Raw genomic sequence first — 144,179 nt, forward strand, 5'->3', positions numbered from 1 at the left:
AAAATGAAACTACCCCAGGGACAAATTTCTCTGATTTTGGTTTTTCTTTCAAAATGGTCAAATGAGGGCTTGACACGGGAGATGGGAGAAAGACAAAGCCAGAATATCAGAGCCTAAGCAAAAGCTGAAGGGGAGGTTTCCTTTGGTGTGTTTGGTGAGGGGCTAGGGTCTTTGCCTCCCTAGCCCCTTCTTTGAAGTCTTAGGCTCCTACAGTAATGCAGGAAAGTAGCACTGTACCATGATAGGAAGTATTTTCGCCAGCTTGACACTAGGGGGCCCTGAAACAGTCTCAAAGTGGGCAGCTACACTTGGCTAGAAATGAAGCCCAGCGAGTGTCTCTCTGATGCCACCTGCTAAAAATTTCTACCACCCACAGAAAGCACTGGGAGCTAGTTCTTGGCATACAGTCAAAACAGGTCAACAGTGTTTTTTGAGGGCCTCGAGTACTGCAGCCAAATGGGGCTGGGGCATTCCTGCTGTGCCTCTGCTCTCAGGCAATTCAGTCCCTTACCGGTCAGCTTTGTGTTCTCTGTGATAACCAAATCAAGAGTGGCTGACTTATGAAGACCAACCCAGAGTTGTTTATCCTGTGTCCACATTGGGCACATGGAAAACCACAGATAGCAACAATGACAGCTGACATTACTGGGCACTTCACATGCGGCTGAACATAAGTCCTGTATATGTATTATGTTCTTTGATTCCCAAATTATGAATCACAACAAACTTATTAGGCACTTCTGAGGTGCACTGTTCACTTGAACCCAGGAAACCCTAGGATTTAGAAGCATTTTTCAACATACCTCAGCTGGGGTGAGGCAAGAGGAAAATCACAATCTCTCAAAGGTAGGGTGAGCTGTTCTAGGTCTCCTCTTGGTCCTGTGTCACAGACAACTCCCATAAGCCTGCAGGCCAGCCTAACATGGTGTATGCCTGTCAGGGGAAAATTTGCTGAGAGCATCAAGAGACACTGTTTTAGTACCCACTTTTTGAGGAAGAGAGCAGTTATCACTAAGAAACCAAAATAGATTCCAATTTGTAAGCCACTCTGCCCACCCTCTGCCTCAGCCACAGGTTAACGTGGCAGAGTGATTCTGGCCAAATTAACATCCTTCTTTAAGACCCTTAGAATCCTCACTCATCACTCTCCCATCTGTTCTTCTAAACCCTGCAGCTTCCACGAGCTGCAAGGATTTTTTGGTGAGCACTTAATATCAAGCCAACCTAGCTTCCCCCCCCCCCCCCCCCACCACGGCCAAAAAAAGAAAAAAAGGAACCTTCTTTTTTTTTTTTAAATTGGTGCTTTTAGATTCCTCACCTATCACAACTCTAGGGCCTAACTTCTTTCCCATCCAGCCCCAGCAAGCATTACGTGACCATGGGCCTGAAGAGATCCTAAATGACTTCTAAAATGATTACCTGAACACCTTGTAAGGATATCTTAGGAAACATGGTAGGTGCTGGGCAGACAACAAATTCAAAATGTGTTAAAAGACTGCAAAAATTTAAGCTTGTATAATATAATAAAGGTGCTGGGAATTGAACCTAGGAGTACTCTACCACTGAGCTACATCCCCATCCTTCCCACTTTTTTGAGACATGGTCTTGCTAAACTGCCAAAGCTGGCCTCCAACTTCTGATCTCCTTGCCTCAACCTCCAGAGTTGCTGAGATTACATGTGTTCTCTACTGTACCCAGCGGAACCCCACCCCCACCCCCACATGCTGGGGCTGGAACCCAGAGCACCTTGCAAATGCTAGGCAAGCACTCTACTATTGAGCTACAGCCTAAGGCCCAAGTAGTCTCTTCTGTGGCAGGAAAAAAAAATTATCTCTACATTCCCCAACAACTCAAAAAATTTCTTCCAACTCAATCCACAACAACCTTCTTTAGCATTATAGACATTTTGTTTAATTTAAAAAGGATAAAGAAATCTTTGCAAAACATTTCTTTTAAGATGCATGTTTATTGAAGTTAAAAAAAAATTGTAACCAGACAGAAAGGATAAAGTAGACAAGAATGTTATAATCTGACTATATAATATTCTCTTATTCTTGGTGGATCACTAAAATATAACAGGGGATTGTTCTCTATGCTAATTTTAAGGTTGTCCAGTTAAACCATTATTTGGTATCCTTTCAACAGGTTAACCTCTTAACTATTTAGAGTTTCTTCTCAGAAACATTCATATATTATACAGGGAACATTCATAGTTTGAGAAACATTCATATTTTATACAGGATGTACAAACTTTGAGACAATTTTTAAAAAAACACAATTATAGCCGCAACACTATCCTAGCTGCATTGTGGTGATTATGCTTTTAAGTCAGCTCTCCATCATATACAACTGTATTTTAATTGTGTTATTTACAGAGGGGCTAAAGCACTCATCTAAAGATAAAGGCGCTCGGGTTTAATGTGCACTTTCACAGCCCTATGAAAACACACCATTATATACACTGTAAACACCACAGGGCATGAAATCCATCTTCAATCACAAACATCAATCTCACAGGATCAAGCATACAAGGTCTAGGGTAAGGTGCCTGACTCTTCCTTTTTAGGTATACTCATCATCCAAGGGTCTGTTTTTTCATAGGACACTATTCACTTATTTCATATATGGTGCCAATGCTGGAAACATTTCTGGAACCTCTGGGAACTGCCTGCAGAGTCTGCAGTGAACTCCTCTCAATGTCCTTGATGGTGGCAAGCTGTCATCCTTTAAGGAAGGTTTTGATGACAGAAAACAGGCATAGTTATTCGCAGCTGAGTGAATCAAGCTGTGGGATACCACCCTGGATCAAATGTTTTGAGGCGCCACTATAAAACCATGAGACCATTTTTCTTATACAGCTGGTAAGTTCAGAGTTTAGAAAAATGCCTGAGTGATGGCAGTCCTGAAGGAGTAAGTACAGATTCCTAGAGTGATAACTGAGAGGCAACACTCGCGTGAACACTTTATCTAGGTGTTTTGTGGTTTAAAAGATCAGTCCTTTTTGTTGCCTCTCCCCTGGACTTTAGTATTCCTCTTCAGTTTCAGTCCCTTTTGCTTTCTTATGGATTGCCCGATTAAAGCTGTGGCACGCAGGGACCCAGTGATTGTCATGAAGCCCCAGCTTACAGCCAGGAAAGCCCTTCTGAGACCGGTGGCAGCACATCCAGTACCCAGGCCCATAGGGCAATGCTTGGCAATAGGGCTTGGGGTGCCACCGGCACAGAGACACATCCCCCTTCACATATTTTTTCTTGCACTGCTTGCACGGGTCTTCTCTGTAGCGTGGATCTCTAACCCAGCGAGAATCTGCTGGCCTGATGTTGTAGTACTCAATAATGAACTTGAAATAGCAGCAGGTACATTTAAGAGCTACTAAACTCCTGGTGGGAAGTAACCTGAAGATTTTCACCATAATGTGATGAGGCAGAAATGCCATGTACTGCTGAGGCTCCAGAAGCTGCTGAATTTTAAACCTCGTCTCCAGAAAGTCATGAGACACCTGCTTCTTACAACTGGATGCTTCAAGTACAGGTAACGTACCTTCCACTGCAGAAGTTGGTGGTGCAAGTGGCTCAACTGAAACACTTTTCTCCTCAGATGCACTGTCAACTTGAGCAGCATCTTCAAGCTGGCCTGCCTCTGAAGACTCCTGTGCTGTGCTTTCGTTCAACTGGGAACAGTCTAACTGGTGTTGACCAGATGGCAAAAAAAACAACATCCCTGGAAGTGGCTCCTCATGGGAATTTAAACTAGAAGGCTGGGCTTTCTCTACCTTTGACACAGTGATGCTGATGCACAGATATTCTTTTCTTCTCTGATCAGGATTTTGGTTAGTAAGAGGCACAAGCTCTCTACTCATGCAGTTGACAGCATCTGTGGGCAATTCAGTGGCTTGGGGGTAGGTGTGAGAAGAAAAAGGTAATCCATCAAGTTCATCTGTCATTTCCACATCATACCTGTTGTTGTTTTTCACAGCAGTATGTTGACCTGGCTCTAATTCTGCCCTGTCCAAGTGGAAATTCACACCTGCTGACAATGAGGGACAGCTCTGAGGAGCACTATCCCAGGCCTGGTCCCCCTTAGTAGAACAATGCTCAGCTCTTGAGGGACCACAGTCTACAGACACAGACTGCATGGGAGTCACCTGAGTATCAGGTGCCTCCAAGATGCCTTTGTTTGTTTTGCTTTCATCAGCCCGAGTGCTATTTGCAAGCAACACCCTGCCCACATTTCGACGGAAGCTGTTATTCCGCGACAGGTTTCCAGGCTCACGCTGGCTCTGCTGCTTCAGGCACTCGGACTCCAACCTGGCTACCATGTCTAGGACACGGACTGGTTCGCTCTGTGGTTCGCCAACCTCAGAATTTCCCCTTTCTGTGGGTTCTTCACAAGCTCCTGGGGCAGAGAATGGGTCAGGGGCAGGAGGCATACTTCTAGATTGGCCAGAAAATCTCACAATGGCAGGTGAGTTTGTGCAGTTTTTCGCACAGCTAGCTAGCAGAGCACTGGCTCTTTGTTCAAGGAAGGCAACCATCTGTATAACCGACAGAGGTCTTCCAGCATAGACTCCATCTCCACTGTCACTTACATAATGCACAGAACAGTGCTCAATGCCACATGCAAATGGCTCAGGCTGGTAGCACCTGTTATTGACATCCCTCATTCTTTCTAACTGTATCTTGTTTTTTTTAAGATCCCCTGATTTTTTCCTTCTTTTAGTAGCTCTCCCATCAATATCCCAAGAGCTTTTCACTTTCATAGATCCTAACCTGTTGCTACACTGGTGAGCTGCAAAGAATGCAATTTTCTCCTTGGTATTTCCAGGTTTCACAACAGCCCAGATATCAAGTGGCCCTTCTCCTTCTTCACCCTGGTGGATTGTTGCAGGTGGCACATTCTTTTTAGTTTTGACATTCAAGCTGTTCTCTGCAGGGCTCTTCCCACTCATACTGCACAGAACATTTGGAGAAAGGATCCCAAAAGGTTTTCAAGATGATGCTTTGCTAAAAGAAGTTGAAGGAAAGACACTTGTTTTCATATAGCTAGCTTTGCATTTTTCATCATTTACAGCCTTTTGATGGCTCATAAGAATTCTCAGAGTGTCCCTGCAGACTTCCAGAGGACGCTCTTTCTTCTGGAGTTTCCAGTATTGCTTTAGGTGCATAACACAGGCCCTATAGGAAAGAAATACATAATTGATTGAGACCAATTTTTTAAAAGAAGTTTCTTCTATAACTTAGGCTCAGATAGTTCTAGCAAGTAAAAGAAACACTTTCTACTGTTTACTAAATCTTCAACACTCATTTCAGCTAGGTTTTTCTATGGGGGGGGGGGGGGTTACTGGGGATCGAACCAAAGGGTGGCTTTACCATTGAGCCATATCCCAAGTTCTTTTAATTTTTTACTCTGAGACAAGGACACTCTAAAATGCTTAAGGCCTCTCTAAGTTGCTGAGGCTGGCCTCAAACTTGTAATCCTCCCACTGTAGCCTCTGAAGTCACTGGGATTATAAGCATGAGCCACTATATCCATCGTCAGCCAGTTTTTAATGCACAGATCTATTACAACAAAAGTAAAATAACCACTTTTCATTGTGTATCAGCCAGAAAATAAGTTGGTTTTGGCTGAAGAGTTTCAGAAACAGATATTCACATGTTATGCATCAATCCTTTAAGAAAGCTAAACTTACTGAAAACACTTGATAGGCATAATATAAAAGAAAGGAAAGTATAAAAGGAACTTCTCCATAATGCTTAGATTTTTAAACACTTTTTCCAGGTCATCACAACTAACATTTTATTGGTTGTGTATCAAAATGTATTATATTGCTTTCTAGACTATTCCCAATAATACTATTTAGATGTATACAAATTTTCACTTGTTTGCTTATCCATCTAATAGTCTTGATTATGTAAGCACTTAAATGTCAAATTTCCTACAGATATCTTAAACCACATAGAATCTATAAATCCTTATTAATTCTAAAACCCATGTGATCTAGTTCAGAAAAGCTGCCATGTTTTGTACTTGACCAGGGATAGATGGGAGCCAGAGGCAGACACACCCTGGTAATCTCAGCAACTCAAGAGCCTTAGTCAGGAGGAAATCAAGTTTGAGGCCAGTCTGGGCAACTTAGCAAGACTCATCTCAACAAAATTTAAAGGGCTCATGACATGGATATCAAGTGGTAAAGCACTCCTGGGTTCAATGCCCAGTACTGCCCCCACACACACCAAAAAAACACCACAAATACACAAAAACTAAAATAAAAAAATAAAGAGATGGATACCAGTTCACAAAAGAGACAGCAAGATGATTACATAACAAAGACCTGTGTTCTAGGCCCTACTTATCACTGATTAGCTAGATAGTGAGGTGATTTTTACCATGGGCAAGTCACTTTCTCCCTGGGTCTAAGCTGAAATGTTAACTGAGGGGTTGAAATATTAAATAATCTAATGATCAGGTCAAGCCCACTGCTACACACACACTTTGGATGGAGGAAAGAGGTTTTCCAGGGATGCCTGGTCTGCAAAATAAACCTATTAACCAAAATAAAGATGTGCAGTCACAGGCTGGTGGGACTGAAGCCATAGCACCTGCAGGTCTAAGCATAGGGAATTTTTACCTACTCTGGACCACTGCGACAATCTTAGCTTTATGTTTTGGGTGACTTGGCATTCCTCTCAATTTTCTCCGGAAAAAAACAAGTGGCGATACTGTAGCAGATCCTGCATAACTTCTGTCAGATATCAGTGTTGACTGTCAAGGATGAAAAGTAAATATGTATGCTATTCTGCATTGCACAAAGTAATTAACTGGTTCAAGTTTATCCTTCATTTCAACTTGTAATTCCATGAGTCCAGTCTCAGTTAAAAGAGGAAATGTGGATATGCTGTCTTCTAGCATAAAAAGAAAGCTTACATTTAATGCACACACACACAAAGTGTTTTTAAATATGTGTATGTGTGTACTGGGGAGACACAATACTGTCCAGGATGGAATTCAGGGGTGCTCTACCACTGAACAACAAAATTTTTTATTTTCAGACAGGGTATCACTTAGTTGCCGAGACTGGCCTTGAACTTATGATCCTTCTGCCTCAGCCTCCCAGTCCCTGGGATTACAGGCATATGCCACTGTTCCCAGCTAAAATCTTATCAGGATCTTTCTGATCTTTGGCAACTTATATCTTAACCATCTGTAGTGATCTTTCCCTTTTCTGCACTACAGCACTTTTTAAACAGATATCTATAATTATATTTTATAATTTAATTTCCAAACAGGACTACTCAGAATTTTTCAAGAACAAGATGATTTAAAAATGAATAAAAGAGACACACTGAATGCTGTCTCATTTTGCCAAATATTTTCCGGTTCTTCATATCCCTTCAACCACACTATAAGTAAAATGGAAGAAATGAAGGTTGTTGGGGTGGGAAGGGGACAATAGATTCTCACACAATGATCTCATTACACTGTGTCTATGAATAAATTTAAACTTTAGCAATATCTGCTGTTCTGCATTGCACAATATGTTCTCTTCGCCTTCCTCCCACACACATTATTTTAAGTGCCATTATGGACAGACAGGAACATTAAAAAGAAACTAATTAGGGAAAGTTTTTGTTTGCATTTAACCTGTAAAGTCAGCTCAAATGGCAATTACTTGTATACATGGTTATAGCAAGATGAAAACAGGACAGGATCCCAGGGAAAGAAGTGGGAAAGCAAAGGTACAATAGAGAAGGAGAAAAGCCAATAAAGATACACAATCTAGGTGACTGCTGAAAAGTAGGGGTGATTCTGTAGGGCCCCTAAAGAAGGCATAATGTTTTGACACTTGACTGCATCCTCTGCTGATTGAAAGCTGACTGATATGTTAATGTTCCCCTTTCCCTTGCTGGGTTTGAAAGGACCTTAGGCAGAAAACAGATGCTGGCAAAACTTAAGAGAAACTGCGAAAATCTGAGTTTTGGTTGAAATCAGTGGTGGACTAGAAGGACATGATGTACAGCACCAGGAGTATCTGCTACAAAAAGCCACAAAAACAAAAACTTTAGCCAGGTGTGGTGGCCCATACCTGTAATCCCAGCAGCTTGCAGGGCTGAGGCGGGGGCGGGGATCGAGAGAGTTCAAAACCTGCCTCAGCAATTTAGCAAGGCCCTAAGCAACTCAGCAGGACCCTGTCTCTAAATAAAATACAATAAAGGGCTGAGGATGTGGCTCTATGGTTAAGTGCCCTTGGGTTCAAGCTCCAATACAAAACAAAACAAAGCAAAACTTTAACAGATTACACCAGATGGTGGCACATTCCTCCTCACACCCACCTCAGCTCCTACCAAAGCACAATGGAGGAAAGTTTCAGTTGTTTCCATGGTTGCAAATCTTCATTATTTATTTTGCAGTACTGGGGATTGAACCAAGAGGTGCTCATATCACTGAGCTACATCCCAAGCCCTTTTCATTTTAAGTTTTGAGACAGACTCACTAAATTGTTGAGGGTTTCCTCGAACTTGGAATCATCCTGACTCAGCCTCTCCAATCACTGGAATTATAGGCATACACCACTAAAATTTAATATACTTAAATTTTAAAAGTTAACTATAATGAAACTCCACTCTCTTGCAATTAAATAAAATGCATATTTATAGCACCTACATAGCAGTGTTCCTTAGACTTCCAAAAAGGCCCATATAAAAATAAAATTAGGATCCCCGGGCCCAATGAATCAGAATTTCTAGGATTGGGCTCAGAATCTGTTTTTAACTTTAGACTGAAGTTGGAAGGAACTTTGGTGGTCACTTGTTAGAATCAATGCAAGAGGGTCAGTGGGGCTCTGTATCTGGGCTGGGATGCTGGGCTACAATAGGAATCAAGTGGAGATGTCCATCCAACAAGAAGCCAACCTGGCCAGACACAGTAATACACACCTGTAATCCCAGAAATTTAAGAGGCTAAGTCAGGAGGATCACAAGTTCAAGGCCAGCCTGGACAACATGTTGAGATCCTGTCTCAAAACAAAAATAACAACAACAAAAAAAAACTTTAAGGACTAGGGATGTATAGCTCAGTGGTAGAGCACCCTAGGTTCAATCCCCAGTGCTGCAAAAAATAAAGATAAAAAGAATCTTGAAACCATTCCTACTAGTTGGTAGCCCATCAAGTCAGTAACCTGAGTCAAGTCTGAAGTAACTCCTCACACCCAATCACTAAGACAATAAAATGTGTCTTCCTTTTAATCTCTAGCACAACTGTTGGACTTTAAGCAGCCCTCTTATCTCTGTAGCACTGTTGCTAGCTATAGGAAAGGCTACCCTCTATCAAAGCAAGGTGCTAGGCCCACTCCAGCCAACCCACTCCTGCTTTGCCCTACTGCCCTTGTTACTTTGAGAGCTTGTTCACAGAACCATTACCACAGGACCAGATAGGTGAAGGCCAAGTCTTCATTTCCTTCTACCTACTGATCAGAAATTTACTAGCCATTCTAGAGCTGTGTAAAACTTCTGCCAGTTTTTGTTGTTGTTGTTGTTTTGCTACAGTTATAAGGCACTGTTGCTGTTTCAAGAGAGAAAAGTAAACAGACAATTACAACAGAATGTGTAATGTCATTTAAGTGTACAACAAGTGCTGTGAGAGTCCATGTGGGAGAGAGAAAAGGAATGTTCATGAAGGAAATGTGGGGCTGCTAGTGTCAAGCTCAGTCTTTTATTTTTTTGTACCAGGGATTGAACCCAGGGGTACTTAACCCCGAGTCACACATCCCTACCCCCTTTTTATTTTCATTTTGAAATAGATTAGGCCCTAAGCAACTTGCTGAGGCTGGCTTCCAACATGCAATCCTCCTGTCCAAACCTCCTGAATCACGGGGATAACAGCTACGTAACCATGCCTGGCCCAAGCTTAGTCCTGATGGTGTAGGAACAGGTCTGAGAAACCCTGACTTTCTAAAGTAAGCTGTGAAGGAAGATATACAAAAATCCTTAAGAGGCTCAAAAGTAGGTGATAATTTTGGGAAACTCAGGTTAAGTGAGAAAGTCTGAGCTTAGGTGCTGAGAATGGAGAGATGACCAGCAAACAAGCAAGATTCTGACTAACTATAGTCATTAAAACTAAAAAAATGAAGGAGAGCCATCAAGGATGAATCGTCATCTTATGGTTTCTGCAAGTCATGCAGTGTGATTCCTCCAAGTGGATGGTGACAAGGTGGCTGATCAGATTTGGAACAGGGGAGGTTCCATTCAATTTCTCAGAAATGTTGGGCCTAAGTGCCTGCAAAATAGAGATACAAGTAGGCAGACTAGTTAAGAGAGTTGTCACAGAAATATTTCAATGAAATATTTCAAGTATTTTTTCTAAGATTTCATATAATAAACATGTGTTACTTTTATAATCAGGAAAAAGAATAGCATCCAGTTGGTGGTGGAGACCCTTTGTGAACCACTAGGAGAAACTGTAGCTCTGGCTATGAGGGAGAAAGTCTCTGTATGTACCTGTCACCCTGAACTCCTTCCAGGAATATGGTGAGATTAACAATGAATTAAAACTTGAATAATTTTACTCCAGTGATAGCCAAAACTTTGTTTTCAGTAATTCCAATATTCCTTATAGAGTCTAATTTCCAATTTTAGCTCAAAAAAGTTGGGAAAACTCGCATAAAGATAGTGTACCATTCCAAAATTAAGCCACAGAAGATTAACTGAACTTTGTGTTTTTTAAACAACAACAAAAAGATATGTATGGATAAATGCCAAAGCCCAAAGAGTCACAGAATAATTCTTGCATGTAGAGGGGTAAATCTGATGGACAAGGAATAAAATGGCAATGTGTGTTTAAACAGGAAAAAGGACTGAGATTTCTCTAAAGTGTTAGTAAGAAGTCATAACATCAAAGGCAAATGCCAAGTTCCAAACTTGTCTTTTAGTCTTCAGCCCTATCAAAACAGGTTAGAAAATAGAGCATTTCCTCTGTTTCTGTTTCAGTAAAGGCACAGGAATGTTATTCCAAGAGTTAGTTATTAACAATAATAAGAACCATTCTTTATGGAAGAAAGAGGAACAAAAAAAGATGTAGTTGTGCAATCTAATTCCCCCTACTAAGGAGGCTGAGGGGAGTTCTACAGCGGTGTAGACAACCTATGGAGACCCTGACTCTAAAAAAAAAAAAGAAAGAAAAGGGTTGGAGAGGGAGCTCAATGGAACACCACTGTGTTCAATCCCCAGTTAAAAAAAGGATGAAAAGGGAAAAGAAAAAGAAAGTAAGTAAATTTCCCAAAATCTGTAAACACTTCTAGAGAATAGCCTTAGTCACAGGACCACTACACAATGATTAGCAATTCCAGCAACTACTTTCATTTATATATAATAAATCCTTGTTTTTGCAAATGAGAAAGCAGAGGTAAAATTTTTGAAGACACACAGCTAGGTCATGAAAAAACTAGAATTAGATTTTTAAAACCATCTCTTGGAGCTCTACTTCCTGTTTTAAAGAGGGGGCCGGCACGGTGGCACATGCCTGTAATCTCAGCAGCTCAGGAGGCTGAAGCTAGAGGATCAAGAGTTCAAAGCCAGCCTCAGGAACTTAGTGAGGACCTAAGCAACTCAGCAAGACCATGTTTCTAAATAAAATATATAAAAAGGGCTGGGGATGTGGCTCCTGGTTTCAATCTCCAGTACCAAAAATGGTGAGGGGGTGCATATATTTACAAAAAAAAAAAAGCAAGTTTGCTAGGCACAGTGGTACATCCCTGTAATCCCAGTTACCTAGAAGGCTGAGGTAGAACCCCAAGTATTTGGGGATAAGGTTTGCACCTGGACATAACAATACCCTGTGTCACAAAACAAAACTAACCTGGGTCAAACTATGACACAAATAATTCTGATAGCATCTATTCAAAGAGCTTTTATATTCAAATTAGGTCAGTTTTTCTTAAATACCACAGAAAAACCCTACACAGAACAGTGATACATTAAAGCAGACATATCCTACATACTAGTCTACAAGTATGTAAAAGCTACTTCCATGGCTATTAAATGGGAAAACATGCCAAGACCAGGGTGTGAACACAGACAGAGACAGAAGAGAAGACTCCCCATTCCATATGCCTCCAAGCACTGATAGAATGCACCCAACTCCCACAGAACACTAAAAAAAACCAGGGCAGGGGACCAAAAAATAAAGAAAAACTGTAGGTGAGAAAAGACAGTATTTCTCTAAATTGAGTTCCAAAATACTGAAGGATAATTTTTTTTTCAGGGAAGGAATTCACTTTTCCTTTCTTTTATTTATTTATTTGTTTGTTTGTTTGTTTGTTTTGAGAGAGTGCCTCACTATGTTGCCCAGGCTGGTCTTCAGCTCCTGGGTCAAAGGAGGCTGCATTACCTTCCTAACATTAAAGGAACATTTACAAAGCCTTTTCTTGGAACCTCTGAATTTCAAGAGTTGGGTAGTTAGTAGTGCTCAATGAAAAAGTCCTTTATTATCTATTAATATGTACTGAATAATACCAAGAATGGCCTTTGGAAACATGCAGTTTTCAGGAACTCTTTGTTCATTAACTTCTATCTTAGAATTCACAATGGTATTTAAAGATAGCATCTTCAAGGTTATCTATACTATAAATTCTTTATCATAAAGATCATACAACTCTCATTTCCAGAAAATAATGAAAGGTTTATGATAAAACTGATGGGACAACAAAGTATACAAAATATATTAAAAATGAATACGACAAGTTGGGGAAGAGCCATTGCCTTGCTCTTCCAATGTGATCACAGTAAGATCAACCCAAGTATTATGAAATACTGAATTAGTGAAATTATGCAAGTAAACAAGAGTCATCCCTACCCACCACCTTTCTTAAAGTAGTGAGGAAGACAGGGGGCCTGGAAGAAAAAATGCTTGCTCAGGCTGTTGTGAATCATTAAAAAAACAGTTTGGAATAGGGACGAATCGAAGTATTATGTTTGGTTATAATTTACCATGTTTATCTAAGTTAAACTAGTGCACAGTTATTTCCTATTGTTCCTATGACATAATGCCACTCATAAAACTCTGCCACATCAAGCTACCTAAGATGATGAGAAACCTAAAATTGCAAGACACTGCTAGAATGAACGTCAAAATCCAGATAAAATGTAGAGAATTAAAGTCCAAAAAATCATTAATATTGATATTTTGGGGTGTTTTTTGTTGTTGAGTTTTTTGTATGGGGGTTGGGGGTTTTTGTTGTTGTTGTTTTGTACTAGGGACTGAACCAAGTGGCACTCTACCACTAAACCACATTCCCAGACCTTTTTATTTTTGAGACATGGTCTCACTAAATTGCCCAGGCTGGCCTTGAATTTACAGTCCTCCTGCCTCAGCCTTCCAAATTGCTGGGATTACAGGCTCATACCAACATACCTGACAGAATGATTTATTTTAGATGAGACAACCTTAATATGGAAAACAGGGAAATGGTGTCCATCCATACTGTACAAAGTATCTCAATCAGATCACTAGCTTTGTGCTGGATCCAAAAAGTGGCAAGATGAAACACCTGAAAACTGCTATTTATTGGAGAGATTGATAATACATTTGTGGGGGGGGGGGTACTGTGGATTGAACCCATGGGTGCTTAACCACTGAGCCACATCCTTAATCCTTTTTGTATCTTATTTAGAGACAGGGTCCTGCTGAGTTGCTGAGGCAGGCTTTTGAACTATCCATCCTCCTGTCTCAGTCTCACATAAACTGCTGAGATTACAGGCATGGGCCACCATGCCTAGCTACCACCATTATTTTTTAAAGTTACTTAAAAATTAAATGTCTAAAGACTTAATTGGTGAATGAACTACTGATAAATTTTACCTCCATTAGTTTCTTTCCCTTTGGTACTGGGAATTGAACCCATGGTCCAGTTACCATTGAGCTATATATCTCCAATCCTTCTTATTTTGAGACAGGGTCTAACTAAATTGCTGAGGATCTCATCTCACTATGTTGCTGAGGTTGGTCTGGAACTTGTAATACTCCTGCCTCATCATCCCAAGTCACTGGGATTACAGGAGTGTGCCACTGCTTTTCTCCACTTGAATTTGCCTTCTATATTCCTTTTCCTAACCAACGATCCAAGTATATTTCCAAAGTAGATTCCAAAAATTCATTAAAGAAAAATGACAATCAGGCTTATTCACTGTATATATATGTAAAAGAATTAAGAGAGCCAGGCGGAATGGTGCATGCCTATAGTCTGAGCAACTCGAGAGACTGAGGCAGGATGATCGCAGATTCAAGGACAGCTTTGGCAAGATTCTATCTCAAAATCAAAGACAAAAAGGGCTGGAAAATGTAGCTCAGTAGTAAAGTGCTCTTGGGTTCAATCCCCAGTACCATAAAAAAAAAAAAAAAATTGAGAGAGAAGCCTGCTTACCTAGAGAGTACTGAAGCACTCTAATCAAAATCTGAAGAAAGAAGAAAGGCATTAAAAATGCATGAGGGGAAAAAAAAGTTAACTGACAAAAATCTCCCCTAATCTCACTGCAGATATTCTTATATGCCTCATTGAGCAGGTCAACCTCTAGGCCTTACATTAGTTTCTAATCCATCATCTTTTAGCTATTTGCTTTAAATAAAATACTTATGAAAGGTTTAAACATTCTTTCAAGAAACAAAAGTATCACCAGGTTATAAACAATAGAAAACTACATGAAACATTCTAGAAGGTATCAAGTGGATCTCAGACACTGATGGATAACAGTCAAATGTAAAATGCAGCAATTTTGAAGTGGGACTTTACTGTAACACCAAACAAAGCCTTGGCTCCCTTTCACCTCACCCTCACCCCCCCCTCCCCGCCCCCTGCAAATTGCTCAATTTAGAAATCAGGTCTTTAATAAGTAATACCAAAAGTACCTGTAATAATATTTTAGTAGAGACATTTTTAGACTCTTATTGTTCCAAATTCCAAATGAAGACTAGAAATAAGTTTTTCAAAAATTAATAATGAGTTCATTTAAAAAATTTACACAAGCATGTAAAATTTGAAAACAGCTATTATTTGTCATCCAAATAGTTTGAGTGCAAACTTGATTATTCCTAACTGGGAAATAACCCCCAGTAAGAACAGTAAGACAACTTCCTTATCAATGAACTATAATAAGGACCTGAAGTTATTTGGCAGTAACTAATTACTCAATATAATATACAGCAAATCTCAACACTAAATCATATACTGCGTTTTAATCACTGCTATCAATGCCATAGAGAATAGTAATTCAAATGAAAATACAGTTAAAGTCATCAACTGTCTTAAATAAAAATTTTATTTAAGGTTTTGATTAAACATAAATGGGCTAGAAGCCATACACAGTGTCCCATGCCTGTACTCCTATCTACTCAAGTGGTTTAGGCAGGAAGTTCCTAAATTCAAGCCCAGTCAGGTGAGACAAATTCCAACAAGAGAGAGGGAGTGAGGGAAGGAAGAAAAGAAAAAGCACACTGGGTATGGTGGCACACACCTGTAATCTCAGGGACTCAGGAGGCTGAGGCAGGAAAATGACAAGTTTGAAGCCAGCCTGGACAATTTAGAGAGACCCTGTCTCAAAAATGAAACATAAAGAGGGATAGGGATGTATCTCATGATGAGAAAGACAAATCAACCAAACATAGCATTTGTGGATCCTGAGTCAGACAGACATGATGTGTTTGTGTGTGCATTTTAAAATCCTCATCTCTTAGAGATACATACTAAAATATTTTCAGAGTATATGATATAATGTGTGGAATTTCCTTCAAAATAATACAGGAGAGGAGAAACGATTAGTGTAGATCAAACTAAACTGCCTATGAAACAGGTTGCTGAAGCTTGATGGCTAAGTGGGAGTTTATCATTCTACTATTTCTGTATAGAGCTAAATTTTTCCATAATTACTAGTTTGTAAAAAGGAGAAATAAATACATAGAAGCAACTAGAAAACACTGAAAGAATGAGCCTTGAAAGATTCATTATGCGCATACAGGGTGAAGAGCTGCATATCCACTGATTTAAAGTGAGGAAACTGGCTCCCTCCATGGGGCAACTCTCTAAGAGCTCAACCTAAATCCCTCCCCACAGGCTGTCTGATGCAGTCCTTCCTGGTTCAGACAAAGGACACCAACGTAAATTCTTGCCCTACACCACACCAGTTACTGAAAAACAAACAGGAAATAAATCATAAAGCAACTAAATAAAGATTAAAAAGAGAGACTAACACACAAGAAGTCAAACAATTAAAAAAAAAAACAAACCTGAATGACAACAGTGATTAAAAACCAACCAATTTCTTAAATGCATGACTTTGAAATCTTCATTCTATACCCTAAATAAGCAGTCTAGTTAGTACTGAATCTACCTTGTTCAAGTGCACTTAACTTTCACAACTTTAAGATTATATATATATATAAACATTTTTTCATAACAATAATCACCTCCCACATTCATCCAAGGAGAGGGAAGTGATATATTACTATTTAAGTATTAGCAATGATTTATGCATTAAACACTTATCATGTAGTTATACACTATTCTAAAGAGCTTCATTATTTATGTGTGTGTGTGTTAATTTCATCTTCAGGACATGTTTATTTAAAAAAAAAAAACTTTCTTTGATATAATGAGAACAACTAAGAACAGCAGGGAGGAAGAGCAGGAGGAAAAGATTAACATTAAACAGAGACATGAAGTGGGAGGGAAAGGGAGAATAAATAAATAAATAAATAAAACTGTCCTCAGTTTTCCTTATTAAATATATTATCATTCTCATTTTATATATGTGGAAATGACCAACTAAAATGTATGAATATTTTTAAATGATTTTACAAGGCATGATCCATCTTAGATTTCTAAGTGCTATGTCATTTTTAGAATGGCTTCAAATATGTTACACACACACACACACTCACACACAACGTATTTCCCATTCTGCCCCCGCCCGCCCCACCATTCGGGACCAGGCATACAGGCAAGGGCACTACCACAGAGCTATACTCCGAGCCATTTTTTCTTCTTCAATACTGGTGAATGAACCAAGGGACTTTTTACCACCAAGCTATATCCTCAGTCCTTCTTATATTTTATTTTGAGATACAATCTTGCTAAGCTGCACAGGCTATCCTTGAATTTACAATCCTCTTGCCTCAGCCTCTGGAGTAACTGAAATTACAGGCGTGCACCATTGCACCTGGTTCCGGTCTCCTTTACACTACTTGAAACAAAGCCATATCTGTGTGTTATGTATGTCTATATACATACCCATATATGTAATAATTAACAGGGCTGGGGATGTAGCTCAGTAGTAAAGTGCTTGCCTAGTATGCGTGAGGCCCTGGGTTCAATCCCCCCACTCCTCTAAAAAAATTAACAGACACAAAAGTCAAATGAACTGGGCACGGCTGAGGCAGAAGGATCACAAGTTCCGGGCTAGCCTTAGCAATTTAGGAAGGCCCTAACCAACTTAGCATGACCCTGTCTCAAAATAAGAAGGACTGGGGATTTAGCTCACTGGTAAAACAGTGGGTTTTACCCTGGGTTCAATCTTCAGTAACAAGAAAAAAAAAAAAAAGTCAAATAAGTTACCTAATAGATAATTAGCTGTACAGAAGTTCCTAATGACAGTACAGTATACTTATGGTTATATTTTCTAAACCCTCTAGTCCTAGAGGTTTCTCTATTCTCTAAAAGGAAATGTAACAGACCAAAGCCATTTCAAGTTCATTTTAATAGAAATCTTTCTCTTTGGCCCTGGAAATGGTCAAAAATAACTGAACATACACACAAATCCAAATAGAACTAACTACAGTCAAAAGAAAGCACTGAATTCCATCAACTCCTTAAAGACAGGGTTGCGATCTGGTTGTTTTGTTTTGTTTTAAACATTTCCAGCCCTTTTTATTTTGAGACAAAAGTTGCTTAGAACCTTACTAAGTTGCTGAGGTTGGCTTTGAACTTGCAATCAACATGCTTCTGCCTCTCAAACTGCCTCTGTCTGGTGATATTTTTTGGGGGGGTGAGGGATCTACTGAGGACTGAACTCAGGGGCACATCCTGAGCCACATCCCCAGTCCTATTTTGTATTTTATTTAGCGACAGGGTCTCACTGAGTTGCTTAGTGCCTCGCTTTTGCTGAGGCTAGCTTTGAACTCAAGATCTTTCTGCCCCAGGCTCCCGAGCTGCTGGGACTATATGATCTTCTTATGGATCCTCCACAGGATGAAACACAGAACACCTTTCACCTGAGGCATGTTTCAATGAAAAGTAAACACTGGAATCTGTATACTCTACAATAGTATTCTAGTAGCCAGGCAAGGTGGCACACAACTGTAATCCCAGGGACTTTGGAAGCTGAGGAGGAAGGATCTCATTTGGGCAACTTAGCAAGACCTTGTCACAAAATAAAACATAAAAAGAATGGGAGATATAGCTCAGAGGTAGAGTACCTGATGGGTGGGGTGGAGGAGAAGGGACAACAGCATTCTAGGCTCCAGCTTTGTCAGCAATCTGGTCTTACAAAGCTGACTGGAGGGAAATAATGCTACTAAGGACCTCCTTTGATTGAAAATACCTACCCTACCCTGTCCCTCAATCTGCTGCAATGGATCAACTTAAGTTGTTGGGTAGGAAACCCAGTTTGACAAAAGCAAGCAGCCTCCCTGTGGGAAACCATTTCATTAAATCCTATTCCCCAAATCACACCCTACCTCCCATAAGGAAAAATCTGCTCTATCACAAGACTTCCTTATTTCTTTATGAAGTCTCACCACCCTCTCAATCACCAAAGGTTGGTAACAACAGTTGTCAATCTTTTGGGGATGATAGACCCTTTTTGGAATCTGACAGAAGGTCCAAGTTTTCTGCAAGGAAAAGAAAAAACAAAGTACACACAAACAATTTTAACAAGGTTCTAAAGAAATCTCAGGGCTTCCAAATAAGAGCCTCCAGCCTTAGTTTCTTAGTTCATATATTCAAGATGGCCTGATCCTACCCATTTGACATTTCTTCTCTCCCCTGTTAACATTCCACTCTTTACCTAGTGGAACTTCTAAAACTACTCATCTAACTGTGTCCTTCCTTGCCCAGGTCTCATCCATTACCCTACCTCTATCACATCAGTATTGATGAAAGGCCTCCACTGAATTCCCTTGTGCTTCCCCTAGGACGCTTATCCTAGGGATCTGACCTTGACTTCACAGTCAAGATACAGTCAGGGCAATATTATTCTTTTCAGTATCCTTAACAGAGCATGCAGCACAGTGCCCGTACATGACAAACATTCATTAGCATGAATCCATGCCAAACCTAAGAACTTCAAACAGCCAGTCAGCAAGAATCTCTTTAAGTAGAACATTATAAGAATCTAATACTTGATCAGTCCAGGACACTGAGGCAATGAAGCAACTCTACCCATTATTTCCTGATCTAGTGCTGTTTTCTCAGAGATGAGAAGTAGACAAAATGGAGAAACAGAGGATGGTAGTGTACAGACCCCAGAGCCACCAATCTTGGTGACTTTTCTACAAAGCAAAAAGCAGTAGGGCTTGAGTAGAAGCTCCCCCACTTGACCCCAGCACTACAGTTACCTAAACATTCCTTTACAATATCAGATTTTAAAGAAAATCCTACTCACCAACCTGTGAAAACAAACACTTCCACAATCAAGTTGTTTAACTTAATACTATCAGTTTAACCATAGTTAAAACACAAAGTTCATGTTGCTAATAATCGCCAGGACAGAACAACCTGGACCTGCAAAGCATTCAGCTGTGAGTTAGGTTACCTCCCTCTCATTTTTAAAGCTCCAAAGGATATCCTTTAAATACTAAAATACACAGACATTAAGCCCCAACACTGTAAAGTGTCCTATACTTCTTCACTATATTAAACACAGCTATCGAGGGTCATGTTTACATATTAAAAAAAAAAAAAAAGACAGCATTGGCACTAATAAAATTTCTGACCAACAGACTCCACACACTCAAACCAGAAAGGAAAATGACATCAAGAAGCTTAAAAATACTTCTCTTTAACATTCATGCTTTAAAAAATCAGTTAACTATGTCATATGTTTTGGTTATTTCTGTGAAACACTTTTATGCATATATATTTTAAGACCACATATTTTATTAATTACTTCAACAGGACATCTAAACTTCCTTAGTTCCAAACTAATTATAAAGTATACATAGTTCACACCCAGAATCTTTAGTACATCAATTACTAACAAATCAAACCACAAAGGAGAAGCCTATAAAGATTAAATTTCAGTGCAGGAATCGGAGATGGCAAACTTAAAACATATCAAACATCAAAGGCAACAAGGGTAGAAATAAAGGGAAATGTGGTAAAGTCAGAAATTATAACACTTTCCCTCACCCCAAATTTCTGTAATAAGCCTATTCCTCTTTCCTATTGCCAATCTTACAGAAAAGGACTATTAATGTAAATAAATATCTGTAATCATGATTCACAAACTGCTGAAATTTGTGACTCATGGGTCTAACCTTCTCTTTACTTCAAAGCAGGTTCCTACTGCCTAAGCAAGATTGCCTTGTAGTTAATCACAGCCCACATAAGAAATGAGAAAGCACAATCATACACACACACCTCTTCCATAAGTGCAATGGTACCTGACCTGTAAGGCATGTTTCAAACCTACGAAGTATTTTCACAAATATCTCATGTGGCTCTCTTTTCTGTTCCTAAATCATTTGCATCTGGGGACACTGTACCAGCTCATCCCTCCTTCTTCCCAAACTCTATCCACTAGTGGTCCTGAGGTCACTACAAATGATACCTTAACCTTTCAATATTTTTGTGCTCCACAATCTGCATGCAGAAGAGGAGATAAAAGTTCAGAAAATGAAACTTGCTCAAGATGACAATAGCCACACTTGTTGCTATTACATCAAAGGTCAGCATTTTCTGATACACTAAAAATTCAAAACATAACACATTTTACATTAAAAATATGAAATAATGAGGCACACCAAGTTCTTACTATGAAAACATTCAGCAATATGTCTTACTTCAGGAACATTCAGTCCCATCACAAATGATATAAGACCACTCCTCCCCATTTTAAAAAACAAAGTAAAAGACTATTGGCAAAGAGCATTTTTAATCAAAAAGCCTTCTACAATGATTAACAAGCAATTAAACATTCCTGGGAAGCAAAATAGAAACTAACCTGGGATAGCATTACCTGGGATCTTAGAGAGAGGTGATAGCCTAGCTGAAGGTTCCTACTCAAATAGACCCTTTAAAAGTCAGTTCATAACCCAATGGCTTGGAAGGTTAAGATAGGAGAATCCCAAGTTTCAAGCTAGCCTCAGGAACTTAGCGAGGCCCTAAGCAACTCAGGGAGACCACGTCTTGAAATTAAAATAACATAAAGAGCTGGGGATATGGTTTAGTGATAAAGCACCCCTGGATTAAATCCCCAGTACCAAAAATAAAGTCAATTCATTCTGTTTTATGTAACATTTCAGGGAGTACTGAGGATTGAACACAGGGGCACTCACCACTGAGCCATATCTCCAGCCCTATTTTGTAATTTTATTTAGAGTCAGGGTCTCACTGAATTGGTTAGGGTCTCACTGAGTTGCTTAGTGTCTCGCTTTTGCTGAAGCTGACTTTTAACTTGGGATCTTCCTGCCTCAGCCTCCCACTGCTGGGTTATAGGTGTGCAACCCCACACCTGGCTTTTTTTTTTTTTTTTTTTTTTTTTTTAATGAGGATTGATCCCAGGGGCACTCTACCACTGAGCTACATCCTCAGACTTTTTATTTCTTTAAATTGAGACCTTGTCTAAGTTGCTAAGGCTAGCCTGGAACTTGGAATCCTCTTGCCTCAGTCTCCCACGAAGCTTGCATTATAAGCATATGCCACCACACCAAGCAACATTTACTATTTCTATTAGAATAGAATGTATATAAAGTATTAATCGCTTAAGGACAATCAAATAGGATATTCTTAGTTCCTAAATACATTAGGAAAATAATCAGATAAGCTTTAGTATGCTAGAAATCCTGATTTAATGAAAGCAAAATGAAAGCCAAAAATAATGCAAAGAAAGGTTTTAGTATCAGTTCAAACACAGAAAAGGGTGAGTTACTAGAGTATCTTTTTAAAATGACAAAAAATATAGAGTAGGTGTTAGTACTGATATTGCATTATCAATTTAGTTTTCAAAACAATATTAGTCAAATTAATATCAAAATAATATTTAAGCATTATATGTATGTTATATATACATATTTGTTCTTTATACTTATACACATAATTAAATAATGTGACAGAAAAACTGGAAAATTATACTTATATTGCAGAGTTCATGTTATTCAAATTTGCAAAATAGTACTCTAGATAACAAATTCTTCAGTTCAGAAGAGGTTGAGAACAGCATAGGAAAAGCTATTAATATATTTATACCACAGAGATTTAATAAAAAACCACAAAGAAGGTAACAATTTCCAGGCTTAGCCTCCTCCAGATATGCACTACAGTAGTGGTGCTCAAATTGAATGTACATACTAGAATTTATAGAGATTAGATAAGTCCAACCCTTATCCTTGCTGAATTTTCTTCCATTTCACATCAAAAATATAAAACAATTTTCATTCTCTAATTTGAATTTCCCAGTAAATACTTTCTCTTATTCATATCCTACAGTTTTGGGAGCTAAATTATCAAGTAAATCTTTCATTCATTCAATATTTATTGGGTGTCTACCTATATACCAAGCACTTTTTCAGAGACTGGGGATAAAGACATAAACAAGTAAAAAATCTCCATCCTCATCAAATTTTAATTGAGAGACAAACTAATGAAGTACACAATATTTAAAAACTCAGAAGAGAAGGTATATGTTACACCACTCACAAATGATAAATTTAGGTACAAGATTTCAGGAAAGCTATTTTACAATCAACCAGTTCATAAAATAAAAACTTTGAAAGACAAATAAAACTCATTAAAAAAATATAAGTGCCTATTTATATATGATAAATCCAGAAACTGGATGATAGCAGAATAATTGGGACAAAATGACACAGAAGTCAAAGTCTTTTGGACCTGAAGCTAAGCTGATCCTGATATACACCCAAATCATTACCGAAGGACTCAAATTTGAAAGAAAATTAAGAATAATATTTATGCAGTCTCACCGTCCCCCCCAAAAAAAACCTTAAATGGGAGGGTGAAATAATATAGAAAGAAAATACCTAATAATTCAGGTTAAAAAATCGAATATATTTAGGTTACACTTGTTAGCAGTAAGTGATTATTGTAGAGGATTGCCCAAGTTTATAACAATAAAACTAAATTTGAACACAGCCAGTAATCCCAGCAACCTGGAAGGCTGAGACAGGAGGAATGCAAGTTCCAAGAGCTTCTAATTAACAATATAACCAGTTCTAATAGGACTGAGCAATATATTAGGGAATCATTTGAGGAAAATGCTAATTCTGTTTGCTTTTCATAATTTTTTTTTTTGAAGTAGGGATAGAGTAGGGGTGCTCTATCACTGAGCTTACCTTATCCCTGCGCCTCAACCCTATTTATTTATTTAGGTACTTGGGACTAAACCGAAAGGAGCTTTATCATGAAGCAACATCCCCAGTCCTTTTTTTTTTTTTTTTTAGACAGGGTCTTATTTAGTTGCTTAGTGTCTCATTAAGTTGCTAAGGCTGGCCTTAAACTTGTGATCCTCCTGCCTTGGTAAAGTCACTGGGATTACAGGTGTGCACCACTGCACTGGCTTAGCCCTTTTTATTTTGAAACAGGATCTCACTAAATTGTTCAGGCTGGCCTCAAATTTGCAATCCTCCCACCTCAGCCTCCCAAGTCACTGGGATTACAGGTATGTGCCACCTTGCCCAGTTGCTTATTATCATCGGTGAGGAACACGAGGAGAACAAAACAAACTGTACACAGCTGAACCCAGCCCAAGAAATGTACAAAATACACACATGCATACATTCCAAACATCGTGCCTGGGGTTCAATCCCCAGTACCAATAGACAAAAATATAAAAAATAAATGAAAAACGCACTTTCAGCCTGGCACGGTGGCACACACCTTTAATTCCAGTGGCTCAGGAGGCTGAGTCAAGAGGATCGAGAGTTCAAAGGCAGCCTCAGCAAAATTGAGGCGCTGAGCAACTCGACAAGACTATCTCTAAAATTAAAAAAAAAAAAAAAAATAGGGCTAGGAATGTGGTTCAGTGGTTGAGTGCCCCCAAGTTCAATCCCCAGTACAAAAACAAACAAACAAACAAAAAAGGCACTTCCAAATCTATTTACAACATACTTAGAACAAATAGTATATAACCTGTGACCCACCACTTAGGCAATTTGTACTAAGGCTAAAAATCACTTTTTACTTCTATCATAATTCTCTAATTCCCTAGATCTTCTCTGTCACTTGTCTTCAGTATCAGCTGGGGAGGGAGGGAGGGGTGGTAGAGAGTAATGAATCTTAATAACAAGCTACTTGATTATCCTTAAGCAAATGTAAACCCCATCTGGATTTGTTTTGGAGTCTCTGAAATGGGACAGAACCCCAGCTCGGTGCATTTTGCTTCTTCTACAATATATCTTAGCAATGATTTCTGTAAGCTAAGTATGTTTACACACACTTTGAACAGGCTATGGTGTCATCTTATAAAAAGGTTTTTGAATTTAGAACCTTCTAAAGCCAATGAACCAGGATCCTGCCCCACTTCCTTGTTACCATAGCAATGAACATCCTATGAACAGAAATAATTTGCCATTTCACTGAAAATTCAAAGCATTCTATAGCTTTGTTTTTATCAGGAATGAGGTAGGAGGGGCAGCAGAACCAATTATGGAGTGTATTTATAGTGTATTTATAAACATATAAAGAAGTATGCTTCTTGACTTTGAATAACAGGATTTTAAATCGTTAGTATATAGGAAAAAATGAAGGGAACCAAGAAGACCAAAAAAAAAAAAAAAAAGTAGTACATTGAACTAACATGTACAGTTCTACTCCATCACAGAACTCAGCATTTTAGATTTTCCAAAGCAAATGGGGGTTTTCAGATTGGTAACAAATATACAAAACACATTAGGAAATCCAAAAAGTTCCTGTGCAATAATCTGGCTGAGAAGGAAAATCCACTGAAGTAACTAGGAACCAACAAAGTAGTGTGCTGGACAGATGCTGCTAAAATGTAACAGTTTAAACACAAGAAGCCATATTTATTTAAATTCTCAGAGATAATATTCACCTCTGCTATACAGTAAATAATTGTGCCCCACCCCTTAATTCTTATGGTGAAACCTAAACCCCGATGTGATAGTATTTGGATACATGACCTCTGGGGTGTGATTAGATGGCTCCAGCATAAATAGACTCCTGCCCTTATTAAAAATGCCCAGAGAGCTTCCTTTTCCCCCTGAGAAGATGGCCCTCTAACCACCAGGAAATAGCCTTTATCCATATCTGCTGGCACCTCGATCTAGGACCTATCAGTCTCCAGAACTGTGGAAAAGAAATTTGTGTTATTTATAAGTCACCCAGTCTCTGGTATTCCTCAACTCTGTGTGTGTGTGTGTGTGTGTGTGTGTGTGTGTGTGTCTCTCTCTCTCTCTCAAAACTAACTTTTGTAATAATGGTATTAAGTCACTTAACGGCAGAGCTGTGGGGCCTCATCTTTTTGTGTGTATGTGAAATACTGGGGATTGAACCCAGGGCACCTTACCATGGAGATATATCCCCAGTTATTTATTTTTTGAAATAAGGTTTCAGGAAGTACTCCAGGCTGGCCTCAAACAAACTCGGGATCCTCCTGCCTCAACCTCCTGAGTTGCTAGGATTATAGGCAAGCACCACACCAAGGCCAGCCCTCTTCAAGTCTTAAAGTGTTACACAGGAGAGTCAATTTCCAACACATGAATTTCAGAGGACACATTCAAACCATAGTAAGCACATATTCCTGATTAAAAATTCTTAGCAAACTAGGGAAAGAAGAAAACTTACTTCATTTAATAAAGAGAAATCTACCAGAAACTTACAGAAATGGCAAAAAAATCTTAAAATTCTCATACAGAGCCAGAAATAAAACAAAGGTGCCAAAAATCACATTACCAATTTTTAAAAATTAGTAAAAGAGATAGATCTGTCATTACTTCCAAACTACATGTTAAATCTAATTGACTATTATTTCATCTACTAGTAACACTTCAATAAAATTTACAAGATAAAAGATTAACATTTAAAAAAGTATTTACCACATGACTTGGCAATTTCACTCCTAGGTATATATACAAAAGAACTCAAATACTTATTACACTAAAATTTATATCAGCACTGTTCAAAATAGTCAAAAGGTGGGAACAATTTAAAACTTCCATCAATAGATAAATGGATAAACAAACTGTTGTATATCCATAAAATGGAAATTATTCAGCCATAAGAAGGAATGAAGTCTTTACTCCCAGCTATTTGGCAGGCTGAGATAGATAGAAAGGTTATTTTAATCCAGAAATTGAGGACCAGTCAGGGTAACATAGTCAGACCCCTACTCAAAACAAAAGAGCTGGTGGCGCACAATTGTAATTCCAGTGGCTTGGGAAGCTGAGGCATCGTGAGTTCAAACCCAGACTCAGCAAAAGCAAGACGAAAAGCATCTCAATGAGACCCTGTCTCTCAATAAAATACAAAATAGCGCTAGGGCTGGGGATGTGGCTCAGTGGTTGAGAATCCCTGAGTTCAATCCCCAGTATTGAAAGAAGGAATAAAAAACGGATACACATTGTGACATGGATAAACCTTGAAAACATCACATAAAATGAAAGAAACCATATACAAAAGTTCATATATTGTATAATTCCATTTGTGTGAATGTTCAGAAGAGGCAAATCTATAAATAGAAAGTAGGGGCAACCACTCATAGGATGGAGAATAATTGACTACTAATTTTGGAGTGGTTTTCTGAGTTTTGGTGGTTTTTTTCCCCTGGGGTGGGGGGCAGGGATGAACACATTCTAGAATTAGGTGGTGATGGTTGCAAAATTTTGTGAATTCACTAAACATCAATGAACTGTACTCTTTAAAAGGCTGAATATTAGTTGGGCGCAGTTGCACACACCTGTACTCTTGAGCAACTGAGGAGGCTGAGGTAGGAGGATCCCAAGTTCAAAATCAGCCTCAGCCATTCAGCAAGACCCTCTCTCAAAAAAAAAAAAAGGCTGTGGAATGTGGCTTAGTGGTTAAGTGCCCCTAGGTTCAATCCCCAGTAACAAACATTAAAAGTAAAAAAAAAAAAAAAAAAAAAAATTAAAAAGATGAATTGCATAGTATGTGATTTATGTTTGCATTTTTAAAAATAAACAGAAGTAATATAATTTGTGGCAGGAAGAACAAATTCCAAAACATACCTTAAAAGCTATAGTAAGCTGGGCACAGTGGTGCGTATTTATAATTCCAGCAACTTGGGAAGCTGAGGCAAGAGGACAAAAGTTCAAAGCCAGGCCAAACAACCTAGCAAGGCCATAATTGAGATCCTGTCTTAAAATACAAAATAAAAAGGCTGGACATGTGGCTCAGTGGTTAAGCACCCCTAGGTTCAATCCCTGGTACCAAAACAAACCAACCAACCCTGTAGTAATCAATCGACTGTATGGCAGGAGTGCAGAAATAAGTACTTCTATAACCCAAATGATTAAAGAGACATACAACATAAGTGGGAAAAGGAGGATATTTGAATAAGTTGGAAAAACTGGGTATCTAAGTGAAAAAGTGTATGTATGAATAATAAACATTTTAAGTGTAAGAATGAGTAAAACATAAAATCTAATGCTGTCAAGTATGGGACAGGCATGATGGTGCATGCCTGCAATCCCATAGGCTCAGAAGGCCAAGGCAAGAAGATCCCAAGTTCGAACCCTGTCTCAAAAAGGACTGGAGATATGGCTCAGTGGTATAGCACCTCTGGATTCCATTCCCAGTACTTTAAAAAAAAAAAAAGTATGGGAGAATGCTTTTATATCTCAGTGAGAACCCCTTCCTTAAACAATAGACACAAAATACTGTCCTGACTAAACACAAACTCTAAACTTCTATTTGGAAAAAAAGACACCATAAATTTAAAAGAAAAGTGAAAGAATGGGAAACAATATTTGCAATACACAAAAAGGATTAATATCCATATTAAATAGTTCATCCGCACCAATAGTAATAGAAGAACAAAATATTTTAGCATAATACTATTGGTATAAACCAAACAAAACTGAAAAGAACATAGGTTGTTTATGAATGCACAGAAAGATGTGCTATTACTAGCAAAGCTGGATATTTGGGGAGGCAAGGTAAGGATATATACACATATATTTGAATATATATAAATATATGCATTTATTTCAACATCATTTGAACTTCTGGACCATAAACATGTATTAATTTTATAATTCAAAAATTAACTTTAGATGAGAACAAAATCTGAGAGGCAAAACTGCATGCAGCTGTGGGAGACTGAAAGATCCCTCAGATCCCTCCACAGCTTTACAGAGAATGGATATAAAATAGGTATTCTAGAAATAGCTATTGATTCATTTTCTACACTAAAAATGATGAACACCTGCTAGGCCCTGGCACTGAGCCACACACTGGGAACCATTTAGAAATGCTGCAACTTGTCTCAAGAAATTTTTTTTTAAAGTCATATGTTCCTATTTTGAGCAGCTATGCAAGGGAGCCAAGCTGTTCCTCTTTTGGCAGGGGGGGGGGGGAGGAGGAGGTAGGAGAGTGCATGTGTCAAGCACCTGCCATTTATAAGATGACCAGATATATTCCTGATAATTATGACCCCCCCCTTTTTTTGACACTCACTGAAAAGAAAGTAAAGAGCCTTGTTCCTAACAAGACTTTATTATTTTTCACCTTCTTTGGCTTCAGAAAGTCTATGGTCTAAAAATCTCTAAATGAAAAAATTCCAAAGCAACCCTTGATCATTTTCTCTACTTTTTACTGATTGGTTTTGTCAAAAAACGAAACAACATAACATTATTAGTTAACCCAAAAGAAAAAAACAGTGTAGTGAATCAGAGATATTTTTAATTATGATTTAATCCACATTGGTTTCTATTTACAGTTGACAAGTTCTCATTTTTCAAACCCATCTGTTATCTGAACAGTACCCCAGTTTTTATATAAGTTTCAACAAGGACTATGACTATGCATTAAAAGATAAATTTTCTCACTTTAAAACTTTATTTAAAAAAAAAACAACATTATGAGGATATAGGGGAAAAAAAGAACATGCTGAAAGTTTGGCCACAAATTCACCCTTCCATTTCATTTAGGGCATTTCAAAAAAGTGACAGGGATAGAAGCAACTCCTGATTATTCTACCACTCTAGAGCTGACCATATTATAATTTAGGGCTAAGAAAAAGCTTGTTGAGATTGAGGATTAAGCAGGCAAAATTCTCCACAAACATGCCATCAAGGCCCCTCCTTATTCACATATTTCCTATTTCATATATTTCCTACGAGCAATGCCAAGGCAAGTACAGTTCAGCATCTCAGGAAGAAAATGGCAAGCCTGGCAATCATAGAACCTATGATAATCACAGGAAAGACCAATTTTTTTCACTGAAAGTGACTTGTTAAACATAACAGCTGTAGACTTGAAATAATTTTCAGACAGCTATAGTTCAGAAAAAAAAAAATCCTTTCAGATGGTCCTGATGCATATCTCATATAGAAGAAACCTAGCCCTATCCTCTTGGCCCAACCCTTGATAAAGAGAAGCCTGTGCTTACAAGGCAATCACCAGAAATTACAAAGGACTAAAAACAAATCAGCCAGTAGCCCATATAGAGTCTGTCCCTAGATCTCATCACATAAACCAGGGAGACAGACGAAAAGACACACTTACTATACCTCTTCAGCACAAAAGATGGTAAAGCAAGAATGGGGGGCTGAATAAAGGAACAACAGAAGCCCATTTTGTATATAAATAAAATTAAGCAATTGCATATTTCTGTACACTAAAATTTTAGAAATATTATCTTGAAGCTGGGCACTTTGGCACCATCCTATAATCCCAGCTACTTAGGAGGCTGAGGCAAGAGGTTTGTAAGTTCAATACCAACCTGGGCAACTTATCAAGACCCTACCTAAAAATAGAAAAAAAAAAAGGGGCGGGGGCTGGGATATAACTCAGTAGTAGAACATTTAAATATCATGGGCAATGTCTCTGGTTTCATTCACAGTAAAACAAAATAAAAAAATATTACCGTCTTCACAACTTTGAACCAGGAGGTTCATCTAGACATCTACCTTAATTTACATGTCCAGTGTCAAAAGGAACTTGATCAGATATTTATTCCTTTTGTAACAACTATCACTGTCTTGAACCATAAACACACAAAAACCTAAAAATGTCTGTGTGTGTATACACACACACACACACTCTCTCTCTCTCCTGTCTATGTACGGGGGCATGGGTGGGGAGAAAGGGCTAGGGGTATAGCTCAGTGGTCAAGTGCACAGCTAGAATGTGCTAGCCCCTGGGTTCAGTCTTCAGCAGCAACAGCATTTCTCAAAAGAAGAATCCAGGAATTTCTTAATTGCCTATAGGACCTATACTCACACCCATCTTTCTGAGGGATGGCAGGCATTTTTTTGTTTTGTTTTAACTTAAGCTACTGCCTCATATTCTATGACCTTTCTTCAGTAAGCTTATAGGTAACCATCAGAAAACAAGAAAGCAGAATTTAGTAGACTATAATACTGTGAAATTAAAGGTAACCAGGGTCTAACCAACACAATCACATCAAATCCCATAAGCGAATCACAAGACATACTAAACAAAAGAGTAATAAATGCCTACTTCAGAGTAGATGAAACTACCAGGTTACCAGGCCCAGTTACTGATGGATAACTGGAATTGCTAAACAATCTAGGACAATGAGTAGGTATTATTAAAACTGACCTGTTTTATGTGTTTCCTTTGTCCCCTCACATTCATAAAAACAAAACAAAAATAAATAGGTCATTTGGTTCAACATCTGTGGATGGTTACTTGTTAGGAATGAAAACTATCCCATCCATAGATGTCACTTTCTTTTTTTTTTTTTTAAAGAGGAGAGAGAGAGAGAGAGAGAGAGAGAGAGAGAGAGAGAGAGAGAGAGTGTTAGTTTATTTTTTAATATTTATTTTTTAGTTCTCAGTGGACACAACATCTTTTGTTTGTATGTGGTGCTGAGGATCGAACCCAGGCCACACGCATGCCAGGCCAGCGCGCTACCGCTTGAGCCATATCCCCAGCCCTAAGCCATATCCCCAGCCCTCTTTCTTTCTTAAGGAATGAAAACTATTCTAGAATAAGTAAAACCTATTTCTGTCTAAATCTATATGATTTGCAAACCAACACAAGATTTGTTAGGCCTATTTTGAAACCACTTAAATTGTTAATGTTATTTGCTTCCTTACTTTTATCAAGAATTCTATCCCAGGCTTATGGGTTAAGATGGTCTGTATTGATCTTTCCCCTAAGACCATAGGAAAAACTTTTTAAATTTAAGGCATAAACCCACAGATCCAGGTGTGATGTACACCTGTAATCCCAGTGATTCAGGAGGTTGAGGCCAGATGATGGCACGTTTGAGTCTAGATTTAATGAAACCCTGTCTCAAAATTAAAAAGGGATGGGGCTGTAGCTCGGTGGTAAAGTACCCACCCGCCAGCCAAATAAAAAGCAAAGCTGGAGATTACCAGCCAGAAACTTTTTGAAGCAGGAAAAATAACTGAATAAAGAACTCAAGAGACCCAAGAATACAGAATTTTAAAGCAACCATCAGGAACATTCCACCAAATTTAAGTAGCAGGGATAAAATGAGAAGGAGTAACATTTTTCTGACATGCAAACCACAATTCTCAGATCCTCTCTCTTGCTCTTCTCTCAGTTGCCATGCAGGCAACTGCTCTTCTCTCATAATTGCAAAAGGCTTTAAGTTCTCTCCAAAGAGCACTAAAACACAGAGGTATCCAAGCTAAGGATCAATAGGTAAAGTGAAGGCAGTTGATGGTGTTGGGAACTCAGAAAATAACTTGACATGCCAAGTACTTTACATTGAAAAAATAAATCAATCTCCAACCACAGTCTCTCGCCACACCCTGTCCTCCCAAAGTGTAAGGACTTTCTCTGAAGTTCCTTATCCCACTGAAGGAAGTTCTTCTGCAAGAAATGAAATCGTCATGAACCCTACCACCACCACCTATAATCTCATCAAAACAGGAAAGACTTTTTAGACAATTCAAATAACACCATACCCAGAGCCCAATTTTTTCCCAGAATATTGTCTGTTCTTTACCCACATATCTCCCCTAAAAATTATTTACTCTTAGGGATGGAGTTGTGGCTCAGTGGTAAAGTGTTTGCCTAGCAAGCGTGAGGCCCTGGGTTCAATCCTCAGCTCCACATTAAATAAATAAATAAATAAATAATCAATCATTTCTTTAAAAATGATTAACTTTTCCTCTACATTTGCCTACATTCCTGCCTCTTTTCCCACTATTTTATAATATTGCATATAAACTTTGTAATATCATCGAGTTCTTGGACTCACTTTTCATTCTTCTCTAGTAAAACACAAAGTTTATTGATGCATTTTGGACTGGGATTTGGTATGCATAAGTTTTTTATTTGTCTGTTTTGGTACTGGGGATTAAGCCCAGGGGTGCTCTACCACTAAGGTCTACCCAGTTCTTTTTATTTTTTATTTTGAGACAGGGTCTCAACTAAATTGTAGAACCTGGCCTCAAACTTGCTATCCTCCTGCCTCAGCCTCCTGAGTAGCTGGTATTACAGGCATGTACCACTGCTCTCAGGTATAAACTAGTAAATGTTTACTGGATGAGGTGCAAGGAGGAAGCAGAGAATAAGGGTGGTGATTTGTAGTATTTGCTGATTCATGCAGTATTAATATCTTAATGTCACTGAACACACAGTTCAGAAGAGATGCATAGTGACACATTACATAGTATTTCACATTATAGACACAACAGATATAAATAACCCCAAGAGCATCCACAAAAAGCAAATAATTTATAGTTTTGTTCTGTTTTGGTTTTTGGTACCAAGAATAGAACCCAGAGGTGTTCTAAACCACATCCCCAGCCCTTTTTAAATATTGTATTTAAAGACAGGGTCTTGCTCAGTTGCTAAATGCCTTGCTTAAGTTGCTGAGGCTGGCTTTGAACTCACGATCCTCCTGCCTCAGTCTCCTGAGCCGCTGAACAGGCGTATACCACTGCACCTGGCATCATTTATAGTTTATGTAGTTTTTAATAATTGTCACATTTAGCAACTGGCTAGCATATTTTCTGAAAATTTAAACATTTCTGACAAGTTAATATGAGGTAGCTCTAACACACCACTGACCTTAGCCCCATCTACCAACACCCAAAAGGTTGAAAGTCAGCCTTCACTTTCAGGCAAGAGAAATTGAAGAGAATTCTCTAGGGAAAATGAGCCGTCGTTAGTATCAGAAGAAAAATGTAAGGACACTGAAATTTTCTCAAACTAAATTTTCCCAGCCAGATAGATCATCCAACAGTGAAACTTAGTTAATATGACTTACTTGCATAATCAGAGCTTCCAATCAAATTTCCAGAGCCATACTCTTTAATATGAATAAACTGTCAAGAGTTGTTAGACACCTCTAGCACAAAAGACAGATAAAAACAAAAGTTGGAAGAAAGACCAGAGTCAGTTCTATAAGCATGTGATCTGGGAAATCCTACAATTACCTTGACTTAGAAGAGCCACATCTTTGATTTAATGATCTGCTGTTGCTGACCTCCAATTCTTAAATAAATATTGAACTAGGGACTCCACGTTTTCATTCTGTTGTAGGCCCTGCAAATTATGTAGACAATTCTTGTTAAGGACCATGAGGGCACAAGAAAACTCTGGGTAAAACCAGATTACCAATATTCTCAGAAGCATAATACAAACAGGAACATGTGCTACCAAAAAGAAAAGAATAAAAGGAGCCTGAAAGTGAGAATGAGCCCAAGCTTGCTTTCTTGGTGATTAAAAACCTGGCAGAAATTAAGGTTCTGATGATGTTCTTCATAGAAATAGAAAAAGCAGTCAAGAAATTCATTTGGAAAAATAAGAGGCCCAAAGCCAAAGCAATCCTCAGCAAGAAACGTGAAGCAGGAGGCATTACAATAGCAGACCTTAAATTATACACTAACAAAACGACATGGTATTAGCACCAAAAGAGACATGAAGACCAATGGTACAGAACAGAAGACACACAGGCAAACACACATAAATACAGTCATCTCATACAAAGGACCATAAACATACACTGGAGAGAAGACAGTCTCTTCAATAAATGATGCTGGGAAAACTGGAAATCTATATTTAATAAAATGAAATTAGACTCCTGTCTCTTACCCTGCACAAAACTCAAGGACTTAGGCATTCGACCGGGGACCCTCTGCCTACCTGAAGAAAAAGTAGGCCCAACTCTCCAACATGTCAGCTTAGGAACCAAATTCTTCAACAAGACTTTATCCTAAAGCACACAAGAAGTAAAATCAAGAATCAACAAATGGGATAGTATCAAACTAAAAAGCTTCTTCACAGCAAAGGAAACAATCAAGAACATGAAGAGAACGCCTACAGAATGGGAGAAAAATCTTTGCCACATGCACCTCGGACAGAACATTAATCTCCATGATATATAAAAAACTCAAAAAACATAACACCAAATAAACTAAAATAACCCAATCAATAAATGGACAAAGTAACTGAACAGACTTCACAGGAGATATACAAATGGTCAACAAATATATGAAAAAATGTTCAATATCACTAGCAATTAAAGGAACCAGATTAAAACTACATTGACATTTCATCTCATTCCAGTTAGAATGGCAATTATCAAGAATATAAGCAACAATAAATGTTGGCAAGGATGTGGGGGAAAAGGTACACTCATACACTGTTCATGGGACTGCAAATAAGTATGACCACTCTGGAAAGCAGTATGGAGATTCCTCAGAAAACTTGGAATAGAACCACCATTCGACCCCAGTTACCTTACTCCTTGGCATATACCCAAAGTACTTAAAATCAGAATACTACAGTGAGGCAGCCACATCAATGTTGACAACAGCTCAATTCACAATAGCTAAACTATGGAACCATCCTAGATGCCCTTCAATAGATGAATAAAGAAAATGAATATATTCAACCACGAAGAAGTATGAAATTATGGCATTTGCTGGTAAATGGATGGAACTGGAGACTATCATGCTAAGTGAAATAAGCCAATCCCAAAACCCCAAAGGCCAAACATTCTCTCTAATATGCAGATGATGACTCAAATAGGGAAACAAAGGGTGGAGTAGAGGTGGGGGTGGGACATGTGAAGGTTCACCAGATTTGGGTGGGTGGGAGGGAGGGAATGAGATGGAAATGGAAAAGACAGAATAAATTGTACAAAACTAACATTTCTATGTTCATATATGAATATACAACCAGTGTAACTCCACATCATGAACAATCACAAGAAATGGGAAGTTATACTTCATGTATGTATGTGACAATACAGTCTACTGTCATGTATAACTAAAAAGAACCATCAAAAACTTGACAGAAGAAATAAAATTCTTGAGTGCAATGGCTGCATAAAAGGCTGACAGGAGGATAGCTTAAACTTAAAAGTTTGAGACTAGCCCTTCCTCCTTACTCCCCCCAAAAAATGAAAAAAGAAATGAAAAACTCAATAAGGACAAAAACATTGGAAGTTCAGAAAATCCAATATCTGAGTAATAGTCAAAAAAAACAGATAAAAAAGTCATCAACAAATTAAAAAAATAATTCCCAAATTGACAAAAGTTCATCATTAACCAATGATAACAATGAATAAAAATGATCATTTTATTCCGCATCAATTGCCTCATTTACATTAAGGCACATTATTTAAAGTTTCAAGCATTCAAGGACAAAGAATAGAACTGATCACAAAGAAATCAGGAATTCAAATGGCTTTGGGCTTCTAGAGCAATTCAGAAAGCAAAAGTAACAGAAAATAATGAAGCTATAATTCTATACCCAGCCAAACAATCAATAAAGGATAGAATAAAACATCTTAAGACATTCCAAGTTTGGAAAAGTTAAACATCCCACCTCAAATGTATTTCTTTAACATATTTAGAAATGGTTATTCAGAAAAATTTCAGACCTCTGCATATACAGAATTGGCTATGAAAAGTTTTCCTTTTGTAAAAGAAATGTACACAGGGCTGAGGATATGGTTCAGAGGCAGAGCACTTGCCTGGCATGTGAGGCCCTGAGTTTTGATTCCAGTACCACCACACAACACACACAAAATTATTTTTATCTTAAAAAAAAAAAAGAAAGAAATTTACATCTATCTACACTAGCAAACAGTGGATGCCAGCAGACTTCCCTGGTACTCACTTCCCGGCACTTTCTGCCTAGAAGAGATAACACTGAGCAGTCTGATACCTGGTATAGACAGATTACCAGAGATTCCAGTTACCTAACATTTCATTTGCAAAGAAGACAATCTTTCCTTGCTGTGCAAACCCTCCCTTCTCAACCTTCCATAGCCTGCTCCATATCCCTTCCCCTTGGAAGCCCAAGCCTCCATCCCTTTTAAGACATCTTGTCCCTCTTTGAACATGCAGGATTCCTGTGCTTAGGCATGTAATAAAATTTGTATGTTCTATTTCTTATTATCTATCTATTGTTATTTATTTCATAGACTAAACTTATCAAACTGCAACCAACCATCATAATAAGTTCACATCTTACTCAAATGCAAAGCCCAAAGGCAGAACCAGGAGATAAAAAGAGTGAAGAAAGTTTTATGACCAGTAACAAGTAAGAAGAAGACTGAAGTTATTTGCAAAACAATGCTCTCCCCTGAACAAAGGAAGTTGGTAAGATCCTTCTGCCTCAGCATCCTGAGTAACTGGATTACAAGTGTGCACAGGCAAGTACCACCAAGTCTGGTTTATTCTTCACTTTTTGTTTGGCAATAAACTGTATAATATACTGTTTGTATAGTTAAAACGTAATCGTCTTATTACATTTGACAATCAGATCATCTGTGACTTCAACTACTATTTGTAGATGTTCCTATGTCATATGATAATCTGGCCCACTTTAGGAAGCAGGGTTACTTCACAGCAGTTTACCCCTAAGGTATGCCCTCAGGTGACTCCTCATTTCACATTCCCTCTGCAAATCAACATTTTTTCAAAGCAGTGTCCAGAAGCACTGTGAGAAGCTAGCAAGGTAGCACAGGCCTATAATTCCAGCTACTTTGGAGGCTGAGGGAAGAGGATTCCACATTCAAAGCCAGTCCCAGTAACCCAGAACCCTGTTGCAAAATAAAAGGGCCTGGGGGTGTAGCTCAGTGGTAGAGCACCCCACTTCAATCTCTAGTACTCCCCCAAACAAAACAAAAACAATTACATTGAGAAACTGAAATGATAAATCCCTCTAAAATGTGCCCTAAGAGGGGCTGTGGCTATGGCTCAGTGGTAGCACACTTGCCTGGTATGTGTGAGGCACTGGGTTTGATTCTCAACACCATGCATTAAAAAAATAAAGATCTATCAGCAACTAAAAAATATATTTAAAAAATGTGCCCTAAGATGGCAACAAACTGAATTACTGTGATACTTCTATTATGCCCCACACTAAAGTTTTAAGTATGTAAAATAAAAATATATTGCAATGTGCAAGATACTGTTATCTGAAAATTGTTTTTAGTTTATATATAACCTTAAGTTTGATTCTTACCCAGCTAGAAAAGTTATCATAGTCAGAGTCAGATGCTGTCACATCTGTTCACCTCCAAATTAGATGATGATGACAGTGATGGACATCATAAGAGGCTTAAGAAGGAATTTGCTTAGCAAAATTGAGCCAATCTGCACAGACTGTAGTCCAGCCAAGGCACATGTTTTCACTTATTCCCTTTAGAGTGATTTGATTTGTTTGAATTTGGTATAGAATCATTCCTGGATTTAAAGAAAGCTAAGCAAGATTTTACAGCTTGTTATGATGGCATTTTAGGCAGCCATGGAGAAACCCTAATCTAAAAAAGATTCTTTTTGTGCTTTAAAATTGAGGTAAGATAGACCTGAAGGCAGAGTCTGTCTACCTTTCTCAACTTCATTTTGCCTAACAACAAAAATTATGTGGTGTTTGGTAGCATGATCTACAAGCTTAGGAAAACTCCTCATATTCTAACACCAAAAAATACTCCCGTGGCATTAAATACTTAAAATTCTTCTCTCAGACTAACATCAGAAACAAGCTGCTACCAGAATTCTTCTCAAATTGAATTTTATCAATTTATACAGAGAACATATTACTAGATTAGTAGCTGATGCCAACAATCTTATCACAGCTTCATGTTCACAATAAAATGCCTTAGGTAAATAATTTCAATTTCTTCCCACTGTTAGAAGACATCAGGGAAGTTCAACTGGTTTCTTGCCATCTCCTTTCATTCTCATCTCACTCTCCCCCGCCCTCCACCACCAAACAAAAGCTTGAGGGTTTTTGTTTTGTTTCTTGAAACAGCTTACTTTTTCCATCCTGAGTTTTCCCAAACTATTTTAGGGTTCTAACAATTCTGCCAGTGACTAAGTCTCCTCCTGGGAATAGCTGCCTCATTATCACTATTAAAAACAGTCACTTTTAACACTGACTGATAAGATCTGGAAACTCATTGTAACTTTGGAAATGCAAATCCCACCCTATCCAAACTAAAGATAAATGTATTACAAATGGAATAACAGGCTCACCACAGGACAGAACTCCAGCAGGCTCCAGAAGTCTTTTATGTTCCTATTGAGTCATTGAGGTTTTTTGTTCATTCCTAATTCTTATGAATATTAAGAACTCGTTACTATTTCCTTCCTTATGTCCAGTTATTACATAAATTACTAAGTGCAAACTAAGCAAAAAAAAAATGTGTGCATGCGTGTTCTCGTTCTCTCTCTCTCTCTCTCTCTCTCTCTCTCTCTCTCTCTCTCTCAGCAACAAGTGCCCTAATATTTTTAAGGTAATGCAACTTTCCAACTGATCTTTTATTTCAGAAATATTTTGTGCAGTACATGTATTATATGGGTAACTTTTGTTCTTGGCAAGCTAGTCCTCCTGTTTGGAAAATAAACAGCAGATAACCTCAAAGAAGAGGTCTTTTCTACATCCCTCAAATGGAACAACTGCTCACAAACTTAGTTCTTGCAAAAAGTATGATCAAAGAGATGATCAAATTTATTTTTACCCATTACCATTTTGTTTCAGCTTAGCATTAGAGGAATGTGACATAGTCATAAATCTATAGTTCTGAAAACCCATGCTATCGCTAGAACCCATGATATGGCTAGAGACAACTCCTCCATTCACACACTGCAATAGCTGTGTCAGAAGTTTTTTTCCCCATTAACTAGAACCAACCTGGGCCATTTAACCATTTCTGTGTCATAAACTCCTTTAGTAATACATGAAAATTCTCAGAATATTTCAAAGCAAGTCAGGCACATTAAGTCATGCTATCTGTAGTCCCACCTACCAGGGAAGCTAAATTGAGAGAATAATTTGAGCCCAGGGCTTTGAAACCAGCTTGAGCAACATAGGGAGATCCCATCTCAAAATTCTATAAGAAAACTTATTTAAGAATATTTGCAGGTAAATGTGTGTACACATGTTCACACACACAGAGATCCAATTATGCACTAGGTAAGTAGCATACACCTGTACTCCCAGCCACTCCAGAGACTGAGGCAGGAGGATCACAAGTTCAAAACCAGTCTCAGCAACTTAGTGAGACCCTAGGCAACTTTATGAGACCCTGCTTCAACCCCAACACACACACACACACACACACACACACACACACACACAAATGGGCTGGGGATGTGGTTCAGTGGTTAAGCATACCTGGGCTCAATCCCTAATACGATAAAAATTTTAAAATCCAATTATACTAAAATACATTTAAAATATTTCCCCAGCATGCTGGCCCATATCTGTGATCCCAGCCACTTGTAGGATTAGAGGCAGGAGAATCACAAGTTTGAGGCCTCAGCAACTTAGCAAAGACCCTGTCTTAAAAAATAAAAAAGGACTAAGGATGTGACTCAGTGGTAAAGCACTCCTCAGTTAAATTCCCAGTACCAAAAAATAAAATTTTAAAAATAAAAAATTTTCCAAAATTCCTTTTTCTCCCCCCTCTTTTTTTGGGGGGTACGTGTGCGTGTGCACTACTAGGGATTGAACCCAGGGTGCTCTACCACTGAGCTATATCCCCAGTCCTTTTCCTTTTTTTGAGACAAAGTCTCACTAAATTGCTAAAGGTCTAAATTGCTAAGGCTGGCCTGAAATCTGTCATCCCCTGCCTCGGGAGTCATACGGTGAGCCAAGCTTAATCTCTCACCTGCCCCCAAAAGATTAAAGAACAAGGAGGAACTGATAATTCTGCTTAAGTATCTTCACTCCAAATCTGAGTATTGTTTATAGGAAACCAAAAACATAATCCTCAAATCAAGTAATACTTAGCACATATGACACAATGTAAAAAAATACTATTCAAGCAAGAAAATATAGTTTCAATTTGCACCTCTATTTCATCATGTATAAAATGAAAATAATTAATCCAAATATGAAAAAAACCTTTAAAAACACATTTATGCTGAGCATGGCAGCACACGTCTGTAATCCCAGCAATGCCAGACACTAAGGCAAGTTAGAACCCAGAGATGTAGTAAAACCTTTTTTTCCAAATAAAAAATAAAAAGGAATGGGGATGTGACTCAGTGGTTAAGCACCCCTGGATTCAATCAAAGTACCCCATCAAAAAAAAAATTTAACTAATTTACTACATCATTACTGTTAAGTTTTAAAGGCAAGAATTCCATCAGAAATCAAAGATGAGTCATTCTTTTTTCTTGATGTACTGTATCAGATTCTGTCTTACTTTACACATTTAATATTTTATGACATCCAGTGGATCTCCCAAAGGACAAATTGACCCTAGAAATATGCCACTTCAAGTAGAAGATGATATGCATAGAACAAAAAGAACTGGCTTCGGAATCTCTATAGAGAAGATAAGTGCCTGTTATTCTAGGAAAAATGCTTGTTTCTCTTATATTCCATCTTTGAATTAGTAAAATGGGAATAAATGCTAACAGCCATAAAATTGCCATCAAGGTTATTAAGTATCAGTCCCCTTCTATTAAAGAGGTCAGTGGGAAATATCTAAATCAGAGGCATCGTCCTAAAGCTCTGATTTCCTATATTATGGGTATTTTCTTTTTCCTCATATATGACTTGATGAAGTTATTTAAAATTAGAATAGTGTATGGCATAAAATCTTTCCTCATGTAAGGATATAATCTCTCAGCAATTTAAAATGAAGTCACTCAAACAACCAGCCATTATTTTTTCCCCCACAGACACTCCTCATCTAAAAAGAACTACCCAGTTGAGATGTGCACTGAAAGCAGAAAGGAATAAACCAAATTTATAATAAAACCAAATTTCTAAACTAGATAAAAGTAAATAAACATTTGAAAGACAAGACACAAAATTATTTAAGTGCTTAAGTATTTAAACATACAAGTTTTAAAAACTACCAACAGAGAAAAGCCACTCAGCTCATTTTACTTTGCTTGCCTCCTCAAAAAGAATTTCAAGTGACCAAGTGTACACGTTATAATGCCAAATATGTCAACATGTTTTAGTAGACTAGGAACAATACACAGAAAATACAGTAGGTAGTCCAGGGGACAAAAAAGGCTGGAAGTACAAAGCAACTTTGCTAAACACCAAGGAAGGAAAAAGAGTCCATTATCTGTCATGCTTTTCTGTGGTACCCTTTTATTTGTAGCCATAACTTCAAGTTGTTTAAAAGACAATGGTCATGTTATTACTGGTACATTAATGCTGTGCCAAAGCACATATTTGTAGCAATTCAGAACAATCAGTCTTACTTTCATGAGAGCAAAGGTTGCAGCCAAATGAAATGGGTGGATACCATATTAAATAATCTTGAAATTAGCTAATGGGATATAGGAAAAAATTATCCTAATACCAATGCTAAATTCCCTTCCTACTTTATACAATAAAAAATTTCACTATTTGAAAGCAGTACTGGAGAAAGACTTCCTTTTATAAAGGCCTAAATATGGGCTGTTTTTAAGCACCAAGATTTCAAAGACCATACAGCATATCCTTGTAAACTTAAAATATAGACTCTGGGGCTGGGGTTGTAGCTCAGTGGTAGAGCACCTGCCTAGCATGTGTGAGGCACTGGGTTCAATCCTCAGCACCACATAAAAATGAACAAATAAAATAAAGGAATTCTGTCCATTTACAACTACAAAAGAAAATATAATATAGGCCCTGGATGCTATATTTGATATCATACCTTTCCAAAGGATGCTGTGTAAAAACAACTATAATGAAAAAATATATAGGTACTGCAACTCTAGAGAAAACTATGTGCTTCCCAAACATTTAATATAAGTGGAGATTGATTGAAGGCAACAAGTAGCAACATAAAGATTAATGCCTGGTTTGTTGTACATATTCTACTACTTTTATTCTTCAAGAAAAAAAATTATTCTCCCATATTTTTTTTTCCTCTTATTTTCCTAATCATAATGAAATCCAAAATATAATTTTTGGAAGTTTAGTGTTCACATAACTCAATTTCTTGGCTTACTTTCAACCAGAATATGAGGCTCAAATTGTTTTTTTAAATGATTGGGAAAAGAGGAGAATTATGTATTATATATACATACACACATATATTTAAGTAGGTCTTTCGGCTGGAATGTAAAATTTGTCTGATAAAACACTAAACTACTGTACTACTAGGCCAGTTTGTCATTGAGACCTGTCAATATTTTATTCAATGTATTCAATCAAAATCAATCACTTTGTTAATGCTTTATTGATTGGCTTCAATGCAAAAATTAAACAAACAATGAACAACATCTTCAACAATGATATGCAAGCAAATCCATATAGCCTTATACATATATATGTAAAATACAAATATATAAAATACAGATGGGCAAAATGGTGCATGCCTATAAGCCCAGGGACTCAGGATGCTGCGGCAGGAAGATCCAGATTAAGAAAAGTCTGAGCAACCTAGCAAAACCCTGTCTCAAAATAAAAAAGTCCTGGGGATAAGGCCAGGCCCTTTTACAACATGATTATAATCTCAGTGACTTGGGAGGTTGAGGCAGGAAGATCCCAAATTCAAGGCCAGCCTCAACAATTTACCAAGGTCCTAAGCAACTTAGTGAGACCCTGTATTTTAGTCAGCTTTTTCACTACTGTGACTAAAGGATCTGACCAGAACAATTTTAAAGGAAGTAAATTTTATTGTATTGCTCAAGGTTTCAGATATCTTAATCCATAAAAGGCTGGCTCCATTTATCAGGGCTGGAGATGAGGCTGAACATCATGGCAGAGCGTGTAGCAGAGGAAGCAGCTAGCATTATGGTGATCAAGAAGCAGAGAGAGGGACTCCACTTGCCAGATACAAATATATACACCAAAGTCACACCCTAATTCCATCTCCTCCAGCCACACCCTACATTTCAGTTACCACTCAGTTAATCCTTATCAGGGGATTAAACAATGATTGGGTTAAGACTCTTTATAACCCAATCATTTCTCCTCTGAATCTTCTTATATTGTCTCACACATGAGTTTTTGGGGGACATCTCACATCCAAACCATAACACCCAGTCTCTAAATTTAAAAAATGAAAACAAAAATAAAGGGCTGGGATATCAATGTTTACAGCAGCACAATTCACAATAGCCAAGCTATGGAACCAACCTAGGTGCCCTTCAAAGGATGAATGGATAAATAAAGTGTGGTGTGTGTGTATTTATATAAATACATATATATAAATACACACAAACACACACACACACACACACACACAAAGAATACTAGTCAGCCTTAAAGAAGAATGAACTTATGGCATTTCCTGGTAAATGGATGGAGCTGGAGACCATCATGCTAAGCGAAATAAGCCAATCCCAAAAAACTGAAGGCCAAATGTTTTCTCTGATATGTGGTTGCTAATTCACAATGGGGGGGGGAGCAGCAAGTGAAGAATAGAGGTATTCTGGATTAGAGTAAAATGAGAGGAGAGGAGGGGGTACAGGGGTAGGAAAGACAGTAGAATGAAGGGGTCATCATAACCTTATGTGCATATATGATTACACTCCGGTATAATTCTACATCATATACAATCAGAAGAATGAGAAGTTATACTCCATTTATGTATGATATGTCAAAATGCATTCTACTGCCATGTATAACTGTTTAGAATTTTAAAATTTTAAAAATAAAGGGCTAGGGATAAGCTCAGTGGTTGAATGCACTGTATTCAACCCTAGTACCACAAGGTGATTGCTAATTCAAACTAAACTGATAGCAGAGTTAAAGAGGAGTGTCTTCTCAGACCAGTTTTTCCAAAGAACCAGTTCCTGCCTAGTCAGAATCTCCTGCCCTAATTTACTCTAACAGCAACTGATTATGGTAATTTCTGCCAAAAATACAAATACAAAGTAGGTAAAAAAAAAGTTATTTTTTGGTGTTGGAGACTGAACCCAAGCTACTTCAGTCCCACTTTTTTGGGGGGATGAAGGGGTTACAGGGAATTGAACTCAGGGGCACTTTACCACTGAGCCACATCCCTAGATTTTTTTATTTTGAGACAGAGTTTCACTAAGTTATTTAGAGCCCTGCTAAACTGTTAAGGCTAGATTTAAACTTTTGATCCTCACGTCTCAGTCTCCCAATCTCTGGGATTACAGGCATGCACCACCACACATGGCTCTAGCCTCATATTTTTAATACATCTTTTTAAAAAATATTTTGAAAAACCAACCTAAGACCTCAAAACCTAGAAAGATGATGTAATAAAAACAGACTGGCCCCTATGTACAGTGACTTTAGGCAAGAATCACTTATTTGTGATTGATACCATGCTTTTAATGTTACTAGGCAAGAATGAGGCAAGAAGTTTAGCACTTGCAAAACTACAAAACAGATACATCTCACATCCCCAAAAAATGGTATTACAAAAAATCTGCCCAAAGCAAATGTTTACATATTGTTTACTTTTGTTTCTCTCTAAAAAACAAACTACATAATCCTTTTTTGGGGAGTGGACAGGAGGGATATGCTCATATATGATAAAGAAAAGCATATGTAGTACCTTACAACAAACCTTTTCTAAATTGTTTTTTTTTTAAGAGAGAGAGAGAGAAATTTTAGAGAGAATTTTTTAATTTTTTTTTCTTTTTTTAGTTTTCGGCAGACACAACATCTTTGTATGTGGTGCTGAGGATGGAACCTGGGCCGCACGCATGCCAGGTGAGCACGCTACCGCTTGAGCCACACCCCCAGCCCCCTTTTCTAAATTGTGTGTGTGTGTGTGTGTGTGTGTGTGTATTTTAAAGAGGAAACAATAATTTTAATAAAGAAAATGTAAATAAAAAATTCAATGTTTATTTATTTAGAATCTACCTAAAGGTCAAAATTACCAAGCACAATGGTACACTCCTATAATCCCAGCTAATGGCAAGGCTGAGGCAGGAGGATCACAAATTGAAGATCAGCCTGGTTAATCTATGAGTCCCAATTTCAAAAAAATAAATCAAAAGGGTTGGGGATTAACTCAGTGATAGAGTGCCTGCTGGTTCAATCCCTAGTATTGTGCAGGGGGTGGGGAGGTCAAAACAGCTCAATTGAATATAGCAGACTAATATATCATTCATATCTGTTAAACCCTCATCTCGCCCTCTACTTTGAGGCACGAAACTGCTATCCTCCTGATATTTGTGGATGCTGTTTTGAGTATTCTGCAGCTTTTATTTTGTAATCAACTGACAATTATGGATTAAAAAAATTCATAATATTATTCAGAAAAAAAACATTACTACTCAAGTTCTCAACAAAACAAAGTAGTTGGTGAGGGCTGAGAGGCTAAAATACAGAGAATTCAATAAAGGATTCTACAACCTTCCTCTCCCCATAACACTTTTGATTTCATCTAATTAGCACCTCACTATAAACTTAGAGAATTTTTCTCAGATGAGAATGACAGTGATGTTGTCAACAAACTACAGAACTGTTATTTCAAGTAGCAAATAATCTGTTATTCACAACATAAAAAGTATAATACTCAATGCATGGTAGATGAAATTCTTTTAATGACAAAATGAGCTTATCATAGTAAATGTTAAAATCAAGTAAAAATAGACCTAGAGCCAGTTTTATTAGAATGAGACATTTACTATCAAATTAAACAATTTCATCCCTTTAGTAGCATGTCCCTTTAACTAATACATCCGAACATCATTATTTTCTGTACTCACAAAGTAGCAGAATATTTTTTTACATAAAATCCTGTTTAATGCAAATAAATTTTTATTAAAACCTGTTATTGAGGCCTTCTTACACTCATAAAAATATATCAGGGTATTATCACTTTATTCAGCTTAGTCTTAGGATCTTCCGACATGACTATGTCTAACATAAGTCTAGCAATGTTTCTACACTTGGTTAATGCACTGGTTATACTTCTCATATTAAAACTCTTAATAAGATCAGCCAGATGAGGTAGCACACTCCTGTAATCCCAGTGACTAGGGAGGTTAGGATTTCAAATTCAAGGAAAGCATGGACAACTAAGCAACACCCTGCCTCAAAATATAAAATAAAAAGGCTGGGGATGAAGCTCAGTAGCAAAACACCACAGTGTTCAATCCCCAGTATAAGGGGAGAGGAGAATCAATAAAGACAAAGATTCTCTCCAAGTCTAAGAGCAAATGCATTAAATAACTCATCTACAAAGTCAAATTACATAAAGCTAAACAGACCACGTTCTAAGAACTGAAAAAAATCCTAATATATTTAAAAGTCTTCTAAACTTAATCTAGAATTTAATCCAATTCCTGGCAAGATAAGTAAAGTATAAAACTTCAGTTCCTAACTTCAAAACCCACTGGAAAATGCTCAAGGTGGGTGTTAAAATATTCATTTGTGTAAAACACACACACACACACACACACACATCTAAATCCCTGAGACTCCCCCCCACCCTTAGTACTGGGGATTGAACTCAGGGGTGCTTTACTACTAAGCCACATCCACCACTCTTATTTTTTTGAGATGGGATCTAGCTAAACTGCTAAGGCTTGCCTTGAATGCATGATTCTCCTGCCTCAAGGGTGCACCACTATGCCTGACTCAAGACTGAATATTTTTTTTATAATATCACCTTAAAGTGTGTCTTTCCAAAATAATGAGATGCAGCTGAGGTACATAGGTTCTTTGTCTCACAAACTTGAAGAATGAGACCCACAGATGATGGAGGGTAAGAGCAAAGTAACAATTTATTACTGATACAAAAGAAAGTGAAGCTCCCACAAGGGAAGGTGCCTGAATGAGTTGCCCTTGAGTTGCTATTGTCTAGGGGGTTCTTGTTCTCCTCCCCCCCCCCCAACTAGGAACTGAACCCAGGGATGTTTTATCACTAAGCCACTTCCTCAGATACTGCTTTTTACTTTTTGGTACTGGGGATTGACCCCAGAGATGCTTAACCACTGAGCTACATCTCCAGCCCTTTTTTATATTTTTATTTAAAGATAGGGCCTCACTGAGTTGCTTGAGGCTTAATCTTCCTGAGCCACTGGGATTATAGGAATGCACCACCAAGGCCCACTAGACGTTTTTAGTTTCTGAGACAAGGTCTCACTAAACTGCAAGGCTAGCCTTGAACCTATGATCCTCCTGCCTCAACCTCCCAAACTGTTGAGATTACAGGAGTTCAAAACTCCCTAGAGATGACCTTTAAAGCTATTGGCCAACTTAAGGGAGGGGAGTTTCTACATCTAGAGTGAGATATGTACCCCCTGTACAATCAAGATACAGATCATGTGCTGTCTGGCTCATAAGAAACTTTTTACTTGAATTGGGCATGCTTGGATAAGAAACATGGAATTGTTGCAATCCAGGTCCCCACCCTGTCTAGCAAATCACATTTCTGGCTCCTGCTCTCAATAATCACTTTTGAATACTACCATCATTTGGATATGGTTTGAGGGTATGCCCTACTGGCTCATGTGTTAGAAGGTTGGTCCCTAGTAGAGTGATGTTGGGAAATGGTGTGGACTTTTAGGAGGTTCTCCCCTAATAGGAGGGTCCTAGGTCACTGGAGAAACTGACCATTAGAAAGGATTAAGATAGTTCTCTAGGGGCTGGGGTTGTGGCTCAGTGGTAGAGCACTTGCCTGGCACCTGTGAGGCAATGGGTTTGATCCTCAACACCACATAAAAATAAATAAAAATAAAGGTATTGTGTCCATTTACAACTAAAAATAAAAAGTTTTAAAAAGATAGTTCTCTAAAACTGTTATTTTGATTTTTTAGTTTCAGCAAGACTCAGAATCACCTGGAGGACTTGTTAAAACGGATGGCTGGATTCCACACCAAGAGTTTGACTCAGTAAGTCCAAGTGGAGCCTAAAATTTTCCATTTCTAACATGTTACCTGGTGATGCTGATGTTGCTGGTCTGGAGATCTACACTTGGAGAACCAACAGCATAGAAGAAAGCTCTACAGAACTCCAGTGTTTAGAGCAAAAGATAAGGGATCTTAAGAAGAGGGGCGAGAAGGAGCCACAAATAAAGTAGGACCTACTCTATTTTTATCCAAGTCATCAGCAACCTCCCAACTGATAATCCACTAGATAATTAATGACTCCTTAAACTCACTAAACTTCTACTTCAATAAGTACTTACTGATCACCTACAATATACCAGGCGTATCTGACCTCTATAATCTGACTATCACCTTTGAAATACCACTTACTCCCTTGATGATACCTTTTTGTACACTCAAGTCTCCTCTTGTTCTTCTCTTTCCTCCGACCCATTCCCCAAATTTCAAAGTTCTCCAGAATTCTGGTCCTCTCTTCATTATGCACATTCTTCCAAGATAATTTCACCTAATCCTGGCAACTAATAACTTTGAATGCCATTACCTGCAAGTAATTTCCTTTAGTATGTTCTTCATTTCTGGGCTTCAGATCCCATTTTCAACTGCCAGCCCTAACCAGACCTCTCACACAAAGCCCCTTTACATATTTTCTCTTCAAACAGCACAATCGTCTACCCAGAGGCCTAAGCCAAAAACGTCCTAAACCAACTGTTCTTAACCTTAGCTACATATTAAAACCTTGCAAGGCTGAGAACAGAGGCATGTGTCTGTAATTCCAGCTACACAGGAGGCTGGGGCAGGAAGATCACAAATTCAAGGCCAGCCTTGGCAATTTTTGAGCCCTTGACTCAATGAAAAATAAAAAGGGCTAAGGATGCAGCTCAGTGGTAGAGCCACTGGATTCCTCTCCAGGGGGAAAAACAAAAACAAAAACAAAAAAATCTTGTGCAAGCAGACAAAGTCTAAAATATGATAATAATCAAGTTTTATATCCTTAACATACAGGTGTAAAGTGCTTGGCAAGTTTATCAGTATAAACTTCTAAGTTCTTTTTTTGAAGTTTCAGATCAGAAAGAATTAATGCTTTCTCAAGCTATGTTATTTAAAAAAATATTTGAAACTGTTTACAAGTCCTTCAAAAGTAAACTTAAAACTTGAGTTCAAATCCCTGTTCCCTGTTCCGATTTCTTCCTAATGCTATTTGGTGTTGACCCTTCTAGCTGATTTATATAGGGAATGATTAAAAAAACTTGTTAAATGAATGTATCTCTGGTATCATAAATTTCTAGTTGAAATTTGGCCCATGCACATAGATAACATCAACCAGTGAGTGAAGTCTGTTGTTCACAGAGTCAATCAAAAAGACTGGGGAATCAAATGGGAAAAAGAGATGTTAACATATTCAAAGCTAACAGGAGAAATATTATACAATATTACTTTAAAGTGTTTGAAATGATATTTTCAATTTTATACTAATATCTAAAAAAACATACCTTTTCTCTTTGGTGTTATTTTGTATTTTTAAAAGAGTGGCCAAAGTTTTTAAAACAGCTGCTATCTTCCAAACTATAATACTTTGTTTGTGCCTTATACCCAATGAAGTTATTAGCAAGTCTGTTTTCCTTTTTTTTGGTATCAGGGATTGGACCTAAGGGAGCTCAACCAGTGAGCCACATCCCCATCCCTTTTTTATTTTTAGACAGGATCTCACCAGATCTGCTTACAGCCTTACTAAATTGCTGAGGCTGGCTTCAAATCTGTGATCCTCCTGCCTCAGCCTCCCAAACCTCTGGGATTATAGGCCTACACCACCATGCCCAGCTATTTTTCTTAAAAAGATATGCAGAGATGGGCAAATGGTGAGTCATTAACTTCATTTAAAGGTTGTTGAATCCTGCCACTTTGACCCAAGATGATCAGTTTCTTAAAAAAAAAAAAAAAAAAAAAGGATAGCTATCAATCTGGAATATATCATAAAACCACAATAACAAAAGATATCAAGAATTCAAATTGAAGTGTGAAAGTTGGTTTTATTGGGTTGTTTGTTTTTCCTGAACAAACTAGTGGTATATTTGTGTCACCAATGCATTAAGATATATTTTAAAAATTAAGTATGTATGAAAATATCATTACAGCATATAACACACTAAAAGACCACTCTTAAAAAAAAAAAAAAAAAAGTTTACTGCCAAGTAACTAGAGAGGGACTTAAGTTGTTAGCTGATGCTGATATGGAATCACTGGAAAGAGGCATATGTTTATAGTGCAATTAAAAGCAGGAGGTTTACACTCCCTGTTTTTAAGAATACTGCCTGGGGCTGGGGATGTGGCTCAAGCGGTAGTGCGCTTGCCTGGCATGCGGGCGGCCCGGGTTCAATCCTCAGTACCACATACAAACAAAGATGTTGTGTCCGCCGAAAACTAAAAAATAAATATTTTTTTAAAAAAAAGAATACTGCCTGTATGTATGAAACAGCCATATTTCCATATAGGAGGAAAAGACAGATATTATTGTTCACAATTATGAAAGCCTAATAATGTAAATGAAGAGGAGAAAAAATTTAAGCGTTTTTTCCAGTTTTATTTTTCTTCATTTGGGGAAATCGTTATTATATACATATTTAAATTATTTACAACATGATATGGGTCCATTTTACAACCTAAGAGTTCACCAAGTCTAACCCTGTACCACAGTAGGGAATTCATTCCACCAGCAATAACTGTTCAACTTCGAAGAGCTTTGCCAATGAACTAATATGCTTTTCAAACTTTAGAACATAAACTAAAAAGAGGAAATTGTATTTAACACTTGTCATATTATTAGACCCTTGTATATATGCAGTCTCAATTTCATGGGGGTATGGAGAGAGCAATCTCAAGTGCTTCCAGCAATACCAAGCCAGATGGTAAAATTAGGAATCTTTCTCAAGAACCCACCTAGATTCCCAGTAGGGAATGCAAAAATTAATTCAGTCCAATTATGTATCAATTATTGGGGGTGTAACTCAATGGTAGAGTGCTTGTCTAGCATATACAAGGTCCTGGGGGGTTCATCCCCAGTACTGCCAAAAAGAAAAGAAAAAGTATATGTATATTTTGATTAATACAAATGGATCTCCAAACAAATTGCTTAGGGGAAATGAAAATCTTTTTTTTTTTTTTTTTTTGTTCCTCCATCATACCCAGGCATAGTATTCTATTGTGTTAGAATAACCAAGGCTACTGTGGGCACCTTCTATTCCAGGCAATTAATTGTACAATGTTCTTAACTCTGTTCCATTATGCTCAACACACCTTTTTGCCACTGCTGCCACACATACACACACCATAATTCAAAAAGAAAATACCTCTCACCCATTTGGGGAGCCAACATATTATAAGAGAACCAGAATAGCAAGGGCTTTCTAGTGGGTGTACTGAAACAATTCTTTACACTAGGCCACAGGAGCCTTATAAATAACAGGGAAATTGAAACTAACTTTAACTACCCTTTCTCTACCTTTGCACCCAGGCTCGTTCTTCTGAGTGCACATTTCTTCTCAGGCAATACTGTGGCCTTGTAAACATGGTTTCTGACCCCAACACTCACATCACTTGTCTGAACCTGTTGAGTTCACAACACCTTTCTTGTGTTCTAAAACCTGTCATGATAAAGTGGTTCAAATTGTAAACCCTGGCTCACTGACTTGTTCTTTGACCCCCAACCTACGGACAGGGTTCCTTAAGCCTTCTATTTAAACTTTCTACTGAAGAGAAAAGAATTTCGCAATTATGACCATGTTTACAGAAGAGAAAACTAACATTCAAATGTCTCTTCCACAATTGGTACTGTGCTATGTACTTTCTTATTCAAAACCAGCCAAAGGCCATAGATACAAATATTGCTCTCATGTATACTATCACTATCTTCATATTTAAGAAAATAAAACAATACTAGATACTGTATAATGTTAGTAAAGAAGATTCTTTGAAAATGTTCCCTTAACAGAATTGCTTTTCCTGTTGTAATTGCGTAAAGAGTAGTGCACTGCTGTGCCAAGAAATCTGGTTTATAACATCTAATTAACTATTATCTCATCTTATAAATTCTGTTTTACCAAAACCGGAACGACTGTTCCGTATGCTTTTATATTATTTAAATCAAATTCTAAAATTTACAAAAGAACTCCCTTTGTATCTTCAGAATTAAAAGAATATTTGTATGTTCTATGGAGATTTAACAGCTTAATAAAAACATATCATTCTAGACATAATAGTTGCCTCTGGGGAAGGTTCCAAAGGCTTTTCAATGTACAGCTTTTTGAACCATTTTAAATTTTTACCATGTGTATACATTATATATCCTAAAGTGACATTCAGTCACTAATTTACAGAAAATACAAAGTACATAAAAATATGATGCACTACACCACAGGAATGTAATCATTAAAATCCAAACTCTGAGAAACACTGAAAGACAAATAAAGCCTGGTTCTTTTTTTTTTTTTAACATAACAGCAGAATGCATTTCGTTTCATTGCACACAAATGGAGCACAACTTTTCATTTCTCTGGTTGTCCACAATGCAGAGTCTCACCATTTGTGCAATCACACACGTACCTAGAGTAACGATGTCCGTCTCATTCCACCATCTTACCTACCCCTCATGCCCCTTTCCCTTTCCCCTCCCCTTTGCCCAATCCAAAATTCTTCCATTCTTCTCAGGCTCCCTCCTCCCAAGCCTGGTTCTTTAAATAAAACAAAAACTGCAGGGGAAAGAAAAAAAAGAAGTAGTTAAGTGGAACTCTATAGACTAAAAGGTACTTAAAGATCATTACCAACCAACTGCAAGGTAGAGACCTTATTATACTGATCTGGATTCAAATCACCAAAAACAATGACATCTGAAACAACTGGAAATTAGAACACTGGATAGTTGATAATATGAAGGAATGGAGGGGTGATTAATAGTATCATGACTGTGTCCATATATACATATATATATATATATATATATATATATATATATATATATATATATATATAAAGGTATGTTTTAAAAAATCCTTTATCTTGTCTCCAAATGATATAGTATCTGCTCTGAGATTCCCTTGAAAATACACAGGAGAGGGAAATGTGAGGGGAACAGATGAAAGAAAACTGGGCATAAGTTGGTAATTTCTCCTCCCCACATAATGTGGTGGTTTGACGATTGTTGTTAAGATTAGTGATAGGTAGAAGAGTTTATTACATGGATTCCATGTACTTTTTAGTTAATATTTTCCATAACATATTATGCATTTGTAAAATACAAATATTTGTAATATACATAAAGTGGTCATTTAAAAATTATACTACAAACTTGAATATATCAGGGTTTTAGGTAACAAAGGAATTTGATGATACTAAAAACAATCAGCCATCAGATCAATCTATTAGGTTTGTTAGGTGGTTTAATGGCATTGTGCTTATGGGGGGATTTTTTAAGAACATATTAATGACATGATAATTGGAATTTGCTTTGTAATTTTTTTTTTAAAACATGAAGACATGGAACAAACCAGTAAGGCAAAGGTTGGTGCCAGTTAAAATTAACTTGTGGGGCTGGGGTTGTAGCTCAGTGGTAGAGAGCTTACCTAGCACATGTGAAATACTGGGTTTGATCCTCAGCACCATATAAAAATAAATAATATAAAGGCATTGTGTCCAACTACAACTACAAAACATTTTTTAAAATGCAGGGGGAAAAAAAGATAATTTACACACACACACACACACACAAAAAAAACGTAAGTGGTAAATACAGAGGAGCTCCCTATTTTGCTTATGCTTCCATTTTTTAATGAAGTTTGTATGTTTACAATGTCAGGATCAAACCTTGCGCATGCCAAGCAAGCACTCTACCACCAAGCTACTGGCAGTGTTTAATTTTTTTAAAGGGATGACCAGTAACAATAAAAGACTTCAAGGATTCTTCTATGTAAGAGTGGGGAAAAGAGAAATAATCTAAACTGAAATCCCTGGGATCAAATAGGGTCAGGTGGGGGTAAGGAGCTGATATGAACAACTGCATAAGATTTTTTTTTCTTTTTTATACTGTGAATTGAACACACTTCGTCATACATCCGCAATTCTTTTTACTTTTAATTTTAAGACAGGGTCTTGCTAAGATGCTCAGGGTCTCCTTATAGTGCTGAGGCTGGCTGGAACTTGCAATCATCCTGCCTCAGCCTCCTGAGTTGCTGGGATTACAGACGTGCACCACCACACAAAGTTACATAAGACTTTTAATCATTTAACTCCGAGTTTTACAAATAGTGTCAGGTATGGTAAGAAAAGTTTCATCACAATAGAAATAAACTCAAAGCAAAAAAAGCCTGTTTTGAGAAGGGAATTATTTCCTCTGGCCAGTCTTCTCCCAGACATCAATTTATACAGAAACTTTAAACATTCCTGAAATCCAAGAAGTAGACTGTCAGTGTGTGTTCTGTATGGGAATAAAGCTTTCCTGGCATCCTGAGCACATATGATTCTAATTGTACACAGAGTTTCTGGGCAAGAAGATAGTATTTTTTCATTCCCAGTTTTCTGGCTGTGCTCCAAGATTCTACACACGCCACTACTGGGGATTGAACCTAGGGGTCTCTACCACAAACCTATATCCCGGCCCCAATTTATTTTAAGTCAGGGTCTGGCTAAGATGCTGAAACTGGCCTTAAACTTGTGATCCTCTTGCTTCAGCCTCCCCAGTTGCTAGGATTATAAACATGATTAAACTATCTTTAGTATGATCCTTTCTCTGGGAACAAGTAGAGAGTTTTATAAATCCTTTTATAACAACATTTGCATATACATATAGCTCCACATTTCAATGATTCATATAAAATATTAAGTATTCTTTGAGGTTCTAAAGACAAATACAATCTAAAATTTCCAAATCCTACCAGAATTTCTGCTATAGGCTCACCATTAAATCCTAACTCACCCAACTGTTACTAGTAGAGAGAAAAGGCAAATTAATATCTTATGAGAGCATACTAAACCCTTATAATAACCCTAATAGGTGGGCATTATTATTGTCCAAATATTATAGAAGAGAAAATTTGTTAGTAACTTAGCGCACTAACTGGTAAGTGGCAGAACCAAAAATGAACCCAAGCAGTCTGACTCCAACATCTGGCTCTATACTACTATCTGCTATACTACTCTTTTTTTATTTTTTTAACTTTTTAAAATAATATTTATTTTTTAGTTTTTTCGGCGGACACAACATCTTTGTTTGTATGTGGTGCTGAGGATCGAACCCGGGCCGCACGCATGCCAGGCAAGTGCACCTCCACTTGAGCCACATCCCCAGCCCTGCTATACTACTCTTTACCCTAAAACTTTTTTTTCTAATACACGGAAGATGACTTATATGAACATTTCTAGACAGGATAATTAACCTTCAAAATCTTAGTTATCTTTGAGATTTACATTTTGTTTACATTATTTAAAAATACAACTGGCTGGGCCTTCTTTAAAGAAATCAAACAGTTCTAAGAGAACTGACTCAGCTATTATAACATTAGCTCTATCTATCAGGAATAATACAGGCCCCTTCCTAATTGTTTACCCTAACAGAGTGTATCAGTTAATCGATTCTACCTAGGAAACAGACATTTAATTTGACTGGCTAAGTCAAAATCACCATCTATAAAAGAAAGAGATAGGAAATAAAAAGGAAAATGAGAGAAAGGAGGAAATAAAAATTATAAAACAGAACTTATTAAAATCTCCCTAAAAGGAAAATCAAGATGCTTAGAAACATCTGGGATAGCTCATCCAGAATAAAGACAAAATGCCATAAAAAAAGAAAAAATGAATAAGGGTCTCAGAAAATTTCTAAAGCAGTGTAAGGTTTACAGTTATTAAGACAAAAATATAAATACTCTATATTAATTAAATTATACATTTAAATTATTTTTTCTACTTTAGACCAAAAAAAAAAAAAAAGAGTCAAAAAAGTATCAAAAGGAAACACAGCATAAACTTGGGGGGGGGTCATCAGAATTTGCCAAACAGGATCCCCAAATGAACAACAACCCCTCCCCCCCAAAAAATTAACTAAAAGGAAGAAGTTTTAAAAGGAATATGAATTTCCAGAGCTAAAAGAGAAGCAGGTGCTCACTTTGGCAGCACATATACTAACACTGGAATGATACAGAGAAGATTAACATGGCCCCTGCACAAGGATGACACAAAAATCTGTGAAGCATTCATTTTTGAAAGCAGTATGGAGATTTATCAGAAAACTTTGAATGGAACCACCATTTGACCCAGTTATCCCACTCCTTGGTATATACCCAAAGGATTTATAATCAGCATACTATACTGGCATAGCCACATCAATATTTATAGTAGCTCAATTCACAATAGCCAAGCTATGGAACCATCGTAGGTGCCCTACAACAGATGAATTGATAAAGAAAATGGGTTACATATATATATACAAAGGAATATTACTCAGCAATAAAGAATGAAATTATGGCATTTGCCAGTAAATCGATGAAACTGGAGCTCATCATGCCAAGTGAAATAAGCCAATACCCAAACACCGAAGGCCAAATGTTCTGACATGTGGATGCTAACACAATAAAGGGGGGAGGAAAATAGAAGTTCATTGGATTAGACAAAGGGGAATGAAGGGAAGGGAGAAGAGGATGGGAATAAGAAAGACAGTAGAATGAATCACACATAATTTTCATATGTTCATACTGAACATGAATACATGACCAATGAAACTCCACATCATGTACAACCCCAAGAATGGGATCCAGAATAAGTTATACTCCATATACGTATAGTATATCAACATATACTATATACTCTACTATCATATATCTAAAAATAACAAAATAAATAACAATAGAGGAACAAGTTAATAGATATAAAAGTCTTCAGATTAATAGGGCCCACTGGGTACTCAGATGAAAAGAGACCAAAACACATCCCTGGGAAATTTCTAGTCCTAGCCACACTAACATAGCAGTTTAAGAATAGAAAGAAGGGGTTGGAGGTGTATGCAGTGGTAGAGTGTATTGCCTAGCATGAACAAGGCACTGGATTCAATCCCCAGCACTAAAAAACAAGAAAAAAACTTTTATTTACAGTATTTTCCTACACTAAAATTGGGTAGAAGAACCAAGAAAAGTACTTAAATAATGTTGATATCCTTACACATAATTTCCTGCAATTGCAGATTCTAATATATGCCCCTAATCAACCATTGTTTTAAAACTAGTTTTACATTGGAGATAACCAAGTATATTCTGATGCTCCTTAGAACAGAAATTTTTTATGGTAAATATTTTTATTTCTTGTAAATTTGCCCTATTATTAAAAAATAGACAAGTTGCTAATTTTCAAAAAACATTAAAAGACAGAATATGCTAATCAGAATATAAAATTGAAATTATTTTATGTGGAGGCAGAGGAAAACTATCCCCATTAATAAGGAAGTTTCTCCTAAAAATCCAAAATAGCAGAATCTACTCACTGTCTTCCTCTCTATTCCTCTATTAAAATTTCTACACAGCTATAGGATTGTAAATTTTGCCTTCCTGCTGAATCTAATATTTAGGCCCTAAGCAACTCAGTGAGACCCTGTCTCTAAATTAAATATAGCAAAGGGCTAGGGATGTGGCTCAGTGGTTAAGGGCCCCTGAGTCCAATCCCTGGTACCAAAAACTACATGTGTGTTTGTGTATATATACATTTTTATATACATTTTATGCATTTTTTAATATATTTACAATGTTAACTATTTTATAGCTTTCTCATGGTAACATTCTTTTCTACCTTTACTCATGAGACAAAATATTTTCTCAGCATCTATAAGGCGCTTGGAATAGAGAAGACAAATAGACAAAAGTTCTCAAGGATTAACATTCTGATAATGAGACACAATAAATAATAGTCATAATAAGTAAATGGTGTAGAATATATTTCAAGTGGTTAACTGCTAAGGGGTAAAACAGATTAACAAAACCTTTCCATTATCAACCCTCTACTTGTCCTCTAAATTATACTTCCTATAAAGCTATACAGTTGTAACTTGCCTTTCTGCTGAATGTAATATTTAAGGAAGGTGAGACATAAGGGAGGTTAGAAATACCAGAAAGAAAAGCAGTTGCAATTTTAAATAGGGTGGTCAGCACTGACCTCCTTGAGAAGATACTATATGAGGAAAGATTCTAAATAGGTCAGAAGATAGGTATGAAAATTCATCTAAGGGAATAACATTCTAAGCACAGGGAACAAACAATCAATACAAATAACAATGCAAACACTACCAAGCAAAAATATCAGTAATTGGTGGGACTACAAACTGGTGAAACCACTCTGGAAAGCAGTATGAAGATTCCTCAGAAAACTTGGAATGGATCCACCATTTGACCCAGTATATACCCAAAAGACTTAAAATCAGCATACTGTAGTGTCACCAATGTTAGTAGAAGCTCAATTCATAACTAACCTAGGTGCCCTTCAACAGATGAATGGATAATGAAAATGTGGTATATATACACAATGAATTATTACTCAGCTATAAAGAATGGAATTATGGCATTTGCCAGTAAATAGAATTGGAGACTATTATACTAAGTGAAATAAGCCAATCCTAAAAAAACCAAAGGCAAAATGCTCTAATGTATGATGCTAACACACAAAAAGGGGGAGGAGAATAGAAATTCATTAGATTAGACAAAGGGAAATGAAGGGAAGGGAAAGGAGATGTGAATAGAAAGACAGTAGAATGAACTGGACATAACTTTCCTGTTCATATATGAGTATACTCTGAATCATATTTGTAGATTAGATATTTATAATGAACCATTTTTTAAATTTTGGTCTTTACACTGTATGTAAAATAACTCCTTGCTTTTAGGAATACAAATATTCAGCAATGAAAAACAACATGCCTGCAACTTACAAATGGTTCAGAAAAAAGAAACTTTGTTATATACCTATAATTATATTTACTAGAAAGAGAGAAAGAAAAGAGATAAAGAGAAAGAGAAGAGATAAACATTTTATCAAAGTTGATAAAATGTTAACATTTGGGTTAACATTTCTCTGTACTTCAATATATTTAACTTTTATTAATCTAAAATTGTCAAAACACAATATTTCTGAAAGAAATATTTTTTATAACAATATTAACAAACAACAGTATACTCAATTAAATAAACCATATATGTGTACACAACCAGTGTAACTCCACATAGCGTAAAACTTCCCATAGCACAAGAATGGGAAGTTATACTCCCTGTATGTATAACATGTCAAAATACATTCTGTCATACATAACTAAAAAGAATAAATTTATTTAAAATACCAGCAACTGCTATTCATTTCTTATCAATATATCCCTCTTCCCCTGGAGGTCGGGAAAAAAAAAGTAGACATTTACAGAATTTGACCTCCAGATAGGAAGGATGATAACCTAGTGGAAGTATTTCCAAGTATCTCATCATAGGTCAAGAACTTTTAAGTTTCTTTACTACAGAAATGACACTTTCAAAAATACTAATGGCATATTAATATCTAACTCCTCTCCCACTGCGAAAGATCAAAACATTGGTACTAGAATTCTAATCATTTTTCCATCAATTTCCCAAAATCCAGTCCAATGAGAGAAGACGGAATTAATGCATATGCCCCATACAAGGTGCCATGCCATGTGCCATGGAAGCTAAGTAAGAGGTTTCTGTTCTCCAAGGCCTCCAAATATTGTTGTATAAGAAAAACACCTTTTTCTTTTTTTTGAAACAAGGTCTCACTAAGTTGCCCAAGTTGGTCTTAAACTCCTGGGCTCAAGCCCATCCTTCCATCTCAGCCACTTAAGTGTTGGAATTACAGCCCTTTTTTTTTCAAAAGGAAATATAGCTCATAATATTACATAGTATTAGCACAGAAAATTATTATGAGGACTGGGGGTGTGGCTCAGTGGTAGAGGGCTTGTCTAGCATGTGTTGAAGCCCTGGGTTCAATTCCCAGCACCAAAAAAAAAAAAAAAAAAAGTTGAAGAAACATTTCGACATGCTAAGGAATGTACATTAGAAAAAACAAGAGTATAAGAAGGAAAAAATGCTAAATTAGCCTTATGCCCTAAATTCTTGTTTTGTTTCATTTCTTGTGTTTTGATATGGGGTATCACTACGCTAGAAAGCCTCAAAATCTTGGGCCAAGTGTTACTTCCTGCTTCAGCTTCCCAAGTAGCTGGGATTAAGGTATACCAACATGCTCAACTTACTTTGCTTTTGAATTAAGATAACAATTCCTGCCAGGCATGGTGGATAGGCCTTAATCCCAGCAACTCTAGCTTCACAAGTTCAAAGCTAGCCTCAGCAAATTAGCCAGACCCTATCTCAAAAATAAATAGAAAGGGCTGGGAATGTGGTTCAGTGGTTAAGCACTCCTTGGTTTAATCTTCAGTACAAAAAGAAAAGGAAAAAAAGACAATTCTTTAAAAACATTACTCTTCTTGTCTTCCTGTCAGTTTACTGTGAAGTATTTGTAAGCAGGAGGTTTCTCTGTTTCCCTTAACCATCAATTTCCTCTTAGGAGTGATCTAAATAAAATGCAAACTCCTGACATTGCATTACTTGAGCTAACTGTGGAGTCCATGTTTTTAAGGAATTATCAGTACATTAGGGTAGAAGTATATTCTCTCTCTACCTATCAGGCAATGAAATTGACAATATAAAACACTGTCAACAAGAATTTGGAAAAAGTAGGTATAGTCTCAAACTACAAATACTCTAACCCAGTATTTTATTTCAGGAATTCATTCCACAAAATAACACAGAAACAAGGTTGTTCATTATAGCATTGTTTGTAATAGAAAAAAACAACACTGAAGACTGCATTTCCCAGCCTCCCTTTGAGATGTGGCTGTAACACTAAATAATAGCTAATGAAACATAACTGTAAGTGCTGTGAAATGGCAACTTCTAGAAATCTTCCTTTTAAAAGGCTGACATGTAACCTCTGCCCTTCTTCCATTCTGCTGCTTGGAAAGGGTACAGTAGCTGGAGATCCAGCTAGATCAGGACAATATTTGTTCTACAAAAGTATAGAAAGATCCCAGATAAGCAGGAAAGTGATAGTGAGAAAGGAGGACAGAATGGATCTCTCTATATATTGACTGTGCCATTTTTACATGGGTATGTATAGAAAATTGCCAAAACTCACTGAACCATCCATTTACTATATGTGCATTTTACTGGGCTCATTATGCCTCAATTTAAAGAGAGTGAGAAAAAGATCACAGCCAGAGTGCTATACCAACACTAATGCATGTTCCTATCTTTTACAGGAGAAACACTTTTCTGTTATTTAATAAGCCACTATTTATTTTAGGCTGTCTCACAGATACCCTCTTTATATAGCAATATGTAAATGTAATGACAAAAATCTATTAAGTAAAAAAAGGCAAGATAACAGTATGTAGAGCATGCTGCAATACATAGACACACACACACACACACACTTTTTTTTTTTTTTTAAGAGTAAGGACAAACAGTCAAGGATGAGGTCAAGACAAGGATGAGGACAAGAAATCCTCTGAGGATGAAGACAAGTCTTAGAGCCTCCTGGACTGAAGGCCCCAATCAGGCTTCCATGGCTATGGGCCACAGTGACACCAAACCCTCAACCATAAACACCCAGAGCACTCCATTGTCTGCTCTGTCAGTTACTGTCCACCCAGCCAGACCCTAATCTGAGCATAGGCCAGGACAGGCTAAATGCTTACAAGGAGATCTACTGACACTCTCAGGGGAGCCAACAGGAGAAATGGAAATAAAACATGTTGTCAGGAAAAAAAAAAAAAAAATTAAATGGAGACTAGAATATATACTGGAAGAATAATCAAGAAATCAATAACATCGTTGCTTCCAGAGAGTGGAAAAGCATGCCCAAAACATTGAAGGAAAAAAAAAAAGAGAGAGAGAGAGAACTTCGCACCTTATGCATTTGCTTTGTTTTTTTGATTTGGGGTTTTCTTTTACAGTGGTAGGGGTTGAACCCAGAGCTTCTTGCATGGTAGGTAAGCACTCTTACCACTGAACTACATACTCCCTCACCCCACTGCTGCCTTTAAAATTGTATAAATTGCCCAGAGTCGCCTTCAACTTTCATACTCCTGCCTCAGCCTTATGAATAGCTGGAATTACAGGTATTTACAACCACACCCTGCTACCTTTTGTGTTTTGAACCATGTAATAAACACATTACTTACCCCCAAAAAATATTCTTTAGACCATGATTTCAAGATGATCCCACACTCAGCTAATTACCAAGAATCACTAGCTATCATGAAAATGACAAAAAAATTAAGTGTTGAAAATTCAATATTTTTGAAGGAAAAGAGCAAGAAAAGGAACCAAAAGGAGAAGGAAGCATTGGGGCTGTTTTGCCACTGTAAATATATAATACATATTTAATTTATCATTATCTTCTCATAGTGAAGAAACAAAAGCAACTAATTAAAAAAAAAAAAGCCAACAAGCCTTTTCTCCAATCTGCTAAAGGAAGCATACAAAAGGTTCTTTCTTGGAGGAGCACAGATTCTAAAGAGTTAAAAATAGGAACATTTGTAAATCCTGTGAATCAGATTAGAGACTGAAACAAAGTGATTATCTGAAAAATGTATCATATTGACCTTCCCTTGTTTTCTTTAAAATATGTCTAAACTCTATTACCTTTTTCATGGCATAAACAAAATAGTTTACCTAAAATTTAACTAGACCATTCTTAACTACATCATTTAAATCAACCTATTTTTGTATAGCTATGACTGGCATATATAATTTTATATTCCATTTTCCTGTTCTTATTTCTATGTGATAATTACATTGTATAAAATAATCTTCCTTTACCTTAGAAATATCCATAAAATTTGCATTTTTCTTTTTTGTTGCCATTTTTGTCGGACTGAAGATTAACCCAAGGCCTCCTGCAAGCTAAGTACATGCTTTACCACAGAGCTACCACCACCAGCAAGCCCCATTTTCTGGCACGAATTCTAGAAATGACCGTCTCGATCAGACAGTGGAAACCTCTGGGCATCTTATTGATCCATTCCAATTACAAATAACCTCTTAAGCAATAAATACATACATTTAAACTCATAAAGGTGACATTTATCCTTTCTGACTAATTGTAGCATATATATCAAACTGCTGGGATGAGGATATATTTTGGTGGTAAGAGCCCTTGCTTAGCATGTATGAGGCCCTGAGTTGGATCCCTAGCAGAGCAAAACAAAACACATCAAAACAAAAAAATCATCAAATTGTTTCTAACAGGGTTCAAAAGTGTCAAACAAAATCCCCTTTAGTAGCCAACACTAGGAGTGTAGTTCAGTGGTAGAGAGCTTGCTTAATATGCTAGAAGTCCTGTCATGCTAGATGACAGGGAGGAAAAGAAAAAATAATTGATGTGTCAGTGTGGGTGTGGGTGTGTACACCTGGGATTGAACCCAAGGGTGCTTAACACTAAGCCACATCCCCAGCCCTTTTTATATTTTATTTTGAAACAGGATCTCCCTGACTTGCTTGGACCTCACCAAGTTGTTGGGGCTGGCTTTAAGCTTCCAATCCTCCTGCCTCAACCTCCTTAGCTTCTAGGATTACAGGACTGTGCCACACACCCAGCAAGGGGAAGAAAATTCTTAAACTTGGTGACCAGTGTGGAAATTTTGTTCAGGGCTTCTGGAATACTCCTAGACACAGACATAATCATCAGCCTTTTCAAAGTAAGTGTTCTTGAAGTAAAGAATACACTTTCTGATAGTGTTATTCTATAAAACAGTTTCAGCAACATAGAATAAAGGGATATTCAAATGTGGTAGGTTCAAAGTAGACATACATTAACATATAATGAACAGGGAAATAAAATTAAGCTTTGATCCTTTCATACAATAAAAATGGTAAATTTTTTAACAAAATCTGACTACACTGAGGTTTACTAATGAAGTGTTAACATGGTTTTCTCCTAAAAGAGACAAAAATTTAAGTTTACATCTGCCAAGAACATTAAATCGAATTTATATTGAATCTTCACTGTCACTTTAATGAACCAATAAGACTAACATCCAAGTAGAAACGTAGGAAGTTGCTCACTTAAAAAAAAAAAAAATCGGAAGGAAAAAAAGATTTTCTAATTTCTACTAAGTTATCGATTTGAAAAAGAAAAAATGGGCTAAGAATTGTTTGTGAAGGAGTAATTATTTAGCTTTACACCTCTTTGTTCTCTACATTTTAAAACATGACAATTAAATTTCAAGAAAGATAAGGCAAGGTAAAGATTTACAAAATAAAACAACTTCAGTTAAGAACTGAGGTGACTTTTTTTAGTAACTTATATAGCAAAACTCTACGTAACTGAAATCTTTCATAATACAGACTAAATGGCCAAATCAAATGAAGAAAATGTAAAATAATTCATCCTTTACATTCAAGAAATAAAACAGTAACCTGGCTTATCTTTTCACTGAAGCCAAGCACAGTGGTGCATGACTGTAATTCCACCGCTCAGGAGGAGGAGGATTGCAAGTTTGAGGCTAGCCTCAATAATTTAGCAAGACTCTCTCTCAAAAAATAAAGAGGGAAGGAATTATAGGTCAGTAGTAGAGCATCCCTGGGTTCGATTCCCAGTACTAAAAACAAACAAAAGAAAGCATTAAGTTTTACTTAAATTTCGAGACCACATTGTTAAAAATATAGTTTCTAAATATTTTATGCTGTATTTTACTATATAATAGTCACAGATTTTATGCCAAATATTTGGTTAAAAAATAAGGTACAACCATTGTATTTTTTAAAAACTGTGCCAGAATTACTTTAAAAATCACTTATTACTATCTTTGGTGTAAGATTAGAATGCATGGATACTTGTGAATATACGTTAAAACTGAATATTTTAAATCGACACACATATGGTCATAACAGTTTAGCAATCAGTTTTTCAGGGGGGGGGGCGCAGCTAGTTCACACATTAGTTGCTGATTTGTGCATTACAGTCAGAAAATTACACTTGAGAAAATTTATTGCGATTTAACAAAATTTAATTTCGCATCTGAAGATTCTGCGCTCTCACTGGTTTTGTTGTCTGGTGTGCTGTCCTTCGCACTACTCATTATTTTTTTTCCATTACTACTGCAGCACTCTAAACATATACCACATAAGTTGGTTTTCAGAAATATATTAATAAGGCATGAACACTAAGAATTCTAGGCTCCTGGTTCACAGTGTGCAGGAAAACAACTGTGTATCCATCCATGTGCCACTGGTGAATACACTCCTCCTCCTCTGTTTACCTTTTAAAGGTGTGACAAACAGAATTATATCATGCAACAATTACATGATAAAAGGTTACAAACCAATTTTCGGACCAAAAAAAAAGTGGTGCAACAATTACATAGTGTTGACAATTACGCAGTGAAATTCAGTACTGCGAATTTTAAGTGTAAAAATATTTTATATTATACAATCTTTAAAAATATATGTGTAACTAGAATATAAAATTGCATTTTAATTTGAGGAAAAGTTACAACCTCTTACCAGCTAATTTTAAAAAAATTGAACTCTTCAATAAAATTAATATTTTGACTTTAAAAAACAGTAATAAAAAATAAGTTTTTGGAGAGTGCTATTTGTCAAAGAAAATTAAGATTTATAAAAACTGTACTATGAAAAAAGTGACAAGTTAATGTACTCAGCATAATGTTGACATGAGCAAGAAACACACACTGTGCTTTTTCTAAGACATAAATTCCACAAATTCAAGCTAATTATTATCACACTAAATAAAATGTAGACAAAATGTTGAAAATAATGCTTCCTTAAGGTCAAAATCTCTCCTATCCTCTTTAGACTTATTTTCAAGATACATTCTGATTAGTTCTCTGTAATAGTACCCCAAAGGGCTAAAGTATCACTATGGAAGAGCTCTTCATCTAGGAAAGATGACAACTTTGAATTACAGAAACCTACTTCCTACAGCTAAAGTGACTGGGGACTGTGAAAATACTGAGAATCTCCAGAGAATAATCCTGATGATGGAACTTGAAATAAGATATCTTGTCCTACTTTGGAAACAAGTCCAACTCAACTGTTCTCAGACAATACAACAAATGTACTTTTTGAGATATACTTATCAAAACTCATTTCATCGTCAGAAACTCCAGTTCATCAATAATTCCCTTCTATAGTTCCAAAGGTGATTTTACAACTTCAATTTAAACAATTCTACAAACAAAATTTATTTTTTAAAAAACCAAATGAACACTTTAGTATTGTGATACTAGGGACTAGACCCAGGATATTCTACCCTTGAGCTACATCCCCAACTCCGCCACCCCCACCCCCACCCCGCTTTTTTTTTTATTGTCACGCAGGGTCTTGCTAAGTAAGTTGGTGAGGCAGGACTTGAACTTGAGGATCCTTCTCCGCAGTCACTACATCCCCAGACTTTTTTATTTTGTATTTTGAGACAGGGTCTCACTAAGTTGCTTAGAGCATCACTGGTTTGCTAAGGCTGGCACCAAACTTGCAATCTTCCTGCTTTGGCCACTGTGATTACAGGCACGCTCCACGGCACACAGCATGAAGTCTTAAATGAGATTTTTAAGCATGCCATAAAAACCTAGAGCAGGTTCTTGTTTAAGAGAGTAATATTTCTGGGCGTGGTGGTGCAGGCCTGTAATCCCAGTGGCTCAGGAGGCTGAGGAAGGAGGATTATGAGTTCAAACCCAGCCTCAACAAAAGCAAGGCTCTGAGCAACTCAGTGAGACCCTGGTTTCTAAATAAAATACAAAATAGGGCTGGGCATGTGGCTCAGTGGTTCAGTGCCCCTGAGTTCAATCCCCATTACCAAAAAAACAAGAGAGAAAGAGAGAGAGAGAGAGAAACATCATCCCAGAATTTTTGTCCAATTAGCATCTGTGAACACAGATTGAAGAGAGTAAACAATGGAATTATGAAAAACAAACAATTACAGAACTTTAAATTCAGATCATTGGTCTAGACATACGCTTCCAATACAAGAGCTAATCAACATGTGGTTTGAGACCTAAAATATCACTCACCTAAACTTGAGTTGTTTAATATAAAATGCACTTCAGATTTCAAAGACTTCACATGACAAAAGGACCATAAACTACTCTGATATTTTTTATATTGATTATACTGAAATCATAACATTTGGGATACACTGTGTTAAATAACATAATTTAAATTATTTTCACTCAGGCTAGAGAATGCAGCTCAGTGGTAGAGCACTTGCCCACCAAGCACAAGGCCTGGATTCAAACCCAGCACTGCAAATATATACACATATACATTTTTTCCACTCTTTTTCCTTTAATGATGGCTAACTAGAATTTTTTTTTTTTCTTTTTTCAGTATTGGAGATTGAACTCGGGCACTCAACCACTGAGCCACATTTTGTATTTTATTTGGAGACAGGGTCTCACTGAGTTGTTTAGTGCCTTGCATTTGCTGAGGCTGGCTTTGAACTTGTGATCCTCCTACCTAAGCCTCCCAAGCCACTGAGATTACAGGAGTGCGCCACCATGCCCAGCTATAATTTTTTAATTATACATATGACTCCCATTGATTTCTATTGGAAAGTACTGCTCTCTATTGTTATCTCAACTTTTCTGACACTCTCACTCTCATCATGAATGTGTTCTCATGTTTATATATTTATAAATGTGATGCATAAGTCCTAATATACAGTATAAAATATACATAAAAATGCCAAAAGGAATTAAAAGTAGAAATTTTAATTTTTTCTTTTTGCAATTCAATGAACTATCTCATACACTCCATACTGTTTAGACTGAGGGCATCAGCATGGAGATTAAACAGGAAAAAATAAACCCAAATAAAAGAATCACTAAAAATTTAGTGACTGGTTAACTATGAATATAGATGTAGGCATAAGCTGGACAGAATGGTAGAATGGTAACTGAGAAGACTAAACAATAAGGGTTGGATTATAAAATGCAACAAAGGGCCAAGAACACAGCTTTAGATAGTCTTTAGACAGATTTTATATCAAATCCTCTCTGGATCCTTAAGTAAAAGCCTGGCATAGTCTGATGGCTGTTACATAAAAATACCTTCAGCCAGTCATGGTGGGCAAACCTGTAATTCCAGTGACTGGGGATGCTGAAGTAGGAGGATCCCAAGTTTGAGGCCAGCCTCAGCAACTTATCAAAGTATAAAACCTGTCTCAAAGTATAAAACCAAAGGGTTGGGGAGGTAGTTCAATGGTAAAGTGCCCCTAAATTCAATCCCAATCCACAATCCCCACCACGAGAAAAAAACCAGACTGGGTAATTTATAAACAGAAATTTCTCACAGTTCTGAAAGTTAAGTCCAAGATCAAATGCACTGGCAAATTCAGTGTCTGGTGAGGGCCCATTCTTCTTAAATGGAGCTTTCTTACTGCTGCATCCTCTTAGGATAGAAAGGTCAAAGGATTCCATTTGCCTCAGTTATGGCACTATTCCTATTCACAGGGGCTCCATACTCCAACCCTAAGCATATCTGAAGTACCACCTCTTCATTATTACATTGAAAATTAGGTTTCAACACAAGTTGTGGGGAAGGGGACACAAACATTCGGACCATAGCATTCCACTCCTGGTCACTCAAAATTCATTCCCTTCTCACATGCAAAATATATTCCTCTCTGGGCTGGGGTTGTGGCTCAGTGGTAGAGCACATGCCTCACATGTGTGAGGCACTGGGTTCAATTCTCAGCACCACATATAAATAAATAAATAAAATAAAGGTACATCAACAACTAAAAAAATTTTTTTAAATGGTCTCAATGGTAAACACACACACACACACACACACACACACACACACATTCAATTCTTCCAAACAGCCCCAAACAAACATCTTATTCCAGCAACTCAAAAATCTAAAGTCCAGAGTCTCACCTGAATCACATACAAGTGAAAACCAGGAGTGTGATTCATCCTAAGGCAGATTTCTCTTCAGTCATAAGTCTGTGAAATCAAGTCTGCTTCCAAAATACAATGGTGGGTCAGGCACAATTCCAAAAGGAGAAAGCAGAAAACAAAGATAACAGGTCTCACCGAATCTTAAACCCAAAAGGACAAACATTAAACCTTAAGGCTCCAAAACAATCTCCTCTGACTTGATGTCCTGCCTTCCAGACACACTGTGCTGGGGACTGGGCCCCAAGGTTCCAGGTAACCTTGCTCTCATGGATTTGCTGAGTACGATGCATGCTGCAGCTCTCCACCAGTTGGAAGTAAGGTGCCTGCATCTCTCCCATACTGGACTAGCTCTTCAAGGGTCTTGAGGGCATCCCTGTCCCATGGCTCCACTGGACATTTTCCCTAGTGGCAGCTTTCTGATGGCTTCAGTCTTGTGACAGTTCTCTTTCTGGGTGCCAAAGTTCTCCAGAGCATCCTTTGAAATCTAGGTGGAGGTAGCAATGCCCCCAACACACAGTTCATGCACTCTGCCTTGGAATAAATAGCATCACACAAACTTTACGATCTGTGACCTCCAGAAAGGTGGCCACAGTGGTCAGCACCATACCCATCGGTGCACAGGAGCCACAGCTAGGACAGCCAAAGAATGATATGCTGGAATACAGGGAGTAGAGGCTTTAAATCATTCTGCCGCCAAAGCCCCAGCAACAGGCAGGGCAGCCCTAAAGACCTGACATGCCTTCAGGGTTACTATATTGATAAATAGGCACATGGCTTCCAAATACCCATACTAATCTCCTTAACCAAAGTTTACCTGGCCACACCCTGGGCACTCTCTTCTGAACATACTTTCATTATTTACAACAAGGGCAGGTTGAGAATTTGCCGCATCTTTTAAGTTCTCCACCCCTTTTTCTTTAGCTTGATTTTCTCATCTCTCATTTTATTGTAAGTAGTCCAAAGAAGCTGTATGCACCCAACACTTTGTATTTCTCCTGCCAAATATCTATTTCATTCCTCTGAAGTTCTACTTCCATAAAGCACACAGACAAGAACACAATTCAACCAAATTCTTTATAAGAATTGTCTTTCCTCTAGTTTTCAACATGTTATTCTCATCTGAGGCATAGTCAGAATGGCCTTTACAGATATACTTCTACCAACAGTGTGTTCACTACAATTTAGGTAATCTCTAATTTCAGGCTTTCTCTATAGCTGTCTTTTGAACCCTCACCAGAAAATCATCCTTAAGGTTCCCTTCATAGCAATATACCCCAAAACTCTCCTGGCTTCTATTCATTACTCAGTTCCAAGCCATGTCCACATTTTTAATTATCTGTTATAGCAGCATCCTACATGTAGGTACCAATTTTTGTCTTCACCCATTCAGGATGCTATACTAAAGTACCTTACACTGGGTAATTTATAAACAGAAAACTGTTGCTCAGTGTTTTGGAGGCTGTAAAGTTCAAGATCAATGTGGCTACAGATCCAGAATCATTCCTTATAGATAATGCTTTCTTCCTGTAAGCTTCCTGTGTCCTCACATGGTAGAAGGAGCAAAGGGTTCTCTCAAGCCTCTTTTGTAAGGACACTATTACCATCACCTCTTAAAGGCCCTGCCTCTTATTGTGTTCATTTTTTTCTATTTTTAAGACTTTGCATAGTTACCATCCAAATTTGTTAGCAAAGTAGGTCCTTTAAACACATAGATTCGCAGATAAATGGATAGATAGGCATATAGATGGTAAAGCAAATATAGCAAAATATGAATTACAGAATCTAGATGGCAAGTATTTAAGTACTCAATATACAATACTTTTACATAAAATTTTATTCACTATAAAATTCCAGGAAAAGAAAGCAGAGACTACAAATGAAGACTGAGAGGCTCATGTATTCTCCAAGTTTATAAGTGAAATGGATTCACTTTAAAGAAAAAGAAGATATGTGTGTGCCTGAGAGTGGAAAGAACTGAACAGATATTTGTTGCTTCTCTCTATCTCTAACTTTAGGACTGCACACAAAGACTAGTGGTCTTGAGCATTTAGTCTTACCTCAAACAAAGTACTACTAGCTAAGCTTTACTCATTCTAGGACAATGCAAATCTGTAGAATCAAGGCCCTTTGCTTGTTTTGAACCATGATAATCTATTTCATATTTTATCTGAGTTTCTAACACCCCCCTTAAACTGACCTTTAGATGAAGAAACATCTAGCCAACCTGGTTTGATTAGATGTTTCTTCATCTAACCAAAGGACGAACATTGTTCATCCTTTTGTCCAGATTCTAGCCTTTCATTCTCAAGGTCCTCTACAACAATATCAAGGATTCTTGCAGCAGACCCTGGAGGAAACTAATTTCATCCATGTCATGGTCCTTGACCCAAAGACATCAAAAATGTTTTCTGGATGAAGGAAACTCATGCTTTATAATATTATAATCACAATTATAATGGGTGCTTAGTTTCACATTTACACATACATTGTGCTAAGAGAAGAAAATGTACAAGCTGGTTTTCTGAAATTGAATATTTAAGGAAAGATCTACAGCCTTTTCTGTAGAGTACTAAATTAGAGGATGGAGCTGGAAATGAAAGGCTGATAAGTTCTTTTAACTAACACTGGGGGGAAAAAAAAAACTACATTTTAATTATTAATGGTCTCCTGGATAATACCAGTAGGTTCATCAGCTTCAAAATACCATAAGCATGAACTAAAGGGGAGAAGATAAATTTGGTGAAGATTAAGAATTGACAGGAATTCAATTTCCAAATGACCCAAATTCATTTGGAGCTCATGTGCTCTTTTCTGCTGTTGCTTCCAAAGGACTGCAGATCATGCACTTGCTGAATTTTGCCTTTGTCACACATGACCTAACAAGGAAGGCATTCATTATACCATAGTAGCTTCCCCTAAGTATCTGGTTCTAAACAGCTGCAAATTTTGGAAGGTAATACCAAATGATGTCTCTCAAGTATGTTCTTTCATCAACAAATATTAAAACAAGTTTATAGTCTACTAGAATATAAAAACTGCAGAATTAAACTCAAACAAATTTAAAAAAATAAAGTATAAAATATAAGAAATAAAACTCTATTGTTAATAATTGACCCACTAAATATATTTTAAAGAATTTCTAAAATACAGCACCCTCATTCTTCATTACATTTGCTTTTATCCATCAGAAAAATGCCACATCAATAATGACTTATTTATTTCTTTCAAATGCTGTGAATAAGATGACAAAATGTCTTAAAATAATTTTTAAGCCCAATCTCTAATGTCCATATAACCATTTATGAAAAGTAAAAATTGCTTCCTAGACCCAAATCTGCAGAGTGGGTGAAAACCATCCTGCCAAAAGTAGAAACAGACTATAAAAAATGTTTCATAAGAGTTATGACTTATTATACAAAGATACACATAAGCTGGCTTTTTTTAAACCTGTCACTGCTCCTCAGTCACATCAGAATACACTTTATCCTCCATCTATTACATGTTCCATAAGGAAAAACAAAAACATCATAATTGCTAAGCAAAGGAGAGGAGGAAAATGCACTACACCAAGGAATAGCTATAGTACATTATCATCAATTGTTTTAAAACTCACATTTAGTTTGATTTTCATCCCTTCCCATTTATACTAGGGACACAACAGAGCCATGTAGCCTGCCCCAGAAGGCTACTACCTGTTAAAGACTAAGGCAGGTGTGTTCCTTTTTGTACCTCCTTCATTCCATCAACACCTTGTGATCATCCTTTCATCTTAAAGAGGTAGGCTGATTAACACCCCCTTATCAACTGCTTTGTGTTAATTCAGATGCCTGTAAGTCTTTGAAGTTCCAAAGGCTCAAACTGTATCTTTAGGATCTTCACTTAATATTGTCACCATACAATTCCTAATTTCTTAAAAGGAAAAAAAACAGAATTAACAATTTTCAGTATTACCCACAACAAAGTCAAATTCCCAAAGTTATGATGAAGATCAAAACAGGATTTATTTGAAAGCTGTATCTTATGACTGTCCCATCAAATCCAATTGTAAGGGATTGGGGGCATAGCTCAGTGATGGGTGCTTCTTGCAGGAGACCTCAGTTCAATCCCCAGTACTTCCTCCAAAAAAATCCAATAGCAATTAACAGAGGCAATTTTGCTTTTATTTCCTTCATTAATAGGCATGATATAACTTCCAGCAACATATTGATGCAAAAATCCAGAGATAATGTTTCATTTGCTTTAAAGAGCAAATGGAGAGCAGGAAGTGTTGGAAAAAATAAAACAAAATCTATTACAAGTCAAGGTCAGTGAGGAAGGATTGAGGACTCCTACCAAAGCTTCCTGCTGAAAACATTAATTGTAATTATGCTTCAATTTCAAGTTGGCTACTTTTGAAACTAGATTCTACTTACATGATTCTACAGACAAAGGAAATGATAAAAAGTATTGATAAGCTGGAACATCTGAAGAGGGCCAGTAGGGCAAATGACTAGATCCTGTTGCAGTCTGACCTCTTTTGAAAACTATGGAATAAACACATTCATAGGCAAAACAAATCACTTGTTTCAAAGCTTTGTAATTTAATATTTGAAAGCACTACTGACAAAATTTTAGTTACCTGTTCAGACAAGCAGTCCTGGGATATGTTATTAAGTTATAACCCAGTATTAGTAAGAACGCAAGAAAAAGGCTGTTGCTGAGTTATAACCATAGAAAACCTTCAATTATCCATAATTGATGGGATGGGGGATACATAGGGACAAGATGGATAAATTAAATTCTCTGATGATTATTACTTAAGAAGAATGTCGGATTAATTCAAAGTTCCCTTCTTTACTATACAAAAAGTTCATTTAAGATCAGCTCTCCTTCCTCCTAAACATTCCTTAACAAAAATGCTAACAAGCAGATATCTAGCCAAAAAAGTAAGACAAACTCCAACTGGCTCTATTTTTTTCAGCAATTCCAATCACCAACCATCAAACTATGAGTTTTAATTTTCTGAAAATCACTTATATTGAAAACCCCAACGTCCTCTCTTCCCCGCCAAAACCCTCCTACCCTAATTTAGATTTTTCTCGATCAAATGTATCTCTCAACTGTACTAAAAATTAGTGTTTGAACTGAAGTTTAAGCAGTTGACAACTATTACATTAAAACTGAAAAACGCTGATATCCTGCAACTTTCGATTCAAATCCGCTGCGATTCCAGGCGTTGACAGAAAACCGAACTTCCTTTTTCTCCCCCATGGATCCTCCTGGCCCTCCCTAGAGCTAACGATCCCTCTCAGGGCCTGCTATGACATCACGGCCCCTCTCTGGAAACCCCTGACGTCACAGAGACGCGGACCCACAGGCACTATGACTTCATCGTCCACTGGCGCGGAACTGCAGTTGACCTGCGCCAGCCCGGAGGAGCCAAGGAACCATCCGTGCCTCGGTCCTGCCCGGTCCCCGAGGAAGGTTAAAGATAAGCGCCAGCTCACCTGCGCTGAGGCAAGGAAGGGCAGAGTGGCCGAGCCCAGGCGGGCGCGACCGGGCGATGCGACCCCACTTCCTCACCGCCCAAAGGTGGAGCGCAGGTCGGGTGTCTGTACACGGCCGATCCCGCTCCAGGGGCCCGGGACCCTGCTCCCGCCCGCAGGCCAGCACGACCCTCAGCGGGCCCGCACGCGGGTAGAGGGCGCCCCGGAGGAGGCGCGGGCCACGGGTCCTTCCCGGGTCGCGCCGGGCGCCGCGAGCCCGGGACCCACAGGCGGCGCCCCCCGCCCCCACCCGCCCCGCGCCCCGGGAGTGCCGGCGGGCGGCGGGAGGGGGCGGGGAGCGGCCACGGTGGCCGCCGGCCCGGGCCGCGTTGCCCCTCGCGCCCCACTCCACTCGGCCCCGGCCCACCTGTGCTCCTGCCCCGGCCGGGGCCTGGCCTGGGGCTGCACCAGCCCGATGAAAAGGCGGCAGCAGGCCTGGCTCGCTCCCCACAGCTGAGGCGGACAGAGCACCCAGCGCGGCGCGGCGGAGCCCAACGCTCGCCCCGAAACCCATTTGTTTGGCTAAAACGGCGTGACGTCACGCGCCGGCCCAATCGACGGTTGGCCGGGGGAGGGGCCTTGCAACCAGATGGTGCTAGCGCCCCCTGCCGGAGCCTGGGAGAGCTCTGCAGGGAAAGGGGAAAGAACAGGGAGCAGCTTCTCCTGGCCGCCAACTGGTGGAGAGAAGCAACTGGGGCGCGAGAAATCCAACCCCCAGGCTAGCCGGAATGGCAGTAATGCCAGGGTTCAGCAACAAACATGACAAGTTTATTAATACTCGTGGGTAGACCGGAAGCTATAAAGGTATTAGATACTATTAGATATCCTAGTAGATTTGGGTCCTAGTCTTGGTTCTGCTACTTGGAAGCTGAGATTCAAAATTCTAATTTGCAAATCGAAGGGTTCTGAAGAATCCCTTCTGTCATTCTTTCCCATGCAAATTGTGGCAGGATTAGCAGTCCAAAGTAAATGAATTTTGAGGTTGACAGCCTCAAACTGTTAAAGCTTAAGGGCATCTTAATGATGAATGTAGAACAGGTTTTTAATTCTTCATATACAAATCAGAGGGCAAATGAAGAGGCTTTTTATCCTTGATTCTTATAATTATCACTGTTTCCATTGTAAGAAGTAATTTTAACCACATTGGACAATAAAGAAAATGTCCACGTGATGACAATAAGGAAAAATCCTTCGCCCTAATCCATGCTTAACATTTGCTGTATTTTCTTTCTCTCTCTCTTTCTTTCTTTCTCTCTTTCTTTTTTTGTTTGTTTTATTTTGTTTTGTGGGGGGGGTGGGAGCTGGTGGATATCAGGGATTAAACTCAGGCTTTCCACCACTGAGGCACATCCACAGACCTATTTTGTATTTTATTTAGAGACAGGGTCTCACTAACTTGCTTAACACCTCGCTTTTGCTGAGGCTGGCTTTGAACTCACAATCCTCCTGTCTCAGCCTCCTGAGCCGCTAGGATTACAAATGTGTGGCCTCTATGCGGGCTGGTGTATTTTCTTTCACACCTTTTACCCCATGCATATTTATTAACAATGAGATCATAGTGTACACATTCTATGAACATTTTTATATTTATACATAAGCTTTATAACAACTGCAAAAAATTAAATGAGCATATGTAAATTTTTTTGTTTTTTGTTTCTTGTAGAGTTTTGTTGTGGTGGTGGTTTGTTTGTTTTGTTTTGTTTTTGGTTTGATTGATTTGTTTTTTGAGCTAGCTCCCCCCCACACACACACACACCTTTTTTTTTTTTTTTTTTTTTTTTTTTAATAGGATCTCACTAAATTGCCAAGGCTGGCCTCAAAATTTGAGATCCTCCTGCCTCAGTTTCCTGACTCACTAGGATTACGGACATGTGCCACCACACACAGCTTCATTTCTTTTAAGTCCTTTAAGTCTTGCTTTATGGTTATAGCTCCAGAAGATGGGAAAGCAGAAAGATGGACAGTACCTGCATCCTTGATGACATCATTGAAACACTGATTAATCAATCCTTGAGAAGTCTTGTCATGTGAGATAATAAATTCTATTGCTATTTAAATCATTTATAGATTGGTGTGTGTGTGGTTTTAGTTTTTGTTTTTGTTTTTGTTTGGTGGTGGGGTGGTTACCAGGGATGAACTCAGAGGCACTTTAGCACTAAGCCACATCTTCAGTCCTTTTTTTTTTTTTTTTTTTTTTTTTGGCTTTTTTATTATGAGACAGTGTCTCACTAAGTTGCTTAGGACCTCACCAAGTTGCTTAGGCTGGCCTTGAACTTTTGATCCTCCTGCCCCAGCATCCTGAGTCACTGTGACTACAAGTGTGCACCACAAGGCCAAGCTACAGGGGTTTTGTTAAAGTGTACCCCCAAAAAATTGTAATTGATACAGTTAATATTTTTTTATTTGATATGTTGAATAGAAAATAAAATGTAAGGAGAAAAGACAATGGCCTACTCCTTTGGGAGCAAGCTCTATAATTGTCTAGTAATAAAATAATTTTGCTTCGCTGTGCTTCCAGAATAACTTTAATTAATGGTACCAGAAATTGATAAAATCAGTAGGGGGAAAAAAACATTGTCAATCCAGAAGACTATATTCTTTAAATAAATGAGCAGGAACTAGTGTGACATTTTAAAATCTTTTAAGAAAATTACATTTTCCAAGAATTGAAATTTAATTTGGAAAAGCCTATAGTAGTAGCATAAGACGAATCGCCTACCCTTTTTTTAAGCATACCTAATTCACAGAATCCTGCTGTAGCAAAGGAGGGGCTGGCTACCTAGTTAAAATAATCTAGTTACATCAACTTGCTAAAATGATCCAGGGAGTAGATTTTGCTCAGAAATGAGTGCTTTGAAATAGTCAGCAATTTATTATGCAGTTTTAGAGTTTGCTGACATTTTCTTACCAGGCATAATGATGATTTGAATGCCAAGTCTTGCTTTGAAATATCCAAAGACATTTTAAAAAGCACAGAGCTCAGATATCAGCATTTCCTTAGGAAAAAAAAATAATCCATGGTATTTTGTCCATTAGCATTGGATCAGAATTGGGGGTGTCGTCTCATATTTTCCTTGGAATTCTTATGATAACTCTTTTTGAATGCACCAATGTACAGGTTCTATCATACTAGTGTATTATGGTTTACTGTCACTCTAACAGAATCCCACTGATCTTCCACACCTCACTTCTTGCCCCTTCCTAAGACTGCTGAATTACATGTATTTTTTGTGTGCCTTCAGTAAGACACAATCTGTGTATTATTAAATTGACCCTGGGTTGTCCTTTCTCTGAATGTCTCTCCCCTCAACAAAGCCAAAGTGTACTTTCAAAATTCCATAAAAATAGTTACAGTGTGGGCATCTGATTGCTCCCTTTGGTTTGTCCCTCAAAAGTCCATATAGTGGAAGTTTGGTCCCCAGTGTGGTAGACCCTTTAAGAGGAAGCTCCTGGTGGGAGGTGACTGAGTCATGACCATCCTAGAAAAGGAATGAATGCGGGTCTTTTAAAGTGGGTTAGGGCTCACAGGAGTGAATTAACTCCCAATAGAGTGAATTGTGATAAAAAGAATGACCCTCTCCAATCTTTTGCTTCCTCTCTTGTCATATAAGCACTCTAACATACAATCCCTTCATGTGATGCCATCTGCCATGTTGTGATACAACATAGGGATCCTGCCAGACACCACTGCCATGCTGTTTGAGGCTGCCAGTCACTAGAATTATGAGCCAAATAAACTTCTTTTCATTAGATCCCACCCAACCTCAGATATTTTGTTATAGCTACACAAAATGGATTTAGACACTCCTCTCAATTCAGAGCTACTCTGGTTTATTATCTCAGAGCTAACATTTTCACATTCAGATTATATGCTTCTTAATGTCCCATTGCTCCTGTGGCTCTTGCCATCTGTTACTTTTATTGTTGCTGCACTTAGCTAGCATTCTGTATGTTTTCTTCTCTCTTCTGCCTCTGTCCTTATTCTGTAGCCCATAATTTTTACTTTCTTATCAAACACTTGATTTTTTATAGTCATCACTGGCTAAGAATCCCATTGGTCTGAACATGGTATCACTCTAGATGAGCACTGAGCTGGGCTTGAATCCTCTCCCTTTCTCGGCTCGTTCTTCCCTTGCCCACAGCCAGGGACTACTTTCACATGACTGCATGTATTGACTGCATGTATTTTCTTTTTTACATTTCCAGTACTGCCAAAGCTCCAGCTCTCATTCCTCTGAATAAAACTAATGTGTGATTAATTCATGTGATCACTAGCTCCACTCTCAAGTTTATTAACTACTTCTCAAAATGTCCTAAGTATGTTGTCACATCTCTACTAGTTTGAGTGTAGACTTGTTTAAGACTTAATTTTTGGCTTTCAGAAATACTCTTGATAATAAAAGTCCTGTTGGAATATCACAGGAGCATTTTTTTAAGCTCCAAAATTATTGGCTAAGCCATCCTTCTATCAAGAGTCTATTCAAAGTATAAAATGAGTAAAATTGGTATTTATCATTTCTTCCATTTCTACCATTGCTCTTCACTTTGCAAGCAGAGAGGAGGCAACAACCATGGTTTATACCTACATGTTCATATTCACCTACTCCAACATTGATGCCCCTTTGACTTCTTCCCTGAGTCCCTAAACAAATCAGTCATTCCCAAGGTCTACTATCTTATAGTACTTTGTTTCCACTAGTGCTATTTCATGCAAAACTTGTTTGTATGATTTATCTCTGTAGTGAGCTACCCTTCTCCCTGTGTGAGCTCTTTTTAAGGGCATACACAGTGAGCAGATGAATGATTGATGAGAACAATTTTATTTGCTACATCAAATTATTAAAAGATAAATATACCTTTTCTATTAAGTACCACCTTTGTGGATTTTTACAAATATGGGAAAAAATTAAAGAGTACAGCCCTCCCCAAAGGCTAGATTTGTGATCCTGAAATAGTTTTCTTTACCAGAACAGTACTAGAATCTTGGTGGCCTTTGTAACTTTTTTGTAAAAGTTCACATGTTCCTTGGTGCTTTTTCATAGGGAAAATGAATTACATGTTCCCTCCACAGTTTGATGCCAAATGTTACCAGAGTGGAGCTCATTACCATAGATGGGACTACAAATTTCACAATGTTGTCAAAGACAAATTACATAATCTTTTAAAAAATTATTTTAATAATTTTGTAGCAAGAGTTGTTTTCTTATTTGTTTCATGAGCACAGTTTAATGTTTGTTCAGAAAGCAATTGAACCTAACAATTTTAAATGAAAATTAAAATATCTAAGTGGTGAACACATGGGTGTTTGCAAAATTATTCTGAAATTTCAGATATTCTTAAATTTATTTCATAAATATAACAAGTAAATGCAAATTTTTCATTTGTAAAGTTTAGAGTGGCTGAGAAGAAAACCCTTGAGTGAAAAAAAAGTCTTATTTCTTACCTCTTGGTTACTGACATGAAGGGAAAATAAACACTATTTTCTCTTCTTATCCAAAGCATTTGTGAAATATAGACTACTATTCAAACATAAAAATTCTACCATGTAAAACAGATAATTCTTTGTTAAGTGGAAGAAGTGAAGCTAAGATTTTCATCTTGTCATACCCTGGCATTACTGCCCTGCTTCCACTGAAAAGACAATAACAAATTCCAGGCATTTATAAGCCACCTGGAATTTGAACTCTAGGGGCAAATGGTTCTGTAATGCTTTGAGGAACATACACTGACAATGTGATAGAATATCAAAGTTTCTTTCTTCCCTGCCTCCCTCCCTCCCTCCTTTCTTCCTTCCTTCCTTCCTTCCTTCCTTCCTTCCTTCCTTCCTTCCTTCCTTCCTTCCTTCCTTTCTCTTTCCTTCATTCCTTCCTTCAATAGGGGAGGACTGGGGATTGAACCCAGACTTCACCACTGAGCTATACCTTCAGGCTCCAAAGTTATTTTCTCATCCCTAAATCATTTCCTATCAGCTTCCTTTCTGATTGGTTCCATGCCTTTCAGAGTTGAACACAAATAAACTACAGAAGTACATGCTTGACCTATTACAAAGCAACACCTTTCAAGGAGCAACCAAACACAGAGTGAGCCAAGAAACACACATAAAGAAAACCCATACCTTTCCATCTTGGGTATTTCTGGAGATACAACAAAGGCCTCATCTGCAGCCATACCACCAAAAACTCAAATCCTTGACCTCTATTTCTTACACGAAATAAATTTAAAACATATTGTTACGGTTAACGAAGCCTCAGCCAGCTCTAAACAAAAAGCTGAATAATCATCAAAATGCTTTATTTTTGCCTAAAAGTTTTCAAAGTCTTATGGAAGAAAGAAAAGGCATCACCTATGTCAAAGGTGGCACCCCAAATAAAGAATAATCTTAGATTACTTGATGGGAAAGAAATTAATAACACCAAAGTATACTTGGCGAATTTCTAGCTGAGAAAAAGCCTGGGTTCTGTGTAAGGCACTCTACAGCCTTGTCACCTGCTGCTCTTTACTTGCCTCAGGAGAGAGATGACCCAGTAGATGAGAACTCAGAACTTTAAAGAATAGATTGTTTTTTTTTTCCTTAAATAAATGGTAAGGTAACATGTAAACAGATCAAAGGCTGGGTGAAAGGCAGTGGTTCTTGACCTTGGCTTCATATTGGAACCACCTAGGGAACTTTTGAAAAGTAAAATGCACAGACATTGCCCCAAGACCAATGGAAACAGTATCTCTGGAAGAAGGAACCCAGGCACCTGGGACTCTGATGAAACAGGAAGAATTACTGCCATAAGGACACAGTGTGATAATAAAGTGGCTCTGCAGAGAAGATCTGATTTGTAGAGCCCCTTTCATGGATGTGCATATACTCCCATCGTGATCCATTTCAAGCTACCAATGTGAAGACACTCAAAGTGGAGTTGGAAAAGATGTGCATAATCAGCTCTGACCAGCTCCTTCATGCTAGCTCCAGCACTCCACAGTTAGGAGCTTTCCATGAGGAGGTCATAATAAAGGGTAAGAAAGCAATATATCACGTCCTTGGGTTTTTCTGACCCTCTATAATATCTGATGACTGACAGGAGGATGAGGGAAGGACCACCTGGACCAGTGGCTCCCAGTTCAGGTGGCAAGTGGAACCAAAAGAAGATCTGGAGTATATCAGTGAGAAGAGAAGTAGGATGAGGCCTCCCATTCCTGTAGGGCATCCACATCAAGATGGAGTTGACCTGAGGGAAGGATCTACTAGGACCCTGATACTAGGAGGATAGCATATGATCCTTACAGGACACTGGACCTTGGATCTCCATAACAGAGTTGGATTCCTTCTTTCTTGGAGACCTGGTCATTCTTTGGTTTCCCCAGGGATTTCTTGTTAGGCTTCTGCCAAATGCCCCATAGGGAATATCAGCAGTTTATGTGTTCTTTTCCAAACACTTAAATGCATTCATTTTCTCTTCTTAAATCATCAAGGTTTCCTCCCAGCCAACAGAGCTCGAAACTGATTATCATGAACCTCTCTTCCTTTCTTTCTTTTTCCCTTTCTTTCTTTCTCTTTTCTTTTTAAACTGGGGATGGAACCTAGGGGCACTGAGCCACATTCCCAGCGCTTTTTAAATGTTTTTTATTGTGAGACAAGTTCTCACTAAGTTGCTGAGGGCCTCACTAAGTTGCTGAGGCTGGCTTTGAACTTGTGATCCTCCTGCCTCAGCCTCCCAAGCCACTAGGATTACAGGCAGGTACTGCTGCACCCAGCTCATGAACCTTTCTTTTTTCTTTTCTTTTTATTTCTTATTCTTATTTTGTTACTGAGGATTGAACCTAGGGATGCTTAACTACTGAGCCACATCTCCAGCCTCTTTTGTTTTTTATTTTGAGAATCTTTCTTCTACAGGGAATAAGCTAGCTTTGATAATAGCCAGCAGTTCTTTTGAATTTTTCTGAAAGAATTTTAGTTTTGATTTTATAGGAGTTCAGCTCTTCACATGCATGACCTCGCTTTACATCTGCTTTGGAAAGATTCTGCTCTCTAATTATAGGGTAAACTATCTCTAAATTGTTTTGAGTTTTTGTTTGTTTGTTTGTTTTTTGGTGAAAATTCATTTCTTTTCCTTGATGCAATTCTGAAAGAACTTGAAGTGTCTGCCAAACCTTTGGCTTCTCTCTTCCTGGGGGTTCTCCTCTCCCAACTATAATCACACACTTACTCATTGGAAACTTTTCAAAGGATCATTAAGTGTATCAACTAATTTATCTTCAGCCCTTAATTTACTATACACTTAGCTTCTTTTTTTTTTTTTTCAAGAGGCTTTTAAATAGGTAACTCAGCTGTGTGAATCCATTTTTTCACTCTCCTTTGGTATATCCCAGATCCACCATATATGCTTTCTTCTCCAGGAACAGCAGCCCCATCTCTCATTTTTAGAATATTTTCACCCTGGATTTTCTCTGACTGTATCATTTAGAATTTGTGCACTTTAGTGTTTCTAACCTTTCTGTTCTATTAGATAAGTTCATTCATTCACTCTTCCATTCCATTCTTCAGCTTCTTGTAAGCACAGCTTTAGGCTTTCTTGAAAAGCAGAATTTTCATCCAATGCCTCTTTTTAGGGCCTCTGATATTGTTTTCAATTTTTTCATTTATTTTGCTTTCTGCTACTTGAAATCTTATATATTTTGTTGCACCTTCTAAAGATAAGGTCTTATTTTTTTTTTTTTAATTTTTGCAGTGCTGGGGATGTTATGCTGGACATCACACATACTAGATAAAGACTCTACCACTGAGCTACATCACCAGCTCTCCCACACCATCCTTTTAAAAATGTTGTTGTCTTAGCCAGACGGACATAGTGGCACATGCCTGTAATCCCAAAGGTTTAGGAGGCTGAGGCAGGAGGATCACAAGTTCAAAGCCAGCCTCAGCAAAATCGAGGTGCTAAGCAATTCAGTGAGACCTTATCTCTAAATAAAATACAAAATAGGGCTGGGGATGTGGCTAAGTAGTCAAAAGCCTCTGGGTTCAATCCCTGGTACTCCCCCAAAATATTTTGTCTTGAGACAAGGTCTGGGTAAATTTCCCAGGCTGGCCAGGAACCTGTGATCTTTCTGCTTCTGCAGAATATTGAACTTATAGTTACATTGTAGTAACAATGACCAATGCTAATTTTAATGGTTATATTGTGATTTTATAGATGAATGTTCTACATACTCCCCCTAAAGCATTTGAGGGTAATGGTGTGTCATGCTGGCAACTTACTTCAAATGATTAAAAGATTTTTCAGTTTTCTATACTCTACATGCAACTTTTCTGTAAATTTCAGGTTTTTTAAATTAATAAACTTTATTTTAAGGCAGTTTTTAGGTTCATAACCAAATCAAGCAGAAATTAGATAGTTCCCATATATCCCCTGTCTTCATACATGTATGATCTTTCTGCCTCCACCTCCCAAGTTGCTGGGGATATAGGTGTGTACCACCACAATTGGCAAGATTGAATCTTCTTTATACTATCAGTCATCAGCTCAATTTGTTTTAAGTGTTCAGATTTCTTTCATCAGTTCTTTTCTCAAACTCTTTATTTTAGCCCCACTGTGGATATTCCACACTACAGTGGTATATTTTCTGAGCCTACATTGAGATGTCATTATCACTAAAGTCCATAGTTTATATTAAGGTTCACTCTTCATGTTCTACATTCTCTGGGTTTGGGCAAATGTATAATGACCACACCATTGTGGTATTGTAAAGAATAGTTTCACCACCTTAAAATATACACTGTGCTCTGCCTATTCGTTCCTCTCTTGCCACTCATCCCTGGTAACCACTAATCTTTTTTTTTTCTCTCCAGTACTGGGAATTGAACCCAGGATCACTCTACCAATGAGTTACATCCTCAATCTTTTTTTTTTTTTTAATTTTGAAATAGGATCTTGCTAAACTGCAGAGGCTGGCCTCAAACCTCAATCCTCTGTCTCAGCCTCTCAAATAGCTGGGATTACAGGCATATGTCACCACACCCTGCATAACCACTAATCTTATTACTCTCCATAATTTTGCCTTTTCTTTTTTGTCACATAGTTGGAATCATATAGTATGTAGCCTTTTCTAAGTTCTTTTTGAATGGGGCTACACTTATAGAAAATTTGATGACTTTCTCAGAAGGGCAATAATTCCAGGGGCCAGTTCTTTGTCTCTATTACATGAAGTAGGCTTTTAATAATTAAAACTACAACTATGAATATTGCTACTTCCCACAGCAATCTATGAGGACCTGGGCCTGATCTGAGGTCCCCTGGCCATGCTGCACAGTGTTCCCTAGGACAAGTGCACCACCCTCACTCTGAACCTCTCAGGTTGCCAGAAGCAGAATATACTCTTGTAGCTTCTACCCAGAACAAACCAGTGGCTGCCACATACAGAGACCTCAACTGAGGTAGCAGGTGGCTAATAAAACATTGACCAATGGTGCTTCCTCTCATGAGTAACTATTATCAATCTCTGAAAACTTTATCCTGCCTACAAAGGTAACAGAAAACTCCCTATTCTCAATTTCTTGGTTTTTAATAAAATTTAATGGTGTCTCAAAATTAGATAACAATGATCTTCAAATGTTAATGGTTTTTTTTCCTGACCTTTGAATATGAGTGGTTATGGAAAATTTTCCAAAGAATTTCAACTTACCTCACTAATTGTACCTTCTAATAAAACTAAGGATTAGGGGCCAGATCTATAGCTCAGTGGTAGAGCACCTCTGTAGGGGTCAATCCCTAGCAACACACACATACACACACACATACACACACACATACATGCACACATAAACACAAATCACATTTCAAGAATATACAGTCTGAGAGCTGGCATTGTGACTCAGTGGTAGAGTGCTTGCCTAGCACATGTGAAGCACTGGGTTTGATCCCAGCACCATATAAAATATAAATAAATAAAATAAAGTTATAAAAAAGTACAGTCCAACTCTTAGTGATAAAAGCATTATTTTTAATGATTCTTTCATGTAGTGTAAAATGTTTGATGATACAGAGGCCCTTTGGGTGCTGCTGTTCAGAGCAATAATCTTAGCATGTACAGGGAGCTGGATGGAGTTCTCCTCAGAAAGACAGGAGTATTGGGCCACCTGAACCTCTCCTCAATGTGGAACCTATTCCTTGAGCCATAGGAGGCCTAGGCCTTGTCCAATCAGTGAGTAGCTCTTGTTGACGAAACTGGATCAGCTGGGAAATGGTTGATTTTTAACTCAAGTAGGATCGAGATGGCCTTGCTTATGTGGCTAATCTGGACTGGGCTGGCACAGCTGTACTAATTTTTTTTTTTTTTACTTGCTGATGGACTTTAATTTTATTTATTTATTCATATATACACGGTGCTGAGATTCAAACCCAGTGCTTCACACATGCTAGGCAAGCGCTCAACCACTGAGCCACAATCCAGCTTCAGCTGTACTAATCTTGGCTGGACTTACTCATGTGTCAAAGGATCAGCTGATATAGGCTGGGCTAGGAAAGCTCAAAGTACATGTGGACCAGTTGGGAGCTCAGTAGATGTAGGCTGGCCCTAGCTATGCACTAGACTTTGCCCTACCTGTCTCTCCTCCTCCTTCTAGGACAATGGGACAGCCCAGGTTTGCCTTCTGTTGTTAATGGCAGAGGCACAAGATAGTCTTCAGAGGGTAATTATCCAATTTTCACTTTTTATTCATTATTATCTAATTAAATTAATTTATTTGTTTTATTTTTTGTTTCACAGAACTGGGAATTAAACCCAGGAGTGCTCTACCACTGAGCTACATTCCCAGTCCCTTTTGTTTGTTTATTTTTGAGACAGAGTATCACTAAATTGTTGAGGCTGGTCTCAAAGTTGACATTCTCCCTCAACCTCCTGAGTCACTAGGATTACAGACATGCACCACCATACCTGGCTAATTATTATTTTAATTGTACAAATATATGGGGTACAGGGTGTTGGTTCAATATATATATTCTCTGACTGTAAGATGTCAACAACTATTTTTTTTCTTCCTTCCTTCCTTCCTTCCTTCCTTCCTTCCTTCCTTCCTTCCTTCCTTCCTTCCTTCCTTCCTTCCTTCTTTCCCAGTACCAGGGATTGAACCCAGAATCTCATACATGTTAGGCAAGTGCTCTATGGCTGAGCTACATCCTCAGCACTGCCCTCCTCACCCCACCCCTGCATCCTTTTTAAAAATCTTGTTTTGAGACTTGGGCTTGCTAAGTTTCTCAGGCTGGCCCTGATCTTGTGATTCTCCTTCCTCCCAAGTAGTCAGGATTACAAGTGTGTACAACTATTCTAATGACCTTTTCTCTCCTTGAAGTTCTCATCCTCGGGGAAAGTAAATGTTGTCTGGTACCAGAATCAAAGCAGATGGAGATGAGATGTCTATTTCTTCCTGTCTATTTTTCACTTCACCAGCTCCAGAAGCACAATATCTTTTCTTCAATCTGTACCTGCAAAATGCATGCCCTGCATTCTCACTCTTTCCTCATGCCATGGAATTCTATTTTTTAACAAAAGCTTGGATCTAATGAGCAAAATCACATGCAAAAAAGGAAGAAGGGGAAAGGAGGTTTTGGTTCTATGTTGAGAAGGCAGGATTTCTACTGTGAGAACCCATGATAATAGGAGGAGAATATTCAGAAGATTTGGGGTAGCTTTGAATGACAGATGTTTGTTCAGTTTGGTTGTTGTATCTATCTCATGATCTGGCTAGTTGGGACATACCATTTATCTAGAAAATCAAAACTGTTTGAGATGCCTTATAGAAGAACTCTAATAGGGATTAGAGAGATAAACTGGCTCAATGGACTCCTTTGTTTTGAGGGAATCTGAAAGTGAGGCATACAAAGGGAATCAGTAGCTAGCAAAGGAAGTTGGGTTACAAAAATGGGAGGCAGGGGCTGAGGCTGTAGCTCATCGGCAGAGTGCTTGCCTAGCATGCGTGAGGCACTGGGTTCGATCCTCAGCACCACATAAAAATAAATAAAATAAAGGCATTCTGTCCATCTACATCTACAAAAAAGAAAAAAAAATTTAAATGGGAGGCAAACAAGAATAGGGATCAGAGAGGTACAACCATCTGGTTCAGAGGCAATGCTTACAAGACAACTGTGGTGTCACTATATTTACCAGAGTATCTGGACTAAAATCCATGGAGCCTGACACAGAATTCTCATCACATAAAAGGACCTGAACACATCTGTTCTGGCAACCTGAAAAAAAACCAACCCATCACACCCCCTGAAAAATACTAAATGCAATATAGAGCAGCCAATTCTGTGTCCAAAGGTTGCTCACTGAATTTGAGCTCCTAGAGAGACCCAGTTCTGATTAATTTGTGTATCATCCCAAATCATCTGTACTTATGGGAAGCATTCAACAGACTCTTGTTGAAAATTGAAATGAGGGTATATGAAGTAAGTGTTATGGGATTCAGAATACAGAACAATCACTATTATGATCCCAGTATGCTATGTATTCTGGGTTTCTCCTCTCAACTTGGATTCATCATCTGCTTTTCCTCTGGCCTCTGCTGTTCCTTAATAATATGATATCCAAGGACCTCATGCCCTGTACTCCCTTATCCCATGGCTTCCCATTGGGAAAGGCCAACTGCTCCCAGTAATGGGAAGAGGGAGAGAGATGGGAATTTATTCCCTACCACTCTCTATGCTTCCGGCAGGGGCTGTGTTACTCTATGGCCACACCTACTGCCAGAGAGTTTCTCCAGGGTTCCAGCTGCCCAGGCCTCTGGTGACACTGCATCATTCCCTTATCTCTTCAGGGCTACAGTAGCAATAGCTTTGTTGGATTCCTTGACCCTGCGCACACCTCTGAAAACTGTGCTCTATTAAGCTCTTCAGTGCAACCCGTTAATTGTACCATCCAATTCCAACCAGCACTGACTGATACATTATATTTATATTCTAGAAAGGAGGGAATAGTTCTGTACTTGTCCCCAAGTAGTCTTACTACCTGACCTTACCAACTTGGTCATGTTCACACAGTCTAAAAGAACGTACGAAGCAGCCTTTTACGCCCAGTATTGGAGACAGAGGAGTGACTCCTCTGTTCCATCTATCAGTACCTCTCCCCCAAATTCTCTCACTGGGGTAACGACTCAACATCTCCTTCCCCCACACCCTCACCAAAGAAGCCTCCTTCCTATAGGTAGGGTCTTTTACTTTTATTTATTTATTTATTTAATGTGGTGCTGAGGATCAAACCCAGTGCCTCACGCATGCTAGGCGAGTGCTTTACCTCTGAGCCACAATCCCAGCCCCAAGGGTCTTTTACTTTTTAATTGCTTCTTGTGCCAACTGTCAGACTTCTGACCCAGTCTGGTATCTCCTAATGAGATGGGGGTTTCTACATCTCTGGAGAGAAAAGAGGTTTTCTAGGTGGTCTGCCTTCAGGTTGGGGTAACTGTATAACAACCAGATTGGTCACAGGTAAGGTTAAACATCCTGTAGGTGTTTCCTGCACTCGCTGCTAGAAGGCTCACTAGAAGGCTGGTGCATTTTGTTAGACTAGCTTCACATGTATCTAATTCCAGGAAGAATAAGGGAGAAGTGGAAGTCCCCATCCTACCAGCTTAGAAACTAGTTTGAGAAAAACAGGAGTTGAATTTAGCTTTGAAGGAGAGATTATAAGAAGGAAAGGGATGGCTGGATTGTAGCTCAGGGTTAGACCGCTGACCTAGCAGGCATGAGGCACTGGGTTCGATTCTCAGCACCACAAATAAATGAATAAATAAAAAATAAAAGTTCATCAACAACTAAAAAATTTTTTTTAAATAGAAGGAAAGGGAGATGGGTTTGGAGAGCTCAATAAAAAACCAGTTTGGGAAGAAGCTAAAACTCTGGACGGGTTTAATTTTGAGAGTGGGTCTCAATAAGTTTCCTTCAACTTTGTGAAGGCTGGCCTTCAACTTTGCAATCCTTCTGCCTCAGCCTCCTGAGCAGCTGGGATTACAGGCATGTGCCACTATGACCTTGCAAAAGGGCTTTAAAGGAATCATCAAAAGTTCTTAGCAAGGCAGGATTTCAGGATCCACATATTAAGGGGTTTGGAAGAATAAAGAGAAGGACAAGTTAGAAAATAAATGCAGTCATACAGATGTGAATTGTGAAGGTCTGTGTCAAGGTAGTGGTCCTTGAAAATATTACAAAAGAGAAAAACATGTGTTGGTTATAAGCTTAATGTGGCCTAAAAGAGAAGTAGAAGTTAGAAATGACTTTGAAGTTATAAAATTCAGAGACTGAAAATGATGTGCTTTGGCAAGAATAGGAAACTTCTTACAGAGAAGTGGTTTGGGATGAAAGATGAGTTTGGTGTTTGGTACAATGTATTTAGGTGGCTACAGTGCCTCCTCATGCAGGTAGAAATAGAGGCTGAAACACAAGGAGTTGGAGACCTAAATTGTAAAGGGGATTATCTGAAGTTATAAGAGTGAGAAGCACCTCAGAGAAAGACTTCATAGTGAATCAGAAGTCAATAATCAAGTGCTGTCATCTGTGACAACATATATGCATGGATCTGGGAGAGTGTAAGTGAAATAAGTAAAAACACACACAAATATGTCTGGGGTCATAGCTCAGTGGTAGAGTGCTTGCCTAGTGTGCATGAGGTACTGGGTTCAATTCTCAGCACCGCATATAAATAAATAAAATAAGGGTCCATTGACAACTAAAAAAATATTTTCAAAAAAGACAAATATATGATCTCACATATGGAATCTAAAAAATGTCAAATTCATAGAAGCAGAGAATAGAGGGGTGATTAGCAGAGGCTAGGGCTGGGGGAGGGTTGGGGAGATGTTGGTCAAAAGATAAAAATTTTGTTAAGATGGGAGGAGTGAGTTCAAGACATCTTTTGAACAACATGGTGACTGTAGTTAATAACAGAGTATTGTATACTTGAAAATTGCCAAGAGAGAAGATTTTTCGTGTTCTCACCACAAAAAAAATGATGCATGTGAAAAAATGCTTATGTTCATTGGCTCAATTTAGCCAAATACATACATATTTCAGAACATCATATTATTTAAAGTAAATACATATAATTTTTATTTGTCAATTAAATAAATAAAATTTTTAAATAAGGTTAAGATAACAACAAACTTTGGACATGCCCACCTTTTAGAAGCTAGAGGAGAAAACAGCTGTGAAGGGGTCACAACAGAAACAATCTGACAAATGGACAAAAAAATAGAGATATGAGACAGCCTAAGAATCCAAGAAGGAAATCAAATGCTATCATACTATAAGCATATACTAAATTTTGTAGATTTTTTTTTCCTATAAGAAAAAAGAAAAAAAATTAAGAGGGATGCAAGGAATGAGTTTTCAGAAAGGGTAACTTGCACATTCGGATTTTTAACATATCCCTTTCAACCTTTGGAAAATAATCCTTCAAGATTTTGAAAATAAAATTACAGAATAAAACAATGGGGTAATAAGCAGTGTAAAAAAGTTGTTAAATTGGGAACACCTGTCAAAAAAAAAGAGTTCCAGAAAAAAAAATTGATCTACTTTATTTTTCTTTTCTTTTTTATTTTATTTATTTTGAGACAGGTCTTGCCATGTGCCGCAGTCTGGCTGGGCACAATCAGGAGCCACTTGTCAAAAGAAACTAACTTTATTTTTAGAACCACACACGCCAAACAAAACAGCCTCTCAGGAAAAACCCTCAGAGCCTCAACTGCCACCACCGGCTTTCCACAAGCCTCTCTCTCCCACACAAGCTTCTCTCCACCTCCCACAATCCTCCTGCTCTTGAGGCCAATTGGCTGGGTCATGTGGGCAGAGCCAAAAAAGTCCCCCAATGAGCAGCTCCGTGGTCTGAAAGGGCAGGGAAACAGCCCAATGAGCATCACCGCAGAGGAGCCAATCAGCTAGATGTTGCTGGGGCCGCTGTGAGCCAATCATCAGCCGGCAGCTGGAAGTTTGCTGGCAGCTGGAAGTTTGCTGGGGCCCCTTCGGCTGTGGCTCTCAACAGCCATGTTGCCCAGACTGACCTTAAACTCCTGGGCTCAAGTCCTCCCACCTCAACCTCCGGAGTAGCTGGAACTACAAGTGCACAGTACCAGGCCAGGCTAAATCAACATTAGTAAACATTGATATAATCCTGAAGTTGTTGGAAGGTATATCAGTTAAGATATCTTTGGATGCAATTAATATAAAACTTAATTCCTATTAACTTAAGCAATATGACTAGAGGGGAATTAAAAATATGGAAGGCAAGAAAATTGGTTCTAGAAGCAATGACCTCCTGGTAGAAAAGAGCACACATAGCAGATGGAGGCCTCTGAATACCTACTATTCTCCACTAAAAAGATACAAAAAGCCTGGAAGAAATGTTTGATTTCAGGGTTGGGCCAGGGAAAGTACAAAATGTTCTTAGAACATCTTGTTAGGTGTAAAGTAAGAAACTACTCAAAAATGATGAGCACATGTGAGAAGAACAAGAGCCAGTTTGAAGGACTCCCATTAGATAAGTCTGAGACAATTTAATGCCAAAATAACAATAGCAGTGGATTATCACCTTCTGAATAAAATAGAAATCCATGAGTTCATTCTAAAGTAAATATGTTTGAATGAATAAATAAACAAATGAAGGAAAAGTAAAAGCTTTACCTTTTAATAAAAAGCCAACTAATAAATGATTTGTCAACTGGTACAGTAATAACTGACTCAGGCAAGAATCAATGGATGCTAAAACTAGTGGGGAAAAAATGTGACCAGGAACAAGACAGTAACATAAAATCAAAGTACCTCTCTACAGAATACTTATTAAATTAATAGGTCAAAATACTTATTAATTTTTTAGTGAAGAAATTTGGTTGACATTATCTTAACCAAATGATAAAAGTCAACACTGTTAGAAATAAGACAAATTAACATCATTATCTACTGATGATGCTCTGAGAACATAACATTGTTTCTGCAATACTCCTCCAAAAGAAGAATAACCTCAATCTAATAAATAACAGAGCCCTACTCAGCAGCACATTATCCCAAGGGCTTGGGAGGATGAGACGGGAGGATAAAAAGTTCGAGGCCAGCCTCAGCAACTTAGTAAGACACTGTCTCAAAATAAAAAGTAAGAAGGGTTGGAGATATAACACAGTGGTAAAACACCCCTGGATCTTCAGTAATCATACCCCCCACCAAAAAAAAAAAAAAAGAAAGAAAGAAAAGAAAAAAGAAAGAAAACTCAGAGCGTCATTCTATAAAGCAATTAGATTATTCTCTTTGAAACATCATAAAAGACATGAAAAACAGAGGAATCTCCAAGTTGATGAAGAAGACACAACAATTAAATACAACAAACACAGTCTTCTATTGGTTTCTGGATCGGAAAGTAAAGAGAAATTATAAGGCACATTTTGGGGGAAATTAGTGAAATTTAATGTAGTCTGTGAGTCTGTAGATTGGATGGTAGTATGCATCAATTTAAATTTATTGGCTTTAATGGCTGTACTGTCTCTGTATAAATGATATAACGAGGGGAGTAAGAGAGTAAGAGGGAGGAAAAGAAGGAGAGAAAGAGGAGAGACAAATATGGTTAAATATTAACAATTATTAGGGAATCTGGATAAAGGACAAAAAAAAGTCCTTTATATTAAAACTTTCTGTAAGGTTGAAATTATTTTAGAAGAGTTTTTTTTGTTTTGTTTTGTTGTTGTTGTTGTTTTTGGTTTTTTGCCAGAGATTGAATTCAGGGTCACTCAACCACTGAGTCATATCCCCATCCCTTTCCTGTATTTTATTTAGAGTCAGGATCTCACTGAGTTGCTGAGGATGGCTTTGAACTTGTGATCCTCCTGCCTCAGCCTCCTGAGCCACTGGGATTACCAGTGTGTGCCACCATGTACCACTCAGAAGAGTTATTTTTAAAAAGCATAATGTAAAAGATATTAAATTTCATTTCATTATAAGTTACAGGCCTTCTGGCCCAGTGTGATGGTACATATCTATAATCCCAGCAATTTGGGAGGTTGAGGCAGGAGGATTGCAAGTTCAAGTTCAGCCTCAACAACTTAGAGAGACCTTGTCACAAAATAAAAAACAAAAAGAACTGAGGATGTAGCTCAATGGTAGAGCACCTCTAAGTTCAATTCCCAGTTCTGCGAAAACAAAACAAAAATTACAGATCTTCTAGAAAAATGAAAGCAGCAACATAGTTTGGATCTTCTTAAATCCCTACAAGTAAACAGAGAAATTGGAAAACAAAATCAAAACTCACAGATAACATATACAACAAAACAAGATGGCAAAGCATCCTCTAAAACCACAAAATACAAGCAGTGGGGAACATTTCACCAACAACAAAACAATGATGTTGGTGCTAGAGAAAGGAGAGGAACCCGTAGGACATTTGACAGTCCTAAGAAGGAGGATCAGGTAGGTATTTGAGCCCCAAGAGCAACAAGTATTTGGCCCAAGGCACAATGGATCAATCTGTGATTGGCAACTGAAACTGGGAGGGTTTTTCCCATTTCACAAGCAGCTGAGACCAGGAGGATCCAATAAGGCATAAAACAGCCTAACCCTCTTGAAGTCCCAATACTAAACAGCCAAATCTCACTTCCAGGACACATTTCTGAGAAAAATTGCTGGGAGTGGGATCAAAATTGATCTGGATGGGGACAACACAGCTAAAGTAAAGAGAAGGTTCAGGTAAAACACGGGAACAGAGGCAGGAAAGCTCAAAAAGAAACAGCTATATTTTTAAACATTATAAAAAGCAAAAAAGTACTTCAGTGGCATTAGAAAACCTGTATGAACCAAGCCTCCTCCTAAAAAGGTAAACTAACTTAATTTTTTTTAGTTTTTTACCTTTATTTTATTTATTTATTTATTTATTTATTTATTTATTTTTATGTGGTGCTGAGGATACAACCCAGTGCCTCTCACATGCTAGGCATGTGCTCTACTGATGAGCTACAACCCTAACCCAGGAAAACTAATTTTAAAACTAATTTTAATCAAGTAATAGAAAACTATAAGAAATTCCACGTTTACTATAAGAGAATGAGGAGCACAGTAACATTTGAACAAAAACACAAAATTGCAAGCTGGGTGCAGTGGTGCATGCCTATAATCCCAGCAACTGAGGCAGAAGGCTAACAAGCTCAAGGCCAGCCCACTGTCTCAAAATAAAAAGAACGTGGACTATAGTTCAGTGGTAAAGCATCCTGGGTTCAATCCCCAGTACTGAAAGAAAGGAAGAGAGAGAGAGAGAGAGAGAGAGAGAGAGAGAGAGAGAGAGAGAGAGAGAGGTCAAAGATATAATGTATTGTTTCTTTTCTTTTAATTTAGTCTCTGTAGCAACTATTAAAAATTGCAAATGCTAACTATATTGTAAGTCATCCTGGTATTGGGGTATTAGAAAAAGTTTTCAATAAACAATAATCATGGGCTGGGATTGTGTCTCAGTAGTAGAGCACTTGCCTCACACATGTAAAGCACTGGGTTCAATCCTCAGCACCACATAAAAATAAATAAATTAAATAGAGGTATTATGTCCATCTACAACTAAAAAACATTTGGAAAAAAAACCAATAATCATGCCTCAGTTTAACCCTACTGGATATGGTAGATACTCCCACTGCACAAAGCTATAAGGTATTATTTCAAAATGAACTAAAAATTTTAAAGAAAATAGTATAAAACATTAAAACAATCTATATAAATTCAATTTAGGTTACAGAAGTTGAGGAGAATTTGAAAGGAACAAAGTCTTATAAATAAACACTAAACTGCAAGGAAAAGGAACAACATACACACATGTACACATAAAAAATACCTTAAGAGAAACAGAAGATGAAATGAAAAAAAAGGATGAAATGGGAAAAGACATTTTAAAACTAAAATAATAATAATATTTTTTAAAAAAGAAAAAGCGAAAAGATTCAAGAAAGAGTGACAAGGCAGGCATAGTGGCATATATCTATAATCCCAGCTACTCAGGAGGCTGAGGCAGGCAGGTGGATCACAAGTTCAAGGCCAGTCTCAGCAATTTAGTGAGACCCTGTCTTCAAATAAAAAAGGGCTGGGAATGTAGGTTAGTAGTAGAATGTTTACGTAGCATGCACAAAGTCCTGAGTTCAATCCCCAGTAACATAAAAAAAGAAAGAGTGGCAAATATTGAAAATAAGCAAAAGAGAAATGCAACATACAAACAGTGGAAATTTCTTAAAAAGAAAACCAGGGGAAGGAAGAAAAAACAAATGATAAATACTATAATTCAAGAATAATTTTCTGTGGGGTTGGGGATGTTAAGTAGGTCAGTAGTAGAGTATGTGCTTAGCATGCATGAGGGAAAGAAAGAAAGAAAGAAAGGAAGGAAGGAAGGAAGGAAGGAAGGAAGGAAGGAAGGAAGGGAAAGAAAGAAAAGTTTCCTGATATTAAAAAAATAAATGATATTACATATTGAAAGAGCACTACAAGTATCCCCTTCAAGGGTGCACCCCCAATGACTAGAAGACCTCCCACTAGCTTCACCTCTCAAAGATTCCACCATTTCCCAAGAGCACATGGACTGGGAAATAAGCCTTTAACACATGGGCCTCTGGGGAACACTTATCCAAACCAAAGCAGTTGTTTTTCTGAAATGGTTGGTGTTATATAGGGGGGGGTTAATGAATAAAAATTATGAAGTATTCTAATTTTATCATCCCTTGTTACCTCGAGAATTAGGGTTTCTGGTGTAGAGGAAAGGAGATACAAATGTATTAGAGAAGTGGTTAACTGAAAACCTTGTAGTTCTGAATTTACAATAGGAATATTAGTATGATCCCATAAAGTATTATAGATATTATATTACCTCAGTCCCTTTTGTGTTGCTATAACAAAATAATTGAGTCTGGGTAGGAAGGAAGGTTTATTTTGGCTTCTGGAGGCTAGACCAGGTAACCACACCTGGTGAAGTCTCTGCTCAATACAAATGCACGTGGCAAATGGTGTTTCAGAGCAGAGCACATGCAGGAGAGAACATGGCAAAAGGGGCTAGGGATATGGCTCAATGGTAGAGTGTCTCCCTGGCATTCATGAGGACCTGGTTTCAATCCCCAGCACCACACACACACACACACACAAGGAAGGGAAGGGCCAGATTCACTCCTTTATTATAATACACTCTTTTGGGAACTAATCCATCTCTAAGAGACCTAACCCACTCAGAAAAACCAGCATTAATCTCTTCGTGAGGGAGGAGGCCCTAGGGCTTAATCATTTTGCCCTAGGCTCTGCATCTTAAAAATACCTTACCTTTCAGTATTGCTACATTGGGGACCAAGTTTCCAGCATGTTAATCTTTGGGGGACATACTCAGACTATATCTAAACCATAGCATATGTATAGCTCTGTCCACTGACAAGGCTTAGAAACAATGAATGCATTGTGGTCTTGAATTATCCTTTCCTTCTAAAAGAAACCAGGTTTCTCAGACAAATGGCTTGTTCCAGGATTCTAGGTTTGAGGCAGAAAATATTCAAGATGAGCCTGGAACATTTTGGTAAACTATATTTTTAAAAAAAGGGGGGGTTAGGGTTGTGACTCAGCAGTAGAACACTTGCCTAGCACATGCAAGGTCCTGGGTTCGATCCTTGGCACCACATAAAAATACATAAATAAAATAAAGGTATTGTGTCTAACTACAACTAAAAAATAAATATTTAAAAATAAAAAAAACTACTAGAGATTGTCAAGAGTCATGTACAAGGCAACAATTTGAACAGGTACCCATGACCAAAGATGGGATAGTTGGTGCAACTGTAAGGACAAGAATTGCAACAGACTAAACTCTCTCAGACATGAAAGCTCATTATAATATTCAACAATCTTATTGATAATCTTCAAAATATGATTATTTTGAAGTCAAAATATCAATTCATTGTGTCAAAAACTGGGGAAGTAGTCAGGTGTGGTAGAGCATGCCTGTAATCCCAGCAGCTGGGGAGACTGAGACAGGATGACCACAAGTTCAAAGCCAGCCTCAGCAATGGCGAGGCGCTTAGCAACTCAGTGAAACCCTGTCTCTAAATAAAATTTAAAAATTGGGCTGGGGATTCGACTCAGTGGTTGAGTGCCCTTGAGTTCAATCCAGTACAAAAAAAAAAACTAGGGAAATGAAAGGAAAAAACTCAAGTATTTTTCCTGTCTTTTCAGTATAAAATGTACCATTAAGTAACCAATTAGTACATGGAAGGAACCATCTTATTTTATGTTTATTCCAAATAATTTCTGGGGATTTAGATCACTTGCTTATCATGCACAAGGCCCTGGGTTCAATTCCCAGCACTGAAAAAAGAATTTTTTTTCAAAGTAAAACGTGGATACAGCCTTTTAAATTTTGTTTTAAGACAAGGTCTCATTAAATTGCCCACACTGGCCCTAGCCTCCTGAGTCACTGGGATTATAGGCTTGTGCCACCTTGCTCAGCTGTTTTTGTTCCTTTTCTAAGGATACAAGTATAACAATTTTATTAAACAGAAGATATGCCTATCTCTAACATCAGCAAGTAAAGGAACCTGTTGCATTTAACCTTTTTTTTTTTTTATTTGTACCGGGATTGAACCCAGGGGCACTTTACCACTGAGCCACATCCCCAGCCCTTTTTTGTATTTTATCTAGAGACAGGGTCTCACTGAGTTGCTTAAGGCCTCACTAAGTTGCTGAGGCTAGTTTTGAACTCATGATCCTCCTGCCTAAGACTCCTGATCCTCTGGGATTACAGGCATGCGCCACCATGCCTAGCTGCATTTATCATTTTATAATACCCCATATTCAATGTGTTCAGGAACTTTGTTCACTCTATTCCCAGTCCTTACCAGTGCCTATAAGTACTTAAAATGACTTTGTGAATGAATGAATGATTTAATTATTAACATAGAAAGCAGATAAAGTTAAGTACTTTTTGCAGAAAATAAAAGTTATATTCATTTGCAATTTTGTTGAAAATCAGAATAATCGCCAAGTGTGTTGGCACAATACTTGTAACCACAGCTACTAGGGAGACTGAGGCAAGAGGATTGCAAGTTTGAGGCTAGCCTAGGCAATTTAGCCAGACACTGTCTCAAAATTTTAAAAAGGGTTGGGGATGTAGCTCAGTGGTAGAGTGCTTACCCATCATGCCATGAGGCCCTGGGTCTGATTCCCAGTGCTGAAGAAGAGAAGAAGGAGGAGGAGGAGAAAGAAGAAAAAAGAAAATCAGAGTGATGGCCTCATTAGCAGATAGAAAAATCTGTAAGTCTGTACAGTAATTCAGCATACTGTCATCTCCAGGCCACATGGTGGCCTAATGTGTATCTTTTACATTATTGAATTTCCAGCAATAAAACTGCAGAGATGGTTATTTAAAGAAACCTATAATATAAAAGTGCTAGATTAGATTACATTAATGAATAATGTATAAATTAACTGCTTCTAGAAAATTGCCTAAACCTTCATTTTACTGTCTGAAAATTTACTTTCGCACCTTACAGATCTGGGGAGGCAATAAAACATCAGAGTTAATTAAAATCACAGGCTTTGGAGTTAGGCAGTAACACCCCATTCTACGTATTTCCTTCTATTCTTTTGGAGGAAATTTTAATTCCACAACATACTGTGACATCATGCCAGAAAAGGAACTAGAGATCATCAGTTGAATTAACATGAACCAGAGACTTTGCCACAGCAACTATTCTTCCATAGGGTCCCTCTCTTCTATTTATTTCAATTTGGCATTTTGACAGAAAAATGATCTCATGCGTACAGCCTTGGACTAAAATTAGAGTACCATATTTTATTTCCAGTGCTACCTCTGATAAGCCCTATGGCCATGGGAAAATAATTTAGCTACATTGCATATATTTCTTTGTTTATAGAAATGAAAAAATTCTCACATTCAGGGAAGCAGATAAAATGAGGTTGGGGGCACAGCATAGCATGCTATTTTTTTTCTCAATATATTAAGGGGGCAGCATGGTGTGGTGGAAAGAAAATTTGGACTCTAGTTCTGATATGTCACTAGGAGGCTGGTAACTTTGGACACATTATCAACTTTATGAGTTAGAATCTAGCTGCTAGATCATCTCTAGGATCTCTTCCGTGTTATCTTTCCATCATTATAATATCTGAGATAATCTGCTTATAAAGAGAAAATGTTCTTTTGGCTTACAGTTTCGGAGTTTCCAGTCCATGATCAATTGGCCCCATTCTTTTGAGCCTGTTGTGAGATAGTACATCAAAGCCAAAGTGTGTGGCAGAACAAAACTGCTCACTTCGTGGCAAGAAAGCAAAAGAGAAAGAATGAATGCACCCATCCCAAAATTTTTAGAGGCATGCCCCCAGTGACAAGACTCCCACCTCTTAAAGTTTCCACTACAAGTATCACCACTTTGGGGACCAAGCCTTTAATACATGAACCGTTGGGGGACATTTATACAAACCATAGCACCTTTATACTCTTGAAAAAGTCTAAAATTCATCCAGGCACAGGGATGCATACTTGTAATTCCAGATACTTGGGAGGCTAAAATAGGAGGAGCACAAGTTTGAGGTCAGTTCAGCAACTTAGTAAGAACCTGTCTCAAAATAAAAAATACAAAAGGCTGGGGATATGGCTCAGTGCTAAAGCACCCCGAGATTCAACTCCCAATATGGGGGCAGGAGGCAGGAAGTGACAGAATAAATCTTCAAATAACTGAAAAAAAAGAAAAGGTCTGAGATTCTAGTCATTACTCTGGGCATGTTCAAGTCCCAAACTTTTCTTTAAATTGCTCCTTCATATTGTCTCATGTTAAGGAATTTGAGGGGGCTAATAACTGTCACTCCTCTTCAAACTTTAATTCAAATGATAAAGAATAGGATAAGGTATAAGACATTAGAGACTGGTAAGGCATATATCATCTTTATTATTAAGAAAGACTAGGGTTGGGTTGTGGCTCAGTGGTAGAGCCTTTGCATAGCATATGTGAGGCACTGGGTTCAATAATCAGCACTACATATAAAAAATAAAGGTCCATCAAAAACTGCCACAGTCTGGCTGGGCACAAATGCCGCAGTCTGGCTGGGCACAAAATCACGAGCCACCACACAGCTTGTAGATTCAAACAGCAACTCTTTATTCCCGAACTCACACCAGCCGTCTACAATCACTTTCTGGGGAAATCCACTTTCTCTGCCCAAATCCACGTTCTCTGCCCAAATCCACCTCCACTGGGCTTCTGTCTCCCAAAAAATATACTGTCTGAATCCCGTGAGAACTCAAGGGGAACTCAGGCAGCAGGATACGCCCTATTCCCAGCAGGAATAATCTTAAACCTTAAACCTGGAACCTAAACTGGGAACGCCCTAAACATGATTATCTTAAAACCGGGAACACCCTAATCTGCCTTGGTCCTTGAGCAAGGTCACCTACATTCAATGTCGCTGCAACATGTCAGCAACATGGGGTACGCTGGCAAGGAAATTGTCATACCTACTTGGCTAATGGCTCCCAGCACCTCCCCCCTTCTGATTAATTAAACAACAAGCAATGTGGCTTAAGGACCGTGCCTGGTAGGTTGTCCAATTCAACATATGGTTCTTACCCGTCATCGGAAAACTGACCTTTAGGCGTCAGCCTCCTGTCTTAGGTTGATACCACTGCAATTGAATCATACCCGTCACTGACTACCGGTCCAGCATACAGCCATACTTGTGGATAGGTCTATGCACCAGTGGGGGGGTGAGGTTCTTTGCCTCACCTCTGTTGGCCCCCAAATTTGGCCTTGGTGCCAGTGGGGGAGTGAGGTTAATGTGGCTTATGGACCGTGCCTGGTAGGTTGTCCAATTCAACATATGGTTCTTACCCGTCATCGGAAAACTGACCTTTAGGCATCAGCCTCCTGTCTTAGGTTGATACCACTGCAATTGGATCATACCCGTCACTGACTACCGGTCCAGCATAAGCCATTGGCCCCCAAATTTTAGACCATCACTAGCAGAAGGGAGGAGGATACAGAAATGCCACGACACCAAGCCAATTGACGGCTTCTTGGGAAAAAATTGCATCACTGGTGACACCATCAGCAAAGATATGTCAGCACTGCCACAATTAACATGGGGTGCGCTGGCAAGGAAATAAAAATTGCATCACTAGTGACACCATCAGCAAAGATATGCCAGCATTACCACAATTCGCTGCACCAAACGATAGTTACATAGTCCAGGCAAGTTCTGCAAGCAGTTCAAAGCGGAGGAATCTATCAATATGTCCATATCCTCCCAAAATCCGTTTCCTCCCAAAGTAAGTTGACTCTTTGATTGAGCATTACTTGTTGAGTTCTTCACCGGCACTGGGATGGAGATAGGAATTCTGGCAATGATGCTAAAGAGACATTATCCTGAAAAGAATTATTAAATATAATGAAAAGGAAAGGTGAAAGTAAACAAACAGATCTGTTATCCTACTTTAAAAACAATCCTTAACAGCTGTTTACCTAATTTAAATTAGTAAACAAACAGATCTGTTAACCACCTTTAAAAACAATCTTTAACAGCTGTTTACCTAATTTAAATTAAACCATTTAAATCACGTGAATAAAAATAATAATAATTGGGATCCATTTTTTCATGAGCGTTCCTCATATAAGAAATATGGACATACGCACATACAGACATACAACACAAAACACAAGAGTGTACACAAACGTACAACACATAAGAAAATAGTAAAGGTCTTGTAGCTTTACCTAGGTGAAATCTCCATTGCAATGTTTAAAAACTCCACAGTCAAAAAATAAAACTGATCAGAAAAACATTAACCTAGGTTTGTATGAGCTCAAAAAATAAAAATAGAACCTTATGATGTGGAAAAATGCAATAATAAAATAGCTATTGAAAAAAGCATCCTGGTTAATCACTGTCGCAGATGTAAGAATGGCCAAGCTGGAGTTCTGGATATCAGCTGTTATGGATTTGAGTCAAATCATCTTCTTTTCGATCTGTAGAGACTGTTTTAGTTAATCTCTCTGGAATCCAAATGGGCTGCTGTTCTCCCTGTGGAAAAACACAAACAGACCCCCGACTCCAGACAATCACTGGGTCAGGACCTTTCCATTGTCCTGTTAGAATATCTTTCCAAAGTACTTTAGGCTTATGTACATTTTTTGGATACATATGTCTTTCTGCAGCACTAAGTCCTGATGAATCCAAATTTAAAAAGTTTAGAGTAAAAAGCGTTATTTTAAGTTTATCTTTGGGGGATATATACCCCTTTCCAATTCCCTCTTTTTGCTTTAATAAGTATGTTTTAATAGTTTGATGAGCTCTTTCAACTATGCCTTGTCCCTGTGGATTGTATGGGATTCCTGTTATATGAGTAATACCAAATGATGAGCAAAATTGTTTAAAAGAGGTAGAGGTATAGCCAGGACCATTATCGGTTTTTAACTGTTTAGGAATGCCCACAGTGGCAAAATTTTGTAAGCAATGAGCTATAACATCTTTAGTTTTTTCTCCGGCATGAAGGGAGCCCATCAAAAATCCAGAAGAAGTATCAACTGTAACGTGTAAATATTTTAATTTTCCAAATTCTGGCAAGTGTGTGACGTCCATCTGCCAAATATGGTTAGGTATCAGTCCTCTAGGATTGACTCCAAGATTAACTTGTGGTAAAAATGTCACACAATTTTGACATTGTTTTATTATATGTCTGGCTTGTTCCTTAGTTATTTTAAAACGCTTTTGTAAAGTATTAGCATTAACATGAAACCTTTTATGAAAATTTGTAGCTTCTTCAAATGTAGAGAAAATATGTATGTCATGTGTAGTTTTATCTGCTAAATCATTGCCTAAACTAAGGGCTCCAGGCAATCCTGTATGTGCCCTAATATGTCCTATGAAGAATGGATCTTTTCTGTCCCAGATTAGACTTTGTATAGTGGAAAACAAAGAGAAAACAGTAGAAGAAGGGGAAATCCTACCAGCATCTTCAAGAGATACTATAGCATTAACTACATACTGACTATCAGAAAATAAATTAAATACAGAATCTTTAAACATCAAAAAAGCTTGTAAAACTGCATTAAGCTCTACCTTTTGAGCTGATTGTTTCGGTACTAAAAATGTAAAAGTTCGATCAGGGGTAACTACTGCTGCTGTACCATTATTAGACCCATCAGTGAATATATTTGGAGCATTCATGATAGGTGTTTTTCTTGTCATTTTAGGAAAAACTACAGGATGCTTAGACCAAAAAGACAACAAAGGATTAGATGGTAAATGATTATCAAATGAAACATTAGATTTACACATGATTATTGCCCAAGTATTTAACTCATTAGCTAACTCATCAATTTGATCCATAGTATATGGAGTAATAATTTTATTGGGAGAAATTCCAAACACTCCCTTCGCTGCTTTTATTCCTTTGAGTATTAATTGTCCTACAGCCTCAGGATACCTAGTAAGAATAGTGTTAGGAGAATAAGATAAATGTATCCATAATAATGGACCTTCTTGCCAAAATACTCCTGTAGGAATATTTTTTGTTGGTAGTACAATAAATAATAAAGGCAAACTTATATCAATTCTATCCAAATGTATGTTTTCCATATATGTTTCAATAATTTTTAATGCCTTTCTTGCTTTAGGAGTTAACATGCGGGGTGAATTTGGATCTGATGGACCTTTTAGAATATCAAATAAAGGTCCCAACTCTCCTGTTGGTATACCTAGATAAGGCCTTATCCAATTTATGTCTCCCAATAACTTTTGAAAGTCGTTAAGTGATTTGAGTTGATCTACTCGTATTTGAATTTTTGGTGGACGGACCATGGTTGAGGATAATAGAACTCCTAAATAATTAATTGGAAAATTTAATTGTACTTTATCTATTGCTATCTCTAGATTATAATTTTTTAATAAGTTTGTAAGTGTGGCATAACATTCTAGCAATATGTTTTTATCTTTATGTGCCAATAATACATCATCCATATAGTGAAATATTTGTAGTTCAGGATTTTGATTTCTAAGTGGCTGGATTGCTTTGTTAACATATATTTGACACATAGTTGGACTGTTAGCCATCCCTTGAGGGAGTACTTTCCATTCATATCTCTGATCAGGACCTTCATGATTTAATGCAGGGATAGTAAATGCAAAACGTGGACTATCCTCGGGATGAATTGGAATTGAAAAAAAACAATCTTTAATATCTATAGCTAAAACATGCCAAGTTTTTGGCAAAGCAGACAATTGAGGAATCCCTGATTGAGCAGGTCCCATAATAACCATCTCATTATTAATGGCTCTTAAATCTTGCAATAATCTCCATTTACCAGATTTCTTTTTGATGACAAAAATGGGAGTATTATGGGGAGATATGGAAGGTTGTATATGTCCTTCCGCTAATTGTTGTTTGACCAGATCATGGGCTACTTGTGTCTTTTCTTTAGTCAGGGGCCACTGAGGAACCCACACTGGTCTTTCTGATTTCCAAGTAATTTTGATTGTCTCAGTGGCCCTTTCTGAAAATCCAACCCATGTCTGTCTGTTCCTTGATCTATTTGTACTGGTGCTGCTATACCTTGCCCTTGTTTTCCTAATCTTTTTTCTTTCCTAAAGCCTTGTCTAGCCCTAGTAGTGGGCACATTAGGATTGATGTTATTTGTTAACGTCAAACCTAATTGATCTAGGACATCTCGTCCCCATAAATTTATAGGAAGATGATCCAATACATATGGCTGTATAGTTCCTTCATATCCTTCAGGATCCTTCCAATCTAATATCATAGAACTTCTATGGGGATTAGTCGCCACTCCTAGGCCTCGAAGCGTTTGAGTGGCTTGTTGTAATGGCCAATGTTTTGGCCATTCTTGACGAGATATGATGCTAAGGTCAGCTCCTGTGTCCAGTAGGCCATTAAACTCATGACCTTGAATATTTAGTTTTAGCATTGGGCGAGAATCTAAATTTAAAGACAACATAGCCCAATCTACACCTGTGGAGCCTAATCCCCTGGAACCTCTTTCTACACTATGACTAGGAAATTTATTATGTAGGCTGGGTATTATTAACAACTGTGCTATTCTATCTCCAGGTGAAATTACTGATATACCTCTTGGAGAACTAGCTATAATTTTTATTTCACCTACATAATCGGGATCAATTACCCCAGGACTTATCATAAGTCCTTTTAATGTAGATGAACTACGTCCTAATAATAAGCCTACTGTTCCTTGGGGAAGAGGTCCTTTTACTCCTGTGGGAATGATTTGAACTCCCATCTCTGGAGTTAATACTGCTCTGGCAGAGGCGCAGATGTCCAACCCTGCGCTCCCTCGGGTTTGTCTGATGAGGGATTTAATGGACAATGTGTCCTGGGCACTACCCTGATGGTGCTGCTGGGATCCTCCACTGCCCTGTATATTTGTGGTTGTGGGCCCCGGAGCATTGGGCCCCCCTGTCCGTTTTTTGGCAATGGAGCCTGATGCCTTTCTCCACGATATCTTGGATAAATACCTGGTCTTTGTCCGTTTTTTGATAAGGGAGTACCTTCTATGGTGGTTTGAGAACGGCATTCATTAGCCCAATGTCTCCCTCTACAGCATCGTGGGCAAATACCCGGTATTCTATTCCTTTGATACCTACTTTTGTTAAACCCTCCTCCTATGGGGCAATTCCTTTTAAAATGTCCTGTTTGATCACAATCATAGCATGTTTTTGGCCTGGCATCTAAAGCCTGTTGTACTGCAGCTGCCAAGACTTGCCCTTGTTCATTAATATCTCTACATAATTTAATATATGTGTTTAAATCTTCATGTCTCCATGGTCTAATAACCTCTCTGCAGCAACGATTTGCTTGGTCATAAGCCAGTTGTTTTATTAATGGCATTGCTTGTTCTGTATCCCCAAAAATTTTGGCAGCCGTTTGAATTAGCCTATCTACAAAGTCAGTGTAAGGTTCATTAGCTCTCTGTATTACCTTAGATAGCTGACCTTGTAAATCTCCATGTCCTTGTAAATTCTTCCATGCCCTAACTGCGTCTGCAGCAATTTGTGCATATATAGCAGGATCATATTCAATTTGTTGCCATTGACCCTCATAAGGTCCTTTTCCTAACAACATATCTAGATTTCTTTGAGGGTAACCGGCTGCTGCATTTCGCCTAGCTGTCTCCATGCAAAATTCCTCATTGGCAACCTTCCATAACAAATATTGTCCTCCATTTAGTACAGATTTACACATGCTAGCCCAATCTGCTGGCGTCATGTCCAAGTTAGTAATGGACTCAACCATGCTTACCGTGAAGGGAGCTTGGGGACCATAGGTTGTTACAGCCTCCTTTAACTGCTTCACTGTTTTAAAATCTAATGCACGGTGAATTCGCTGCCCTCCTGCCTGTTCAAGTACAGGGCATGCTAATCTTTGAGGTCCTGTCTCAGGATCCCATTTATCAACTACGGGGTTTGAGGGCCACTTAGCTGTCTCCATCGGTGGGGCTGTTGGTTGAATTACGCCCTCTTGTGATAAAACGGAGTTACTAACAGCCTCCTGTTGTGGCCTTTTTCCTAACAACCACTTTTCCTTTAAATTTTCTTCCTCTGTCTGACTAGCTCGAGAGACCTTCTCTTTTGCTTGATCTAAAATGTCTTTCTCCATGGTCTGAACCTCTAACAATTTACTTAACATCTTTTTGGTTTGTTTTTTACTTATTTCTAATCTACTATAAAGATAACGCAACCCAATAAGATAGCACAAAACAAAGCCGAAACTGAATGAAACAAAAACGGAATAAAAAATCATTGTATCAATTTTCTCTTCCTCAGGGCTGACAAACTTCAAACCTTTAGTCAACCATTTTTTCCAGTTTGCCTGAGAAATTTCTAGGGATAGGCAGCTTGAAACAAAAACAAGATAAATCAAAACAATAACACATTGTTTTTTGAATTGGTCACCCATTCTTTCGCTCTTCCTCAGGGGCGAGCAATTTCACTTACCTCCAAGCTTCAGAAGTTCCCCGTATGAGCCGCCAAATGCCACAGTCTGGCTGGGCACAAATGCCGCAGTCTGGCTGGGCACAAAATCACGAGCCACCACACAGCTTGTAGATTCAAACAGCAACTCTTTATTCCCGAACTCACACCAGCCGTCTACAATCACTTTCTGGGGAAATCCACGTTCTCTGCCCAAATCCACGTTCTCTGCCCAAATCCACCTCCACTGGGCTTCTGTCTCCCAAAAAATATACTGTCTGAATCCCGTGAGAACTCAAGGGGAACTCAGGCAGCAGGATACGCCCTATTCCCAGCAGGAATAATCTTAAACCTTAAACCTGGAACCTAAACTGGGAACGCCCTAAACATGATTATCTTAAAACCGGGAACACCCTAATCTGCCTTGGTCCTTGAGCAAGGTCACCTACATTCAATGTCGCTGCAACATGTCAGCAACATGGGGTACGCTGGCAAGGAAATTGTCATACCTGCTTGGCTAATGGCTCCCAGCAAAAAACAACATCAACAAAAAGCTACCAGATGATATGACATTTGCCTGTTGGCAGTGAACTTCTCCAACCTTGCCGCAGTCTGGCTGGGCACAAATAACCTAGCCACCACGAGGCACTTGTAGGTTCAAACAGGAACTCCTTTATTGCCCAAACTCCACCGGCACACCACGCACACTCCCCGGGAACTCTCCCAGCCCTCAACGGGGCTCCGTGATAACTCAAAGGGAACTCCGCCAGAACTCAAAAGTAGCGGGTGCCCGAGGCAACAAGAGCCGCCCTATTGCAGGACAGCAGGGGTCTATATACAACTGAATACATAGCCTGTTTCAATCCAACATCATTCAGTCACAGCAATTATACACAGCTTAACTTAATTATCATCATCTTAAAGGCTCCCTGGCATCACCTCTCAACCACTCCTTCTGGCAAAATGCCAGGCGCCATCCCAACTCGGCTGTGGCTCTCAACACAATCTGAACTACACATTTAGAAAACAGTTCCACCCATCCAGGTCCTGGATTAACCCATCCATTTTCAAACGCTGTTAAGTATTAGTAAAATTTGTGGAATGAAAGAGAAAAGAAAAGTGTGGGTTCCCTAAGGAAAATTCAATACTCAGAGAAAGAAAGAGGATGTGGTTAGACTGTGTTGCCCATTTGCTCATCTAAATTTGCCAATTAAGTTGTTTGGGAGGAGTGGGTGAGGGCATGCATAGAATAAAAAATATTAAACTATTCTGTGGGTCTCCTCAGTGATGGAAATGTCAGGTTGGGTAATAAACGTTCCTTGGTCCCTCAACATTCCCAAACTGTTGGCTTTCTTTACCTATTGAACTTAAAAATTAAGCCCATGGTCAAAAAGCAAGACAGCCCTTCCCCTTGGAGACAGAAAGGATCAGCATAATTTGCTCCTTCTTTCTCAAGGCTGTTTTTCCAATACCCTCTATGGGTATGCCCTCTGACCAAAGTGTACTCAACAGTCATTCCCAAAATAAGTGGCACTAATTTGATATTTGACAGAATACAGAGTTCTTTAATCCTCAACCAGATATCTATCCTAGGTTTGGTTTTTATTTTTGTTTTGGTATGTTTTTTGTGATACTGAGGATGGGAAACCAGGGTCTCACTTATGCTAGCTAGCAAGTGCTCTAGTACTTTGCTACTTCCTCAGCCTGTTACCCCAGGTCCTTGAGATAAATATTTAGATAAACCCTTTTGGCCACTGGTATCTATAAAAGTCAGATTTCAACCAGAGAAGCAGAACAAGTTTATTGGTTTATTACAGGAATTGGCTTAGCAATGGTGGGGAGCTTAGCAACCTGAAGTCCACAGAGCAGGCAGCCCTCCATAGGAACAGGCTAAAAATTGTCTAGGGGCAGTCAGGAAGGAAGATCCAGGAGAAGGGAGAGTGACTGAAAATCCCACTGCTGTCTGCAGTCTCTGAGCTCAGAGGGAACAAAAGTCTCCTCCTGTTTAATAATAGTCAGATATCACTGACATACAATAAATTCACCTATTTAAAGTATACAATTTAATTGACATCCCCAGAGCATTGGTTCCAGAACCCCCAATGGATAGTAAAATACATGAATGCTTCAGTCCCTTAGAGAAAATGGTATGGTATTTGTATATAAACTATATACATCATGCTATATATTTTAAATTGCCTCTAGAATATTTATAATACCTAGAAAATTGTAAATGCTATGTAAATATGCTATATTGTTTAGAGTTTAATGACAAGGAAATGAACATCTTTACATGTTTAGTACAGATACAATTTTAAAAAAAAGATTCTTGGGAGACTGGAGGTGTTGCTCAGTGGTACAGTGTATGTCCAGCATGCACAAGGTCCTGGGTTCAATCCCCAGCACCAAAATATTGAATCTGAAGGTATGGAACCTGTGGATACAGGGTCATCCCACACTCCACATCCAGCCCGAGGCAACCACTATCTGTCTTTACAGATTTGCCAATTCTGGACAACTCACATAAATGTAGTAGCCTTTTGTGTCTGACCCTTTGATTTTGCATAATGTTTTCAAGATTCATCCATGTTGTAGCAAGTAACAGTACTTCATCCCTAATAATTGTCAAATAATATTTTGATGTGTATATATATCAGTTAAACTTTTATCCATTCATGATCTGATAAACACTTGGTGCGATTGCACTTCTGGGCTATTCTGGATGATGTTGCAATAAATTTTTGTGTAGACATATATTTTTACCTCTCTTGGTAATATTCTTAGAAGTTAAATTGTTAGGATGTCTTAATGTTAATATTTTGAAGGATTATCCAACTGTCTTCTGGGCTTAACCCATCCTTCTACCTCGGCCTTCTGAGTAGCTGGGACTATAGGCAAGCTACTGCACCCAGCTTTACTTTTTTTAAAAAAAATGTTAGTGTGAAATGGTATTGCTTTGTATTTGTGTTTCCCTAATGACAAATGATGTTAAACATTTTTTCACATGCTTTTTGGTCATACATATATCTTTTTTGAAAAATGTTTATTCAAATCCTTTGCCCATTTTGTCAATGAGGTTATTTGTTTATTGTTGAATTGTAAATTCTTTATATGTTTTGAATACAAATCCCTTATTAACCATATGATTCACAAGTTATTTTCTCCCAATTATTAGGCTGTTTTCACCATCTTTATGGAATTTTTTGAAGCATGAATATTTTTTATTTTAATGAAATACAATTTATATAGGTAAAAATCTCTTTTGTTGCTTATGCCATTAGTGTCTTATATAATAAATTATCTCCTAACCCTAGATCAAGGAGATTTACTCCTATATTTTCTTCTGTGTTCTATAATTTCAACTCACACATTTAGATCAACAATCCCTTTTGAAATTATTTTTGTGTACAGTGTGGTATAGGGGATTGAATTTCATTCTTTTGTATGTAGATATTCAGGTATCTCATCCTTGTGTTGGAAAGACTATTCTTTCCTCTATTATCTAGGAAGTTTATCCACATGACATACCACATTATCTTGGTTGTTATAGCTTTATAGTAAATTTTGAAATCAGGAAGTGTGAATTCTCCATATATGCTCTTTTTCAGGATTGTTGTGACTATCATGGGTCCTTTGCATTTTCATATAAATTTTAGGACTAGTTTGTCAATTTATGCAAAGAAGGAAGCTGGAATTACGACAGAATTGCCCTGAATATGTAGATCAGTTTGAGAAGTATTCTCATGTTAATTGTTGGGAAAACATATAACGGCAGCAGCACCACAGAGAAAAACCCCAACATGGCGCCTAACGACCCTTTTTCTCCTCTTTTTTCTTTCACTGGTGCGAAACATTCCTGCCGGCGCCAATGTTCAAATCCTGTGGGTGGGAAACCTTAGCCCCAATAAGAATTAACTTCTTGGGCTCCGGAACTGACATATGAAAGAGCTTGCCAATAAACGGGTGACCCGTTATCTACCTCAGCCCTGCTACCTCTCCTTAGATCTATATAAACCCACAGCCTTTTGTAATAAAGCGGAACCTCTCCGGTGATTTGTGTCGTGTGGTGTCTCCCATTCGTAGTGCGGTGTGGCATCTTACAGTGGTGCCGAAAACCCGGGAGACAGTGTGCTCGACAAACCGAGCCCCATCTCCGCCACTGCCGTCACCAATGACACATTTCGCCCTTGTCTGTCTTTTTGGGTGCTGGCTCCCTACACTCACCACTGATCGGGTTTAGGTAAGTTCCCCCTCCCCGGCTCGCCAACTCCCTTCAGGCTAGCAGCAGGAGACGCGACCGTGATCCTCTGGCATGCTCCTGATGCCCAGTAGGGAGGAGGGAATGCACCCCACTAAGACCTTCACTGGTCGCAGTGGACCCTCTGGCGACCCGCTGCCCTTTGGGGCATGAAGCTTCTGGGTTTACACAAGAGGTTCCCTGGTCTCTTCCTCCTCCACAGAAGCCGCGTCCCACTGGAACTCACCCCGCCAGAGCTGTGTTCAGCCCGGAGCTGAACTTCCAGCCCGGAACTGCATTCTACTGGAGCTCTGTCCCTTCCTTCCTTGACTCTCTCTCGTTCTGGTGGAAAAATTTTCCTGACGTCAGGTTGCCCGTGGCCTCGACCCTACGGGTCACACGACTGAACTTCGTCGGTGACGACCAAGCTGTGCCCTCTGTGCCTACTCGCAGTGGACTGGTCACTTCGGGGACGCCCACGTGATCCTCCATCTGCTCTACGCTTCCAGGAAGCTCCTACCGCCCGGGTTAATTCTTTTTTTCCCTTTGCTGTCCCTTCCTCCACTCTTTAACTATGGGTGCCTCCTCATCTATACCCAAAACCTCACCATTCAAGTGTCTCCTTAAGAATTTGGCTACTCTCTCTCTTTCCCCGGATCTCAAACCCAAAATTCTTATCATATTCTGTACCCAAGATTGGCCCACATATCTGTTAGATAATGACAATCATTGGCCTCCAGAAGGCTCGTTAGACCCAAACCTTCTTCGGGATCTTCTTAACTACTGCCTGCGCCTAAAAAAATGGAGACAGGTCCCATACGTTGAAGGTTTTAGCCTTCTCGCCCAACACCCCGCCCTCTGCACTTCCTGCTCTCCCTCTCAGGTCCTCCTTGCTTGTAAACCCCTCCCTTCCCCTACTTCTTCCCCTGACTCCGCAGATTCTTCCTTATTTGACCCAGCAGATGAACCTCCCCCTTATCCCCCAGCCCCATCGGCCCCTCCTCTCCCGCTACACCCTCTGCTTCTTCCACCTGATTCCACTGATCCTCAGCCTTCCATTTCATCCCCCTCCCCCCTGCTCTCTTCCACTGGTCCCACCTCCTCCTCCCCTGAGACATCCCCTTCCCCTCCCTCTCCTTCCTGTCCACCGCCGACTGCCTCTTTCAGTCCTCCTGTCACCAGGTCTAAGGGACCCCCTCCTACTCCCATGACGATTGCACCCCTTCGTGAGGTAGCTGGTCCTGAGGGTGTTATTAGAGTACATGTGCCTTTCTCCATGTCGGACATTACTCAGTTGGAGAGGAAGTTAGGTTCATTCACCATTGATCCCACCACTTACATTCAGGAGTTCCAATGGGTCCTGCAGGCATATAGCCTTACCCATCACGACATCTACATGCTCCTGGCCAATACACTTATCCCTGAGGAAAGGCAACGGGTCTGGGAACTAGCCCAAGCCCATGCTGATGAAAATCATAGGCCAATCCCAACCACCCCACAGGCCCTCATGCTGTCCCAGAGCAGGATCCTCTATGGGATTACAATATCCCTGGAGGCTTATAGTCTCGTGACCTTTTTGCATCCTGCCTCCTGGCGGGCCTAAAAAAGGCCACCCACAAGGCTGTTAATTTTCAAAAGGTGCAGGAGGTCATTCAAAAGAAGGAAGAAACACCTTCAGAATTCCTGGATAGACTAACCAAGGCCCTCCAGCAGCACACAAACCTCGACCCAGAAAGCCCTGATGGCCGTCATGTCTTAATGACATATTTCCTGGCCCAAAGCTACCCTGACATTAAAGCCAAGCTTAAGAAGCTTGAACAGGGTCCTGCTATTCCTCAAACCGAAATCCTCGCAGTCGTTTTCAAGGTTTTCCATGGTAGAGAGGATGAAAGCGAACGTCGTAGGCAGAGGGCTGAAAACACCAAATTCCAAATGTTGGCCCAGGTCATTCAGAGAAGGTCATCACCACGCCGTCCCAATAAGACACCCCCTGGAGCTTGCTTCAAATGTGGTAAGGAGGGACATTAGGCTAGGGATTGTCCTTCGCCGAGGATACCCTCAACCCCTTGCCCAAAATGCCACCAAAGGGGACACTGGGGGGTAGACTGCCCAACAACCTGGAGGGGAGGTTGGTCAGCCACCCCACAACCCCAGCCTCTCCTAGGCTTGGCAGAGGAGGATTGACAAAGCCCTGGGCCTTCCCTCCCGACTATTACCATCAAGAAGCAAGAGCCTAGGGTCACATTCCTAGTGGATGGACGCTTCATTACCTTCCTCTTAGACACTGGTGCTACCTTTTAGGTCTTGAGGGAGAATTGGGGTCCTACCACACCTTCAAAAACTCCTATTGTCGGGGTAGGAGGTAAACAGATTTTCCCTTGAAAAACACCCCCCTTATCATGTTATGTGCAGGGATCCCTTCTGTCCTTCACACACTCCTTTCTTGTTATGACCCATTGCCCCATTCCCCTTCTGGGAATGGACATACTCTCATTATTGAAGGTCACCATCCACATATCACCCCACACCTCCCCAGCCTCTCATTTCCTCATGATGATCCTAGGGACAGATACACCTCCATCATGTACTCTCCCACAACCATCTAAACCAGTTAAACCTGAGGTTTGGGACACAACTACACTCTCTATGGCTAAATGCAGTCCTATTCATATTGTCTTACGGGACCCTTCAAGATATATTAGTCAACCACAATATCCACTCACAACCACAGCCCTCCTCGGATTAGAACCCATCGAACCCATCATCCAGGATTTATTATAGAAGGGGTATCTTAGGCCTACACACTCTCCTTTCAACATCCCCATTCTGGCAGTTAAGAAACCTAACAGGTCCTACAGGCTGGTTCAAGACCTTTGCCTCGTCAACTCCTCTGTGGTCCCCATCCACCCGCTAGTGCCCTCCTCTCTCAGATCCCTGCTACTACTACCCACTTCTCAGTCCTAGATTTAAAAGATGCCTTCTTTTCTATTCCCTTGTCCTCAGAATCTCAGGATATCTTTGCTTTTACGTGGACTGACCCTCACACCCGCCATTCTTGTCAGCTTACCTGGACCGTCCTCCCGTAGGGTTTCAGGGACAGTCCCCATCTCTTTGGCCAGGTTCTTGCCCAGGACCTCACATTTTTTCACCCCACCTGCCCTGACTCTACTCTCCTTCAATATGTCAATGACCTTCTTCTATGTAGTCCCTCTTGGGAACACTCTCAATCCCACACTGCCCAGCTTCTCGATTTCCTAGCAGATAAGGGATATAGGGTGTCTCCCCACAAGGCCCAGGTTTCCCAGTCTTCTGTCATCTACCTTGGTTTTTGCCTGGCACCAGGAAAAAAGGAAATAACACTGGATAGGAGGCAACTCCTCTCTAATCTTCCGGTGCCTCATACGAAAGCCGAAATACTATCATTCCTAGGACTAGCAGGTTATTTTAGGGCCTGGATCCCAAATTACTCTCTTCTAGCCAAACCCCTATATGACCTAGCAAAGGGACCCCCTGGTGAATCTCTTGCCTCCTCCCCCTGCTACCACTTTCGCAGACTTCAGCAACTCCTCTTAAAGGCACCCGCCCTTCACCTTCCCAATCTTTCAAGACCGTTTCATCTATATGTCCATGAAAAAGGGGGGCAAGCACTTGGGGACTTGGGTCAAAATTATGGGCCTACATTTGCACCTGTGGCATATTTGTCCAAACAATTAGACCCTACCATCCGTGGGTGGGCCCCTTGCTTAAGAGCTCTGGCTGCTGGACAAATTTTACACAAAGAAGCCTCTAGGCTGTCTTTCGGGGCCCCTTTAGCTATCCAATCCCCACATCACTTGAAGGACCTTTTAGCTTATAAGGGCCTTCAAACCCTTCCTCCATCCAGAGTCCTGTCGCTCCTCACTTCCTTTCTGGAAAACCCTAATATTACATTCCTCCCCTGCTCTGCACTGAACCCTGCCTCACTGCTCCCAACGACCCCCACATCTGACACACCAGCTCATAATTGCTTGGAAACCTTGGATGATTTTCTCCCCTGTCATTTTTCCATTTCTGAGGGACCACTCACCAAGCCTGACCTTATCTGGTTCACTGACGGCAGTTCCTTTAGGCAGAACGGCACTCATTACTCTGAATATGCTGTAGTTTGGGCCACTGAGATTATAGAGGCCAAAGCTCTGCCTTCAGGAACTACCAGCCAGAAGGCCCAACTTGTAGTGGCCACTCATGCCTGCTTCCTAGCACGGGGCAAATCCCTCACCCTTTATACTGACTCAAAATATGTCTTCCATATCTTATTATCCCATGCTGCAATATGGAAGGAGAGAGGCCTACTTACCACTAAAGGTAATGCGATCACTAATTTGGCTCTTATAACCAATTTGATAGAGGCCTCCCACTTACCCACCCAGTTGGGAGTTGTCCATTGTAGGTCCCATCAGAAGGACGGCTCTCTTATCACTGAGGGCAACGCCAAAACTGACCAGGCGGCATGAATGGCTGCTACCACTTCCAATTATGAGCCCCCTGGGGGACATATAATGGCCACTTTAGACTGTCCATCTGAAGCCCCTACTTCTTCCAGTAAGAACAAGGATCTTTTTGAGTTCCTCCATACTCTATTCCATTCCAATTCTCAGTTTTTGACCCTCTTTTTACAGAGCTTCTTCTCCCTCACCCCCTCTGACAAAGCCATGCTACAGAATATAGCCTCTAATTGTCAGATCTGTCAGCGGACCAACCCTCATACTCCTTCAAGGCCTAAACCGTTTCCCTCCCACCAAGCCCGGGGACATATTCCTGTTGCTAACTGGCAGGTAGACTTCACCAACATGCCTGCAGTATGGCGCACTAAATACCTCCTTGTCTTTGTGGACACTTTCTCTGGTTTGGTTGAGGCATTTCCCACTTCTAATAAAAAGGCTTCCACTTTAGCTTCAATCTTACTGACAGACATCATCCCCAGGTTTGGTATGCCCACTTCCCTACAATCCGACAATGGCCCTGAGTTTATTTCTAGGATCACACAAAAGGTCTCTCAAGCCCTCTCCTTCAAGTGGCATTTCCACTGTCCATATTGCCCCCGGGCTTCAAGGAAAGTGGAAAGGGTAAATCGGACTCTGAAGGAAGTCCTTACCAAATTAACAATGGAATTAAACTTAGACTGGGTCAAACTCCTTCCCTTGGCTTTGCTTCAGATCAGAGCTCTTCCTAAGAAACCATCTTTACTGTCTCCCTTTGAGATAATGTATGGAAGACCTCTTATACCCACTGGGTTGGTCATTTCACAAGGACCTCTCACACGAGATTTGTCTTTACCTCTCTTGTTTCATCTCCGCTCGGAACTCTAGAAACATCAAGACTGGCTTCTTCCAGACCCAGACTCCTCTCCAAACACTCCTCCCTTAACACCTGGGAGTTTAGCCTATTATAACACCCCAGAGGAGAAAGGGCCTCTTGCCCCAAAATGGGAAGGCCCCTATCCTGTCATTCTCTGTACCCCCACCGCCACCAAACTTTCCTTACCAGGCAACCGTCTCACCCCCTGGATTCACATTTCTAGGTTGAAGCCATATTACCAGGAGGCCCCATCTGCTGATGACAAGACTACCCCAGAGGAGCCTCAAGAGTCACCTCCTAGACCTCCCCTTTACTCCTGCTCTCCACATCCTAACTATCCTCTAAAGCTTCGCCTGTCTCGCGTAACCGCCCATACTCCACCATGACTCCCACTCTTCTAATTGGTATTTTCACAGTCATCACCCTTCTCCCGGGGACATCATCATCCTCCTCTTATACTTGGAGATTCAAAGTCAGAGAGACATGTGTCCAAGGCAGCACTCGTTACACTTGCCTAGTTTCTTTGGTTGATTGTGCCCCTACAGGATGTAATGCATCTATCTTCCTTCCCCTCTCTTCCCAGAATTCTGAACTTTTAAAAACAGCCGCTAGGCCTTACCTTTGCTTCTTATATGATCAGACAGAGGATTACTGCAAATGGTGGCCCGAAACCTATGGGGGGGGGGTGCCCCTACTGGTCATGCAACATTCATAACCCACGTGCATGCATCGGGGATTCCTGTGTTGGAAATTTCAGATTGATCTCTGGGGGCTATCAATTGGCTATCACTGACCCTAACCATCCACGCTGGACCTCTAGGGTAAATGCTTCCTTCTACTGTGACATATCCTCTCCCACCCCCTGTGACTCCATCTCCATCTCCCGAGAGCTTCAACTCTCCCAGCCCTCAGTAGCTATAATCTCTAATGACATAAAGTATTCTGAACAGCAGTTGTTAGACTCCATACAGGATCCATATGAGCCTAATGTCGGGAGTTCACCACAGTATTCATGGCTACGACTACTTACTAAAACTGTAACCTTCTTAAATCTAACCCTCCCCGCCATTACACCAACTGATTGCTACTTATGCGCCTCTCTGACTCGACCTTTGCTTGCAGCGGTTCCCTTGAACTTCTCGGCTTCTGACCTCTCAAATTTCTCCACTCCATCTGCCCGCAGTTCTCTCTGAACCCTTTCACCTGACTCTCCATTATGGGAGCCCGAGGAGTCTAACCATACTGTGATTCCCTGGCGCTGCCTCCTGGGCTTGGGTGTCTCCCAGTCAAAGTTTTGCCACTCTAACATCACCTTTAACTTCACCCTCTATGCACCACCTGGCTCATTCTTCTGGTGTAATGGTTCTCTCAACACTATCTTATTCACCAACACCTCTACCCCATGTATACTGGTGATGCTTGTCCCGCAATTGACTCTCTATACCCCAGCTGAAGTGCAGGCCCTCTTGTCTCCCCCAGTGCAGAATAAGCGGGCTGCTTTCCTTCCAATACTCACTGGCTGCATCTGCGGCGGGAGCAGGAATTTCTGGTGGGAAACCTTAGCCCCAATAAGAATTAACTTCTTGGGCTCCGGAACTGACATATGGAAGAGCTTGCCAATAAACGGGTGACCCGTTATCTACCTCAGCCCTGCTACCTCTCCTTAGACCTATATAAACCCACAGCCTTTTGTAATAAAGCAGAACCTCTCTGGTGATTATTGTCGTGTGGTGTCTCCCATCCATAGTGCGGTGCAGCGTCTTACATTAATAATATTAAGTCTTCTGGTAAATGCACACAAGTATCTTTCCATTTGCTTATGTCATTGAAATTTTCTTTCCACAATGTTTTATATAATATACATTTTATATCTCTTTAATTAAAATTTCCCCTAAGCATGTTTTACTCTTTTCACTTTGTTGGTGTTTTAAGGTGGGAGGCAGAGACTTATCCCAGGTAAGGCAGGGCTCTTCACAATACTACTGTGATGAAATTATTTTCTTAATTTCATTTTTTTTTGGCTTTTTCATATTTTTTATTTGTTCTGTTTAGCTATGTGTGACAATAGAATGTATTTTTACATATTATACATACATGGAGTATAACTTATTCTAATTTTATCCCATTCCAGTGGTTGTTCTTAATCTCATTTTCAAGTAATTTGTGGCAAATATATAGAAATATAATTGACTTATATATTGATCTCATATTCTGCAACCTTGCTGAACTCCTTTGTTTGTTCTAATAGATTTTCAACAGACTCCTTAAGGATGCAAGGCAAGTGTACTACCCCTGGGCTATGTCCCCAGGCTTAGGATTTTCTATAAATAAGATCATGTCATCTCCAAATAGAAGTAGTTTTACTTTTTTCTTTCCAATCTGGATGTGTTTCATTAAACTTCTTGCCCAATAATCTTGGAAAAATCTCCAGTAAATTGTTTGTTAGAAGTAATGAGGAGATTTTCAAGATGGAGGAACAGAGGAGGTTTTGTTCCTGGCTGCTCTGAGGAGTGAAACCAAGAAAGCAGACAGGCAGCTTCTCAGCAAGGTGGGTGAACAGAAAAAGGCAGGAGGACTTTACTGGAATTTAAAACTGAACATTCAAAGCAAATCAGGGATTCAGGAGGTTGTATATAATAAAATAAGGAAGAAATACCCAGTGGCACAGCCTCTGCCACAGCCAAGCCAGAAACTCCGGCCAGAGTGGTCCCTCTGTGAACATAGTGGAGGGATAAGGGAATTAAAGGAACCTGCATTTTTGGGAGGCCCAAGGCATATCTGGATACGGAGTGTTTAGAGATGAATGATGTTATCTGACAAACCTGAAAGATGAGCTATACAATATCTGTGTGCAGAGAAAGAAGCCACCATTTCTCCAGGTGGTGTGCAGAGGACAAAGGAAGGAACCATTTTGTAGCCATTGTTCAGGGGTTATCAGCTAAGGGGGCAGATTCCTGGCAAACCTGAGTTTGGCCCAAAATACAGGCCTAGTAAACACACACTGCATGACATAGAGTGTGCTTACATGACCAGGAGACAATCAAACATGGAGAGAGATTTACACAGGGGACAACTGGTTGCAGAAATCCACCTGGCTTTAACCCTCCACTTTCAATCTGACTGCTTGCAGGACTGGCTGGTAGAGATGCTTCTGACCTGGAACTTGGAAGGGCAGGGGTGAGGGAGATTGTTTGGAGACTGAACCCAAGACCAGGAAATGTAGGCTGAAGGTGATGTAAGGGACTAAGAATTCCGTACCCCATCACACAAGTGGAACCCAGGGGATCCCTGGGATACAATCTTCCAGTGTTGACCAGCAAGTACTTGGCGCTCAATGGGCACTGATTTAAAATCTCCAGATGTGTGTGACTTGCCAAGATGTCAAAACACTCTACCAACTGAGCTATATCTCCAGCTGGCATTCAGCAAAGACCCTGGAGCCCATCTAAGCTTAATCTCTGCCTCTAGGAATTATGCTCTCAAGATTACCTCTCTCACTCTAGCAATCTGGAGGGTGGAGTATCACATTCCAGATGACCCAAACTAAAACTGATTAGAAGAAAAACTGAGAATCTTTTGAGCTCCAATGGATAGAATTCTTTAACTTTTCCTCAAGATTTTTTGAAAATTATTTTTTTCTGTTTAATTGTGACATTAATGGTATTATAATGTATAAATGGTACATTTATACATACTTGTATTTGGGTTTTTTTCTTCTAATTTTTAGCATTTTTGAAGCCAGTTATTTTTCATGGATTCATTTTTTTGTGAACTAGGATGTTCAATTAGTATATTTTAGTTTTGTATTCTTTTATTTAATTTGTTTTAAAATGTTTACTTTATGCATTTTTTCTCCTGTTTCCTTTGATTCTCTCTTTTCCTCTGCTAACAGCCAATCTCTATGATCCTCTCTTTCACTCTTCCTTTAATTTTTTACTTCTTCTTCTCTCCTTCTCCCTCATAATCTTCACATCCTATATCACTTCTGTTTTCTCCTTGTCCACCATTTAAAATTATGAACCATTTTGTAAACTTGCTATTTTTATTGTGGACAATAACTGATCATATAATTTCTGTTTATTGTGATAATTAACATTGTAGATGTCATAGTAGGAATTATTTGGTATATTGTTTGCATTGGTTGTTGTTATTATTTGTATCCCTCTAAAGAGTGGGGTACTGGAAAACTTCAGGGACACTCTAAGTCCACAGGGTAGAAACTATTGCCTCAGATCTGTACTGTTAGATGGGTAGACACAAACAACATGAAAAATCAAGGGAACAAATTGCCCCAAACAAACCAAGACATTTCAATAATAGGATCCATTGACACCACAGTGGAAGAAATATCAGAGAAGGAGTTTAGAATGTACATAGTTACACTGATCTGCCAAGTAAAGGATGATATAAGAAATAAAATCAGAGAAAACACAAGAAGTGAAAGATCATTTCAATAAAGAGGCAGAGATCCTGGGGGAAAAAATCAGAAATCCTTGAAATGAAGGAAACAATAAACCAAATTAAAATTTCAATAGAAAGAATCACCAACAGACTAGATCACTTGGAAGAGAGAGATTTAGTTAATGAAGACAAAATATATAATCTTGAAAATAGAGTTGACCATGGAGAGAAGATGTTAAGAAAACATGAACAGAACTTCCAATAACTATGGAATAACATGAAAAGACCAAATTTAAGATTTATTAGGATAGATGAAGTTGAGGAGCGACTAACCAAAGGAATGCACAATATTTTCAATGAAAAAATACCAGAAGGTTTCCCAAACAAAAAGAATGAAATGGAAAATCAAATACCAGAGGTTTACAGGACCCCAAATGTGCAAAATTACAACAGACCCACATCAAGACACATTATAATGAAAATGTCTAGCATACAGAATAAGAATAGAATTTTAAAGACTGCAAGAGAAAAATATCAGATTACATATAGAAGGAAACCAATACAGATCTCAGCTGATTTCTCAACCCAGACACCACAAAGCTAGGAGGTCCTGGAATAACATATACCAAGCTCTGAAAGAAAATGAATGGCAACCAAGAATCCTATATACAACAAAATTAAGCTTCAGGGTGTTTTTTTTTTTTTTGTGTGTGTGTGTGTGTGTGTACTGGGGATTGAATTCAGCATGTGAGGCAAAACACTCTACCAACTGAGCTATATCCCCAGCCCCAAGCTTCAGATTTGAAGGTGAAATAAAAACCTTCGATGATAAACAAAATAAAAAGAATTTACAACTAGAAAGCCTGCACTATAGAATATTCTCAGCAAAATATCCCATGAGGAGGAAATGAAAAAAAACAAAAAGGTGCAAACCAGAAAAAGGAGAAACTACACTAAAGGAACAGTCAACCAAAAGAGAAACTAATACAAATTAAAACTAGAAATAAACCCAAATGACTGGGAACACAAATCATATCTCAATAATAACCTTAAACATTAATGGCCTAAACTCATTAATCAAAAGACAGAGACTTGCAGATTGGATTAAAAAACAAGATCTAACAATATGCTATCTCCAATAAACTCACACCATAGTCAAAGACATCCATAGACTGAAGGTGAAAGAATGGGGAAAAACCTCTCACATGGATTGTGTAAACAAGCAGTGGTTTCTATCCTCATATCAAATAAAGTGGACTTTAAGCCAAAGTTAATCAGAAGGGATAAAGAAGGCCATTTCACACTGCTTAAAGGCATTATACATCAACTAGACATAATAATTGTTGTAGGCCAGCTATGGGCTATGTGTGTGAGCTGTGAGCATTTTGAGAGCACAAGCAGACTGTACTGACATTGCTGCTCTGTTTGGGCTGTGTCCTTTTCATTCGCTCTGCCTTTTGATCTTACACAGCACTTGAGATGTGTGTGACTTGCCAAGATGTCAATCAATCTGCTGACCACAAGACTTCAGGGAGCTAGACTCAACCCCAGAAACCTGACCCTCCCCCATCGGGGTGGAACTTTCTCAAGTGTCTTCCCCTCAATAAAAAGGGGCTTCAGAACATGCTCCTTCTCTCTCTTTTTTTCTGCCTTCTTTGTGGGAGCTGAAGCAAAGGAGCCTTTGCTGAAGAATCCCAAGAAAAAGGTATTTTCTCTGTCTCAGTGTGGTTATTTTGTGCCAACCCAAATTCACCTGAAGTCACCCTGAATGACTTAGTCACATGTTGCAGCAAACAATCATAAATAATTATGCCCCAAACAATGGAGCATCCATGAACATCAAACACACCCTTCTTAATCTCAAGAATTAAATAGACCATAAAACAACAATACTGGGTAACTTTAACATGCCTCTGTCTCCACTGGATAGATCCTTTAAACAAAAACTAAATAAAGAAGCTATATAAATTATGAAAAGTACAATTGATAATTTAGAGTTATTTAACAGACATGTATAGAATATTTCATCAATCAATGACTGAATACACTTTCTTCTCAGCAGCACATGGATCCTTCTCTAATATAGACCACGTTATGTAAGCTATCACATATGTTGGCATACAATTGTAATATATTATATATATATATATATATATATATATATATATATATATATATATATATATATATATATATTAGCATCTGTAAGGTTATTTTGATAGCTCCCTTTCCATTGATGTTAATCTTTGTGTTCTTGCTTTTTTTTCTTGATTAGACTTGTTTGATTTTTATCAAATTATAGCTGTATTATTTCTTCTCTGTTTTATATATTCCTGCTGCTACTGTTATTTTTTCCTTCCTATTACATAATTTGAAGTAATTTAATTGCTTTCTAGTTTTTGATACAAGTACTTTAAGTTATAAATGTTTATCTGGGTACTGTTTCATCCCCGAGATCCTGATATTTATTATCACTTAGTTCAAAGCATTTTTTATTTACTTTTCTTGCGCTTTCTTCCTTGACCTCTGAGATGTTTAGAAGTGCACCATCTAATTTTGAAACTGCTGACATGTGAGGGTGGGATTCTATATATCTTAAGGTGATTGATTTCTAACATAATAAATCATGCAGGAAACAGTCTACATGACTTCAAATTTTAAAAAAATAATGAAAATGCTTTTTTTTATATGATTGTATTGGTTACATACATGTCAAAACTGATCAAACTGGTGACAGGGCATGGGGGTAGAAATGACACTAGAATGAATTGAACTTTATTACGCTAGGTGCATATGTGATCAGATGACCTGTGTAACTCTACATCATGTACAACCAGATGAATGAGAAGTTATACTATGTTTATGTATGATATGTCAATGCATTCTACTGTCATGTGTAACTAATTAAAACAAATAAAAAACATGGAAAAAACTGATCAAATTGCATACTTCAAATATGTTGATCTTATTGTACTTCAATTTTACATCAATAAAGCTATGGAAAAATTAAAAAAAAAAAGAAGTAAAGAGAGTGGACATCTTGTAATATTCCTGATCATAGAAGGAAAGCATTCAGTCTTTTACCTTAAGTATGATGTTTGCTGTTGTTTTATTTTAGGTGCCATTTTTAAATTGAGGAAGTTCCTCTCTGTTCCTGGTTTGTTGACTGCTCTTATCATGAAGGGGTGTTGAATTTTGTCAAATACATCTGTTGAAATAGTCATGTAGTTTTTGGTACCGGGGATTGAACCCAGGTACATTTAAGCACTGAACCACATTCCCCAGGTTTTCTTATATTTTATTTAGAGATAGAAACTCACTAAATTGCTTAGGTCCTTGCTAAGTTGTTGAGGCTGGCTTTGAACTCATGATCCTCCTGCCTCAGCCTCCTGAGCCTCTGGGATTTCAGGTGTGAGTCATCATGACCAGCCCCATGTAGTTTTTGTCTCTTATCCTGGTGTTATAATTTATTATATTAATTTCAGACATTAAACCAACTTTGTATTTATGGAATAAATCCTACTTTGTCATGGTGTATAATCCTTTTTATATATTGCTAACAAACTGGATAAATCTATTTTATTGAGAATTTTTGCTTCTATATTCAAAAGAGATAACTGGTCTTTAATTTCTTTCACTGTGATAGCTTTGGTTTTGGTATCAGGCCTCACAGAGTGATTTGGAAAGTGTCCCTCCTCTTCCTTATATTGTATTAATTCAATAAATGTTTAATGGAATTTTCCAATGAAGCCAGCTGAACTTGGGCTTATCCTTTTTAAAATGTCTTCTAATTGATTAAGTCAGGTCTATCCAGGATAATCTCCCTTTTGATTAACTTTAACTGGTGACTTTTACTAAAACTGCAAAATCCTTTCACCATAGCACCTACGTTATATTTGTTTGAATAACTTGGGGGGAAGTAGGAAGTATGTGTATGCTACAAAATTGCTGCTGCATCTCTTTCACCTTTCAGTTCTTAGAAGAAATCCATTGTCATTCATCCCCACAGGAAATATACAGAAAGGAAATTCTGAAGACTGTAATTCAGTCTAGCCAATTAGACACATTCCAAGACCATCAGTTTCCAAACCCATGAATGCATCAGAATCATCTAAAAATTTATTACAAATCAGATTTTGGGGACCCACAAACATACTAAGTTAAAATCTACAGAAAACTTTATATTTTTATGGACCCAGAAAATTACTGGTAGACTGAAATTTGAGAATCACTGCTTAAAATTATAATAAGGCAAATAAAACATTTGAAAAAAGATTAATATCCAGAGTGTACAAGGAATTCAGACAGCTCAACAGTGTAAAAAAAAATCCTATTTTAAAATGTCTCAATGACCTGAACAGACATAAAGGAGGATATGCAAATTACCAACAAGTATGTTCAACATCATTAATCATCAAAGAAATGCAAATCAAAGCCACAAGGAAATGTCTTCTCACCCCAGCTGGAATGGGTATTATCAAAAAGACAAAAAATAACAAATACTGACAAGGATGCAGAGGAAAGGAAACTCTTATACACTGCCGCAGTCTGGCTGGGCACAATCAGGAGCCACTTGTCAAAAGAAACTAACTTTATTTTTAGAACCACACACGCCAAACAAAACAGCCTCTCAGGAAAAATCCTCAGAGCCTCAACTGCCACCACCGGCTTTCCACAAGCCTCTCTCTCCCACACAAGCTTCTCTCCACCTCCCACAATCCTCCTGCTCTTGAGGCCAATTGGCTGGGTCATGTGGGCAGAGCCAAAAAAGTCCCCCAATGAGCAGCTCCGTGGTCTGAAAGGGCAGGGAAACAGCCCAATGAGCATCACCGCAGAGGAGCCAATCAGCTAGATGTTGCTGGGGCCGCTGTGAGCCAATCATCAGCCGGCAGCTGGAAGTTTGCTGGGGCCCCTTGTCTGTGGCTCTCAACAATACACTGTTGGTGGGAATGTAAATTAGTACAGCCAAAATGGAAAACAGTGTGAAGGGTCCTCAAAAAGCTAGAAATAAAACTATCACATGATCCAGCAATCCCATTACTGAGTGTAGATCCAAAAGGAATTGAAATCAGTATGTCAAAGACACATCTGCACTTGTACTTTTATTGCAGGCTATTTAAAGATATGGAATCAATCTAGATGTCTATCTATGGAAGAAAGAATAAAATAAATGTGGTACATATATACAATGAGATATCATTTAGCCAAAAAAAAAAAAAAAAAAAAAAGAATGAAATTTTGTCATATATAGCAACATGAATGGAACTAGAATAAAATAGTGTTTCCCAGAACCTGGGAAAGATGTAGGGGACGAGAGGATGGTTAAAAGGTATAATGGTACAGTTAGATAGGAGGAATAACTGCTAATGTTCTATGTCACAAATGCACAACTATGGTTGATCAACTGTGGTTGATAGCAATTAATCAAATATTCCAAGGTAACCAGTAGAGGGGCTGGAGATGTAGCTTAGCAATAGAGCACCCACTTATCATGTGTGAGGCACTGGGTTTGATCTCCAGCATCACATGCACGTGCACACACACACACCACACAACTAGTAGAGAGGCTTTTGAATTTTCCAAACATAAAGAAAAGATGTCTGAGGTGATATATTTACTAATTACCCTGATCTGATCATTATACATTGTATACATGTATCAAAATGTGGCACTGTCTCCCTTATATATGTTCAATTACTGTGTCATTTTAAAATAAAATACATTTTGGCCAAGGGTGTGCCACAGCCCCAGAGGCTTGAGATACTGAGACAAGAGGATTATAAGTTCAAAGCATCAACCATGATGCACTAAGCAACTCAGTGAGACCATGTTTCTAAATAAAATATAATATAGGGCTGGGGATGTGGCTCCGTGGTCAAGTGCCCTGAGTTAAATCCCCAGGACCAAAAAAAAAAAAAAAAAAAAATCAAATACATTTTGAAAAATACATTAAAATTTAGTAATTCAAATAATAGCTAATATGTACTGAATCCACATTATATGCCAAGTGCCAAGTTAAGTACTTTATATCAATTATATCATTTAATTTTCACATTAAGCATATGGTATATGTACTATTATTATGTTCATTTTACAGCTGAGATAAATGATGTTTCAATAGACCAAGACATGTGCTCAAGATCACATGGTGGAATTTGAGCTCACAAAAAAGGTGAAATTTTTTAGGCTGTTGTACTAACCACCAGTTTGTAAATAAAGCACGGAACCAGAGAAGAAGTTTAATGACACCAAGAGAATTACATCAGTAAATTCTACATGTAGGGTTTTTTTCAACAACAAATTAGAATGGAATAAGATAGAGAGGGAAGAGAGACTTGTAGGTTAGCACTGTCCCCCACCACTTTCTGCAATGATAGGAATATTCTGTATCTACCCTATTGATTTGGATATTTAGCACTAAAGATGTGGCAACTGAGGAACCAAACTTAAATTAAATTTTCATTAATTTATGTTTGAATGTTATCACATGCATCCAATGGGTACAATGTTGGACTAAAAGACATATCAAATACTATGTGCACAACTTATTTAAATCCTAAGTCAAACAAAATAATTTTTTAAAAAAATTTTTTGGTTGTTGACAGATCCTTATTTTATTTATTTTTTAATTTTTTTGTAGTTGTAGATGGACAGAATGCCTTTATTTTATTTGTTTATTTTTATGTGGTGCTGAGGATCCAACCCAGTGCCTTACATATGCTGGGTGCACTTCCACTGAGCCACAGCCCAAGCCCCTCAAACAAAATAATATTTTATTATTTTTTTAATATTTATTTTTTAGTTTTTGGTGGACACAACATCTTTATTTTATTTTTATGTGGTGCTGAGGATTGAACCCAGCGCCTCGCATGCCAGGCAAGTACGCTACCACTTGAACCACATCCCCATCCCAAAATAATATTTTAAAAATATTTTTTAGTTGTAGATGGACACAATACTTTTATTAACTTATTTTTATGTTGTATTGAGGATGGAACCCAGTGCCTTACACATTTTAGGCAAGTGCTCTCCCACTGAACTACACCCAAGCCCCAAACAAAATAATTTTAAAAAGGAGATTTTATAAAACAATTGGGAAAATGAACATTGAGGTGATATTTGTTAAATTTTTAAGGTATAGTAATGGTTTTATAGTATGCTTTTTAAAAAGAGACTTTTAGAGGTATATATTAAAATACGCAAGGGTGAAATGATATTGTGTTAGTCAGCTTTCCATCTCTATGACAAAATCATTGAGATAAATAACTTAAAAGGAGAAAAGATGTATGTATGCTTGAGTTTAAGAGATTTCAGCCCATGGTTGGTTGGTTCCATTGTTTTGGGATCTGTGGCAGAAAATCATGGTGGGGAGTGCAGGGCGAAGCAAAGCTGCTCACCTCATGACAGCCAGGGAAGTAAAAAGAGAAAAAGGAAGTGTCCAGTTCCCCATATCCCCTTCAAGGGCATGCCTTCTGTGAGATCATGGGATCTTTCTTTTCTTCTATTCTTCCCCACCTCTTTTGTTTTTAATATTTATTTATTTTTTAGGTGTAGATGGACACAACACAATGCCTTTATTTTTATGTGGTGCTGAGGATCGAACTGGGTCCCTCCTGTGCTAGGCGAGCGCTCTACTGCTGAGTCACAATCCAGCCCCTTTTTAATTTTTTCTTAATATACTTTAGTTGTCAATGGATCTTTATTTATTTATCTATATGTGGTGATGAGAATCGAACCCAGTGCCTCACACCTGCTAGGCAAGTGCTCTACCACTGAGCCACAACCCCAGCCCCTCTCCCCCACCTCTTAAACATTCCACCCCTTCCCTATAACCCCATGGACTGGGAACACAGCCTTTTACTATGGGCCTTTGGTAACATTTTAAAACCATAATAGATATGATATCTGAAAATTTTGGTTGATAATATTCCTTTTGAGGGAACTAGGGAAAATTGGGAGAAATATAAATGTAACATCATTGGCCATGAGTGGACGATTGTTGAAGCTGGATGAAGGATTTAGTGGGGTACAATATGCTCTTCTTTCCACTGAAGAACATGTTTGAAGTTTTCAATAATTGAAAGTTTTATAAAAGGTATTTGTGTAGTGCTTTTCTCATGTCTTCCCATATACTTATTAAAACATAACTGTCTTGTGAGGTAACTAACTAGAATGACTGTTTAAGGATGAAGATTGGAGGCTGAGAGAGAAAATAACACATCTAGCTCACACAGCTAGTTAGAGGTTGTACTCAAATCCAGGTACTCAATCTCCAAATCCTGTGTTCTTCTATTCCCTATATATGACAAGCTATAAAATCAGCACCAGTTGCTTCATGGAGAATAAGGCAAGAAGATTCAGGGAAATGAATTAAGTACCATCGCTCTTATTCACAATGATGAATTTGTAGCAGCGCTTCTTAAATTAGAAAGTGATTAATATCAACCACCAGCTGCTATAAGTTTAATAGTGAGCATGGAGAACATTCTTACTACCAGGATTGATTTACAAGTTCCAGATGTGAAAGAGGATCCATTAGCTTTTTTTCTATACACTGTCAAAGATTATAATAAAAACAATTTAAGACATTAAATTCATTTACTGAAATTGTTCTCCTCAGGATTTACAGGTTATATTATGTTCCTTTTCCTTCAAAATATAGTCAATATGTGCCAAGAGAAAAAAAATCAGGATAATATCTGAAACAAGGATGAATAATTCATTCTTACTTGGATCTCACTAATAGATCTGTTGTTGAATTAAGTTATTTTTGTCTTTGATTGCTTATGAATTCCTAAAAAGGATTGGCATGATTTCCTACTGGCATTTACATTCCATGCACAAAAGATTTCACAGCAAGGGCAAAGCTCAGTCAATGCTTTTAGCAAATATTTTCACTCATTGGCAATTATAATACAGTGAAGTATCTTTCATAGGCTAATAAATTAACCAGTTAATATCTAGTAGGAAATACAAAAAAGAAATATTTGATATTTAAATGTTTAAATATAAAATAATTGATATACCAATTATTACTCATCTAGATTGTTAATTTTAGACCTCACTACTTAAAACAGTATCCTATGAAATTAGTCAAGTTCAGCAATTGAATGAATAATTACATGTGGTTTCATGTCCCATAAAAAGATTTGACTAGCACCACATCAGAATATAATAAGAGGCTAGAGTTATAGCTTAGTGGTTGAGTGTATGACCAGCATGTATAAGGGCCTAGATTTGACCCCCCAGCACCATAAATCAAACAAAACATGAGGAAAAGGACAAAGCAAACAAACAAACAAAAAACAACAGGCTAATATTGATGAGATTTCAGCAGTAAGAAAAAAGAGTCATGAAGTTCATCTTGAAACACTGCCTGTAAAATTTTGTTTCTAGGCTGAGATGTAATGACGTTGAAGAAACAACCTTCCCTCCCAGAACAAATGCCTGCTTCCCAAGCAACTGCCCTAAGTACAACATGTCCATCATCAAAAGCAGCTGTCTTTTCCCATTTCAGGTCTGAGTTCACCTACTTCACCTTAAAGGTGAAGTCAAAGGAAGATAGGCATCAGGGAAAGAGAGTCAGGTAGATAGTGAATGGCAGGCACAGATTTAGGGAATGTCAACTTCCATTAATTAAATACCTTAAAGGTAATATATAAGATATGTATAAATGAGAGAGGTTGCAACACAAATTGTAGCCAAGAGTGTCTTGGAGTTTGCTTAGAGAATAGTATTATGAATACTTTAACAGTCTCAGGAGCCAGGCATGGTGGTGCACACCGGTAATCCCAGTGGCTTGGGAGACTGAGACAGGAGGATCATGAGTTCACAGCCAATCTCAGCAATGGTGAGGTGCTAAGCAACCCAGTGAGACCCTGTCTCTAAATAAAATACAAAATAGGCCTGGGGATGTGGCTCAGTGACCAAGTGCCCCTAAGTTCAATCCCTGGTAAGCCCCCCACTAAAAAAAAAAAAAAAGTGTGAGGAAACTGTAAACTAAGGATGTCTTTCCACATGTCTGGAGTGAAGACTCATTTGCTTTCTATACATTCCTTTTATTAAAAAAAACTCAGGTATGACCAAAGGAGTTTTAAAACTTGGCCACCTTCTAAAAATTGTGAACTATTGAAAAACAAAATGACTACACTCTGCAGGATTTAAATTTTTCTAATGTGAAGGGTTCTTTTCAAAGGAAATCTCACATAAAAATTGGAGGAATACTCATCTCAAGGCAGAAATACTTCATTTTGTATATAGATGGTAAAAGAAGGTAATCCTACACCCACACCCAGGGATAGTAAAAATAAATTATCAGTAGACCTTATACTGTTATAAGTTTCACAAAAATAGTGAATGTGTAAAATAAGAAAACACTCTGTATTGTTTCAGAAGAAGTAAACACAGCATCAGCTTAGGTCAAGAAACAATTCCTTATTTACCACACCTGTGACATTCCTTGCTCCCTCTAATTTATTGCTTATTTATACAGGATAACTCTGCAGATGTCACATCTGGTTATCCTGCAAGTTTGGAATTTTAGTTTATTTTTAGCTGGGATGACATGACAGAGCTAGATGCCTTGGGTAAGCTTACATTGAAAAAAAAATTTAACCTGAGTTATGTTACAGCTAGGATTTTCCTGAAACTTTAAGACTGACCCAATAAGGAAGAGAAAGTCAACACTATTTTAGAGGGAGGAGAAGGAATATAGAAGGAAAGAAACATCAGTACTGGGATTCACCCAATTAAATGTGTACCCTGGACCTGATAGTTATTAATGTTGTGATAGATAACTCAGTTTTGTGCAATGAGCAAAAAAACTTCAAGGAAAAATGTATGACTATTACATAGATTTCCAAACATGTTTTCTGAATTTAATTTGACTTTACTTTGGGCCCCTCTTAGTACTTGGCAGGCAAAGTATTGTACTATAAAATAGAATTCTGCTGCAGGATTACTAGATTTCTGGACCATTAGCACTATTCTCTTTTAATTCCATTATTATAAAACAAAACAAACTATGTTTGTGACTTAAAGTGGAATAATCACATACTACCAAAAGTGAATATAATTGGGCATGGTGACGCATGCCTGTAATCCCAGCAGCTCAGGAGGCTGAGGCAGGAGGACAGCGAGTTCAAAGCCAGCCTCAGCAAAAGTGAGGGGCTAAGCAACTCAGTGAGACCCTGTCTCTAAATTAAAAAAAAATACAAAATAGGGCTGGGGATGTGGCTTAGTAGTTGAGTGCCCCTGAGTTCAATCCCCGAAACCCTCCTCCCCCCAAAAAGTGAATATAACCACAAAAACCTTGAAGCATGACAATACACACACACACACACACACACACACACACACACACACACACACCCCTTCACAGGTCAGGTACTATAAAGCACTATTATGATAAATTATGCAACTACCAAAATCACAGGGTCCCAGAAGAGAAACACCAGACAGAAAGCAAAGTAAATAAGAACGCTTGTTCACTGATGACTGAGTAGAAATTGTTTTTGTTTGGTTTTGGCACTGGAGATTGAACCTAAGGGAGTTTAACCACTAAGTCATATCCTCAGCCCTTTTATCTTTTACTGTGAGACAGGGTCTCACTAAATTGTTTATGGCCTCACTAAGTTGCTGAGGCTGGCTTTGAAGTTTTGATCCTCCTACCTCAGCCTCCTGAATTGCTGGAATTACAGGTGTGCATCTCTGCACTTGGCTGAGTAGAAATTGTATGATACAATTATTTTGAAGAGTCATTTGGCAATTTATTAAAATAAAGAAGTGTGCATGGCCTGGGGATATAGTTCAGTTGGTAGAGTGCTTGCCTCACATGTACAAGGCTGTGGGTTCAATCCCCAGCACCACCAAAAAAAAAATGTGCATGCCTTACAAACAAGCAATTTCACTTTGAATTGTTACAATAATGGTAAAGCTCAGAAAATTAATTTATGTGTTATTCAAAGAGAAGCTTAGGGTTAGGCTAATATAGTTTTTAAGATTTTACCTTCCTCATTCCTTTTCTTGAGCTTTCTCTGGGTACTCTACTCCCTGGGCCACTGCAAGCTACCTCCTTGAAACTTGCCACATAATGAGGGTTACCAGACAAAATACACAAACCCAATTATATGTGAATTTAAATAAACAATCAATTATTTTTATTATTGTAAGTATGTTCTAGATATTTCATGATATAGGATATTCTGTGGAGATAGGTAGGTAGGTACACAGATAGATATAGTGTTTGTATGCAGTATAGGAACTGAATCCAGGTCCTCCTGTATACCAGGCAAAAACTCTACCATGAAGGTACATCCTCAGGGCACCCCCCAACACACACTTTTTAATTTTATATTTCAAGACAAAGTCTCTCTAAATTTCCAGGGCTGGTCTTGAGCTTGCAACACTCCTGTCTCGGCCTCCAGAGTAGCAGGAATTACAGACATGCACTGTGGACATATGCTAAAAAGTTATTTGTTGTGCATCTGAAATTCAAACTTAACTGGGCATCCTGTATTTTTATTTGCTATAGCTCCGTATTTGTATTTGCTAAATATGACAATACTACATGTAATTTCAGGTGTCTGTGACTATTTTTAGTTTGCTACAGGGTAAAAATCTGGACTTTTTGGGATATAAAATACCCGATTATTGGATCCTAAATTTTAATCTTCCTCCTTTATACTTAAGGAGTATATATAAAGTAACCTCTGCATAAACACCAAGTTAAGAAATACAGATGAGGGCTCGGAATGTGACTCAATGATAGAGCACTTGCCCAGCATGCACAAGGCCCTGGGTTCTATCTCCAGTACCACAAAAAACAAAGAAGAGAGTGAGAGATGTAGAACAATGCCATGCCTTAGAAGCCCTCCAAGTTCACCTTACATGACATCCTCCTCTTTTCCCTCAAGGAGCAACCACCTTCCTGACTTATATGATAAGTATTCACTGACATTACTTTAGGTTTGCTATCTCTATATGTGTCCATAAGTGATATAGTTTGACTTTTTTTTTCCAGGACTGGGGATCAAACCCAGGGCCTCTTGCATTCTATGCAAGCACTCTACCACTGACTTACCTCCCCAGCTCATTTTTTTGCTATTTTTGAACTTCATGTAAGAGTTTATATATAAATTACTTTTGTGATGGGTTGTCCATTCAATATTATGTTCATAAATTCTATCCATATTAACATGTGCAACTTTGATTCCTTAATTTTCACTTGGTATAATGTTCTTACTAGTGATTTTGCACCTGGTTTATTCATTCATATGTTTTAAACATATTACATTAAGCTAAAATAACTATCATTAAAATAGTTTCATAAAACTACAGAACCCTAAAGAGAGAAATAGAAGAAGATCTTAGAAGATGGAAAAATATACCCTGTTCATGGATAGGCAGAACTAACATCATCAAAATGGCGATATTACCAAAAGTTCTCTATAGGTTTAATGCAATGCCAATCAAAATCCCAACGGCATTTCTTGTAGAAATAGAGAAAGCAATCATGAAATTCATATGGAAAAATAAAAGACCCAGAATAGCAAAAGCAACTCTAAGCAGGAAGTGTGAATCAGGTGGCATAGCGATACCAGATTTCAAACTATACTACAGAGCAATAGTAACAAAAACAGCATGGTACTGGTACTGAAACAGGCGGGTGGACCAATGGTACAGAATAGAGGACACAGAGATTAATCCACAAAGTTACAACTATCTTATATTTGATAAAGGGGCTAAAAGCATGCAATGGAGGAAGGATAGCATCTTCAACAAATGGTGCTGGGAAAACTGGAAATCCATATGCAACAAAATGAAACTGAATCCCTTTCTCTCGCCATGCACAAAAGTTAATTCAAAATGGATCAAGGAGCTTGATATCAAATCAGAGACACGCCGTCTGATAGAAGAAAAAGTTGGCTACGATCTGCATACTGTGGGGTCGGGCTCCAAATTCCTCAATAGGACACCCATAGCACAAAAGTTAATAACTAGAATCAACAAATGGGACTTACTCAAACTAAAAAGTTTTTTCTCAGCAAAAGAAACAATAGGAGAGGTAAATAGAGAGCCTACATCCTGGGAACAAATCTTTACTCCTCACACTTCAGATAGAGCCCTAATATCCAGAGTATACAAAGAACTCAAAAAATTAGACAATAAGAGAACAAACAACCCAATCAACAAATGGGCCAAGGACCTGAACAGACACTTCTCAGAGGAGGACATACAATCAATCAACAAGTACATGAAAAAATGCTCACCATCTCTAGCAGTCAGAGAAATGCAAATCAAAACCACCCTAAGATACCATCTCACTCCAGTAAGATTGGCAGCCATTAGGAAGTCAAACAACAACAAGTGCTGGCGAGGATGTGGGGAAAAGGGTACACTTGTACATTGCTGGTGGGACTGCAAATTGGAGCAGCCAATTTGGAAAGCAGTATGGAGATTTCTTGGAAAGCTGGGAATGGAGCCACCATTTGACCCAGCTATTCCCCTTCTCAGACTATTCCCTAAAGACCTAAAAAGAGCATGCTACAGGGACACTGCTACATCGATGTTCATAGCAGCACAATTCACAATAGCAAGACTGTGGAACCAACCTAGATGCCCTTCAATAGATGAATGGATAAAAAAATGTGGCATTTATACACAATGGAGTATTACTCTGCATTAAAAAATGACAAAATCATGGAATTTTTAGGGAAATGGATGGCATTAGAGCAGATTATGCTAAGTGAAGCTAGCCAATCCCTAAAAAACAAATGCCAAATGTCTTCTTTGATATAAGGAGAGTAACTAAGAACAGAGTAGGGTCGAAGAGCATGAGAAGAAGATTAACATTAAACAGGGATGAGAGGTGGGAGGGAAAGGGAGAGAGAAGGGAAATTGCATGGAAATGGAAGGAGACCCTCAGAGTTATACAAAAGTACATACAAGAGGAAGTGAGGGGAAAGGGAAAAATAATACAAGGGGGACAAATGAATGTCAGTAGAGGGGGCAGAGAGAGAAGAGGGGAGGGGAGGGGAGGGGAGGGGGGATAGTAGAGGATAGGAAAGGCAGCAGAACACAACAGACACTAGTATGGCAATATGTAAATCAATGGATGTGTAACTGATGTGATTCTGCAATCTGTATATGGGGTAAAAATGGGAGTTCATAACCCACTTGAATCAAAGGGTGAAATATGATATATCAAGAATTATGTAATGTTTTGAACAGCCAACAATAAAAAATTTAAAAAAAAATAGTTTCATAGTGTTCGCTAAAATTGCTAATGCTTAGAATTTCCTTTGTAGTTTTTCATTATTGTGTTCAATAATAGGGCAAAAATTAAGTGGACTCATATGAAATGGTTCTCATTTATAGTCAGTTTAATTTTTAAAAATTTTTTTTAGTTGTCAAGTACTGGGGACTGAATTGGAGAAATTATATTCCATACATTTATAATCATGTCAAAATGAATCCTAATGTTATGTGTAATTATTATGAACCAATAAAAAGAATGAAAAACCCACACATAAAATTAAGCATACAGGGCTGGAGCTGGAGCTCAGTGGTATAGCACCTGCCTTCATGTGTGAGGCACTGGGTTCGATCCTCAGCACGACATTAAAATAAATAAATAAAGATATTGTGTCCATCTACAACTAAAAAAATAAAAATAAAAAAAATTAGGGCTGGAGATGTGGCTCAAGTGGTAGCACGCTCACCTGGCATGGACAGGGCGCTGGGTTGGATCCTCGGCACCACATAAAAATACAGATGTTGTGTCCACTGAAAATTAAAACAATAAATATTAAAAAATTCTCTCTCTCTCTCTTTCTCTCTCTCTCTCTTTAAAAAAAATTAAGCAGATAGCTATCTTGTTGGTTGCAACAGGAAATATACAGAGTTGTAAACTGTAATAAAAGGATGCTAGAGGGCTGGGATTGTGGCTCCTTCATAGAGTGCTTGCCTAGTGTGTGCAAGACCCTGGTTCGATCCTCAGAACCACATAAAAATAAATAAATAAAAACAAAGGTATTGTGTACAATTAAAAAAATAAATAAATGTTTGAAAAATAAAGGATGCCAGAAATGATCTGTATCTTGATCTGGGTGGTGGTTTCACTTACTCTTACCTTCCCCCGCCTTTCCCCTGTTCCCTTTCATCTTACTCTACTGATCTTTCTACTTATTTACATTTTTGAAAATTAGTGTCTTGTGGAATCAACAAATGAGACGTATTCAAACTAAAAAGTTTTTTTCTCAGCAAGTGAAATGATAAGACAGGTAAATAGGGAGCCTACATCCTGGGAACAAATTTTTACCCCTCACACTTCAGATAGAGCCCTAATCTCTAGAGTATACAAAGAACTCAAAAAATTAAACAACAAGAAAACAAATAACCCAATCAACAAATGGGCCAAGGATCTGAACAGACACTTCTCAGAGGAGGACATACAATCAATCAACAAGTACATGAAAAAATGCTCACCATTCTCTAGCAGTCAGAGAAATGCAAATCGAAACCACCCTAAGATACCATCTCACTCCAGTAAGATTAGCAGCCATTATGAAGTCAAACAACAACAAGTGCTGGCGAGGATGTGGGGGAAAAGTGTACTCTTCTACATTGCTGGTGGGACTGCAAATTGGTGCAACCAATTTGGAAAGCAGTATGGAGATTACTTGGAAAGCTGGGAATGGAACCACCTTTTGACCCAGCTATTCCCCTTCTCAGACTATACCCAAAGGACCTAAAAAGAGCATACTACAGGGATACAGCTACATCAATGTTCATAGCAACACAATTCACAATAGCTAGACTGTGGAACCAACCTAGATACCCTTCAATAGATGAATGGATAAAAAAAAATGTGGCATTTATACACAATGGAATATTACTCAGCACTAAAAAATAACAAAATCATGTCATTTGCAGGGAAATGGATGGCATTAGAGCAGATTATGCTAAGTGAAGTTAGCCAATCCCTAAAAAACAAATGCTGAATGTCTTCTTTGATATAAGGGGGGTGACTCAAAACAGAGCAGGGAAGAAGAGCATGAGAAGAAGATTACCATTAAACAGGGACAAGAGTGGGAGGGAATGGGAGAGAGAAGGGGAATTGCACGGAAGATGGAAGGAGACCCTCCTTGTTATACAAAATTACATATAAGATGGTGTGAGGGGGAAGAAAAAAGAGAGAGAGAGAAATGTGTTACAGTAGATGGGGTAGAGAGAGGTGATGGGAGGGGAGGGGAGAGGGGATAGGAAGGGCAGCAGAATACAACAGACATTAGTATTGCTGTGTGTATATACGTGGCTGTATAACCAATGTGATCCTGCAATCTGTACACGTGGAAAAATAAGAATTCATACCCCATTTGAATCAAATGTATGATATGTCAAGATCATTGTAATGTTTTGAGAAACTAATAAAAAAAGAAAAGAAAAAAATTAGTGTCTTGTGGATATCCATAATGCTGAGTTTTATATATATATATTCACTGTAGTATATTCATATGTGTACACGGGAAAGTTAGTTGGGGTTCATTCTACTATTTTTCCCTGCCTAAATTTTTGAACCCACACCTAGTTTAGGTCATTCTACTGTTGATTTCTGGTCTTTTGGGTGCCACCATCTGGTGAATCGGCTGTACTACTACTTGATTCCTTGAATGAAGTGTTCCAACAAAAGATTTCCAAAATGAAGGATGACACAGATTCTGACGCAGCTGATAATTAAAGCAGAAAAACTAACATTCCTACCAAAACAGTAAAAATATTTGCCTTCCAAAAATAAAATGTTTAAGATCAGGTAGATTGTGACAATACAAACATTTATAGTTGAGTATGTAACTTTCTCCTGTGTATTTAGCATATAAAGAAAAAAAGTTTCAGGGTGGAATTGACATGAGAATATAACATTATTGAAACTGAAAACTTTTTAAAAAGTCCTAGTGTTCAATCTCAGTAGGTCATCTTTGATCTCTGAAATATGATACAATCCAATGGTAAAGAAGGCATGGTACATTTTGTAAACACCAAAGAGGCAAACGTTGGTTCTTCAAGGAAAACTTTCCCCAAAATTATTTTACTTGAGTTCAGTCTTGAAAAAAGAATAGGAGTGTGTAAGACAACAAGAATGAGGGATAACCCCTCAAGTAGAAGGAACAGGAAAGGAGAAAGGCACAGGGAATAGAAACTTCACCCATTCATGAGCAGAGAGAAGTGCAACATGGTTAGAACACTGCCAATATGAAAGTTACTACTGGGAAATAAACTGTAAAAGGAAGATCAAGTCCATATTATAATGGATTTTCTAGGACTTGAAGTTTTAGCTTCATCCTAAAGGGCAGGTAAGAGGAGACTTTGACTTTGGGAGTTGGTAGGAAGAGGAAGAGGGTGGAGAGGTGATGGTAACCCAAGAAGGGGTACACATTGATAGAAGGAATAATTTCAGTGTTCTATAGCACAGGAGAGTAACTATGCTTGACAACAATTCATTATTTATTTCAGATGACTAGTAGAGAGGATTCTTAATGTTCCCAACACAAAAGAATGGTAAATATTTGAGGTGGTAATTACCCTGATCTGATCATTATACATGTATACATGTATTGAAATGTCATACAGGTGGCTGAAGGTGTACTCAGTGGTAGAGCACTTGCTAGGCATGCACCAGTCAGCCCTAGGTTTCATCTTTAGTATTACAAATAAATTTAATAAAGAGTTGGTCAAAAGCAATTGAAAGAACTGAATTTGGGGGTTTTGCTCTACTTTATTGTACTTTAGGTTGAATAACTACTTTCTATTTGTTTAGTATAAGAGTTCTGTTGCCTGTAGGCAGCACAGCTTTATGTTATTTCCCCTTTTTGCTTCATGAGGGAAATGGGACCATTATGTAGCTTTATAGATCCACAAGTATTTCATTATTCTGACTTAGACATAGCTTCTGCACTGAGTTTGCATGCAATAATACACTATAATGTACTATATAATAATCTCTGTTCATTTTCCTTGTACTTTAGGTAGGCAGATGTTGCCAGTATTATCACTACTCATTGTAAAATGCCTTGAGGTCAGTAATGTAAGGAAAGTATAAGATTACAAGCAAGCAGTTTTTTATTTTTATTTTTTTTAAAGGGGAAAATTTTATTTTGGTTCAAATTTTCAGTAGTTTTAGTTCATGATAAGTTGGCTTCATTGCTTTATTCATTTATTTATTTATTTATTGGTTGTTCAAAACATTACAAAGCTCTTGACATATCATATTTCATACATTAGATTCAAGTGGGTTATGAACTCCCATTTTTACCCCAAATACAGATTGAAGAATCACATCGGTACACATCCACATTTTTACATAATGCCATATTAGTAACTGTTGTATTCTGCTACCTTTCCTATCCTCTAATATTCCCCTCCCCTCCCCTCCCATCTTCTCTCTCTACCCCATCTACTGTAATTCATTTATCTCCTTGTTTTTTTTCCATTCCCCTCACAACCTCTTATAAGTAATTTTGTGTAACAATGAGGGTCTCCTTCCATTTCCATGCAATTTCCCTTTTCTCTCCCTTTCCCTCACACCTCATGTCTCTGTTTAACGTTAATCTTTTCCTCCTGCTCTTCCTCCCTGCTCTGTTCTTAGTTGCTCTCATTATATCAAAGAAGACATTTGGCATTTGTTTTTTAGGTATTGGCTAGCTTCACTTAGCATAATCTGCTCTAATGCCATCCATTTCCCTGAAAATTCCATGATTTTGTCATTTTTTAATGCAGAGTAATACTCCATTGTGTATAAATGCCACTTTTTTTTTATCCATTCATCTATTTAAGGGCATCTGGGTTGGTTCCACAGTCTAGGTATTGTGAATTGTGCTGCTATGAACATCGATGTGGCAGTATCCCTGTAGTACGCTCTATTAAGGTCTTCAGGGAATAGTCCAAGAAGGGCAATAGCTGGGTCAAATGGTGGTTCCATTCCCAGCTTTCCCAGGAATCCCTATACTGCTTTACAAATTGGCCGCACCAATTTGCAGTCCCACCAGCAATGTAGAAGAGTACCCTTTTCCCCACATCCTCGCCAGCACTTGTTGTTGTTTGACTTCCTAATGGCTGCCAATCTTACTGGAGTGAGATGGTATCTTAGGGTGGTTTTGATTTGCATTTCTCTGACTGCTAGAGATGGTGAGCATTTTTTCATGTACTTGTTGATTGATTGTATGTCCTCCTCTGAGAAGTGTCTGTTCAGGTCCTTGGCCCATTTGTTGATTGGGTTATTTGTTATATTATTGTTTAATTTTTTGAGTTCTTTGTATACTCTGAATATTAGGGCTCTATCTGAAGTGTGAGGAGTAAAAATTTGTTCCCATGATGTAGGCTCCCTATTTAACTCTCTTATTGTTTCTCTTGCTGAGAAAAAACTTTTTAGTTCAAGTAAGTCCCATTTGTTGATTCTTGTTATTAACTCTTGTGCTATGGGTGTCCTATTAAGGAATTTGGAGCCTGACCCCACAATATGTAGATCGGAGCCAACTTTTTCTTCTATCAGATGCAGAGTCTCTGATTTGATATCAAGCTCCTTGATCCATTTTGAGTTAACTTTTGTGCATGGTGAGAGAAGGGGATTCAGTTTCATTTTGTTGCATATGGATTTCCAGTTTTCCCAGCACCATTTGTTGAAGATGCTATCCTTCCTCCATTGCATGCTTTTAGCCCCTTTATCAAATATAAGATAGTTGTAACTTTGTGGATTAATCTCTGTGTCCTCTATTCTGTACCATTGGTCCACCCGCCTGTTTCAGTACCAGTACCATGCTGTTTTTGTTACTATTGCTCTGTAGTATAGTTTGAAATCTGGTATCGCTATGCCACCTGATTCACACTTCCTGCTTAGAGTTGCTTTTGCTATTCTGGGTCTTTTATTTTTCCATATGAATTTCATGATTGCTTTCTCTATTTCTACAAGAAATGCCATTGGGATTTTGATTGGCATTGCATTAAACCTATAGAGAACTTTTGGTAATATCGCCATTTTGATGTTAGTTCTGCCTATCCATGAACAGGGTATATTTTTCCATCTTCTAAGATCTTCTTCTATTTCTCTCTTTAGGGTTCTGTAGTTTTCATTGTATAAATCTTTCACCTCTTTTGTTAGGTTGATTCCCAAATATTTTATTTTTTTTTAGGATATTGTGAATGGGGTGTTTTTCCTCATTTCCGTTTCAGACATTTTGTCGCTGATATACAGAAATGCCTTTGATTTATGCGTGTTGATTTTATATCCTGCCACTTTGCTGAATTCATTTATTAGTTCTAGTAGTTTCTTTGTAGACCCTTTTGGGTCTTCTAGGTATAGAATCGTGTCTTCCACAGATAGTGATAATTTAAGTTCTTCTTTTCCTATTTTTATGCCTTTAATTTCTTTCGTCTGTCTAATTGCTCTGGCCAGTGTTTCGAGAACTATATTGAATAGAAGTGGTGATAGAGGGCACCCCTGTCTTGTTTCAGATTTTAGAGGGAATGCCTTCAATTTTTCTCCATTCACAATGATGCTAGCCTGAGGCTTAGCATAGATAGCTTTTACAATGTTGAGGTAAGTTCCTGTTATCCCTAGTTTTTCTAATGTTTTGAACATAAAGGGATGCTGTACTTTGTCGAATGCTTTTTCTGCATCTATCGAGATGATCATATGGTTCTTATCTTTGAGTCTATTGATGTGGTGAATAACGTTTATTGATTTCCGTATATTGAACCATCCTTGCATCCCAGGGATGAATCCTACTTGATCATGGTGCACAATTTTTTTGATGTGTTTTTGTATCCGATTCGCCAGAATTTTATTGAGGATTTTTGCATCTAGGTTCATTAGAGATATTGGTCTGTAGTTTTCTTTCTTTGAGGTGTCCTTGTCTGGTTTCGGAATCAGGGTGATGCTGGCCTCATAGAATGAATTTGGAAGAGCTCCCTCTTTTTCTATTTCCTGAAATAACTTGAAAAGTATTGGTATTAATTCTTCTTTAAAGGTTTTGTAAAACTCCACTGTATACCCATCCGGTCCTGGGCTTTTCTTGGTTGGTAGTCTTTTGATTGCTTCTTCTATTTCATCC

At 38.4% G+C, this 144,179-nt stretch overlaps 1 protein-coding gene, 1 long non-coding RNA gene and 1 other non-coding gene across 3 annotated transcripts; 2 read left to right on the forward strand and 1 right to left on the reverse strand.

The window, feature by feature from the left end:
* Positions 1 to 1,952: 1,952 nt before the first annotated feature.
* Fbxo34 (F-box protein 34) lies at positions 1,953 to 75,627 on the reverse strand. Its single transcript, XM_027929726.2, has 2 exons — positions 75,497 to 75,627; positions 1,953 to 5,174 (listed from the first exon to the last, which is right to left on the reverse strand). Exon 2 carries the CDS (start codon positions 4,946 to 4,948, stop codon positions 3,023 to 3,025), a length of 1,926 nt encoding a protein of 641 aa, XP_027785527.2. The 5' UTR covers positions 4,949 to 5,174; positions 75,497 to 75,627; the 3' UTR covers positions 1,953 to 3,022.
* Positions 56,739 to 56,842, forward strand: LOC114088300 (U6 spliceosomal RNA). The gene has a single exon (XR_003581962.1). It is a non-coding gene; the product is annotated as a U6 spliceosomal RNA (small nuclear RNA).
* LOC139704712 (uncharacterized) lies at positions 74,966 to 77,189 on the forward strand. The gene is made up of 2 exons (XR_011706652.1): positions 74,966 to 75,100; positions 77,061 to 77,189. It is a non-coding gene; the product is annotated as an uncharacterized lncRNA (long non-coding RNA).
* The last annotated feature ends 66,990 nt before the right edge of the window (positions 77,190 to 144,179 follow it).

This window comes from Marmota flaviventris, chromosome 2, assembly GCF_047511675.1.
Source record: "Marmota flaviventris isolate mMarFla1 chromosome 2, mMarFla1.hap1, whole genome shotgun sequence".
NCBI classification, from domain to species: domain Eukaryota; kingdom Metazoa; phylum Chordata; class Mammalia; order Rodentia; family Sciuridae; genus Marmota; species Marmota flaviventris.

What these genes read in the sequence shown, in the direction of transcription:
- Fbxo34 (XM_027929726.2), bottom strand. Translation starts at nt 4,948, where the DNA reads ATGAGTGGGAAGAGCCCTGCAGAGAACAGCTTGAATGTCAAAACTAAA.